Source organism: Diabrotica undecimpunctata, chromosome 1 (genome assembly GCF_040954645.1).
Source record: "Diabrotica undecimpunctata isolate CICGRU chromosome 1, icDiaUnde3, whole genome shotgun sequence".
In the NCBI taxonomy this organism is placed as follows: Eukaryota; Metazoa; Arthropoda; class Insecta; order Coleoptera; family Chrysomelidae; genus Diabrotica; species Diabrotica undecimpunctata.
This window is the reverse complement of record NC_092803.1, coordinates 147,356,946-147,494,293: the sequence shown is the minus strand read 5'-3', so window position 1 is coordinate 147,494,293 and position 137,348 is coordinate 147,356,946. Positions and strand designations below refer to the sequence as shown.

Genomic DNA, 137,348 nt, shown 5'->3' with positions numbered 1-137,348 from the left:
ATGTAACTACATTTAAAAGGAGGTAAATCTTTGAATTGTCGGCAATAACTAAATTTTTGATTTTTAGAAAGTTTAAAAGTGAGGTTCTGTTTTAGCTAGAACGCAAGCGCTGACAATTTCAGTAGTTCTTATGAATCTTTATGTCGTTAAGGTTCATCGGTAAAAACGAATGAAATTAAATCCCAGTATTTCAAATGATAGAATAGGGAATCATGTCATTGGTCCATTTTTTATAGACGGTATGTTGACTGGGCGGAAATACTTGGAACTTCTGCAAAATGAAATTATCCCAGCCCTTTGTAATTTACCAATACCTTTCGATTCCATATGGTTTCAACACGATGGTTGTCCTGCACATAATTCTCGCATCGTCATCGTGCACATAATTCTCGTGAATATCTCAGTGCGACTTTTCCTAATCGATTGATTAGTGGCCACGGATATTTTTTAATTTTTGTAGAATTTTTACTTATTTAAACATTCTTTAAAAGTTTTTACTTTATTTTCGAAAGTACGACGATACTGTTTTGTCAATAAGATTTTTTGTTTTAACTTCAGTTTTTGTTTAGTTTTGTTTAGTGATTCAAAGCAAAACGATCTTTGCATAATTTCAAATTATAAAAAAAAAGAAAACCACATGTGGGTTTTGAACTCTAATCCTCTGCGATGTCTGTATCGCACTGTCGAATTCTTACCACAAATCCACGAACTATTTATAATTATTCCGTGACAAGAGTGTATGAAACTTTTCAAATCATGGTAGAAATTATTCTAGGTTAATAATTTAAAACTTTAGATTAAATAATCACTATTAATTAAATTATTTTATTCACATTTTTGCTTTATTGTGGTCAATCAGTTTTTACTTTATGCGACATTAAAAAATGAAAATACGTCACACATTCGACGTTACTCATAATAATTATGACCGAGGTGATTTAGCTTGAATCTAACGTCTAAAGGTGTGAGACTATCGATAGTGGTAATGTAATGTAATATAAATTATAGGTTTTTCCGATTATTTCTCACCTCTACGAGTTTCATCTCTTTTTATTTCACAAGGTAACTGTGTTTTCTATCTCTTACGTTAAAAAGCCGGGTGGTAAGACACTCATCACTGTATTTCACGTAGATCAACCAAATAAGTTATTCAATTGGTTTATCCCAAAGAGCGATTATTTAAACAACTGTACTTGCCCAGACAGTCACTATGCCCAGACACAGTATGCTGTGTACACACTTGCATCCTGTAAATCGAACTCACTTTTATAAGAGTTCATTTTTAAGGTATATTAAAAAAAATTGCAACTATTTTATTAAATTTGTTATTAAAAATGAGTATGAAAAACGGCTGACTTTTTACCTTATAAACGTTCATAATAACTTTGACATTTTTTATGTCACATGCTCAATGAAAACCTCGTGAAAAAACACAATTTTCAAAAAACAACAAAACTTATGACTAATAACTAATAGGAACCAAGATAACATTTTTTTTTAAATCCTATTTCCATTATTTATTGTTGTTAAGAGCTGAAAATTGAATAGATTATAAATGAAGGTCTAAATCTTATCTAAAAAGTGGTACACTCGTGTGTCGAGGAGTAAAAAGTTATGTCTTTAAAGTGATGGTACTTGTAAAATACCGTCACGGAAAAGTGGAGGGGTGAACTACAATAATATTTTTTATACTTATTAGCCACTTATCTTCATTAAATGAAATTATAATAAAATTAATTTTTTTTGTTGAAAAAAAAAATTAACAGAATTAAAGGTATTTTATTAATTTATAATAATTATTATATATTTATATAAATAATATACACTTATCAATAAAATTTAAATATTTCTTACGATATAATAGTATAATTCTATATTTTTTTACGGAAAAATTTAATTATTTATTTTTCCGGGAATTATTTCGAAAAACGAAGCTCAGACAGTTCTTACCTCCACTTTTCCGTGGCGGTATTTTATGGATACCATTATTTTAATGGGTTATAACTTTTTACCCCTTTACTGTATATGCCATCCATAACTTGGATCACAAATTGTAGATCTTCATTTAAAATCCTTTCAATTTATAGATCTGAATGTAAGTAAACAATGGAAATATGATTGTAAGAATTAAATCTTACTTCTTATTGGGTAAATAAGGTTGTTTTTTTCTCCAGCTTTTCATTAAGATTAACTATAAGCGTGAGACATAAAAATATCAAAGTTAATATAAATGTTTAGAAGCTAAAATGGCCCCTATTCAAACTCGTTTTTAATAAAAAATATAATAATATGTTGAGATTGTTAAAAAAAAAACAAAGCAAAATCAGCTGTGTGTCTTCACGGATTTTTCATCAGCTAACCCTCATATTATTTAGAATTTAAATATCTGTATAAGATTTTTTAAAACTATTTAGCGATGTTCTGAGAACTACTTTTTTGTGGCATGGTTAAGTTAAATAATATTTTTTTATGTGATTAAGCCACAATTATTGGTCGTGACTGAGATGAAAATTACATTTTTAATTAACTAATATTTAAGGCTTCGATTTCCACTATTTAACCTCGTTTCTTGTACAAATTATGTAAAAATGTATATACACATTTTGTACAAAAAACGTTTTTTGAGAACGATTTCCGGAATGGAATTCTGATCACCAGAAATTTTTATCGGGAGGAGAGGGGGTCATGGGTCTTGAGGGTGATTTTGATATAGGATTTAGAATTATTTTAAGCGATATATTAAACCAATGAGAAGTTATTAAAACCCAAATACTCTACGGGTGCAAAGAAGCGTACAACATTAAGGGGTCTTAAATTTAAACAAAAAAAAAAATAATTTAAATCCACATACTCTTTGACAGTAAAATCAAGTATACAAGACTATTAACTAAACTAGGTATTTTAAAAACAATTATTTTAAATCCACCTATCTTAGGCTATAAAATCAAGAACAAACCAAGGATAAATAAGTATTAACCAGTAAAGCTAAGTAATTTAAATGCAATAACTTAATGTATGTATCAACATTAATGAATGTATTAAACATTTCCAATAAACTCTATCTTATCGTTGGATATCCGATATCAATTTGTAAAAACATTCATTTATTCTTTATTGCTATACGGAGTAGAAACATGGACTCTCGGAATTACAAGTATGAGGCGTATAGAAGCCTTTTGGAATGTGTGTTTTTCGAAGGGTGCTGAAGATTTAGTGGACAGAGGACGTGACCAACAATGAGGTGCTGAGAAGAATGAGGACTGAGAGAGAACTCCTAAATATTGTAAACAACAGAAAAACGAGTTATCTAGAACATATTTACAGAGGAGAAAAATATAAGTTTCTACGACTCATAATGGAAGGGAAACTAGAAGAAAAAAGAGATCCAGGAAGAAGAAAATGCTCCTGGCTGAAGAATGTAAGAAGCTGGACAGGCATGGACACATTCGATACTAAGAACAGCTCAAGATAGAGAGAAATTTGCTGTAGTTATAGCCACCCTTCCGTAATGAAGAAGGAACCTTAAGAAGAAGTGTAAACATCATTTTATTTAAATTAAGTTATTCAACAAAAAACATAATATAATTTAAGAATAGTTATTTCTATAATTAGGCATATTAGGCTACAAGTGAGTGAAATATTTTTTTACTCGGTATTGAAATTTTTGTCACGAATTGTCAGTAACAGCCGACAACGAGTGATAAATAAAAGTTCAGTGATTAAAAATAGTATAAGGATGCATCAACATCTAGAGAAATTTCAATATGCATATTGATGAATGCTTAACCACTTAACCTTTCCTCCGAAGTTCTATTTCTAAGCCAAGTCTTTAGACGCTTAAGCGTAAAAAAACTACGCTCTGCTGTTGCTGCACTGACTGGCAGTGTAATTAATATTTGCAGAAATATTTTGATATTTGGATACATATGAATATCGCAGTTTTCTAATACTTCTAAAATAGTGTCAGGAAGTTTTCCATTATTTTGCACGATTTTTTTCCACTTTTGAATCCACAGTGAAAACTCTTGTTCTACTGTGGAATAGGCAGTAGATGGTCCAATAATATCCTGGAAGGTGTCAACAATTTTTTTTAATACAACTTTATCTTCTGGTGTGTTATCAGTTTTAGGTAAAACAACTCGAAGATTAAATAGATTCGTAACTTTCGGTGAAAGTCGTTTTTCTAAATCAGTTAAGATATTGTCTAAAAAGGGCAAATAAATAGATCTTTGGAAATACTCTTTGTAAGAGTTAGTAGGTTGGTTTTGACGACAGGTTTAATGAGAAAATATACAAGGCATCTTCAATTCAATATCTAGTTGTTCAGTTATTTCCTTTACTTCATAGTAAAGTTTGCTAAAATCAGATTCAGCATTTGATCTTTTATTTTAAAGAATGCATTTAGTTCCTCTATGGCCTGAGTAGCCTTATTCAAATCTAATTTTGGTGACTGAAGAAGACGACTAAGTGATACAGTTGTACCTAAAACATCACTAAGATAAACTATTGAAATGAGAAATGCTGGGCTCCTAATAGTTTGCATTAATGAAAATGCATCAGATGACATTTTACTGTAGAAATTGTTTCAAGAACGTTGTATATTTTGATGATTGATTCGCCCTGGAACTGACCTTCATGAACCTTCATGCCTTTCAACCCAAGGTTGAACGAGTTTCACAAATACCTTGGACAGCAGCCCCCAGTTCCTTTATTTGTATTCACTAACGTATCAGGCAGAGCTACCGTAAAATGGGGTGAGATTGATCTCCCGGGGTGACATTGATCATTTGTCGTTGTATCACATATATGTAGATACAACCGGCAACAATGTAAAATTGTTTCTGAGCGTGGCACTATTCATTTCTTGGATCTTGACTATGATCAGTTCACGTTGTTGTTAGTTTGCAATTGGCACTGGGAAGAAGTTATGTGGCTTTGAATTTAACCATAATTTTTGTTCTATTATTATAGTTTGTGTACTTTTGATGGTAGAGAAAGAGCAGAGGTAAGTTCGCTATTTCTAGTGTTATAAAATTATTTTGTATGGTTCTGTAATACTAATTTTAAGTAGCTAGAATTTTAACTAACGCCAGCTTTTTTAAGATTGCGGATAATATTGAATGGGGTGACATTTATCAAGTGATCAATCTAACCCCACGTTACGTACGTTCCAGAAATTAATTTATAATTTTTGTTACAGATTTAAGAATATCAATTAAAATGGGAAGAACGTACAAAAGACAATTAGGCAGTAGAACGTATGGCAAATTTAATGAAGAACAAGTTAATCAGGCGTTGCACGATTCACGAAGAAAAGCCGCAAAAAAATACAAATTGTCCTATGGAACTTTAAATAACAGGTACCATGGAAGTTAGATGGAAGGAAGATTAAGAAAACAGGTGGACAATCTGTATTCACATATGAAGAAGAAGAAGTAGCCATTATAAATAGCAGTTTAACGTGTGCAGATTGGGGATATCCTCTAAGTGCAATGGATTTGAGAATGTTCGTCAAAAGTTTTTTGGACAAAACTGGTAGTAGAAGTGTATCTAGATTTAAGGAGAATATTCCTGGAATTGACTGGGTAAATAGCTTGTTGAAGAGACACGGAGGTATTGCTGGTAAAAGATTAGCAACTAATATTAAAAAAAGCCAAGCAGAAGTATCTCCGGACCTGATTAAAAAATACTTTGACAATTTACAAAAAACGATTGAAAATGTTCCAGTTGAAAATATTTTTAATTACGACGAATCCAACGTCTCAGATGACCCCGGAAAAGAATTGTGCATCAACCGAAGAGGTACTAAATATCCCGAAAAAATATGCAACCATTCAAAATCTACTACATGGATAATGATTTGTGGATCCGCCTCAGGTATACCTCTGCCACCTTACGTCATATACAAGGCGGAAAATTTATGGGATACTTAGACAGAAAATGGCCCCAAGGCAGCCCATGCTGCGAACAGCCATGTTGGTCACTGGGGACACGATATAATCGAACCTCCCATGGTTGGATTGATATGTCAACATTCAATGATTGGTTTGTCACTTGCTTCTTACCACATGTTAGGCGACTCGATGGAAAAAAGGTGTTAATAGGGGACAACCTAGCATCTCATTGTAATACAGATGTTCCGACACAATGTGAAGCCAGTCAACTCTACTAATATTTGCCAGCCATTGGATGTCGCATTCTTCAGGCCCTTAAAAGAAAGCTGGAGAAAAACTTTAACATCATGGAAAATGCAAAATTCCAAAACCTCCGGCATTCCGAAAAATGAATTTCCTAAGATGTTAAAGCACTTGAAATTATGAATAAAGAACCACCTACAAATCCATACGGAGAGAAAAGTGCTGTAAAATGAAATTTACTTTCTGGTTTTGAAGCATGTGACATTGCAGCATTCAACCCCAATCGAGTTTTGGAAAAGCTACCACAAGACGCTATTGATCAAGCCGAGCTTAGATGCTCTCTTACTAACTTTTTGAAAGACTTGAGGGACAATTCCGGCTCTGAAAACGTAAAAGAAAATTGTTAGCAGCTGAACCTGGTCAAAGTGTTACAGCACCTAAACCATCAGAGGAGTCTAGTGACGATGATTTAAATGAAAACCTGGAATTAGATGACAGCAACAGTGATGTGGATATTAAGAAAGATGAAGAGGAGGTTGAATACTTCTGTTCTTCATTAGAAAACATCACGAAGGGAAAATTCCTGTTAGTGAGATTTTTGTCTGGTTCTCGGAAAAAGACGGAATTTCGCTATGTCTGTCAGGTAAAAGGAGTTTTAAAAGGAGAAGAAATCGAAGTTCAAGGCTTTAAATCAGCAGAATCGAGGAAGATTTTCAAAATAATTGAAAATGACATATCCACTGTTCCCTTCAAGGAAGTAATTGATAGGATACAAAAATATCATTCTTGCGGAGAAATTAATATAAAAGAATGTTAAATCAAATTTTCTTTTTTATAAATTGTTCTGAATTACATTTTTAGTTCTTACAATAGTTTTTTTTTGTATAAATAAAGAATAGTACAATAAAAATAGTGTGATCATTCTCACCCCGCATGATCAATCTCACCCCTTTGTAAAAATTCGAAAAACTGTCTGACTGAATTAGTCAGGGTTAAGATTGATCATAGTAGTATAGTCCAAAGTATTACACTTTATGGTTCGGAAGTATGGGACGTCACCAAAGCTAATAGAAACAAACTTATGACGACAGAAATGGATTATCTGAGACGAAGCTGCGGTAGATCGAAATGGAGAGAACTAGAAACGAACACATAAGAAACGAAATGCAAATGGAGCGAAATGATGACGTAGAAAGAAAACAATTAATCTGGTTCGGATATGTTAAAAGAATGCCAGAGTACAGATGGCAGATGGTAGAAGAGTACTGGAATGGATCCCTCCTGAAAGAATAAAGAGAGGACGACCACAGAGAAGTTGGCGCAACGATATTGATGAAGCAATGGTAGCAAGAGACTTAGAAGAGGCAACTGCATATGACAGAAAAAGATGGAAATTGGGGGCGGAGAAGCGGCGACAGCCGTAATCAATCCGTTATTATATATATATATATATATATATATATATATATATATATATAAGATTGATCATATTCTATTTAAAAGCTCTACTGTTTCATGCTATAAAATCATCATGATCAATCTCACCCCAGTACGGGTCTAAGATTGATCAACCTTTTTTTATGAGATAAGTGGATTTTCTTAATAGTTAAAACAAAACTAGCGTTAAATCACTACTCTTTAGATATTAATATAACACGTGAAGTGTTTAAATATAGAACAGTCACAACAACGTTTAATATATAAATCAAATAAAGTTAAAATTGACCAATCTCGCCCCATTTCACGGTAATGCAACAACAATATTAACTTTGATATTTATTATAGATAAACTATAAAATGTAGCACACAGTCTCAACAATTATAATACATATTCAAATTACATTATAAATTATTATATATATGTGCTGATTTCGTGCAAAAAGTCATGACATGTACATTGAATCATGTGTGATAATTCTATTTCATCGATAATCGAACGATTTTCTGACACTCAAATTCGAATTTGAAGAAGTCGGGGTAGCGTTAGTCGAGGTATTACTGTATTCAGAATTTTTGATTTTTTTAAAGACCAATGTAAAAAGGCTTACCCCTAGAATAAATCATTTTAACTCTTGACTTCCAGCTCATAGGGTTGATGTGTTTTAAATTATTTTTTTAGGAATATTTGATTGATATTTAATTTTGTTTGGGGGGGGGGTCATGACACCCGTGAGGAGGATTAGATATGGAAAATGGCCTAAACATCGAGGCTATGGCTGAAAATGACATGTACAAATATCTAGGAGTAAAGCATACGCGGAAAATTGACCATAAACAAATGATTTTCAAATTAACTTCAGAGTGTATACGAAGGGTAAAACAGCTTTCTCGTTCACATCTTAATAGTAAAAATTGGTTTAAGGCACTAAACACCTACGCATTCTCCGCGCTTAGCTATTCATTTGGTATTGTTAAGTGGACAAAAACGGATAGGTATAGAAAATCTTTAACGAAAAGTACGAACACCCCTAACAAAGGCACAAAACACCATCCACGAAGTGCAGTAGAAAGAATGACATTACCGTGGTATTTAGGAGGACGAAGACTTATGGATATATGTAAGCAATTAGAAAAACACATTACTAATTTAAGAACTTATTTTCAGATGTATGTTCAGATGAACTTACTAATAAAAATCTCACTAATGACGAAAAATGCGCACCTAGATGGGTAAACCTATAGCGTAAGGGTAGACAATATAGCGTCAAACTATTGGTTGACATCAGGAAAGATGTTCCCTGAAACAGACGGTTCATTGTTGCCATTCAGGATCAGGTTATACCAACAAAAAATTACCTGAAATATAACCTCAAATCTTTAAGTCAAAAACGACAAATGCCGATATGGATGTTAAGCCTAAGAAACCATCCAACATCTTACCGGGGTCTACTAGCCATTTGCTACAACAGATCGCTAGATTAAAGAGATAGCTTTCAAACTAGGACTTCTCCAAACAAACCATCTCCTATATTATTAAAACGTTCCTAAAAGTATGCTTGAGAATTACAACTACAATCTATACTGGGATCGGACTGTGCTCGCAGAACCAACCGTAGCACATAATAGATTAGATCTGATACTAGTTAATAAACTAACGAGACAAACAACACTAATCGATGTGGGGATACCTAACAACAATATTCTACCTGTTTAATCTGGGATAATAATAATAATATAAATATTGTTCAGATATACCATGCGGTCCATATGTATGGAATAAATTTATTTTTAGCGTTATTGTGTACTATGTGAAAAAACCTGAAACAGGTTGATTTTTATTTTTAAATTGACAATTTGTGGTATGAAAATATTATACCCCTCCAGCACCCCCTTTGAATTATAAGCACTCCCTCGAAAATTTTAAATAACAAAGGGGCTCGTATGGCACCTTGTTAGAAAGGGATTTTAGTCCTCTATTCAGCAATATAAAGTTTTTTTAAGTTTGATGCAATCATAACTGAGAAAATTGATTTTTACGATGTAAAATTTTGATAAAGTCTCTATCACAAAACTTTAGGTTGAATGAAGATAATAATGTTACAATATATTTAGAATGTATTTTTCAATGTACTTTACACTTAAATTAAATGTTTAAAATGACCAACATTCAATTCTTCAAAATAACTAAGGCGATTTTGGAATTCTCGTACAACTTTTTGTACGACCTCAGGGGTTATTTTGTTAATTTCTTCCGTTATCCTAACTTTTATATCAGCAATCCGATCGTTCCACGTCTTCCAATCCACGTATTGGGAAAAATCTCGTTTAAATAATTTCTAAATATACCTGCAAAATGCGGTGGACCCCCGTCTTGTTGGTAGTAAATAGATCGATCTATCTCATTTGAATGATTAACAACAGGAAAAAATCTTCGTAATGTAGACACTAAAAAGTGAATCAAAAAATCTAGATAAAACTTACTATCAACTGTGCCCTCAAAAAAATAAGGGCCAATAATTTTATTGTTGTGAGTCTCACACACTCAGTGAGGATTTTCTCTGCTCCAATATCTACAGTTCTGTTTGTTAACGGTTCCGTTTAAATGAAATTATGTTTCGCTTCATCAGAAAAACATTTTTTTTTCTTTATGAATTGCACATCTGCGTTCATTCTGTCGATCATCATTTCACAGAATTCTTGCCTTCTATCAGGATCATCCTCATTTAACTCCTGAACCAACTGAACTTTGTAAGGGTAACTTTTTTTCATCAGTAAATTTAACATTTCTACCAGGTTTTTCAATATTTTTTACATGACAGGAATAACAAAACTTCTTTTTAATTCTGCTAACTGTAGACTGCGAAACTTGTTGACCAAGGTATTTATTATTAAACATTTCACAAACATCCTTTTGAGTTACCTAAATGATGTGAGCCTACTAGATTCGTATCAATTGTTTATTTGGCTTTTTGACTAATATTTTATTATCTTCAAAGATTTTCCCCTAATGTTTAGCAGAAAAGATACGAAAATACCTGATTTTTTCTAAAGTATATTTTAATAGACTAGGCAATATTGCTGATTTAAAAGATAGGATAACGGAAGAAACTAACAAAATAACCCCAGAGATCATACAAAATGTTGTACGAGAATTCCAAAATCGCCTTGTTTATTTTCAAGAAATGAGTAATGGTGGTCAAGTTAAACATTTAATTTAATATTAAAAATGAATTTTCTCAGTTATGATTGTACAAATTTAAAAAACTTTATATTGCTGAACAGAGGACTAAAATCCCTTTCTAACAAGGTGCTACATGACCCCCTTTGTTATTTAAAATTTTCGAGGGAGTGCTTATAATTCAAAGGGTGTGCTGGAGGGGGATAATATTTTCATACTATAAATTGTCAATTTAAGAATAAAAATCGACCTGTTGTAGGTTTTTTTTACATAGTACATAATAACGATACAAATGAATTTATTCCATACATATGGACCGCATGGTAGTTTGCCATTTAAGTTTTTTATTAATTTTTCTTTAATCCTCTGCATTTTAAGAATACCAAAGTATTTTTACATAATTTTCATGATAATGTCCATTTTATTTTTTGATTAACGAAAAGTATAATTGCTTTCCGTTCTCCCCATTATCGCTCCAGGTGTCTAATAATGAAATTTGTATACTATGCAAATTTCGCAGAGAGAGATGGCGCTAGGGATTGTCTTGAAATTGCCGCCAACAACTTCATTAGAGATTCTGAATTGTAAATTTATGTAAATATGTTTGTATTATTTTATTAATCATTACCACATACATATATCACGTCATATTTTCCCCCGTTTTGCGAATCCAAATATTTGCATCTGAATCGTAGATTGATTGAAGCTTCCTGCTTAGGAAAGATGTGTTAAAATTAGGATTTTGACATTGAAACTTTCTTGAGATGTTTCGCGAACATAATTTGATATAATGTAATTATGCTATGCTATGAAGTTAAATCGATATATGAGTCAAGACAGAAGTTTCAGATAAAGTAACATCCAGAAAGTTTATGCAACTACTTAAATCAAACAATATCACATTTGTATAACATCTAGATTATCTTACGTAAACTGGGAATGCTCAACTTAGATAATCAAGTGTTTATTTTCATTTGTATATGACCACTCAGTTGGGAGTAATATTGGTTGCAACAAAGCCAAGCCCAGTGGGCCTGAGGGGCCATTTTTAATTTACTTGTTTTTATTTATTTTTTTATAAACGCATCATTTTAGTCTTTATAAACAAATTTTAGAAAAAAGGATAGTTAAAAGCTCCAAATTAGTTGGAGGTTCTGAAAATAGAACTCAGCTTTATAAGAAAATCCTAAAATCACGTCCCCAAAGAGACAATATATGTCGCGTAGCCGCTGGGTGCATAGTATACAATAGATGTTCATTATGTGGCAGACGAAGCATCTCTTGTGGTCTTGTGGCCATACCATTTCTAAAGCCAAATTGTGTATCACTAATTTAATATTAGGGAGTTTTAACAATAATTCTGCTTTTAATTGTGTGACTCATTAAAGCTATTGACTTTTAAAGAATTACTACAAAGATCGATTGTCTTGAGATTATTACAGTGTGATATATTACATTAAAGAGTTCAACCATCAATAACATATTTATCAATAAGTTTTAATAATTCGATGGGCACATCATCTGGTCCAATATCTTTGCCTGAGACTGAGAAGTAAGTGACTTCTCGGAATATTGGTGGTCCGCTATCCTGTGTGGTTTTGAATAATAGTTCTTCTCTTTAGTTGTTAAATAGTTATTGGGTGTAGTTGGCTCAGTGAGACAATCTCTTCTTCACATCAGTAATTATATCCCTTTTGTCGCTTTTAGGGATATTCGTTATTGGTTAATTAAAGAACCTGTCGTTTCTCTGACTTTTTTTGTGTAAATTAAAGCTTTCCTAATTTTTATCCAAAATATATTTCTTTGTATCTGTTCAAGAGCCATGTCTCTTTTTCCTCTCGAATATTTTCTTTCTGTTTCCCTAAATGTCTATGTATTTATTCAGTTCTTTTGCTTTATATTTTCTTCGTTCTTCAACAACAACACTACAACGCAAACATGACGATTTCCATATGCACAAAAAAATTAAAGAGGTACAGAACACCAGAAAATAACGCAATACAGGCATAGTTGTAGACATTGAAGGCCAGATTTTGACTACCATTGAAGATAAATTACGAAGATGGAAATAATATATGCAAGAATTATTCGAAGATGTAGAACGAAGTCCGACTAAAATAAACAATCCCTACTGCCTAGAAATAACAAACGAAGAAGTAACTATGGCCATTAAGCGGATTAAAGATAGGAAATCAACAGGACCTGATGAAGTTCATGGTGAAATTTTAAAGCTATTGGAGGCACACCAAATCACAGGTTTTACGAAGCTATTCAACAACATCTACGAGACTGGTTATTTACCAAAAGACTGGCTACTATCAATATTCATTTCATTTCCTAAAAAAGCCAACGCTAGAAAATGTAAAGAACATAGTTTAATTAGTTTGATGAGCCATGTACTTAAAGTACTCCTTACGATCATTCACTCGCGCATATACACTAAATTAGAAGAACACCTGAGTGAAGTTTAATTTGGATTCAGAGCAGGAAGTTAGTTTGCAAGTTCTAATACAGAAAGCAAGGGATGTCAACTGCGATGTCTATGCATGTTTTATTGATTTCGAGAAGGCATTTGATAAAGTCCCATATGGGAAACTAATCGGTATCCTAAAAACATCAGGACTCGATGGTAAGGATATAAGACTGATCTCAAACTTATATCTCCAACAAAAAGCAACAATGCGATTAGAAAATGAACTGTCCGAGATCTTCACAGTCGAAAAAGGAGTTAGACAGGGTTGCATATTGTCACCGGCATTATTTAACATGTACTCTGAAGACATCTTTAGAGAGGCCTTGGACGAATCAGAAGATGGGATTGCTGTAAATGGCCAACTTATAAACACTATCAGATATGCAGACGATACAGTGAAATATATTATTACGTGAAAATACATATTCAGACAAGTCGTCCGATCTTGACTTATTTGACGACTAGTTCCACTGCAGTTCGTTTCATTTTTCCCAAAAAAAAAAGAATAATAATGTCAGATTTGCAGCAATGCACCCACGGTTTTCTCAGGGAATTTATTGAATTGTATAAAAGTTTTTAAGTAGTTATGTTTTAAAACCAAGTAGATTGCATTACAGGTTTCAGGAATTATTTGGCTTAACGCTGGTTTGGATATTATGATTGTGAACTCCAAGTCCTTGACGCTGCGTCCTGTTGTAAGATATCTGAGAGTTGCTGTGAGTCTTTCATGGGGTGTAATGGCTTTTCTCATGAGGTGTCTTATTTCAATATGTATGGTGTTACCAACTCTGGCAATTGACAGTAGGCTGAGGTGTCCATTCGCAAATAATTGCGCCAGCCATCTGGTTCGCCTCTCAGTTCTTTTAGTAACGAGACTTGGGAATACTGGCTTCTTTTTAGAAGCCCACTCTCTTGACCATCTTGTCTTTTCCCTCTTCATCCCCTTTTTACTCAGTCGTAGTATCTTTATAGTTAAAAAAATAAAAGAAAGCAGCCGTGTTTCCTCCATAATAAAAAAACACTAAACAAACTTCACACAACTCAAGACTCTGAATTAGAAATGAGAATGAAAACGGAAGGGAAAACGTAGTGTGTATACACTGGACAAAACGTACATTTTGTCGTACGTTTTATATGACCCACAAAACGTACAATAAGACGTAGCGTGAAAACGGGCCATTAGGAAGTGGAGTGGTCTAACGTCAACTGATTTTTTTCGAGCTGCTGTGAATAGAATAAGATGGGTCAATTTGGTCGCCAACATCTCTAGAAGATAGGCACATTTAGAAGAAGAGGTAGAGTTTCCGCATTCTCTTCTTTGATTTTTTTAAACTCTCGTTATTTTAAATTACGTTTCCTCATATGTGTTGTCTTGTTTGAGCCGCTTTGTATCTTTAATCAAAATTGAAATAATAATTTTTACTGTTTAACTGTTAAAAAATACTATACTTTTATTTCATAAAACATTTATTAATTTAAAAAAATTATAATACAGCTAACTATTAAATAAATAAATAAAAAAAACTACATTTTATTAAGAACTAATAATAATTTTTGTGGTTTATTAAAATTCAACATTGAAAATATGTTTCAGATAATTAATAATATAAAAATGATTTAGAAAATAAAAAATATTATTTAATGTGTTACTATCATCATTTTAAAAAGTAAAACAATATTTATACCTACTTATGATTTGTACATATTGAGACAAATTACCAAAAATAATATAGGTGCTCGTACGATACAACAATTTATGATAAATATATTTAAAAATTTTCTGTATATCTAAGTAAAATTAAGTAGGCGGAAATTATAGTAAAATTAGCCTTAAAGCTTAAAAACTATATAAAAAACATCTTGTTGTTTTATAAGGTATTATTATTGATAGTCTTACACTTGTAGAGCTGAAACTGATATCCTAATAACAGCATAAGCAACAGAATTCAAATCAACGAAAAGATTGGAAATACGAATGAATTTTGGAGGGAAATGTCAGTAATCAGGAGCACAGAGAAAAGAAACAGATAGATCTGATAAGGATGTATAACAAACACGATTTCGAATACAAGGGCTAAATATAAGAACAGTGGTCAAAAATTTAGCATAGAGATTTACAAGTTTGACGTAAATAAATTTTTGTATAAAGCCTCATGACCAACCATCGTTGGTCATGAGCGTTTTGACTTTATGTTTTAGCTCATTTGGACAATAGAGGAAAACGTTTTTATTTACTTCTTCTTAGTATGTTTTTCTTAGTATGTATGCATTTCTCTTCTCAGTTTTATGGGCAATATCAACCTCCGTAAAATTAGTATATTATACCTCAAGTTTCGTTGAATGAACATGTTTGCTCTAAATACATATTTTGAGATTCTTAAAAATATAAAAATATTAGAATATTTAAACCAAAACTTTTAGATAATTTTGTTCGTGTTCATTTTTCATAGCATTTCATGACGGACTATGGCGGACACGGACTATGACGGACATCAGCTGTAACTTCAAGTAGCGCGCGTTTACATACACTGGCAACTACCAGTAGTTGTAGTACTATACCTACTTTTATTAAGCGATGCAGGGCGTATAAACAAAGATAAATTTAACAGATGATTGTTAAAGATGTTCCAAATGAGTCTACTTGTTCCGATAAGTAACAGTATAATTATGACACTTTATTAATTTTTTTATTTTCTCAACTATTAGTGTTTATTGCATAGTATATAAATTATTTTTATTACTGAATACACAGTAAGCAAAAAAATAATCCGATTCATAAAATTAATGAATATTTTATGCATACATGCAAGTAACAGTTCTTCAAGAATATTTAAAAACTAACTGAAATGTCCATCTTTATTTCGTTACTGCCGACGTCGTCGGAACTCATACAGGTTCGGACACGATTTAAGTAGGTATTATATTTCGGTATTGAAATTTTGTAATTTGAATCGATTTGTGAGTATATTTTTAGTCATCTTGATGGTCAAAGGACAATCAATTATTTTTATGCTGTTAATGTTGAATTAGCAATTATTTGTTGTGCGATTTAAAACTATTTAAGTATATATTTTTATTTGTATAACGACCCTATTTATACGTAATTGTGATTACTGTAACAATAACCACCAATAACCACAAAAATGTCATCCACTGATTCTGCTGATGAATTGGTTGAAAATACATGGAGTCCTCCTCGAAAACGAAGTAAAAGAAGCCCTCTTAGCGTTGAAGTTAAAGAAATCTTTTTAAATGTGAAAGACAAGAAAATCCTGGGTTAGTGGTTGAAGATATTGTGAAAAAAGTGGCTAATAAAGTTGGAGTTTGTGATAGAAGTGTGTTTACGGTGATAAAGGAATACAAAACGAATCATCAATTCGCTGGACCAAAAGTATATCTGTCCCGGAAAAAGAAGTTTGACAAAATTGATGATTTTGACAAAAATGCCAAAATTAGAAGACTGGTACATAATTTTTTTATGAGCAACGAAATACCCACCGTTGATAAGGTTTTAAAGAAGGTGAACTATGACCCTGATTTGCAAAATTTTTCGAAAATCACATTTTACCGTATATTGAAAAACTTAATTTTCAATACAAACGTAGGGGAAGAAACGCTCTTTTACTAGATAGAGACGACATTGTGATGTGGCGAAGAAAATATACTCAGTGGCATTAGAAGTGTTACACCCAGAAGGAGTAATTTCTTGAACTTAATTTTTTGGCAACAGAATGACTATATTTAAAACATGCTATGATAACAATAACAATCGTTTATCTCTACTTTTTGTAAAAATAAAGTTTTATCTTCTAATTTTTTTTGTGAGAGACCGACCTGTGAAAACCGGTTCGTATAGAAATTTTTAGTTATTGTTCCTGAGTCTAATTGTATTCAGTGTAAGCAATGCCTCGAGTTCGAATAAACCATAATTACCACCATTTTAGCGATTTTGACAGGGGTAGAATTATTGTGTATAAAGATATGGGTTTGTCGTATCGCGAAATTGGCCGTCGTGTTAATTGTACGGCAATGACGGCTATGCGAATTATGAATGTTCTTGGGAAAAATACTTTTTTAAAAACTGAACTTCACAATTAAAACTTTTATTTCGACTGACAAAGATTTTAGTAACAACAATAATAATTTAAATCAGACTGAAAAATATTGATTTTTACATGGTGTTTTTATAATTTATTAATTGCTGATCTTGCTGTTCAATACGTCGCAATTTAGTCCAGAATGTTCAAGCGGTAGCCTCGTGTTGGAATCCACGTGGTGGAACTTACTGGATGGTAGCGGTCATTGTACTGTAACTACTCCATCCCCTGAAGAAGTTTTGTGAGGGACGAACAGAACTGTTGAGTTGGCCTCTTCTGGAGTTTCGTCGCTAGAGTTGGGTTTTTTGTTGTTTGTTTTATACCTGTAACATATATAGAGGCAGATTATTGTAATAAAGATATATAAAGGAGTCATCCAAAAATGGTTATGGCTATGGTTCCATAATTTCGGGTTAATTGTCTCTAGATGTTCCTCTTCCTTAGAGAGTTCATGCAGTTTGTCTAAGGGGATGTGATCTATCCTTAATGGTTTGAATTTAATCGCTGTTTGAATATCTATGGTCCTTATTTTGGGAAGCATTAGCGGTTGCTCTGGGATGGTTGTCCTTGAATTTATGTAACTCTGGATTGGGGTTTTGAATTCGCATCTTGGCGGAAGATTGATGAGATAAGTTCCTTTTAGGCCCAAAATTTTTGTTGTAGAACATCGAGTTGTAATTTTGGTTGATTCGGGAAATATTCCTATATAGTGGGCGTCTGATAATCTTTGAATGATGACATCTCGAGTTTGGACGGGGGTGTATTGGCAAGAAGCTTCTTGGGTGCTCAACTGCAGGATTTGTTTGATACAATCATCAGTTTTCGTTGCTTCTAGTATTGTTTCCTCTTGGCAAAGATATCTTGTGTCGATTCGGGCACATGGTTCTTCCAAATATTGAAAGGATTTTTCGTTTATGAGGAGATATGGTTCCGGAGGAATGATTGTAGTAGAATTTGCGGTAGGTATAGGAAATAAATGATAATAAGTAAAGGAATCAGGGTGTAGGACAGGAAAATGAAGGATAAATATAATAGTACGGTTTGAATAATAGGCATCTACTTTGATGATGTCGTAGTACTTTAGGATGTCCTCTTCTTCGATGTACACAAGTTGGTCTGCCTTGTGGTGTTCCAGCATTTTATTGATGATCCATTTTATTTCGTCTTTCTTGATCACACTGTTATGGAGAGTGTTTACACGAGAAAAGGTAATGGCTTCTTCTAAGTCATTAAGTAACTGAAGTATAATTTGAAGGGTCAAATTTAATTGGTCCAGAACATTCCTTGCTTGCAAATAATGATTGAAGTCAAAAATGAATGTATTGAGATTCGTGCTGATATTATTTACTTCTTCTGCTATTATTTCTTGGTTATGTGTTAGTAATGTGATAGTTTCGTTGAACTCTTTTATAATCTTCTTATTCAAGCTAATGTGACGATTAAGATGATTTATAAGATTTTCCTGATTCGTCTGTAAGGTTTCTATAGCATTGTTGTATTTTTCTGCGTCATCTTGATCTAGATTTCCAGAAATTGCTTTGATAATGCTTCCTATTCCATTAATTAACCCTCTTTCTGTTCTGCTATAGGGGTAAATTGTTGAGAATTTTTCTTGAGCTGATTTTAATTGATATCTAAGAGCTTGGTCGAAATTTTGTAAACTGCTAAAATACGGATGGCTAAGTCCATTTTGAATTGCTGTGGTCACTGCAACGTACTGGGTTTCAATTCTGTCTAATTCTTCCTTTATTGGTAGTAGTTTGAAAAGGTGTATAAAATCGTGTGTACTAGTATGAATCTTTGCTTGTCCCAGGTTGAGGGGAATTATTCCTGGGTTGTCTTTCAGGTCCTTGATCTTCACTTCCTCTCCCGTCGTCAGGGTGATCCTGTGGGGAAGGTTCAGAATTAGTTTTTGATTTAGGTTGGTGTTTTATGTTTTTCTTGTGAACTGTAGTTTTTGATGTTTTTACAGTCACTTCGTTATTTCTTTTTATATGTTTTGCGGAATATCGCGGAAGTAATTTATTTCTGGTAACTGTTTTCCGTGTGTAGATTTTTGTACTTGGTTTATACGTAATAGGGTCTTGTCTCGATTTATTTCTATTTTCAATGACTTTATTTTTATTCTCTTGTATTTGCTGGTTTACTTCCTTGTATAATTCCTTTGTTATCTCTCTATGATTTTGGATATAATTGTTCAGTATTACTTTCTGTATGTCAACGTCAAAGGGATCTTTTGCGTCGATATGTCCGTTTAATATGTCGATGGGTCTTAACTTCGTTGCTGAATGTATGGAATTATTGTACCCAATTATAGCGTATAGCATTTGTTCTTTAATCGAGAGCTTTGCTTTGGTGTTCCTTAGGATTCGAAGATGTTCGATTAACGTAGAATGAAATCTCTCAATCATCCCGTTGGATTGCGGATTCTCTGGTGTTGTATAGTGGATTGAGATTTTATGAGAGTCTACAAATTCTTGTATTACTCCATTTTTAAATTCCGTACCATTATCGGCTACTATCATTGTTGGGAGTCCATGATGTGTTATAAAAATCAATAGGGCGTTGAGTACATTGATTGCATTTCCTCCATTTATTGGGTAGGCTTGCCCATACTTCGAAAATGCGTCTATTATGGTTAGAAACTTCTGTCCATCAGCCTGGAATAAATCAATGTGAACTATTTCCAGTGGTTTAGTGGGAGTTGGTGTAACCATAAATTTTGGTTTGGGAGGAAGTCTGTCGTATTTATTTTCTTGACATATATCGCAAAAGTTTATGATATCTTCTATGTCCTTCTTCATATTAGGCCAGTAATATCGTTTCCTTATTTGACTTTCTGTTTCAACTATTCCTCTATGGTTCGTTTTTCCTTCGTGATAGTTTTTTATAATCTCTTTTTGTTGTTCTTCTAGGTTAACATCTTCCAATAAAAGATTGCACTTTACTAAGTCATATGCGTTGTGTTTAAAAGTTTTCCTGATAATTTCGCAAATTTCTGCAAAAATTTCTTCTTCTGCTTCAAATAAAATTGCATACTTCTTTTTCGGGTTGAGGTGTTCCTTAAAAATTTTTATGGTATCAGCTTTTAACTGATCTTTCGACAGCTGGATATGATAACGTCTTTTATTCGGAAAGGTTTGTATAATTGCTGGAGGTCGTGGATTGTAGTTGACGATTTTGACTATAATTTGGTTATTGTAGAAGTTAAGTGGTTTTTCCGAAATAGGTATACCAAGAATTGGGTTTTCTACTGCTGTATGTATTGTTTCATTTCCGTCTTCGTCCATGTTTTGATCTTCGTTTTCGACAGTGCCTTCTGGGATGTTTTGATCTTCGTTTTCAACAGTATCTTCTGGGATGTTTTCTGGAATTAATTCTGTTGCTTTTTCTTCTACAATCTCGTCGATTATTCGATCTGCATCTGGATTATTAGTCGTTGACCATCCATCGTCTTCCATGTCTACTAAATCATCAAAGACTTCCTTAATTTGTGAATCGATGTCCTTAGTTTCCTTTGTGTGTATTTCGATTCGAGACAGTGCGTCCGCATTTGTATTAGCTTTGCCTTTTTTGTAAATTACTTCGTAGTCAAATTCTTCTAATTTTAATCTCCAACGTACTAGTTTAGAGTTGGGTTCTTTTAGGGAGAATAGATATTGCAAAGGGCGGTGGTCTGAGAGTATTTTAAATTTTCTTCCAAATAGGTAAGGTCGAAAATACTTAGTTGCCCACACCATTGCTAACATTTCCTTTTCTATTGTGGAGTACTTGGTTTCGGTTTCATTTAGTGTCCTGGAAGCAAAGGCAATTGGTTTATCACTGCCAACTGGTCCTTGAGAAAGTACTGCACCGATAGCGAAGTTACTGGCATCTGTTGTGAGGTTAAACGGTTTGGAAAAATCTGGATATTGCAATAACGGCTCATTCATTAATAATTTCCTGCATGTTTCAAAGCATTCTACGAATTCGGGCGTATGTTCGATTTTTGCATCTTTTTTCAGGCATCTTGTTAGAGGTTTCGTGATTTTTGCGAAGTCTCGAATAAACTTTCTGTAATATCCCAGTAGTCCAAGAAATCCTCTTATTTCTTTTGCTGTTTTCGGTATTGGGTATTTTTCTATTGCTTCAATTTTCGCTGGATTCGGTTTTATGCCTTCTTGTGTGACTACGTGTCCTAGAAAATTAACTTGTTTTTTTAAGAATTCGCATTTGTCGACTTGGATTTTTAGTCGGGCTTCTCTTAGTCGTTGAAATACTTTTGTGAGATTTACTATGTGTTCCTGTAGTGATGTTGAATATACTATTACGTCGTCCATATAGACGAGGCATATTTCTCCTTGAAGTCCTTTCAATACGTTGTCCATCATACGTTGGAACGTGGACGGAGCGTTCTTAAGTCCAAAAGGCATTCTTAAATATTCATAGTGTCCATTTTCCACATTAAATGCTGTTTTGGGAATGTCTTCTTCAGCCATCTCGATTTGGTGAAATCCGCTTGCTAAGTCGAGGGTCGTAAAATATTGACATCTTCCCAATTTGTCCAAAATATCGCTAATGTGAGGAATTCTGTATCGGTCATCAATTGTCTTCTCGTTGACCTTTCTATAATCTACTACTATTCTCCACTTTATTTTACCGGATGAATCTGGTTTCTTTGCCACGACCCAAATAGGCGAGGACCATGGCGATTGACTTGGTCGAATGATCCCTTGCTCTAACATTGAAGAGATTTGTTTCTTTACTTCTTCCTTGTGCACATACGGATACCGGTATGATTTCGTATATACAGGCTCTTCATCCTTGGTTCTGATGTGGTGTTTAACTTCGTTAGTAAAGCTGAGAGGAGTGTCTGGTTGGTGAAATATATCGGAGAATTTTCGGCATAGGTGGCGAACTTGTTCCTCTTCTTCTTCGTTAAGATGTTCGGTTTTAATTAAGTCGTCGATATCTTGTCTGTAGTCTGGTCCGGAGGTTGTTTCCATGGAATATATATGGAAATCTTGAATGTCTATTTTATTGCTTTCGAGTGGTTCCATAAGAGAAAGATGAATGGGTTCTGACGTGAAGTTGGCAATTTCGGTCCAGGCGAGGTGGTTCTCGGCGTTAGTAAGGGCTTCTCGTACTACGACGCCTTGTACTTTTTGGGTAGGAATAATGATGGTTCCTTTTTCTTCTTTGACAGGAATTTTCACTTGGCTAATAGAATTTGCTTCCAAATGAATGGAATAAAATTGTGTTTTATTTGTTTCGTAATATTTAATGGGGATTGTAGAATCTTTTGTAACTAGAAGCGATTTAGGGAAGTTTAATTGGGCTTCGAAGAGTTTTAGATTGTCGAGGCCAATAAGACCATCGAAAGTTTTGTGAAACTTAAAGAGGTAAAATTTCATTTTGCTGTCAGAATTAAATTCTGAAAATGATGGGATTTCGGCACAATATTTTTGGGAATAGTTTTGAAAAATTGATGTGACGACAAAGGGTTCATGTTTTATGTAACTTGGAAAATATGAAGAAGCTATTTCTGGGTTAAGAAATGACTTTGTGGATCCTGTATCGATTAAAAGTCGTAAAGAAGGCTTAGAGATTTCGATGTAGGGTAGCTCCTTCTTGTCGGGAAATGAATGAAGTTCAATTACGTTCCGATTGCTTCTGGTGGGTCCTCTCGAAAATTTACGTTTTCTTCGTATTCGGTTGGTTGATTTTTGTATGTATCTTGTAGAAAATTGTCGTATTCAGGTTCGTAGTAATCATTGTAGTTGGCACTCTCTTCTTGCTCATCTCCGTGGCATTGTATATTGTAAAGTTCTTCTACGGTGAATTTTGGCTGTGCTCGGTAATTTGGTGTAAAATTTTGACGGCCTCTGGTTGTGGTTTCTGATATTCCACTCATAGGTGTTGGTCTAGACTGTTTTGACTGTCCAGGTTTGGGTGCCCATACATTTGACTGGTTCTGGGTCCTGAATGCTGGAGGGTTTGAATTTTGTCTAAATTGATCGAAGTTTTGTTGCCGATGTGGTTGCTGAAATTGATTCTGCGGATAGAATTGTCTCATTGATTGCTGCCATCGTGGAGATGCAAAATTTGTCTGTTGGTACAATGGTTTTTGGATCTGTACAGGCATCTGCTGTCTCTGAGGTCGGCGTTCTTGATAATTTTCACTTCTTCCTGATGTTGAAGGTTGACTTATTTGATTTTTTTGAAGATATCGAACATTATTTTCTTCCTGTACGTACTGTATTGCCGTGGCTAAACTTCCTGGTCTCATTGCTCTGATAACAGAGCCCATTGGTTCTCGTAGGCCTGCTAAGAATGTTGTAAGAGCTTGTTGACGGAAAAATTCTTGTTTGCTCCTTTTAATATCGGCATTTATGGTATGTAATTCTAGGTAATTATTAATACAGCTTAAAAGTCCCATGATTTTTTCGTAAAAATGCATAATAGATTCTGTTGAGCCTTGTCTTAAATTTACTAGATCCCTTGTAAGCGAATTTTCGTCTCTCTGGTCTCCAAAATTTTGAATTAATGCGTTTTTTATTTCGTCCCAACTTTCGCATCCATATACAGATATAACTTCTTTGGCTCTACCTGTTAATTTACTGATAATACCATGAAGCAAAAATTTGTTTTGTATACTAGCTGCATTAAGTCTGTCATAATAATGGTTTAGAAGTATTGTAGAAACTTTAATAAATTCATGTAATTCATTTGGATTTCCGTCAAAATTTGGAAGAATGCATAAATTTTTAACGTCAAATTGTGGAACTGCCATATTTTAAAAATTTTCAATATAATATATAGTCAATAGTCAAATTGGTATAGTAATTTTCAATAATCAATATATAAATATATAAATCTTAATCTACTTTTTTTTTTATCTATTAATCTCTATGTTTATTAATATATAGTATTTATTAAGCTATTCAATTTTGTCTAAATCTGACTCTAAAGTCAATCTAAGGACTTAGAGGAGATATTTTTTAAATTACTTTAATCTTTGTTAATCTATTCAAATCTTTGTTTTATTTATCTTCTAATTTAGCTCTGATTCAATCTAAGGACTCAGAGGAGTCTGATTTATTAAAAATTCTTTCAAAATCTAATCTTCTTAATTCTAAGTAATAATAAAATCGCTTACAGGATAAAGACGATGCCGATGTGCATTCCTTTGCTCCTGAAGGCTTCTTCTAACTTCTAATTCTCTAATTCCCTCGGGTGAACTCTGCAGACGGTTTCCCTGGGGCTGGTTCTTGGAACAGTGGACAAACACTTAAAAGTGACGAGGATCTATAAAGACTCTTCCACTTCCGTACTGACTGCGCCAATTATGAATGTTCTTGGGAAAAATACTTTTTTAAAAACTGAACTTCACAATTAAAACTTTTATTTCGACTGACAAAGATTTTAGTAACAACAATAATAATTTAAATCAGACTGAAAAATATTGATTTTTACATGGTGTTTTTATAATTTATTAATTGCTGATCTTGCTGTTCAATACGTCGCAATTTAGTCCAGAATGTTCAAGCGGTAGCCTCGTGTTGGAATCCACGTGGTGGAACTTACTGGATGGTAGCGGTCATTGTACTGTAACTTGCGTGTCTGTCGTGTGTGGACAAACTAAGGCAGAGGAATACGAAGAAGACCAACTGGTCAACCAAGGCGTACCACAGAGCGTCAAGATAGGCGCTTTAGATTACTGGCTCTGCGAGACCGTTTTGCTACTGCGCGTCAAATTGCTGACCAATGGTTTGGAGTAGTAGGTAAACCTGTTAGTATGCGTACACTATACCTTCGTATTCGAGCCTTTGGACTGGTTTCATTCCGCCCATGATTAGTGCTTCCTTAGACTGCGGACCACGGTCATCAACGTTTGAATTGGTGCAGAGAACGGCAGCATTGGGTAGCAGAATGGCGTAATGTAGCATTCAGCGATGAATCACGATGCTGTTTAGGAATCCATAATGGTCGTAGGATGGAGAACGACGAGATATCGGGTTTGCTGTTGAGAGGCATGTATACAGGACAGATGGAGTAATGGTTTGGGGGGCTATTGTTTATGGTAACCGATCACCATTTGTGTTTATTCGAGGCAATATCACAGCTGCGCGTTATATTGAAGACATCTTACAAACCAGTTTACTGCCTTATCTCGACGGCCGTCGAGACGTCCTTTTTCAGCAACACAACGTGCGTCCTCATATTGCTCATCAAACTATGGGCTTTTCCAAGAAGCTAGGGTTAATGTGTTGCCACGGCCGCCCCGTGTTCCAGATTTAAATCCTATCGAACATGTATGGGATATGATGTGAAGGAGACTGTCCACTTTGCACCATCCTGTACAGACTCTGGCACAGTTAATACATGAAGTTTAAGTTGCTTAGAACGAGAAGCCACAAGCAGACATTGAACATCTCATTTTGTTCATGCCTAGACGTATACAGGAGTGTATTCAGCTACGGGGTCGCCAAACAAATTATTATTTTTTTTTTTGATTACTTGTTAATAAAAATTCTTGACAACGTTATCGTTTCATTCTTGATGTAAATCTACCATGTTGCCAAAAAATTAAGTTCAAGAAATTATTCCTTCTGGGTGTAACACTTCTAATGTCACTGAGTATATCTTCAAAAGATGAGAGCTTATAGACTTTACGTTTTGTTCTGATGACATATTTATAGTACCTACATATGCATTCCCCAACATTTTCAGATTTAGATAATTTAACAGTGACGAGTCACGACATATTAATAATTATATAATTATATATAATTATATATATATAAATATATATATATATATATATATATATATATATATATATATATATTTATTTCAACATAATTGAGTAATGAGTATTTTTTTTTGTTATTATTATTATGAAACTTTTTAGAATTGTACAAACAACTAAGTATAGTAAAAATTAGAAATAAAACTTATATTTTTTGCAGGCACTCTGTACATAAAATTGTTGACAAAAAAAATAAATTCTTGGGTTTTTCGCCCTGTATAAATGGTTCCTATTATCGGATATCGACTAAAACAATCAGGTTCTTTGTCGAGCACTTTTGCAAAATTAAAATATAAATTTCGTATTTTATAAGATAATATATATTCTGACTAAATAAAAAGATAATCCCAAATGCGGCCCTGTTGCAGGCCTACACGTAGTAATGTTTACATCTTCCTGCATCGGTTAATGAATTTTACTATAGTTTACATACTAGGCGGCAACCGGCAATGTGCGTACGAAGTTTGTAGTTTAGTATTTTTTGCAAAGTTTAAATAACAGTAAATTTGTAAAATAAAATTAAAATTTGGCGTTACTGATATAATCTTTTTGGTAAGTAGTATTTTACTGGTAACATACGTTTAGCTAAGTGTTGCTTTTGTTTTATATAAAATGACTACACTTTCTTTGTTAAATACTATACTTTCTTTTAGGTTACAATGGTCAAAACAAAGGTAACATAATTAAATTTACTGCCTTGTCTATTTGCCTATGATGGACCCTATGTCGTTACCTATGACAGACTAGGGGTTCATTATAGGAAAAAGAAAATAAATTGGACATACCTTCAGTTTTGCTACTTAATAATTAACATACTGTTTTACAGGGATGGCTCCTCACAAAAGGCAACAGTGGAAAGAGTGTAATATGCAGCAAGCTTTAAAAAGCTTACAAGAAAAAACCATGGGGTTTGAGCTAGCAGCAAAAGTACTTAACGTTCCAAGAACGACTTTGAGCGCTTTATTAAGCAAACAGGAAGTATCAAAGGGAATTAGCCAATATATTGGACGAGTCTTACTTTGCACCGGAAAACATTTATAATATGGACGAGTCCGGTTTGACAACTGTGTTGGAGCTTTAAGTAGTGCAGAGCGCGGTCTACAAAGAAGATAAACGTGACCAAAGAGCTTCGCTAAGGCTGCTGCGTTGCATCTTCGCTATTTAAGATATATTTGAAGGGGGTTTTAGATGTTTGGAAAAAAAGATGATTTTGCGGATGACCAAGTAATACTTTTTGAAGATCAAGATGATATCCAATACATGCTGTGAAAAATATAGGTGGGTAAAGAATATAAGTGGGGTTTATCAATTAATTCATCAAAAAAAGAGTATCTAGTAGCGTGTGGTGAAGAAAGGTACTTAGAACTAAAAGGCACACAAATCGAAAATACTGATGGCTATAAATATTTCGGTTTAAGTATTAAAAACGATGGTCGGAATACAAAAGAAATAGCAACTAGAATTGGTCAAGGTAATTCAGCAATACGTCAACTGAATAGTATACTCTGAAATAATTACATGACTCGAAACACAAAAATTAGGATATACAAAAGTATCATAGAAAGTATTGCTACATATGTTTCAGAGCTTTGGGTAATAAATAACAAATACGCATCCAAAATACAAGCAATGGAAATGAATTATTATTACTAATGTTTGTATTTTGAGAACGATTTCCAAAGTGGAAATTGAAACGTCAATAAACGTATTTTAACCTTTAATTGTGGCTTATTCCCATTTAAATAGTAATTAATTCATTTAAAACCATGTATGTTTTATTATTTTTATATGAATTTTATTTCGCCATATCATAATGTCCTTGCAGAGGGATATTACAAATCATAATTAAAGATTATGAAAATGTTACTTTTACGAATAATAATCTTAGAAGTATGGCAAATAAAGCAAGTAAAATGAATAATATAATTTTTTCCTCAAAATATTATACATGTATACAGCATTGGTACTTATCACAGTATCCCTCTGGTAGGACAAACTCACTGAAGGGGTTAAATTAATAAAAAGCTGACTGCGTTAAAAAACGGAATGATTTAATACCTCAAATGAAACTTCAGAAACTGAAAAACCACAAATATTTTCGTAAGTAAAAGATACAGATTTTTTATCATATTTTATATAACTTTTATTCTCGAGCAATAATATATCACTCTTAGCCCTAAATACATAAATAATCTAAATTATTTTAGAGTATTTAGAATATAACATCTTTGAGCATATTTAAAATTACTTACATCTAAAATAAGGCAGTTATTATAAGTTTGTACGTAAATTTGTACTATCATTATCCACTTCAATATGTTTACAATAGTGTTCAAAACGATTGCAGGAGACTATTTATAGCAATCTTTGGTATCTCTTAACGACATGGATATTATTTTTGTATTCCACTTTTCTTTATTGTAGAGAATGACAAACGGAATATAGTCAATTAGTTTGGGTACTTTTTTAACGAAAAATATTTCCCAATAAATCTCACAGATTATGAATTTTAAAAATCACCTGTCAGTTTACTAAGTTCTACAGCTTTTTTATTCCCTACAGACTTCTTAAAAGAGTTCTCTCTTAATAGCTGTTGTATTTCTTCCAAGCTTTTTCCTTTAGTTTCAGGCACAAAGAACATTATAAGTATTGTAACTATAATAGTGAGAAACGAGAAGATATAAAAATGAATATAGATTCCAAACGCCCTTCTTAGAAAAAAATAAAGCTGCAAGACGCCGATGGCAGTAAAGGTGTGAAAGCCATTACAAAAAGCAATGCCTCGTCCTTTGATTCTAGTAGAAAATATTTCACCTAATATGACGAATGGTACAGTGCCCATTCCCAATTTAAACACAACAGCGTATACCATAACCGAAGCTGCAGGTATCCAGTTCATAGCTTGAACATTGTAACCTTTTTGGTGTAGGTTCAAAAATATCCCCAAAATAAGCAAGCAAAGGGCAGTAAGAACACTTGAAACACCAAACAAAACTTTACGGCCAAATTTATCTATAGTCAATGATGATATTAAAGAAGAAATTAGTAATAATACTGAAAAAATAATAGCCACAGATGCAGGTTGAATGTACACAGAACCAGCTTTCTCCAACATCTGGTGGATATTCATCAATACAACTTCAAAACAACTGCATAATTTTGTAAAATCAAATATTAAAACAATAATTAAAGCATTTCGGTAACGTTTAACTACAAAAATTTCTTTAAAAGTTCCTTTTTGGTCTTTCATATCATTTTCTATAGCTTCTCGTATTTCATTTAGTTCATCTTCTACATCTTTTTTTCCTCGTAACTTTTGCAGGCTCATTCTAGCTTCCGGAATTTTATTTTTCATGGACAATAGATACGGTGTTTCGGGCATGAATGAAAATATGAGCAATTTGAACATCAGCAGTCCAGCTGCTACATATGGTGGAACATAGAACGGTGTAAAGGGTCCAATACAGTACATCAATATTATACCTAAAAATTTAATAAATTCGTTATTATCTACTAGCATGAGGTCTAGATACTAAATACTAAACAAATATTGCTTACAGCTGTAAGCAATATTTTTGTGTAAAGGGTCCAATACAGTACATCAATATTATACCTAGAAAGTTAATAAATTCGTTATTATTTACTAACTTGAAGTCTAGATACTAAATACTAAACAAATATTGCTTACAGCTCTACTTAATTAAAGGATAATGTCGAAGAATGCTTTCACGGAAAATTTAACAGATGTCTCCGGGATTCATAGGTAATTGTGCAGAACAATTTCTTTCTTTAGTTTTTTCTGAACTTGTGACTAGTCAAAACTGAATTTTTGGAGCAAATAGGAAAACTTTTTCTATCTCCTATTATTGAGTGTCAAATTCTGTTTAGACGCCGATCTTCTTTTGGATGTTGTGTTGTGTGAGAGTGTGTTCTGTAACGACTGATTCAATTTGAACTTTAAAGGTAGATTTGACTTCATGTTGTGTTAAGATTTTGCATTTTAGACCGACCACATTTTCAATTTACGGTAAAAAGTTTTACCTTTTTGCTTTCTTTTTTGGTCATACATCGAATTCTATCTCAACAGACACTTCTCTTCGCCGGAGACCTCTTCTACACGGACGGTTTTTAAAACAAAAATCATTCGAGATATATGAACCTGTACTCTTCAATTTCAAAATTAAATATTTTCTTAACCCGACAGTTTAAATAATCATCAATCATATCAATTACGGAAATAATTGTTTTCTCATCGATATTCTAATAACTGCTTATGATAAACAAACATATTAATATAAAATTTATATGTATAAAGACTCCTTTCATCAGAAAAGAAATCCATCGAGCCACGGTGTCACAAAATGAACGTACCATTTCCTTAAAAAATTGAGCTAAGGTAAAACTACCTATTAACGGCCTATACAAATTTGTGATGTAAATCCGGCCTATTAAAAAATTGAAATTCTTTTGTAAATAACTGTAAGTTGGTTAAACTTAATACTCGGTTCGTGTGTATCCTAGCGAGAAATTTATTAGGCCATTTTTTTATGTATAAAAGGTGGGGTGACATGTTCTAGCTTTTGTTTAAGTCAGTTCGATAATCAAGTTTCAATCATTGGTTATAATATTTGCTTGCAAATTATTACAGAAAATATTTTTTCACCTACATGCAATAGTTTGTTCATTAGAAATGGTTAATAGTTGTGTTTTTTTATAAAACACTTTAGTTTTTGGGTCAAAACAAAGCAGAATTTACAAAAATAGATTAGGCCGGTATTAGGGCACAATTTTAGTAGCTAATCTAATTCCGGCTCAATGGGCCGTAATTACGAATATTGGTGGTTTTTTTCAATTTAAATTTTTGTTCTTTAATATCAAAAATTATTAAAAAATATACTTTAAAGATATTAACAAAAACATACTATCAAATTCCGTCCCATAGTTTTTTTTCTATAAAATCAAAAAAGAAAGTTACAACCATGACATTCAGGTACTTATTTCTAATGATAGAAAATTGAAAAAATCTCAAATTTGTTCAAAAAAAAATTATTTTTTTTTGTTACTTACTCAAGTTAAAATATATAGTTTGACAATTAATTAATAACAAAAAAACATTAAAATAATTTAATTTTATTCTGGCGGTATTAGATTTTATATTTCGCATGTGCTCTAATTTCACCCTAACCCAAATTTATCCTGACATGTTATTTACAAAAAAGACTTAATTATTAACATTTGATTTTTTTTCTAGAAGTGTGGTCAGAACTAAAAAGCCTTAGCCAATGAAAAAGAAAAAAAATTCACAAGAGCTACTGGATCGGACCCTAAATGACATGAAAACTGGCATGTCTGCCTATATAGTATCCAAGATGTATGATATACCAAAAAGTACATTGAAAGATGAAAGAATACAAAAGTAGACGTATGAAAATATTGGAAGACAACCAGTTTTAACTAGTGATGAGGAAAAACTAATCGTAAAATAGATATTGTTTTTGGCTGAAGCGGGTTTTGCCGTAACACGCGATTAGCTTATTAACACCGTAGCAGTGCTTATTAAAAATCTAAAGTGAGTCAATCCATTTAAGAATGGAATTTCTGGAAATAGATGGTATTATTTCCTAACCCAGCATCCGGAAGTAAGACCTCGTGTATCGCGAAATTTGACAGCTAGCCGTTCCTTCGTCACAGAGGAAAGGATAAGAAATTGGTTCAAGGAAGTATGTGATTATTTCAGTTAAAATGGCATCACAGATGTGTTACAGCCAAGCCGAAACTTCAACTGCAACGAGACATCCTTTTTCATGGCTCCACGGGACAAACAAGTGTTAGTTAAAAGAGGGTCTAAAACTGTATGTAACAGAACTGCTAGCGACGAAAAAGAATATCTGACCGTATTAGCAACAATATCCACTAGTGGAGATATCCCACTATTAATGGTTTTGTTTCCCTATATGAGGCTACCAAAACATTTAGTTCCAACTATGCAAATAGGTTGGGGTATCGGATATAATGAAAGTGGATTGATGAAAAGAGAAACGTTTTATGAGTATGTCGCAATCTATTTTAATAAGTGGTTAAACGAAAAAACATTAAGCCACCCGTCGTGTTATTTTTGGATGAACATGTTAGCCATATATCTGACATTGAGTGAGTTTTGTCGTGAAAATGGAATTGTTTTGGTAGCACTGATTCCAAATTCCATACATATCATGCAGCCGCTTGATGTTACTATATTCCGTCCTGTCCAATCTACATGGCGCAATATATTTCATGATTTCTGAACCTATTTTAAAAATCAATCTCCCATAAATTCTGCAATCCTATTTTGTCATTCTTCTAAAATTTCCAACGCAATTCAAAAAGGCGTTTTATTTCCCAGAAAAATATCTCAGACGTCCAAAAGACAGGCTACAAAAAAATTAACAGCTGTAGTAACGATTGCTGATGATTTCATGAGAGTACTAGAGAAGAGTAGAACCGGAAAAAAATGCAATGTTGGTTCTGGCAGAAAAACAGGTGAAAGAACTAGAAATCAGAAAGCTAACAATTCTATGGATTTAAAGGTGGGCGACTAGGAACTAGGTGACTACGTTATTGTAGTTAAAACGTTTCCAGTAGAAGAAGAAATAACAGAAGCTAAATTCAAAATCAAAGCTGTGGAAAAAATATTATATCATTGAAGATGACCAAAGACAGATTATATTATTTGGTATGATCCAGATGAAATTGTTTGTTGACTGTTGTTGACTGAAAAGACTGTTGCTAAGTAACTTCTGAAAGTATTTTTTGTTGTTTTTTTTTAGATTCAAACTGTATTATGTATGTACATCGTTTTATTTTATTTAGTTTTTCTATGCCTTTTCTACATAAAAAATGTGTTTTTATGCTTCTGTATTTTTTATACCTACTTTGAAATAAATATATATTTACAAAAGACTGTCTGTATGGTTTAAAACAAAAAAAAGATAATTCTTTTTATAAACAGGCTGGAATTAAATCACCATTACGTCGGAATTGAAGTTTTTTACATTTTAGTGAAAACAATTTTGTTTGTCGAATAAAAAACAGATTTTTCATTTTTTTATTAATTATTTTGATAAAGAAAACATCAAGCTATCAAATATATTTTAAATCCATTTTCTCTATTATTTCGTTTCCTTAATATTTACGTCTAAAGTCAAATACTCATTAACTGGATCTTTATTGGGTCGGTTTACCTTAGTAAGGGAACTATTTAAGAATAGTCCAGTCACAAGAAGACTAGAACAAGAGACTTACAACGATCTCTAAATCGACTGCACGCATGGTGCATAAAGTGGAAAATTGCACTCAACCCGGAAAAAACACAATCCGTCATGTTTAGGAAAAGAAGACAAATACCCAATATGGAATTAAGATTAGCCAATGAAAACGTAGAATGGAGCAATCAAGCTAAATACCTAGGAGTGACCCTTGATCACAAGCTCACATTCACTGAACATGTGAACCAAGCAGTATATAAAGCCAAGCTAACAAAGACACAACTTGCCTCGCTAATCGGCAAGAAAAGCAAATTAAATTTCTTTACGAAAATAAGGGTAGCAAATAGCATAATCCTTCCAACGTTAACTTATGCATCAGCAGCTTGGGGGCACACCTGTAAATCAAACAGGAAGAAATTACAAGTAGCACAAAATCAGCTAATTAGATACGCATTAAATGTACCGAAATATGTCCCATTAAGGTACTTATACAGAGACACGAACCAGAAAAGAATCTTACATACAATGAATGAAAAAGCACATGAGATCTTCAATGAGATAAGAAACCACCCCAACAGAAAGCTGACAGAGCTAACGGATTATGACGAAAATATCAGGACGGCACATAGACGGCCTAAACAACAAATAGCTGGATATGTCCCAATAGGATAAGGACACAAAGACTGAGATAGGCACAGATTAGTCAGAGGCAACGCGGGTTAGAAGTAGGAAAAAAAATTCTCACCAAAAAAAATATCTTAGTTTTAGTTTTAATATTAGTATAAAATAGTCGGGAAAATACCTTCTAACACCGCGAACGAATTATAGTGGCAGGGAATAGCTTAGTAACTATTCATAGTTTTCCGGGTCTTCAACCACAATATGCGCGACACTGATCCCGTCGCACATACATAAACACATGCGATATTAGTACAAAGAAAACCATAAGTTTTCTTTGTACAGCCAAACTTTTTGGCTAAGGCCCTTAAGGCAGGTCTATTTGGGAGACCAGCACGCGAATTTCTGAGCATCGAGGCCATGTGCGACAAGCATGGGCTTGGTGGCCAGACCAGTCGGGTGCCCAGCTGGCGAGGAGAACAAATTAATTTTTGCCAAATCGGCAGCTGAGTGACCGAACGCACACTTTCCCTGTGCGGAGGGGCACCAACCTAGGTTGATGTCTCTCCGTGCAGGGCACACACTCTTTTAGGGACTCCAGTCCAATGCAATGCTAATACCAAATTAAATTCAGTAAAGTAAATAGGGAGAAAAGCTTCTAGCTACCCCTTAATTTTAGGTGGCCTAACCACAACCATGTAGATACGGAGGGTGTTGTTTATTATCCAAATCGCCCGACGCCAAGTTCATAAGCCTTCGCTGCGTATGTCAGACGTAGTGAAGGGGTGGAGGAAAAACCTGGGGGTCAGATAGGTACCGATCTAGAATGATTAGCTCTTCTGGAGCGAGACCGGTTTGATCTTCGGATATGTGGATCACACTGACTAGCAGTGGTATACACATGTCCCTAGGGGTTGAGTTGAACGCTTCGCGCGCGTGTATGTGTGTGTGTGTGTGTGTGTGTGTGTGTGTGTGTGTGTGTGTGTGTGTGTGTGTGTGTGTGTGTGTGTGTGTGTGTGTGTGTGTGTGTGTGTGTGTGTGTGTGTGTGTGTGTGTGTGTGTGTGTGTGTGTGTGTGTGTGTGTGTGTGTGTGTGTGTGTGTGTGTGTGTGTGTGTGTGTGTGTGTGTGTGTGTGTGTGTGTGTGTGTGTGTGTGTGTGTGTGTGTGTGTGTGTGTGTGTGTGTGTGTGTGTGTGTGTGTGTGTGTGTGTGTGTGTGTGTGTGTGTGTGTGTGTGTGTGTGTGTGTGTGTGTGTGTGTGTGTGTGTGTGTGTGTGTGTGTGTGTGTGTGTGTGTGTGTGTGTGTGTGTGTGTGTGTGTGTGTGTGTGTGTGTGTGTGTGTGTGTGTGTGTGTGTGTGTGTGTGTGTGTGTGTGTGTGTGTGTGTGTGTGTGTGTGTGTGTGTGTGTGTGTGTGTGTGTGTGTGTGTGTGTGTGTGTGTGTGTGTGTGTGTGTGTGTGTGTGTGTGTGTGTGTGTGTGTGTGTGTGTGTGTGTGTGAAGAAGACTAGATAGAATCTGGCCCCAAGACCTAATTCAAAACTAAACCAAAATAGAATAAGGTGAGATATCGTTGAGTGTCTCCCGTTCACGCCCAAAACCAGTAACACATTTACTTAATACTCGCTAATGATGTAGATTGTGAATAAACATAATTATAGAAAAAAATGTATGTATACAGAGGGAAAGATAATCCTTTAAGTTAAGGAGAACTTAGCGATTTTCCAGGGGTCTTATACATATATGGATGATAATTAAAAAATATCGGCCTATACAAATATTTATAAACAAAATAAATTTTTCTAAGCTCTATTATTTAGATGGCGTATTTCAAATGCTCATTTTTGCTAATTTTACTAACGTACCGTCTGTGGATTTTCAGCAAAAATGAGCACTGGAAACACGCCATCTTAACAATAGACCTTTTACATGAATGTAAGTACTGCTTATATTATTTTTATACTAATGTCACCTTTAAATGCAATAGAAAACCACCCCTTTTTAATTTCAACTAACATAAGTAATATTGGCACTATTTGTACCATACCTGATGTAAGGTTTGGTTAAATTAGTAGTATTAAAATATACTACAGTCGTCAGGTACGAAAATGCATCTCTAAAAATCATACGAACAAGGTGAATTTTGCTGAGAATATTTATTTTGGGACCCCAAAAACGATCCAAAACAGTTTACCACTTTCACCCCCGGGCTTCCCCCTAAAACCACCTTGTAGGGGGTAAACACGCAAAAAATCGATTTACCAAGAATCTGTACGCCGTAGAAAAAAATGTTTTAAATAAAAAATGTAGCTAAGATAATTTTAAACAAAAATGTTTATTAGCAATTTTTGTATAGAATGAACCGTTCTCTCACAAACATCGCTTGAAACGGCCGTAGATTTTGGATGTCAGTTACGCGTGCGAAATCAATGTTCCGTAAAATTTGTATTAGCTCGACGGTAAAAATTCGATATCTTTTGATTCAAGTGTTCTATTCACAAAAGTCAAGATGCGTTTTAAAAGTAAAGAGGTTAGTTTTCGTATGAAATTTTTGTATTTTGTCCCAAATAACTCAGATTTTATAAATGTGTTAAATAAACAAACGTGGCGAGATTTTTGCCATTTTTTATGATTATCATGATATAAATACAATCTATCCCTTTCATTGACTGGCCAGTATGAAGTTTCGATAATTAGAGCCTAACCTTCAAAATCTATAGCACGAAATTTTAGTTTTACGTTTTGGCAACAAATGTGAGGTATTTGAAATATGCTTAAAAAACGCTGGATTTAAACTTTCACATAACAAACAATCTAAAACGTTTAAAACTTTTTTTTTTCAAATACACTAGTACGTTTTTTAAAAACAAAAAAAAAACTTCTGCTATAAACTACACCCAAAATAGATTTCTTGAAGGCATTTCCCGTGACGTGTAATCGTTTGTAATGTGAAACATTAAGTTCTGCGTTTTTTATTCATATTTCAAATGCCCCATATTTGTTGCCACAACTCAAAATTGAAATTTCATGTCATAGATTTTAAATATTTATTTTTAAAAATAAAAATTTGACTACGACTAGTCTATGAAAGTAATCAATTTTATTGATCTTACGAGAATCTTAAAAAATGGCAAAAATCGCGCTACATTTAGTTATTTAACACCTTATTAAAAACTGAGTTTATTAGCGGCAAAATACAAAAACTGCATACAAAAGCTGGATTCTCAACCTTCAAAACGCATCTTGATTTTTGTCGATAGGACACTTGGATCAAAATATATCGAATTTTTACCGTCGAGCTGCTACAAACTTTATTGAACATTGATTTCGCGTAACTGTAACATTTTTTACTTGAAACAATTTGTTCTACGGCGTACGGATTGTTGGTAAATCGATTTTTTTTGCGGTTTTACCCACCTGCATTAGAGGTTTTAGGGGGAAGCCCGGGGGTAAAAGTGGTAAAATTTTTTGCATCTTTTTTGTATTCCCAAAATTAATATTCTCGGGAAAATTCAGCTTGTTCGTATAATTTTTGGGGGTCAACTGTCTGACGACTGGACTAATATATAATTTTTAAGGTTTGTAAAGATTGTACTTTACCGTTGACCTTATGATGACCAGAAAAGTCTGTCATTTATTTGTACTACCTAGTTTGAGAATATTTGTATTTAGAGCGATAAAAGGTACACGTTTGGTAATTTTTTCTAAAAAAAGTCTACCCCACATAGCAAAACTTAAGCATCTTTGAGATTTGGTAAGCGGTATTTAGGTCTCTTTTCAAGTTATATCGGATTAAAAAAAAAAAGAAAAAAATACATTTTTTTACGTATATCGATTTTAAACTATGAAATTCAATTTTCGCCAACCTCGTTTTTTTAGTATTTTTCATTCGCTAGATGCAATACAATTAATACAATTAAAACAAGAAAATTGGAATATATCGGACTGGAGAGATATACACCTTGCTCCAACTGATTATGCAGGGAAAGCTCCAATTAAAGAGAAGTTTAGGGAGAAGAACTTTTCAGAGCAGCAGTCTCAAAAAAAGTCCGAATAGCTATGCTATGATTGCCGACCTCCGCCGCGGAGATGGCACTTGAAGAAGAAGATACTGACTGGTTTGATTATTATAATATGTTATGAATATGTTGAAGACATGAAAATTTTTGTCGAGACAGCTCCGAAAGATTAAGGTAATGGTTCAAAGATTACCCAATATTGTTTATACCTTCGTCGCAAATGACAGTCAACTTTGACCGGTTGTATCTTACGAACCACTAATTCAACTTTTTTTCTTTTAAAAGAAGAGTATATCGAATTTGGACATTGGATTGGATTGGAAAATTCAATTAAAAAAAATTTAGATGGCAAAATATTATGTGAAATCTATTAAATCAATTTTAAGGAAATTTGATGGACTTTTTACTACATTATAAAGATTTTCTAGGCGAACTATTTTTAAGGTTCTAAGTGATGTTTTTAATAATTTTTAAATATTTTAATTTTTTTATTAATATTACCGACCTATTTGAGAGAGAGTCCAATGTTATTTACTTAAGTTGTCATACAACTTTTTCTACAAAAATCAGAATGCCGCTCTCACATCGACCTCAAAACTGGTCTAATAAATACTGAAAAGTAGGGCTATTTATCTATACAAAAACGAACAGCTATCCGTTTATCAGAACTGCCAACCTCATATTATTCAACCGTTAAAATGTGAAACATTTAGACAACCTAAAAATATAGTAAAAAGTAACTAAAATTATTAAAACATTTTTGGTCACTATGATCTTAAATAAAATTATTGATCCAATTACCTATTATCACCATAATCTGCATCAAACTTGTAAGGAATCCTCTAATTTCCTTTTGAGCAATTTCTCCTATATAGATTGGCACCGAAACAAATCCCAGATTAATTCCCATACCAGTGAATACTCTTGCAGCGTAAATATATTCCTTCTTAGTAACGAGCGCTATGGCAATCCAGCAGATCATGAGGACAGTACTAGCCAAAATTAGACATTTTTTTCTTCCAAGTTTGTTCGTGACGTACGCGGTTATGGGAATGGCGCACACTACGCCAATGAGGAAACAAGTTTCGATCCATTCAGCCTGTTCCTGGGACATTTTTATATGACTTTGTTCGCTAATAAAATAGGGCACCATAGGGGCACTCCATGCGACACACATACCATCAGTAATGGAGAGGATTGTCGCTAAAAACATAAAATATAAATGTTAATCGCATGTATTATTACACGGATTTTCAATTAAGCTTTAATATTCATTTTTAGTAAAATATTGATTCCATTGATACAGCACTGTTAGTGTAAAATCCGTTTTTTTATCTGTTTGATGCTAGTTATAAATTTTTCAATATCAAAAGTCGATGATTTTGTTATATAAATGTAGGATTAAATTAGACTATTTAATTTTTATACAGGGTGATTAATAAGAAACTATACATACTCCCACGGTTCGTAGACTTACTACTGGGGTGGGGATGCTTGAGTTACGTCACCAGAGTACACAAGAATACAAAACCCATTTATTCACGATTGAAACTGAATGTAGGGGGCAGGTCGATTGCAGTGTTGATTGGTTGAAGGGGAAGAATTACGTCACGAGAGTACAGTTTCGGGCTTAATGTTCATTGGTTAGGCGGAAGAGGCAACCGTAGTAAGTCTACGAACCGTGACATACTCCATCGAAAGCAGACTTCACTAAAGTCTGCTTTCGATGGAATTGGTTGTAAAGTCGTTTGAGTGTTCAGTTTGTGCAAAAAATTAATATAAGTATAATAGGGCAATTTCTCCAGTTAATGAACCTTAACCAAATCGACAAGGAGGTGATCTCATTCAAGTATTAGAGTCAGAACACTGCCAACGAATTCATTTATCTACTGATGCAAAACAAATTATTGAACTCAAACTCTTGTCAAAAAAAACATGGACAGTAATGAAGCCTTACATGAAACGGCAACTTTGACTAAAAAACCATTATCCACAGTCAGAAAAATTGTAAGTAATCCTATTATACCAAGATTAACAAGACGGGATGACAGTATTTCTCGGAAGCTCGATCGTGCAGATCAAGATCTTATTCGTCACAAAGTGTATGCCTTGTATGAACAACAAATTGTACCCACACTAGATATATTAGTTGACAGGCTTCACGTCGACAATACTGAAATTAAGTGCAGTAGAACAACTGTTTGGAAGTGTTTGCAACCTATAGGGCTTAAATATAAAAGAGTAGATAAAAGACAGGTACTTATGGAATCCTATCGTTTACGGATATTGCGAACGAAATATTTAAACAAAATTAAACAGAATCGTCGAGAGAATCGACTTATTATTTATTTAGATTAAACGTGGTTTGATTCTCACGATATGCCATCTAAAGATTGGGTAGATAATAGTCAATCTTGTTCAACAAAAGCGCATTCTAATAAAGGAAAAAGAATAACAATATTCCTTGCTGGATCAGTCAATAGATGGGTTCCAAATGCCTTATCTCTATCAGCTAAAAACATCAGTGATTCTTGTCTCGATTACCATGACAACAAAACTTCAGATATATTTAAAGACCGGCTTAAAAATAAGTTAATACCCAACATCCACCCTAATAGTGTTATAGTTATGGACAATGCAACATATCATATCAGGCAATTAAATAAAATTCCCAGTTCAAGCGATACGAAAATAACAATACAGATTTACTTATATGACAAAGATATTTATTTTCACATAAATAATACTAAGATGATTTATTGGACATTTTAATAAAGAACAGGACATTGAAAAAATAATACTTTTATGATAATTATGCCGAAAATATGGGTCATATGATTTTAAGACTTCCGCCTGTGTATTTAACCCAATCGAATATATGTGGCATCAACCTAAGTCAAAAGTTCGAAGAAATAATACTGCGCCACATTTAATTCCATCTGTCCTGCATCTAATTGAAAGGGAAGTACTCAACATTGATGCGAATAGTTGGAAAAATGCAGTCTCACATATCATGAAAGCTGAAAATTCATATTTTCCTACATAATATAATATACAAAATATTATCATCAATTTAAGAGACGACAGCGATAGTGACACAGATTTGACATAATATCTATGTGACGTAATATTTATACTCGTTTTGTGTGTGTGTGTGTGTGTGTGTGTGTGTGTGTGTGTGTGTGTGTGTGTGTGTGTGTGTGTGTGTGTGTGTGTGTGTGTGTGTGTGTGTGTGTGTGTGTGTGTGTGTGTGTGTGTGCGTGTGTGTGTGTGTGTGTGTGTGTGTTTTGTGTTTTATTGGCACTGGTTTTCACAACCAACTGGCCGGTCAATTTCATATTGATTTTTTTAGACTATAACTTATCACTAACTCAGAGGAGTAATGTGTAGTGTCTGTGTTGAGTAAATGTCTTGTTACTTTAGTAAAATCGACTTCATTGTCTTTACAAAGAGTTATGTTTAAGTTTTCCGTTTCATGTCTGAAAAAGTTGGCAAAAAATGGAAAATTTCTTTATTAATAATTTCATGAAAAAAAAAAATTCTTCATTAAAGGTTATGCTTTGTGATATCATTAATCAATAATCTTATTAAATATTAAGTGGTAGATAGGGAAAATCAAAATTATTAATTAATACTGAAGAGGAAAGTGATTTTAAATTTAGATATGCAAGAAAATGTAATTTTAAAATGTTTGTATATTTTTTTAATAGACAATATTTTTTTACCCGAATGATTACTTAATTATTTAATATATATATATATATATATATATATATATATATATATATATATATATATAAATATATATATATATATATATATATATATTTATACTTAGAATATATGTATAGCTATATGTATATGTATAAAATAATAACAATACATTATAATTAAACAGGGGAAAACATTAAAGCCGGATATTGCTACCGTTGATCCATTCCATTGCCTCAGGAGTTAGTTTATGGATTTCGTTCAAACTACCTTCGAATCGTGTGGGTGTACATTCTTGGATGAAGTGGTGGACTGTTTGTTCAGCAGCATTGCATTTGTTACCTAGCTGTCTGCAATGCTACATTGGTTAAGCAATTCTTTGCATACTCCATGACCTACTCTGATTCGGTTCAGATTACATTATACTCGGCGTGGAAGAGAGAAATGGTTGGGTTTGACTATGGGATTTTCTATTAGATGTGCGTTGTCCACTTCTTCGTTCCATTCACCTATCCAATGCTCATTAATTGTGAAATTGTTTGGAACATTGTTAGCTGTTCTTGTTAATGGGTTTCGAGATTTCATCCGCAGTTGGCCCTGATTTAGCTAATCAATGTCGGTATTTATTAGCAGTTATGGATGCTTCTAACATTTCTGGTACTAAGCTTAAAGGGCAGCTAACCGTCGTGCTTTGGGTGGTGCAAAGCTGCTTAAAACCGCAAGAAATTGAGTTGGCGTACTCTTTATGATCCCCGTAAAATATCTTATGGTTTGATTTAATTATTTATCTAGAAAGTTAGTATGGTGACTGTTTAGCCAGACTGGAGCACAATATTTGGCTGTTAAATAGACTAATACAAGGGCGCTTGTCCTGATTGTATCTACATTGGCTCCCCAAGAAGTGTTTTCCAGCTTGAGAATGATTGCGTTGCTGATGTTGCGAGTTTTTATTTTAGCTGCCGATTTATGTAGGTCTTGCTTGAAAGTTAGAGTACTATCTAGTATTACCCCGAGATTTTTTGGGTTTGGGTTATGTTTTAGGATAACTTTTTCGCATTCTATGTTTAATCTGTGGTTTACTTCACGACAATTTAGATGGAAAGTAGTAACTTTCGTTTTTTTAGGATTTGGTTGAAAACCATTTTTTAAAATATATGATAATAATATTTAGGCAACCTTCTAGAATAGCTTGGACGTTCTCGACGTTTCTTGTTTGTATATCTAATGCTATATCATCTGCATAAACAAATTTGCGTAAGATTGCAATATAAGTGTCTGAGGTGTAAATGTTAAACAAGAGCAGCTATAGAATCGATCCTTGGGGTAAGCCATTTTGTAAACTTTTGAATTTACTAGTTTTCCCATTAACGCTAATTTGAAATAATTCGTTGCACTGCATTTTATTTACTAGGTTATTCACCTGACACAAATGAAGTAGTAGGCCTTCCTTCCATACCGTGTCGTAAGCGCAAGTTAGATCAATGAAAGCTGTTGCCGTTTTGATTTTTTGTTGGAAGCCATTTTGAATCAATGTTGTTAGAAAAAGAACTTAAAATAGCGAGGAATTACCAAAAGAAATTCCTACCGAAGTATTTGTGCGAAACAGACAAATAAAAGGAAAAACTAAAAATAAATATCAAAAAGAAAATATTAAATCCATTAATAAATTTGAGAAAACAGCTCATTAAGCGGTATAAAAATACTACCGAAAACATTCACCTTTCAAATGTAAAAGGACCTAAACGGAAAACTTATATTTTTTCAGGTTCGTCACAATCGGACATACAACAGCCGAAATAAACGATATCACCCACAACTTAGGCATTCTACCTATAAAATTAGGAACCGCAAAACTCCAAAAATCTATTCATACATTTGTACATTTTTATAATTTAAAACCACTTATAACTGAATATGACAACCTGAACAAGCAATTTGAGTATCTTAAAAATAACATTTCTAACAGCGAATTCTTTAGATTAGAGACGTACAACTACGTTAATATTATTCAATATATCAAAAATAGCATACAAGAAAAGTTTAGCGGTCTAAATATTTCAATCAAAGGTAATTTAGACGCCGAAGATGGCGAGAAGATAAATTTAATACTAGAACATTTGAAAACTAATCAACTAAAATTAGAACATCAGATACTTAATCAATATTCTCTTAGTCAACAAATCATAGATAACTTCAATAAAACCATTCAAGATATTCAAACAAATGAAATAATCCTTAAAACAAAGATTTTTTAAATAAAAGACATTGTCGATTTTCAAACCAAATTTGAGAACATTATTTATCTAAAAGACATGTTCAATGAACTCATTATCACATATAATTCCATACTTGATATAATGGAGACTGTAGAAAATCCTATTACTTTTTGTAAGCTCAAAACCTTACACCTTAGTATTATTAAATCTAGTGATCTATTTCGAGAGTTACAAAGAATCTCTTTATTTTACAAAACACAATTACCATTTGAATTAAAACACGAAAATATTTTAGATTTTGAATCCATTCTGGAAATCACCTGTAAAATAGAGGAAAACCAAATTCAATATTTTCTGACAATTCCTATCAATTTTGAGAACATCTTTGATCTCTACTATTTATTACCTATACCCACACAAATTGAGTCAGAATTTGCAATAATAATACCTAATACAAGAATTTGCTAAAAAATAAAAATACAATAATACCTCTCAACGACATCTGCACCCACGGTAAAATTGTCCAATGTCCAAGCCGTCTACAAAATAACTTTGAAGAATTTAAAATTTGAAAAAAATCCCACAAACAGAATTATACCCATCATGGAACAAAGATAAAATTACCACATTCCCAGCATTTGGACGATCATATTATATCTTGCCATCGTTGTAATAATCATCTACATTATCTATAAGAAAATAAAGACAAGAACAAGAAAAGAAACCAAAAGAAAGGAAGACATAAGAATGTCAAACATACAGGACCCAGATGATTCCAGTTCGAAAATTCACCTCCCACAAGGAGCTTTAATCTAGAGGAAGAGGAGTTATAGAGCGACGCCTATGGGTTTATTCAGGCCATGGACTTAGGAGTGCTGACATGGTCAAAGACATTGAACTTAGGAGTGCTGACGCTATGTTTCGTAATATTGTGAATTGTATAATTGCAACTGTATATATGTTTTATTTTAACTAATATTTTATTCAGTTTAGAATCTGATTTTATTGTAATTAGTCGTTTTAGCTCTAATAAATTCTGTTTTTTTAAAAAAGGACTTTTGACATTCCCAAATTTGAGTTATATATATATATATATATATATATATATATATATATATATATATATTCAAAAAACATAAATCTTTAGGTTGTTTCTAAGTTTGTTCCTATCAATTATGCGACCCACTAATACATTACAACCGGATACAAAACAGTTTTTAATATGGTATATATTTTTTTTATCAGAAAAATATTTATGAAATTTGAGAAATAAATATTATTAAACGCTCCTGATTCCACAACTATAAGTAGCACATATACTATTCAAACTTAAGCTTTTAATCTTTATTCAGTTAATTAATCGTTTTTCCAGTAATTTGTACCGATTGTTCCTGATTCTATTTTCCACAAAACACCGAAATTATTTAGAGCATTAAAAGCAGCTTCTTCTCTTGACTCATGGCCACAAAGTACACCACTTGCTATAAAAAGAATTAACTGTTTCTTTATAAACTACTTCAAGTAAACAGTTTAAGTTCAAGAGGCTTTAGATAGTAAATGAACTGGAAATGTAGTCTCCTTCATTAGTTTCTGACCGAGCAACGTATTTTTCCAAAGTTCTTTTCTTTATTTTAACATCTCTACTGTAAGGATAACATTTTCGTCGTCGGGGAAGAAAAGAGAACAAATATTCTGCTTTCTCAATGTTATGTTTGTGAAGAATATATATACGGTGTTTAATATTTAAACATTAATTTTTGGTCGTTAAGTTAATCCCTTTAGTTGTTAATCTACAATTTTCTGCACTTGTGTCACTCAGTGATACATATTTAAGTTACTTCAATTTTTTATTAATATAATAAAAAATACCTTTTAGTAACTAAAATCTAACAATTTGGCATTAATAAAATTAGTCAAATAACAGTTTTTTAATTAATTATAGTAGAAATCAGACGATTTCTTACCTACTGTGCTTTCTACAATATAGAAAGCAGACATATTGATGAATTAGTCGACAAGAAAAATCTACAATTTGTATTATACGACCTATCAATCCACCATGGCAAAAATCGTTCGCGAATTAGTTTCTAGTTCTCACGAACATGAATAAATAAATAAAGCAGGAGGAAAGTTTGAGATTTAATTTCATTACATTTTACATTATATTTTAATTTCAGTACATCTTTTAAGTATCTCAGCCAATATAAAATGTTTTAAAATCTTTGTCTCTATAGATGGTCTCAAAGTGACTAGTCTGTACAGGGTAAATACACAACATCGATGCCATACTTCTTTGCAAACTTGTATTAAAATAAACGTCACTTCTTACTACTTAGCCTAATCCATCTTTTGTGTTGAGGGTAGCTTAAGTTCTAATGCCCACTAACGACACTGCCTGGCTTCCTTCTGTCAGTGGTTCTCAAACATAAATAATATTTGCTACAACATACTTGGGTTAAATTAAAATAAAAAAGAAATTAAGAAATTTATTTATGTCACACAAACAGTTTGTTTTTAATTCTACAGTATGTGATAGCGATACAAACCATTTGTTTATAGATTTAAATAAAATCGAATTAAATAAAACTAACATATAAAGAAACATTTTATTTATGTATTGTTCCGTTCAAAAGTTAAGGGAAGAAGGACTTTTAAAAACCGTACTGTATATGTTGGCAGTAACAAAACGTAGAAATATCCGAAAATAAACTAATAAATAAGTTGAAAATAAAAGAAGTCATTGTATTTAATTTCGTGTGTAAGTAATCGTAATTGTACACCATTGTATTTAGTTTCTTTTTCTGGCAATCGCTGTCACATTTAGTTTCTGCTTCACAATCATCATCATCATTATTATCGTCACTGTCATCACTATCACTCCGTTATTTATATTTATATATATATATATATATATATATATATATATATATATATTATATTTATAATAATTGGTTCGAAATCATCCAACAAATTGTCAATTTCCCACATTTTTTTTTCTGTTGCTATTACGTGGTTTACGTAGTTTTCCCATGTCTCTGCAGTAATGACCTGGTACGCTGCTGTAATTAAATTTCGAATTTCAGCTTCTTTAAAATTCGCGTTGCGTCCAGCTATATACCGTTTCACTTCACTCCAAACCATTTCGATGGGATTGAGTTCACAGTGATAGGGTGGGAGCCTCAGAATCTTCACATTGTGCTTTTTGGCAATATCTTCTATTATGCATCTATCATATTTTGCTTTGAAGGCCTTGACTACATCAAGTAACTCGCATTTTAAGTAGTCTTCTTCAAAAAGTAGGTCCTTTGACAGAAGCCATTCTTGAATATCTTTTTTTAGTATTGAACTGTTGGGAATTTGTTCTAACCTTCTGCTGTGATAGCATGCATTGTCCATTACCACAACAGTTTTTTCTGCCAAATTTAGCATTAAGTTATTTTCGAACCGATCTTCCAAGGTCGGTTCATCCATTTCGTCGTGGTAGTCCTGAGTATTTTTCTTTGCCAAAAACGTGTGCTCTATCAACAAATCCACTGGTATATCCTGCGTGCAATAAAATGAACCGTGCACCACGAGCTGTTGGACTTTTCAGACCACAAACAAAAGCATCGCGATGAGGTGTTATTGTTTTATCAATCCATTCTTTTTCACACTGTGCCCGATATTTATCCATGATTTATGAATTGCGCGTAAATAAAGATGATACCACGAGATGATTTCTAGTTTTTCAATCAAAATTGAATTTCTGCCACGTTTTATAAACACAAAATCCATATCACTCAGCAAGTGATGTAGCGTGGCCCGTGAAAAGTTGGGCAAAGTTTTTATGACATTTACAACAGCTAATATGGTATTTATTGTTGGTGGTATGTTGTCACGAAAAAATTGATGAATTATTGTACGAATTTGGCCCCTGACAACTTCATCGTACCTGTTGTCACGAGAATTACCAACCTTTCGCTTTTTGGGCCTGCTCTTTGTAGATTGTAATCCAGCAGGTGATGAATATTCCTGTTGTATGCGAAACAGACTCTTTTTGCAAACACCACTAATTTCTGACACTTTCCTAATTACACTTGATACAGAATCGTTGTTATCCTGATTAAGATGATAATTAATAATATTCATTAGTATCTGCTTCTCTGAAAGTTTCAGAGCTTTTCCACGTTTCTATTAAACGATTTCCTCCATTTTGCGGTAAAAATTCGGCGTCAAATATAACAATAGCCAACAACAGAAAATAACATTCATTGCCAACAAAAAATCATAACAACAGCCACCAACCAATAATAACAATAACAAAACAGTAACAGTACATCCAAGATGGTACAAATAATCGTAACTCGAATATGTTTACGCGCTCCGAAGAACAAATAAAGACTAATTAAGGCCTTGGATGTATCAAGCTTTTAAACATATTCTGTACAAGAATTACTCTAATTGCTTCTTAATTATTAAATAACTTAGAAGAAAGTATGCAGTAAATATTAACCAAAATTACGAATACTGCACATTATGGCAGTAATTAGAACTGCAGGGACATAAATAACATTTTAAATTTGGCAGTTAGTAGAAATTACACGAATTATTTTAAACTTTGAAACAAATGTTTATTTAATGCACATTTTATTATACTACTGCTACCAATAAAAGATAAAAGTTGATAAGTTACTATTAGAAACAAATAATGTATAGTATTATGTAAAATTATTAGCAAACGATATTTGTAAATTACATAAAATTGCACGTGAGGACTTGTTGAAAACTCCTGGTTTATTCCGTTTATTTAGAAAGATACACAATAGAGAACGCCATCGCTCACTGCATAAAATTGGCAACGTCTTGGAAAATTTCCATAAGGTTAGCATTGCATATCTTACCCTCTATAGCCCTGAGACAAAGTATAGATGATCCATAAAAATATCTGATAGTAATAGGCTTAGAGGATGGGTGATTCTCTAACCCCATTGCTGCACTGGTATGTTTTACAGGAACTAACAGACAACTTGACGAATTTTTATCGTATAACAGTTCACTCCATATTTATACTGAATTTACAATATAAACAGAATAAAATTAATCCAATAATTTTTTAGATTTAAAAATCATCAGACTTAAAAATAGACATGAGTTCTTCGTATTTTATAAACCTACCAATACTGACACGACTCTACACAATTCATCATCCCATCCTACACAACATAAACTGGAAGCCTATCATAGGATGTTACATAGATTAATAGAAATTCCAGTGTCAAAATACAACTTTGAAAAATAAATAAATATCATTAAACAAATAGCAGTAAACGGTGGGTACAACGAACAAACAATTATTAAAATTTGAAATCAAAAACTACACACGAAAGCCCTGAAATTAGTATTTCTACCACCAGAGAAAAAACCCAGTACCTTCTGCTCAATTACATATACAGGCAAAATTACAACAAAAATAGCCAAACACATAAAAAAGAAAGGAATATCACCAGCTTTTAGAACAAACAATAACTTAGGCAAATATATTAAAAACAACAAGAGCCAAAATAAAAAGCACTTACACAGTGGTGTATACAAACTTAAATGTGGCGACTGCCCAAAAACTTACATCGGTCAAACTGGTAGAACCATTAACAAACGTATAGCAGAACATAAAAGGGCTTTCAATAATAGAAAAACAGATTCTACATACGTACTTCACCTTCTAGATCAGAATCATTCTTTAAATGACCAATTTCAAATTCTTCACATTCAAAATAAAATCTATCTTTATTACAATCTATGGAAATTAACAAATTAAACAACACAGACATAATTCTGAATGACCAATTTCGTAATATAAATTGTAAACCTCTCCTCCTCAACCTAAGACTATCCTAAATTGTAAACACATTCAAAAATATATCACTTGAGAAAGGCAGTCTGCCGAAACAGCTGTAGAGATAAAATATTATATTAAATTTTATGAAAGTTTTGAAAACAAAGGTTTGAGTGTTTTGTTGAAATAAAGACAGACCTCAACTATATGTATGGATGACATTAAACGAATTGCTAGTCACCGATGCATGCAAAAAATATTTAAAGAATCAAATCGATACACTTAAGGGAAGATAACATCCAAGTATATATGTACTCGCTGTTGATGAATGATGATGATGAAGAACTTGATCAGTTTGACTTTTTTAATTCTGTTTGTATGTATAGTCCATCTTTTTCTGTTCAATATCCAGTTTATTTTGTGTATTTTCTTGTAAGGTATTTACTTGTTATTTGTTCTCCCAGCGTATTTTCTATAATTCTTCTTAGTGTTCTCATCACTGTATTTTTTGTCTGTGTCTTTAATATTAATGCCTCCCTAATATTCCTGTACAAGTTACTACATAATCTCATTGACTGCCCTGATATTCTTCGACAAATAAATTTTAACGTTCCATCTTATTCAGTGAGAAATTCGATTACGTTCACAAATACACAAGCTAGAACTAATCTTATGTTAAATTCTCCTCTCTATTTCTCATGTGCAACTATTATAATTCCTTAAGTGCTTACTGCGACATATTTCACTGCAGTTTAAAGCAGCTTACTAGGATGGCTGAGATCTACCTAGGTGATTGAGTAGTTTCTTTATGTTAAGGTAAAATACTCGAAAAATGTGTTATTTACTTAGTACCTATGAATTATTAATATTTCATTTAACTTTAGTATTGTATTTTGTCCTATAAATGGATTCTGTTGGACAGTAAACGCTATTATTATTATTATCATTATTATTAATATAAATATAAATATAAAATACGTTATTATTGGTCTTATGATTATTTATATTTATTTTATCCTAGTGGCAATACATCGGTTTTATCATTATGGTATTATTAAGGTATCTTGTCAACATATTGTTTTTCTATTCTTGATCCATCACTTTGTTCTTCAGGTGTTTATAACCGAATAATGAAATCCCTAGGTTTTTTCCTCCACTAATTGTATCGGCTTTTTTATAAGTACTGGTTCTTCACTTGTCCTTTATTCTGTCAATATTTTTTACTTTCTTCTGGTTTTTACTGCTGTTAATTGTTTCGTCATTACTGTCCAACAATAATTGAATATTTCAATTGTTATCATATATTTACCTGCAGCTTTCCTATATTAAGCTTCTAGTAATTTCTCACGAACATTCAACCTCTACAAAAATTAAAAGAAACCTCTAATAATAACAAGAAACATAATATACCCACTATAACTGACAACAAAAATATAATAATTATGGAAAGAAGCGAACAAATTTAAGTGTGGAGGATATTTATCGAAACATCCTTTGTAGATGGTAGACTTTAATTATAACAGACGTCAACGTGGGAAATGAAAGGACCCCCAATCCTAAACATAGAGGCAAAACAAGCGATACAATTTGCAAAGAATTGGAAAGCTTGTGGACCAGACCAAACAGAAATAGATGTAATAAAACTAATAGATGATAACAATATAAAATTACTAATAGATTTTTTAACAACATATATTAAAGTGGCATAATACCAAAGAAACGGCTTAACTCAGAATTCATAGCTATAGCAAGGAAACCGATTTCCCGCAAATGCGATGAATTAAGGCTCATTAGCTTAATGATTCACTTACTAAAAATATTCTTAAAGATCATACAAAATCAAATTAATAAAAAATGTGAAATAGACATAAGTGACTCTCAGTTCGAATTTAAAAAGGCCTTGAAAACAAGAGAAACGCTATTTGTGACTCAAACACTCATTTAAAAATGCATCGAATACCAAAAGGCTTTTGATAGAGTCCAGCATGAACAATTGTTGTATGAAGTATAGAAAATTGAGCTAGATTAATTAACCTTTATTGAAATCAAGAAGCAACCTTAAAATATTCTAACCACACTACTAAAAGCGTTCGTAAACAAAGAGCTGCCTGACAAGGCCGTGTCATGTATCAACAAGCACTGTACGGTGCCGAACTTTATATAAAAATAAACGGTAAATAAATGAACCAAATCAGGTATGCAGCCGATACCGTTCTAATAGCAGAAAAAATGGAAGACGTACAAAATATACTAGGCAGAGTTAATCAAGCAAGTGAAGCAATGATATTGACAATAAATCTTCAAAAAACTAAAGTAATAGCGATAAACCCCCAATTAGAACAAATTCACAAATTCAGATACTTAGGAGTAGTACTAATTCAGATACTTAGTAGTACTATAAGTGGGATTCAGATATAGAAATAAAAACAGGCTAGGAATATGTACAATAAATGGACGCAAATTATCTATAACCAAAAAAGTAAGCTTTTTCCAGCCAGTTATAGCTCATGCATTTTGATCCACTCCTCGACTTGGTCGCGTGTACGTTGTGCACCAAAGATAAGGTCCTCCCTGTCCCGCGCCACTACCAGCATAGCGAGGTCGTCCGCAAATGCGAAAGTACACCCTCTCCGTATTGTTGGCTCACCACCCTGTCATATGCCAAGTTTCACAGCGTGGGTCCTAGGACCGACCCCTGCGGCACTCCAGCCGTCACGTTAACCACCACTCCTTTTTCTACCACAATTTTCCTCTCTGACAGATAGTTGAAGACCAAATTTTTTATGTGTCTCGGACACCTTCTCTCTTGTAAAGAATTCATTAACTCTTTCCATTTTAGTATGTTGAAAGCATTCCGGACTCAGGACTCCGGACACAGTAGGATTGCCCACCTCTGGTTAACCCCCACCCCGCGCAACTCCCGGAAGTCTTCCATCAGCGCATCCACCGTACTCCTGTTCTTTCTGAAATCGTACTGCCAGCTATACCGAATAAATTGAACTGTTTACTGAAAAAAATCCTCACGTTTCTAAAATTAGAGTTCGTGAATGCCAAATATCATAATAAACAATGGAATTATGCGTTAATAAATGAGTCTTATTTTTCCTTTAATAAACAAAATGGTACTATTTTGACATTTAATAAACGACAAAGCTGTTTTAAGCCGATTATAGTTTTTGTGATAAAAATGAATCTATTATTTGGATTTGATATGAAGTCATGTCGAGCTTGGTAAGATTTGGGTTCAGAAAAGGTGAATATAAATTCGATATTAATACACTAATGGCAGCATGTATAAACTATATATGTCATAAAACATATAAAAAATAAAAAAGCACCTGGCACAGATGAAATAACTTGTATAGGAATAATGTAATTCCTTGATGTAGGAATAAAGTAATCAGCTGTATATGGACACTAGAATTCGTCCCAGAGGATTGCAAAGTAGGAATCCTATTTCCTAAGTACAATGGAAAGACAAACCCGAAAATTATAGAGGCATATTATCAAGTTATTATCAAAAAACTAGATATAAACGGCTGTATTAATATCAGATCGACTCAAATATGCGCATATGCGAATGCTGTTGCCATTATAAGCCGGAATAGAAGAGTATTAACCGAAAAAGCTATAGATTTGGAAGGGGAAGTAGCTGCATTTGAGTGCTGTCGTCACAATAGGCGGGGACTTTACAAACCTTTCCAAACAATTTTAATTTGTGTGCATTTCTTCCATAAGAAGTTTGAAATATTGGATTTTCAATTATTTCAAGAATAAATAAGGACTTTTGGGCATTGATGATGATATATATATATATATATATATATATATATATATATATATATATATATTACAATAACTGTTTGTTCTTAATATTGTACATTTTAGAATCTGGACAAAGGCAAGGGGCCGAAACGTTGATTTCTATGGAAAATAAAATCTATTTCCACATGTAATGTAATTTATTGAGCCTAAACCCAAGAAAAACTAATTTTATATTAAATATAGTATGGTTCAGAAACTTAAAACTATAATATATATATATATATATATATATATATATATAATATATATATATATATGTATATATATAATTATATATGTATATATGTATATATATATATATATATATATATATATATATGTAGATGTATACAAGAAAATCTTAATATAATAATCTTTACCTGATAAGGAAGCACAGAATTGAAAAAGCTTTCCATTTCCCATGGTAAATCGCAAAATGTCACTGAATGGTTATTTTCAATTAATAATCTAAGTTAGTTCACTTAGATTTAAACTCAACACCTAAGAATTTTAACAAACATCACACTTCGATGGTATTCCTTCAAAGTGTTATATCTCTAATGATAGAGAGGTCAAGTTCAAGACTAATTGGAAAAAAGAAATTAATTATATGTAAATAGTATCCGTGCAAATTTTAAAATAAATTGTGCGCCGTTATCAGTATTTACATGCGTTTGTTATCGATATATTTATATATAAATTTTGGCAAATATATTTCTGTACAAGAACAATCAGGTAATTTTTGTTATCAAAACACAATGGATTTCGATGATAATTAATCAAGTTTTTGAAGAACGGTATGTGACCTATTTTGAGAAAAATTTCAGAATGTAAAAATGCTTAATAATTTTTATCGTTCAATAAGAAAAACAAAAGTTTATGCTTTAAAACACATTTTTTATTCCATGTAAGCTCTCTGAAGTTTAATTTACTTGTTCCAGTAATCTTCTAATTTGTGGATTCCATTATAACTGGATCAAAATCCAGTTATAATGGAATTTAGACTAAAAATATTTCTGTAAGTTAAAAGGGAAAAAGTGACAAGAAAAATAGATATAAGTATCAAGGTTGAGAAAAAAACAGAAACGATAGAGAACTTGGTATATACAGATGTTGAAGTAACATGGACTTCTCTAAAAGTGGAAATAACAAAGATACAAGAAGTAGATATCGGGTTCACGAAAAACAGCAAAAAACAAGAATGTTTAAGGCCTGAGATGATGGACCCTAAAGAAAACTGGATGTCAACAAAATGCATAGAAATTGAATATTTTTAGGAAAGATACGCCACCTTTAATGCCCATAAGAAAGTAAAAGAAGTGAGATGTAGGCACAAAGAGATAAAAAACAATATTAAGTAATCATCTTGGTTTATTAAATTATTATTTGTGTGGTAACCTATGGGCAAAATTTGTTTGGATTCCAAACAATTCTTTAAAGCAATTACATTCGCCACTACTTGTTTTCAATAAAAATCATAGTGGTAAGTCCAAATTCTGTATTTTTGCTATATACAGTGTGTAAAAGCCAAATGGAATAAATTCATTATTTAGGTTACTGTACATATTTATAAAAAATCCCAAAACACGTCAAATTTAAATTATAACTTGACATTCTTTACCGTGAAAATGCAACCCCTACCTTCAACCCCCTTAGAATGACAGGTACAACCCCCCAATTTTTAAAATAGGAACTATAGGCTTGTGATATATCGTTTGAAAGGTCTTTTCATTCTCCATTTAAAAATGTTGTCGCTTTCAAGTTTAATAAGATTAATTAAGATGAAATAAATTAAAATCATGTGGTTACCGAAATTCGCTACAATACAATCAAAAACTAAAATGTAATGCAAAACGTAATAAAATGTAGAACACGAAAAAGAACTATGAATTTGAATGAAGTAGATGTTCAAAATGTTCACCCGGAACGTCTTGGCAACATCCTAATCTCAAATAAAACTGTCTTCTAACATTATTTAACATAACAGTGATCGACCTAATCGCAAGCGTTATTCGTTCTTTTAAGTCATTTAAATCAGAAGGTTTAGTTTTGTACACATGGCTCTTCACATATCCCCATAAAAAGAAATCTAATAATGTAAGACCAGGTGATCGTGCTGGCCATTCAATCGATCCTCGCCTCCCTATCCACCGATTGGGAAATATTGTATCGAGGTACTGCCGGATATTAAGTTGGTAATGTGGTGGTGCTCCATCCTGCTGAAACCATATCGTATTCGCTGGAACTTGAGGGTCTCCTGGATCAGGATATAAATTTTCCAACGTTGGAATGACATCATTTTGAAGTAGTGCCAAATAATTGTTGCCATTCAAGTTGCCCTCAATGAAAAAGGGACCAATGATATTGTTTCCTACAATCCCTGCCCAAACATTAACCTTTTGAGGGTATTGAGTGTGTTCTTCTCTCATCCAGTGAGGATTTTCCGTGGCCCAGTAGCGGCAATTTTGCCGATTAGCATGACCGTTAAGTGAAAAAGTACACTCATCAGAAAACATAACTTCTTCTAATTGGATAATATTGTTATCCAACATGTCCATAATTTGCTCACAAAAAAAAGTTCTCCTATCAAAATCGTCTTCCATGAGCTCCTGAGTAGGTATCATCTTATAGGGATGCAATTTATTTTCTTTTAATATGTTTACTATCGATGTATGGCTAGCATTGAATGTAGTGGATGCCTGTCTACTCGATGTATGTGGATTTTCCTGAAACTTAAGCAACACATCTAATTTGAGTTCATCACTCAGTGCATTGGCAACTGCTTCTTTTATCTGCCTTACATGACCAAACTCGCGAAACTGATTCTCTATTTTACTTATTGTTCCTTGGGATATAGGCGGTAAATTAGGAAATTTCTCATGAAATAGGCGAGTTACTTCCTTTTCTGTTCGGGTATTATCTCCGTAACCAATCATTTGTAAAACTGGTATTTTATGCATTTCCGTTAATCTAACCATTTTTCAGAATTGAATTGAACGAACTTTTTACTTAAATTAAAATACTGACAACTTAAATAAAACAATTTACAAATGCGTGTTAAAATAACGTTACCACGGAAATTCTTTAAAGTTTTTTAATGGTTACCATCTAAAAACCACATTGCTATGGTTTTTGTTCACTTTCTCATTATCAAGACCTAAACGGGAAATAAGTTTTGAGTATATTTTAGCGAATTTCGGTATCCACACGATTTTAATTTATTTTATCTTAATTAATCTTATTAAACTTGAAAGCGACAACATTTTTGAATGGAGAATGAAAAGACCTTTCAAACGATATATCACAAGCCTATACTTCCTATTTTAAAAATTGGGGGTTGTACCTGTCATTCTAAGGGGGTTGAAGGTAGGGGTTGCATTTTCACGTTAAAGAATGTCAAGTTATAATTTAAATTGGACGTGTTTCGGGATTTTTTATAAATATGTACAGTAACCTAAATAATGAATTTATTCCATTTGGCTTTTACACACTGTATAACAATCTAACTACAAATAATACGCAAATAACTGATAAATTTCATTATATTCTACGGCTTGCAATGTTGTACCTGTTTTTCGTATTAAAATTTTTGAACGGTAGTAACCTCCATTTAGGAAATGTTTTGAAAAAGCCATCTGTTCCTATTATGCCCTGCCGATTCTTTATTGCAAATTTTTGTACATATAAAAGGCCAAAATTATTTGATTAAGGACACTTTTAGTAAAGCGCATAATTGATAGATTCTCCAGTTTCGATATATTAAATATTTTACCCTCTTATAATAACTAGAAACTAAGTGCAACCATTACCAAATGTACAAAAAATTGTTAAAATAAATAAAAACAAAACGGGTGTGGCAGTCCACTGGGTCTGCCGGTAGAAGTTATACTTCTATAAACACGTTCGCCTTTACAAATTTATATGGGAGTCAATCTGCACAATTATTACATATGTAATGCTATAGGTAAGAGAGAGCAGAAAGAGAAACAGAATTAGGTATATAGGTATATGGTGCATCGTTTGCTGTATATAAACAACATTTGACCTGTAATAGGAATATAGTAAAAGAAGGATTGAATCAATATTTTGATGAAAATGTATATTTTTATTTTCATATATGTATGAAAGGAGTTGAATGCAAAAAAAATTGATTACGCATACTCTAAAGTAAAATTTATTGTTTATTTTGTTATGTATATTAAAATACATTACAATACACTGCAACATAATTCAATATAATAATACAATACAAATTAAAGTGCAATATTCATAAGTATTAAAAAATGACAATATACATAACTTACTTACGTATATGTTTAATTTACCATGATAATAATATTAATAAAAAAATAATAATATTAATAAATATTAAATATATTTACAAAAGGAACATTTTTATTCTCGAGAGAGAAAGAGAGAGAAATTATATCTTCTGTCTCTCTCTAACCTATACCTTACATATGTAATGATTTTGCCGATTCACTCATGTACAAATTTCTAACGTCGAATAGGTATAGAAGTATATTTTCAAAAAATGTTTGTGGAAGATAAAAATAAAAAACCCACACCTCGGATTATGTTTAATGTAAAATTTCGCATTTTTGCGTATATTTCATATATTTAATAAGATTTACATGGGGTTTTTAAATATTTCAAAAATAAAATTCGTATTGGGAACTCACATATACCAGCGTATCAACAAAACACGCAAAAAATTTGCGAATTAGACTTAATAGTACCGTATTTCAAAATTGACAGTTCTTGGTCACAGGTACATTCTCGCGAGAGAATAAGAGAGAGAGAAAATATATCTTCTGTCTCTCTCTTACCTATATCTTACATATGTAATGGTTTTGCAGATTAACCCCCGTACAAATTTCTAACGTCGAACGCGCGTATAGAAGTATAACTTCAATACATTTTGTAAATCGATGGTTGTAAAAAAAGTGCAGAAGAAAATTATTTTATTTAATTTTAAAAATAATATTTAAAACTTAAAAGTACATAAAACAGAATGAATCTTTGCGCTAGTTTACAGTACCGCCTACTGTACCACTTTTTCTTTAACAACTGATATCCAACATCCATGAGTCTTGATATTCATTGAAAGGCTGATATAGCATTTTTTATTCATCCTTGTACTTCAATCGCATAATAAAGTGGATTATATTCAGCAGCCAAGTTATTATCATCAAATGTTCATATTATTTGTTTGTAAAATTCTAGAGTGCGACTCTGAAGCTTGTAAGTCTTACGTTACAGCGATATATATATATATATATATATATATATATATATATATATATATATATATATATATATATATATATATATATATATATATATATATATATATGTATATATCATCATCATCATCATGTGCAGCTTTATCAACCGTTTCCAATTACGGTGCAGCCTCCCTTATTTCAATGTTATTTTATGTTCTTATTATTATTCGACGATGTCTTAGTTATACGTTGTTCTAATAATTTGCGCTCATTTGCGCCCATATTTTTCTATCTTGTGCTATTCGAGACCACGTTGTTCCTGTTAATTTTCTAATATCGTAATCCCATCTGAGATTTGGGCGCCCCTTTGGTCTCTTAGCGTTCCTGGGGTACCACATAGTTGTTCTAGTGGTCCATCTGTTATCTGTTCTTCTTGCCATATGTCCTGCCCATTGCCATTTCAGGGATTTTATTCTTTGGATTACATCAGTCACCTGGGTTTGCCTCCGTATCCATTCAATTCTTTTACGATCCCTCTTTGTTATCCCTAGCATACATCTTTCCATTGCTCTTTGAGTTACTTGGAGTTTCGACGTTATTTCTCTCTTTAATATCCAAGTTTCACATCCATATGTCAAGACGGGTAATATGCATTGATCAAATACTCTCTTCTTGAGGTATAGTGGCATTTTGGACTTGAAGACTATGGAATTTCGTCCGAATGCTGACCACGCTTGTTTTATTCGTCTGTTGATTTCCGGAAGTAGTGATCCCGATTTATGTATGAGCTGTCCCAGGTATATGTATTCATCTACTACTTCTAGCGAGGTTTCATTAATTTTTATTTCCACGTTGGCGATCAGATCATTGCACATTATTTTAGTCTTTGCTAGGTTCATTTTTAGGCCTACCTCATTGCTGGCTGTATTAAGGTCATTAATTTGCAGTTGTAATTCTTCAGGACTTCTAGCAATTAGAATGATGTCATCAGCGAATCTAAGATGGTTTAGGTATTCTCCATCTATACATAGACCTTGGTTGTTCCAGTCTAATTTCCGGAAGATATTTTCTAAGGTTGCATTGAAGAGCTTAGGGGATATGGTGTCTCCTTGTCGGACTCCTTTCTGAGTGGGAAATTCTGGGGTATTTTCATATATGCTTACTCTAGCTGTGGCCTCTTTGTATATATTTGCTAGCGTTTCGACATATGGTTTATCTACTCCTTGGTCGACAAGAGCTTCTATGACTGCTCTTGGGTATACGGAGTCAAATGCTTTCTCGAAGTCTATGAATGCTAGCGCCAGTGGTAGATCATATTCTTTTGTTCTGCTCATTACTTCCCTTAATGTTTGAATATGATCCATTGTGCTGAAGCCACTTCTAAAGCCTGCTTGCTCTCGGGGTTGTGCAGCGTCAAGTGTGTTCTGTATTCTGTTGTTAATGATTTTGGTGAATACCTTGTATATCACAGGTAGCAAGCTGATCGGTCTATAATTTCTAATGTCTTCCTTGCTACCTTTCTTGTGAATAAGGATTATGTTGGCTGAATTCCACTTTTTTGGAATATGTCTCGATTTTAGGCAGTCTGTGTATATTTTTGCTAGGATTTTCCAAGTTGTTTGACCAGCAATCTTTAGAAGTTCGGCTGTAACACCGTCATTACCGGCTGCCTTGCCGTTCTTCGTGCTCTTAAGAGCTGCCTCTACCTCATCCACGAGAACATCTGGTACATCTTCTTGAACCGCAATTTCTTCTTCGCCTATTTCTTGTGCTTCCGGAGCTTTATATAGACCCTCATAGAATTCGGTTACATGTTTTATTATTTCATCCCTATTTGTGATCCTTTCGTTGTTGTTTCCCAATGCTATTATTTGCTTTCTACCGATTGCCAACTTCCTCTTGGTTTTCCTATAGTTTTTATGGTTTTCGATTGTATTTTGTACAAGTCGTTCATTGTAGGTTTTTATATCTTCTGCGATTTTTTTCCGTATTACTTTGCACAGTTCGGTATATTCAATTCTATTAATATTGGAGTTGATTTTCATTTCTCTTCGTTGTTTCAGGAGAGCTGTTGTTTCATCTGAAAGTTTTCTATTGCTGTTGTGTGCTTGTGATCCTCCAACTTCTTTGGCGCAATTTAAGATTGTTTCCATTAAGTGTGTGCTATTCGTTGGGTCTTGTAATTTTTCTTGAATTAAATTTTGATAGCGTTCCGAGTTGTTGCTTAGGTTAGTGATATTTACCCCTGCAGTTGGTTTCTGGAGTAATTTCATTCTTTCTAGTTTAGTGTTTAGAACGACCCGAGATCTAATTAGTCTGTGATCGCTACCTGTTCGGAATTTGTTGAGCACACTTACATCCTTTATGGTTTTCAGCTTATTAGTTAGGATGAAATCTATTTCGTTCTTGGTAGTTGCATTGGGAGCTAACCATGTCCATTTCCTATTGAGGTTCTTCTTAAAATAGGTATTGGCGATTGAGAGGTTCTGGTAATGTGCGTATTGAACCAGTCTCTCTCCCCTTTCATTTCTTTCTCCAATGCCAAAGTTGCCGACACATTGTTCTTGATTTGATTGTTTACCCACTTTGGCATTAAAGTCCCCGACTAGATACTTAAATTGGCTTTTGTTCTTGTTAAGCACCTCAGTTATTTCATTGTAGAATTCCTCTATTTCCTCATTGGAGTGGGATATGGTTGGTGCATATACTTGCACAATTTGGATGGTGTATCTTCTGGATAGTCTTAGACTTAGACTAGCTACTCTGTCTGAGGTGCTTGCTATGTCGATTATCCTATCCTTCCATTTCTTATTAATTAGGAACCCCACTCCACTTGTTCGTCCATTTTCTGTTCCTTTGTGATAGAGGATGTTGCCCGATTCAAGTTCTATTAACTCTTCGTCCTTTCGTCTTACTTCGCTTATTCCGATGACATCCCATTTAATATTGACTGCTTCATTTTCTAACTCTATGAGTCTTGCCTGGTTCGCTAACGACCTGCAGTTATAGGTCGCTACGTATAGTGTTGTTGATCTGGCTGGGTAGTGGTTTAGACTCCGCAGATTCTTAGCACCCTCTGCCCTCCTGACTGGTTCCCGAGAACTACCCATCTCGGGGTCAGTTGGGCCTACGGAGAATGAGGGCCGTGGCTTTCTTTTTCCTTTATTCATAAGGGGTCGCGAGGCATACCTTACCACGCTGCCTCAGGTCGGGTTGGTAAGGGGCAAGTGTTGTCGTACAATGGCTTTTGCCAGTAACCATTGAGTTATATTATATTAATTAGATTTATAGTTCCATCTTTGATTAAAATCAGTTTCCCAGACATTATCTAAAAAATTGAATGTTTCACATTTTTCATCAAAATTATCATCATTGTTGTTGTATTTTGGATCAAAAGTCGTATTATTCATAAAAACTGTAACAAAATGAGATTTTCTGTTGCTATTTTATCCATTTACTTAACCAAATTTCAAATTTTAATATATATAAGATCTTAACGGAATTTTTCATATATTGTCATTTTGATAGTTTTGTTATATAAATAATCAACTGGATGCATTTTCATAAAAAAGGTACTTTGGGGTACCGTAAACAAACCCACAAACTGACACATATTCAAAACGTGATTAAAATGTTCATAAGTAATTGTCAAAAACACTATAATTCCGGTTCTTATCTTACCGTTGATAATTAGTGTCATTGCGTGATATGTTTTCGACGTGGGAATAATTTCGTCTTCACTTAAATCAGTTGTATTGGAAATAAATTATTTAAACAGATTAGCAATAAAGTTTGTTGCACTACTAATTTCTACATCTGACTGCATCCAATTATGTGGTAACATCTTTTTGTAAATCTTTACAGAAATATCCAATTTATTCAGATCTTCTTCAGCTTGCTATTATTCATGATCTATTAAATATATATATATATATATATATATATATATATATATATTATATATATATATATATATATATATTTATATATTATATATATATATATTATATATATATATATATATATATATATATATATATATATATATATATATATATATATATATATATATATATATATATATTCGCTTATTTACACGTGTATCTTGCTAATTTAGATTGATTTTGGCAGTCATTATTTGTGTTATCTATGCATTTATTTTTAGTCCACTATTGCTGCATTAATTCGTTATAGCGCTTAGCACTTATAGCAAGAAGCTTAATATTTATTAAATATATCGTCTGCCTTTCTTAAGTTGTTATCCCTACGTCTTCAGACACTCGTGCATCGCTGATACAAATTCGCACACCAAACGGCTACTATATGTGTCCTGGTATTTTTCACTTTAAGCACAAGCTAATCACCAACCTAACAACCAAATCTTCTTCTGTTTATCATACGGTGATATTTGTACTACCACAATTGTATCCTAGATGTCTCATCACTCCTAATATACTGAACTACAATACTTATCAATTAAGGCCGCCGGCTAGCACATTCGTTTTTTTTCTTTCAAAAAGCCGTTTGCTTTACACCAGTCGTAATAAAATGATTGGTCTATTGTACATTTTAGATTAACTACGTTACAAGTGATACAATAATAATTTACAGAGGTAGAAAAATTTCGAAGAGGTAGACAGATTTGTATACTTAAGCTCACTGATAACCAGCAATGGCGATTGCTCCTCTGAAATCAAGTGTAGCAATGGTCAGAACCTTAATAGTTAAATTAATTAAAATATGGAAAGACCGAACAATAATAAAGAATACTAAGTTCATATTGGTCAATGCCTTTATTTTTCCCATTGGTACGTACGCAGCTGAAATATGGACTCTCAAAAATCGATAGAAGTAAGATCCAAGCCTTTAAAATGTAATTCTATTGAAGACTTCTAAGCATGTCCTAGACAAAACATAGAATCAACCTGTCAGGTTTGGTACAGTTTCATATAAAAGACGAGCTATTAAAAAAAGTAAACCGAGCATACCTAATTAAGTTCGGCCACATAGGTAGAACAACGGGGACCATGGAACTTTTGGTAGTAGAGGAAGAGGTAGAAGGCTAAGGACCAAGAGAAAGATCTTCAACACGATGTGAAAACTCCACAAATGTAATAAGTTTTGCAATCCCCGTACATTTTTAGACCATACTTTGAATTTGGAAATAGCCAAATTTTTTAGGAACACCAGTTATGACATTTTCACTGACAACTTTGACCAATCAAAGCCTAGTTCATAGACGAGAACTTAAGATATATACCTGCGTTTCGTATTAAAATTAAGTCAATACTAGTCAATTAGTTATTCATAAGAGTATATTAAACTATCTACTGATCAAAAAAAGATAACGATAAACGTAGTGCCAATTGGTCAAGTGCACAAAAGAGGTGAAAAAGAACGCTATTGGTTGGTAATATTAATTATGTAATGTCAAGGTTAAAATAAGCAGACTAAAAAAAAAGGGAAATATTCGCTCACATTTATTTCATTTTTTAGCTGGGAGATCTAAGATAAGAAAAACAAAGCCGTAAGTTATATTAATAATTCGTAATAGAGTTTTAAATTCAATTGAAGGGCTTTATGTGAAACAATGACAAGAAACACATGAGTTCAAAAAGAGTTGATGCTATCCTCGGTTAAAGTAATAGTATCACAAGCCACAAGCCACTAAAAATTTATTTCAGCCCTTCGTTAATAGATGGCGCGATAAACCTATGGTAACACTATTGCATAGGTCTAATTTATCTTAGTATCTACTTGACATAATGACAAGCCACATCAAAATGGCAAACATAGGCGGAAGCGATTCGGATATTTCTCTGAGTTTTGACGATTCTAGCAAGAAAAATACTGAAGTTGAGTCGACGTTTGATGACAGTGACCGTGATCCTGACTATATAAAATCTAGAAGTGACTTAAGTAATGAAAATACAGCGGTGTGTAATATTTTTGTTAAATGTGGCTTGTCACGTCACATTATTACCATTCAAGATTAAAGTATGATTGTAGTGGCTTGTGAAATGGCTTGTTATATTATTTTTTGTTGTAGGATAATGAACAAAGTCCGTCAAGAAAGAGGACAAAATCAAACACACCCGACAAAACTCCAACAAGTCGATGGATACAAAGAAATAAACACTGTTATTCAAGATCAAAAAGAAAAATTTGACGAAATTTAGGGCAACCATATGTAAGCGATAAAACGAAAAAAAATGTGCCTGTTCGAGAATTGGGACTGCCTTGCAGTTGCACTAAGAAGTGTGGAGGAAAAGCTTCAGGGCCACGGGAGCAAAATTTTTAACGAGTTTTGGAACCTTAGTTCATGAGAGTTGCAAAATATTATTTGGATGTTCAGATGTTGTTAAGAAGAAAAGGTTCTACCGAAAGAAGCAAAAACATCAAGAATCGCATAAAAAGAGCAATGCAGTCTACTCCATCAATGTTAATGGTGAAACTACACGTGTCAGTAGAACAGAATTTTAAAATATCCAGGACTTCAAGCTTCTAAGGGCAGAGTAAATAACATTATTCGCAAGAAGATAGAAGGAAATCTAGTGCCCGAAAGAGACAACCGAGGAAAGCATACAAAACGTGTAAACAAAATATCTGATTTGGAAATACTAAGTGATTAAAACTACATACATTCGACTCCAAAGTGTTAAAGTCACTACAGTCGACAAGAGAACATGAATACGGTTTACCTGGACCATAACATGAGTAAAGCCAGTCTCTATTCGGATCGATATGTCCCTTGGTGTAAAGAAGCGGGAATTGAACCAGTTAAGGAGCATACTTACCGTAAGATATTCTGTACCGAGTATAATCGATTTAAGTTGCCAAAGTCAGACACTTGAAAGACATGCGACGAAATTAATATCCAAATAGAGTCAGCAAAATCAGAAAAAAGAAGATTATAGCGAATTAACAACAAGACTTAATTTGCACAAATGTAAAGCTCAGGCAATGCAATAATTACCGAAGAGCGAAACAGCCAGTCTAAAATTGATGAAGAAGACATGTGTTATATCGTTTGACTTGCAGCAAGCGTTACCGATTCCCAAATTAACCACTGATCCTGCATTTTATTGCAGGCAAATATGGATGCATAATCTAGTAATCCATGATTGTACGAAAGACGCTAGTTATATTGTTACGATAATTATGGCGTTTAAAACTGTAAATATATTATGACTAATTCTTTTTTTGTTCTAGTCATTTCGGTGCTTGTTTACCTGCCGGAAGAAACCTCTAGACCTGAATTATGATGAGTCACCCGCGACTCGAAATCTCCAAGCAGGCCGGATAAAAACCAGTCTGGGGTCTTCGATGATAAACCACCGCATTCTCGAATAACTGTGTTTTATATTTAAAGAGGAATTTTGTTGGAGAGAAGACAGTTAATTTTGAAGATCGCGCCGCGTAAATTAAAATGTAACGCCGTATTACAATGAATTGTATAATTGTTCTTGTAAATAAATTAGTAATAAAGACTTTAATAAATTTATAAGTGTTATAAATAGAACCTTTAAAAATAAATGAAAACAATAAATAAGAAGAATTAATCAACTCATAACAATATGTTTGTCTGGACGGAAAGCGTTGCAAAAAGAGAAAGTGATGAAATTGCATCAATCCTCATCAAATTTCTGAGCTCAAAGATAGGTGAGATAGAACATCTCGTTTTCTTTACTGATAATTGTTTCGGGCAAAACAAAAACTGGCTTTTAATGTCTTTATGGTTCCAGCTAGTAAAGGAACAAAAGTTTAAGTCTATTACACACCATTTTTTAGTCTGCGGACACACCTTCCCTCTGACAGGGATTTTGCTCTTATAGAAAAACGACATAGAAAGTATGCTCCACTTTGTACTCTCCTGAGGAGTGACATAAAATTATAAAGGAATCTAATAAAAAGAAGCTCTTCAACTTAACTTTTACGAAGCAGAAAGATTTCCTCAATGTACAACCACTCTTAGAGAACATTAAAAAGAGTAGTTGCACTGATGACCAGCAATCTTTGGATTTTTCCAATGTTCTTTCCTTTTTATTCAAGAGTGATAACAGAAAAGCATTTTACGTTAAGCATTCTGCGAATGGTACCTATAACCCTGTTGTCAAGAAGAGACGTCCAAATGTGCTTTCTGTATCTGATTTACAACAGAAGTATATTAAGACCATTCGGATTGCAAAAAGAAACTCGAAAATGTGAGATCATTATTACCCTACATACCTTCAGTGTATCATCCTTTCTACAATAGTTTAACGAAAAGATGTCAGCTCTGATGTTGCTGATGAGGTCGCCGAACTGGTAGATTTTGGATATTTATTATTAATGTACTCGTAATAATGTAACAAGCCACATTTTTTTTTAATAAGGACTGTTTTCCCCAAGTTTGGAGTAATTTTATCGTTCGCCAACGTATATATCTAAACTAAAACAACAAACGTTGTTACTGGATTTTATAATATTATTTTTAACACTCAAAGTCAAATATTTCATCTCACTTTTACCTTTTTGAGGCTTGCCATTGTTTCACATTAAGCCCTTCAATTATTTACTTACGTTTTGGATTAAAATTAGGTTAACACCGAGAACGTGATATTAGTAAAATAATTATTATATTTCATGTTACGATAATTGTAAGCAGACCTTGGACATCGTATACTTAAAAGCGTTCTATTTTCAATTAACAATTAATTCAAAACATTCCGCTGACAGTCGTTATGTGAGGTCGCAAGCCGCGACCTATCCCAATTGTAAATACGTTAAAAGTTTGTATTAAAATAAAAAGTAATATCTGCCTTTTTTAATAAATATGTGGATCTAAACCCGAGTGGGGCCAAAGCGGTGTCAGCCCAAAGCAACAAGACACTACAGAAGGATAAAATAAAAGCCCACTGCTGAATATCATCATCATCATCATTATCAATTAGCCTATATTTGTCCACTGCTGAACGTAGGCCTCCCGTAAAATTTTTCACCTATTTTTATCTTGATCTCCTTAAAATCGATTAAAAAAAGGCTTTACTTTTTCTAATTGGAAATTCTACTGACTGCGCTACTTTTATTCTCTATAAAATGATATGTGTTCGTTGGAGAATTAAATAACGTAACTCTGAATGAAATGCACAAATTTATTTAGATGTTAACAGTTTAGGGTATAAGACTATACTAACTTAAGAATTACAAACTATCCTAAAAACCTCTCATAGTTCTTGATAATATCGTAAACACCTCGAGATACTCAGCGTGGATGTTTATCATCTAAGTAGAAGTGACAGCAGGAGTGAGAAGGGCTCCTCGTCTTAACGGAAATGTTAAAGTGGCGTCTGACATATATGACAACTTGGATGGGTAGTCACAATCATGGTGATGTGATCTGCACATTTCAAAATTCTATGAAACTGAACATTGACCAAGGGTTCAACTGACACTACTATAGGAAGTCAACTGATGAAATATAAACTATATAGATTACTTTATGTAGACTGCATAATCCAGATCTTACACTCAAACCTGTCAGTAATAATTTGGGTGTTAGTTTGGGGGCACATGAAGTGGACATAGAGTGTGAATGTAAGAAATAGACTAAACAATCTATTCGATAGTGAGTGGTTGGCTACAATAAAAAGGTCTACCAAGAACTACCAATACTGTAGAAAAGAAGAAATCGAACTCTGAAAGTATGAAAAATACTTAGAATTAAAAATCAAAATTGAAAACAAAGTGTATACATGTGGTATAACACCAATAGTTCAGTTGAACTCACAGTCAATGGGAGAACCATAAAATTAAAATGTCAAACCATTACATAAGACCAACTGACCAACAGTGGGATATGTTGAAATATACAACTGTGAAGATGGTATATCTAAATTACGAAGAGATATGGAGAGTGTAATCAACTCCAACTATAGATAAACTGATCCTGAACAAGCTTCTTTTGCAAGTTATTGAAAAATGAAATAGTAATATTAATCAAAATATGAAATTAATAATCCCTTAATGGGTATACTCAGTGCAGGAAGTCTAAACAGTCGAGCTGGGTCCCCTACGAGGTGAAGCTGCAATAAGGTTTTAAATTTAGGTTTAAATTTAGTACAATTTAAATTAATTTTCAGTATTAAGACAGTCAGTTTTCATTTGTTTCCCTCCAACTCCAAATAGTCCAAATCCAACTCCATGTAGTTCTTCTTTCTACTAATGTCATGTAAAATAGATGAACCAGTATTGATATTAAAATTATGTTTACTGGATAATGAATGGTGACCAAAACTTGAAGAGTTTGGTCTTTTCAAATGTTCTGTGATTCTAGTAGATAACTTTCGAATGATTCTACCTACATAAAAGACATCACAATTATCAGATTTTAATTTATAAATACCACTTTTGTCAAGAGTGTTCATCCTATCTTTGGCGTTGATTATAAAGGAACCTAAAGTGTTGTGTGACTTGAAGGAAATTTTGATGTCTTCAATTCTAGAAGTAAAAAGTTTTGATATATTTTTTAAATGTTTCTGATGTATATATACAGTGTGTCCGTTAAGTATGGAATACATTCGATATTTTCTAAATGAAAAGCCTTTTTAAAAAAAATTAAAACACGTCGATTTTTAAATTTAATGTTCTACATTTTACAATAAAATTTCATTATACAAGGTGATACACATTACAGTGATGACGTCATCGTCTCTTTTTTAAACTTAACACCCTGTATTTTAGGACATTTTTAGATTGCTAAAAATAAGCTGATTTCAAGAAAGTATAATACAGGGGGTCTAACGGATATAATTTGAAAGATATGATCTTAGAAAATTAATTTTTATTGATTTATAATATTTATAAATTATAAATAAATTATATTAAATAACTTGAAAGTAATCCAGTAATTATTACATGACTTAATCTTAAATGTTCGAATTGTAGCCCTTGTTCTATTTGAGAGTAACCCAAACGTTGTACAAATTCTTGTAGAACCTTGTTTATGCTTTCTTGAGAAATATTGTTTATTTCTTTACGAATTCTTGTTTTTAAGTCTCCAATATTTGCAGGTTTTGTTTTATAAACAACATTCTTTAAATGTTGTTGGGGAATAAATTAACTAAACTAGGTACGAGATACCCACTTAAAAACTGAAGGTATGCTGGCCCGTTTAAATTACCAGTAAAATGTAGAATATTAAATTTAAAAATCGACGTGTTTTAGATTTTTTTAAAAAGGCTTTTCATTTAGGAAATATCGAGTTTATTCCATACTTTACGGACACACTGTATATGTATTATACATATATATATATATATATATATATATATATATATATATATATATACATATATATATATATATATATATATATATATATATATATATATATATATATATATATATATATATATATATGTTTCTGTTAAGACCAGGAGCCATTCTCACTCCTGCTGTCACCCAATATGTAGCTTCTTCAATTTTACAATAATTTTTAAACTGTTTGTCCTTTGTCTCGTGTTGTGTGAATGTATTAGTTAATGTTTATGACATTCACCAAATTGTTGGATAGCCTAATTTTAACGAAGTAAGTCTAAAACGTTATATTACGTTATATTTAGAGTATTGACTCTAAAAACTTTCATACTAATAGTAAATGAGGACTAATCCTGGTTCATTGTAGAATATACTATTGTGGAATTTTGCTGCTATTAAAAAAGTTCATGAATGGGTTTTGTTAATTAGATTTCTACATAACAATTTGGTGTAAAATCAGTTAACAAAATTGGCTGTAAATTAAGAACAAAAAATCTGCAACATTATATCAAACCAAATTAGACAAAATACCAAACGTTGTTTTATTTTGTTATATTTTGCTTTAACTTTCAAATGGTTTAAAATTTGAATTATTTATGAGTCGTTTATATTGTAAACGAAACAACTAAATTTAGTTAGCTTATTATAATTTATTTATTTATATATGTACATGCATCGATTGCAGAGTCAATGACATAATATGTATAATATATTTATTATAAATGTTTATATGTTGCAAGCTAAAAAAGAGAATGATAAATATTTATTAAACTGCTAAACTGATTAGTGGTTAATTTATTACGGGGTGTATAAAATGGAAATACATTCAAAAACATTAAAAAAACAACTAGCAAAATATTTTCTTCTATTTTATGTGTCGACTTAATAGGAAAATCTTTTAAAAACAAATTAATACTTATTGCCACCTTTATATTGTTACAATAAATATGACTCACGTTTAGCCTGTAAACATTTTGTTATTCTAACTTGTGTTTTCTAGTATATTCCCCGACCCGCTAGAATCCTGTCTGGCGTTCCATTTTGTTCGAGAGAGTTCAAGGGTCGCCGGCCGAGATTCTACGGAACTCTGGAATAACGGCTATTTTATATATATATATATATATATATATATATATATATATATATATATATATATATATATACAGAGGACCTTTCCATTTTGAGGTCAGTCTGAATAGTTGTATCGAGTTTGAATAATTTTAACGCGGAAACGTGTTTTAGTTTTTAGTGATAAGTGTAAGAATATTGTTACGAAAGATTTATGCCAATCTAAACAAACAGCTTCATCACCTTCCATAATTGAACCAGGTACAATTAGAACTAGTAAATTTTTAAAACCACCCACATTCGATGGTCAGACAGCATGGGAAACTTATCGTTTTCAATTTGAAGCTGCAGCTAGAGCAAATGGCTGGAATGAAAAAGAAATGGCAGCTTTTTTGGTGGTGTCGCTTCGAGGACAGGCAGCAACCGTTTTGCAATTCCTTCCCCAAGATGCACGCAGTTATACCTCTCCCGTTGAAGCTTTAGAGACAAGATATGACCAGCAGCATCTAAAGCGGGTATTCCAAAGTCAGCTAAAAATTCGATATCAAAAACGTAACGAAAGCCAGCAAGAATTTGAAGCCGACATTAAAAGACTATTGCACTTGGCATACCCTCAGGCACCTAAAGATTTTCTGGAACAAATTGGAATACAGGCATTCATAGATGGACTACAGGATGTTGAAATAAAACAAGCTCTCCGATTACAACATCACAAATCGCTAAATGGAGCACTAGTCTCAGCCCAGGAGTATGAAGCGGCAAAAAGCATTTCCAGATCTCGCCCAAAATTAAGAGAAATAAAATTTCAAGAAAATGAAGAAATCACAACCGCAGATAACCAACAACCTATTTTATCCCAAATTTTAAACGTACTGCAAAATCTTCAACAAAAACCTCGAAATAAAAACAGAAGATGTTTTAATTGCGGGAGAATAGCACATTTTTAAAACAATTGCAGACTACAGGATGTTGAAATACAACAAGCTCTCCGATTACAACATCATAAATCGCTAAATGGAGCACTAGTCTCAGCCAAGGAGTATGAAGCGGCAAAAAGCATTTCCAGATCTCGCCCAAAATTAAGAGAAATAAAATTTCAAGAAAATGAAGAAATCACAACCGCAGATAACCAACAACCTATTTTATCCCAAATTTTAAACGTACTGCAAAATCTTCAACAAAAACCTCGAAATGAAAACAGAAGATGTTTTAATTGCGGGAGAATAGGACATTTTCAAAACAATTGCAGAAGCCGATCCCAAACAAGGAGAGAACATCCAAAGAATGAGGCTAGAAGGTCGCCTAGATCGACATCCAGAAGTCCCCAAATTCGCACTTACACTTTACATAAAAATGAACAGAATTTATTACTTAAGGGCTACGTTGAGAATCAAAAATGCACCTTTAATATTGATACCGGTGCAACCAGATCCTTTATTCGAACCGGATTTCTGAATGAAAAACTACAACCCACTAAAACAAACTTAGTTCTTGAAATAGCTTCAAGCCACACTATTCCAATTCATGAAGAGATAACGGCAACCATACAGATTGGTAACACCTTGATAAAACACATTTTCCTTGTAGCCGATATTAAAGACGAATGCGTTCTTGGGATGGATATTATGCAGAACAAATTTATCACAGATCTTCAAAATAAAATTTTGTTAATTGAAAATGAAGAAATTGTCCTAAATTTGGAAGAATCCGTACCTCAAGTAAGAGTTATAGTGAGCGAGGATACCGAAATTCCTCAAAATTCTGAAAGTATCATCCTGGCGAGACTGAGTCAAAAACCTGAAGGTCTACATTTCGGCGTTGTGGAAAGCGATGAACTAGTTAGTGATGGAATTTTGATAGCCAGATGCCTCATTAATGTAGATGAGATGATTCCAGTAAGGATTGCTAATTTGTCTAAAAAGCTTTTTAAATTGAATAAAGAACAACAAATAGCATTCTGTACACCAATAGAAAAAATAAGCAAGTGCGAAAAATATTTGAAAAAGAATACAGCTTCCAGTAACCCAGTTGACGCTGGCCTAGTGAAACAACTAATCAAAAATGTTGACCATTTAACAACTAAAGAATTAAACAAAATTAACGAATTTATTAATGAAAACTACGACATTTTTGAATCCGAGATATCTACAGGGCGTACTAGTTTAGTTCAACATAGAATTTATACTGGAGATGCAAGACCAATTCGTCAAGCGCCATGGAGATTGCCATTTGCTAGACAAAAAGAAGTTGAAAACATAATACAAGACATGATAAATGCTGATATTATCAAAGAAGCTTCGGGCTCCTGGTGTTCACCAGTAGTCTTAGTAACTAAGAAAGATGGATCCACTCGCTTTTGTGTAGACTACAGAAGATTAAACCAGGTTACACAAAAAGACAGTTATCCGTTGCCACGAATAGATGATACACTAAACACTCTATCAGGTGCTAAATGGTTTTCTACCCTAGATTTAAAAAGTGGCTACTGGCAAGTAGAAGTACATCCTGATGATCGAGACAAAACAGCTTTTTCAACTGGCAGTGGTTTCTACAGGTTTCAGGTTCTACCATTTGGTCTGTGTAATGCTCCAGCTACGTTTGAACATCTAATGGAGATGGTTTTAAGAGGACTTACCTGGAAAACGTGTCTAGTATATCTTGATGATATAATGATTATGTCCAAAACGTTTGATGAACATCTGAAAAACTTAAGCGAGGTATTTGACAGATTGAGAAATGCCAATTTAAAGGTAAATTATAAGAAATGTTCACTATTTCAAAGAGAGGTATTCTATTTAGGACATATTGTTTCAGTAGAAGGAATTAAAATTGATCCTAAAGATTGGCCTAAACCAGGAAATAAAAAGGAAATTAGAAGTTTTCTTGGACTCTGTTCATATTATCGAAAATTTATTAAAGATTTTGGCCGCATAGCTAAGCCCCTTTATCGACTAACCGAAAACAACATTCAATTTGACTGGACACCGGATTGTCAAAATGCTTTCATAGATTTAAAAAAACGACTTACAACAGCACCAATTCTAGCATATCCACGAGAAGATGGCAAATTTCTGTTGGATTGTGACGCATCTCAGCATGGTATTGGCGCAGTATTATCACAATAACAGGAAGGCGAAGAAAAAGTTATTGCATATTTTAGTAAAACAATGGAAAATGCTAAAAAGAATTATTGTGTTACCAGAAAAGAGCTCCTAGCTATTATAAAAGCCCTAGAACATTTTCATACTTTTCTTTATAACAGAAATTTTATAGTTAGAACTTAGCGCTTTACAGTGGCTAATGAATTTTAAGAAGCCAGAGGGACAAGTGGCTCGGTGGATAGAGAGACTCCAACAGTATAACTTCGACGTAGTACATAGAGAAGAGCGTCTCCATAACAATGCCGATATTCTTTCTAGGCGACCCTGTTTGGAACGACAATGCCAGTACTGTCTTGAGATAAAGAGAACATAACCGAAGAAGTAAGTCTCCAGGTAACCACAGTTATACAGGAAGAAGATAATGATCAGACTTCCCTGGAAAACCTTAAAAAGAGTCAAAAGAAAGATAATGGCTTAAAAGTCATACGAGAATGGCTTAAAAATGGAGTAAGACCTATTTGGCAGGAAATAACCAAATACAGTGGAACTATAAAAGCGTACTGGGCTCAATGGGAATCTCTGTATCTTTCCAATGGCCTATTATATCGGAAGTGGGAAAGTCCCGATGAAGTACGTATAGTTTAACAAGTGGTACTGCCGAAATCACACATTAAAAGTGTGTTGCAAGAACTTCATAGCAGCCTTTCTGGAGGACATTTTGGAAACAAAAGAACACTGGCCAGAGTTCGAGACAGATTTTACTGGATCAATTATCGCCGAGATGTAGAAGATTGGTGTAGGAAATGCGATTTATGTAATAGTAAAAAAGGCCCTAGAACAAGAAGTCGTGGTAAAATGGCATAATGTCTTTCCGGAGAGCCTTTTGAACGACTTGCAGTAGATATTCTTGGTCCACTTCCGATGACAAAGAGAGGGAACAAGTACTTAATGGTCGCAATGGATTATTTTTCAAAATGGCCTGAAATTGTACCCCTTCCTAATCAAGAAGTGACTACAGTAGCAGAAGCATTTATGACACACGCCGTATCAAGACATGGAGTTCCTTTAGAGTTACATTCTGATCAAGAACGAAATTTTGAATCAAAAATATGGCAAGAATTAATGAAAATCTTGGGTATTAAGAAAACTCGGACTACGCCTCTCCATCCTCAATCAGACGGAATGGTCGAAAGACATAATAGAACTGTTTGTCAATACCTTTCAATGTGTGTCTCTGATAATCAAAAAGATTGGGATAGTTTAATTCCTCTATTCCTGTTAGTATATAGAAGTTCCGAACATGAAGCAACTGGTTATTCTCCATCAATGATGATCACCGGAAGAGAAATGAAGCTTTCTCAAAATCTTATTTTTGGAAGATTGCCTCCCTGCGAAGAAGAACGTTCATCCCTGACCTACATTGAAAATTTGAAAGAAAAATTAGAAAAAGTCTACGAATTTGCCCGTAAAAGTTTGAAGCTTCAAAGTGATAAAGCCAAGGCCAGGCTCGACATGCATACTACTGGTACAACTTTCGCAAGAGGTGACCCAGTATGGTTATACGATCCCACACGTAAGAAAGGACTTTGTCCGAAACTTCAACGAAACTGGGAAGGCCCGTATACCGTCCTGCAGAGAATAAATGATCTAATCTATCGCATCCAGTTTTCAGCTAGAAGTAAACCCAAGGTAGTTCATATCGAGAGACTAGCTCCATACCATGGAACTGATCCACCCCGTTGGCTTCAATCGATCCCCAATAGTCTATAAAGATTTATCCCACATAGGAAAAGTCCATTGAAGAAAGACAAGTAGTAGTTTGAAAACATTCAAGATGACATCGAAAATTATTAAAATGGCTAGTGAAGTTTGGAACGTCAGAAAATATATAATTATATAGTTGTCAGTTAAAAAGTATTGTAATATTGTTGGTGTTGAATAAAGTTAATTTTCAAGAAGTGTAACAATATATATATATATATATATATATATATATATATATATATATATATATATATATATATATATATATATATATATATATATATATATATATATATATATATATATATATAAATTTAATAAAAACTTTAATAAACTAAGTGTTAAAATATTTTATAATAAATAAAGTTAATAAATTATACTAATAAAAATAGTTCAATATTTTTAAATAGGAAGTCGGGCATTGTAACATATTTTAAACCATTCCATTCGAGGTTTCATTAATAATTTTATCGTTTTCAAATGACATACATTAAAACATTTATGTTCAAAAAAATAAAATGAACTATTTGCCAAAACTCGTTACAAAAGTTAGTAATTTTTAGTTCTTGTCAAAGGCTAGACGTAAGCCCTTTTTGTAGTAAAAAAGCGGTAAATGAAGCAAACAATGAAATGTGGAATAAATTCTGCGATCAGGTAGAACATTATTTGAATGGAACAAAAAGTAAAGTATCCTGGAAAACAGTTAGAGGTAGTAGAAGCTACAGAAAATAACATAGTAGGTTAAAGGATCCACCGAGGGACACCAAACCGAGGGCATTTTTTCATAAGGTTTGTGCGGAATCCTTTAATATCACCGGAAATATGAGTGGAATATTGTTAAATATTATGGAAAAAGTCTGACAGAAGATTGAACAGAATTTCAAGATATTGGCTATGAAAAATATAATACTTTTTACTAAGAAGAGACTGAAATATCTTCAAATGAGATCAAATAAATCACGCTAACGCTATGAAAAGTGTCAAGGCTTCAGTACCGAGGAAGTACATATAGAACTAATTAAATATAGCCCTGACAAACTGTTTCAGCTATTCGCTTATACATTAAATTTATTCTTTAGAGGCGAAAAGCTGCCCTAAGAATGAAAACTAAAATATATATCAGAAATAATTATAATAGTAAAGATTACACAAACAATTGTAAAAATGTTTGAGGGCTTAGTATTTACAGGCAGGCTGCGACTCAATTGAATCAAATTTTGTCTTTAACAAACCCTACAAAATCGAAAGAAGACAGTATAGGCAGACAAACGTGGCAAATGCCTATTGCATATACACCGATGGCTCCAAAATGAAAGAAGGCTCAGGATGCGGGATATACTTCAGATCACTGAACCTAAGAATACAGTGGGGTATGGGCGAAAATTTCAGCGTAGTACAGACAGAACTGACTGGTATCTCCATAGCTGCAAAAGAGATAACCCAAAAAGGTATAGCAGGGAAAACTATAATGATCTGCACAGATAGCAGACAAGGGCTACTAACCTTGAATAGACCACCTGTCACATCAGAGTTAGTAATGGAGTGTCACTAACTCAAGCTTCGGATGGTAAAACCATTATCCTGAGGTGGGTTAAAGGACACAATAGGAATAAAGGCAACCGCATTGCTGACCAATTATCTAGGAAGGCGGCAGGCCTAAGACTCTTAGGACCTGGGGATCTTTTTGGTTGGTCAACTACAACAATCGCGGAAATTATCAAATGTCACTCCCATACGCAAACCGTAAACAGATGGGAAGAAGGGCAAGGATGTAAACTTGCCAGGGCAACACTAAGTAACCTTGAAGAGTCAGCATCAAAGAAGTACTTGGGAATAACCAGGAAAAACCTACGTTTGACAGTTGGTTGGTATATTCTAAGCTCTATCTGTAATTGTAATAACCGCAGAAATCTTTCAGGATATATATATATATATATATATATATATATATATATATATATATATATATACATATATGTTCGGATAAATTTCCGAGGTCATATGAATGAAAATTACTAAGTTCTCGGGAAGAAACGCGTTGAGAATTGAAAACTCGACGTTTCGGCACCCATTTTGGAGCCATTATCAACAGTTATACGGTTCCGTTCGAGTTCGGGGTCTCAATCTGCCTACTCCCCTTACTCGTGAGTAAGAGCATATTTATTGTTATGAGTTGGACTTACGGAGTACAAGAAAGATATAATTAAAGAATCATATCTTTCTTGTATTCCGTAAGTCTAACAAGTCGTAACAACAATCACGTAGACGTAGATGATTAAGATATCAGAACGACAGAAGCAACGAAGTTAAATTGGAAGTAGCCAAAAAAAAAAAACGAATGCTAAGTTCAATTATGCTGTTAGCTATCTTGATGAAAATATACATATCACACAAAACTGCAGTAAAAAACTCATATCTGCCTCGACCTAACACAAACAACACAAATAGCTCACAAATAAATATATTCTTATACTTCATAAAATTTACTTCTTTTTTAAATATGCCTGCGTGTTTACTTCATTTCATTCCATATTGATAAATTATAAAATAAAAAATTAAATACCTGCTACGCTAATCAAAAACTGAATAATTTTTGGATAACCCATCGGCACAATTCCGTTCTCTGTCGTACGTCGCTTGCAGCACTAGTTTAACAACAAATTATTATAATATTTATAAACTTTGTTAACTAATTCCCGACAATAAATGTAAAATATTAAATACCTCGATATGAAGTAACTAAACTAAAAAAGCCTGACTAATTGCTATATTTTTGTTTACTGATAAGCATAAAATGAATATAACAAGACTTGTATTTGTATGTCAACAAAAATACCATTTTCTTTAAAATTGATAAAATATTATTGACCTTTGGATCTTAGGTAAGGTTATTCATTTAGCAAATTCACATCCGTAAACATACGCAGGTGTTGATATTCGCCCTTTTATTCGTCAAGAGGCTATTAAATATAATTTATTGCCTTAAGCCAGACGGAATCTCATGTTACAGATCCTAACTAACCAATTTGTTTGAATTCAAATTGTAGCGTGTTGCTTTTTAAGCAAATATATTGTGTGTTATATTTTATAAAAAAGTTTTTAACCTTTTAGTTATTATTATGTTATTTACTGGTCGTGTTATTTTTTAGAGTTTATATAGTTTAAGTGTTTAGTATTAAGTTTTATAGTGTGTAGTGAACTTTTAGTATCCAAAAACAAAGTATTTGTTAACCAAGTAAAAATAGATTGCGGTAATCACTTTAATAAAGGTAAGAGAAACAAATATTTTAATTTATTGATGTTTCGAAAAGTTTTAATTCCTTTTAAGTCCGTTTATTCACGGTTTTTGCTGTACATATTAAAGAACCGCTTGGATTGACATTAAATTTGGCATATACATAGCTAACGGCAAAGAAAAAAGTGATATTATGCCGATGTCTGCTTTTGCCATGGGGGTGAGTGTCACCCCTTCTCGGGTGTGAAAAAACATGCGTTCAAAATAAGTACAGAATTAAATAAACTGAATAATACGAAGCAACTTTTATTTTATACAGTTTTTGCACAAAGTAAATACTTATTGAGTTATTTGCGAGTGAATATCATCAGTTTTCAATAAAAAAAACCACGTTTTTAGATTGTTTTCCCCAAATAGCTCAAAAGGTAAGTATTTTATCAAAAAACATATTCTTAGCAAAAATATAGCCTATAAAAAAGTTAAAAAAAAATGATGTACTTATACCTATATGAAGTCTGTAGACTTAGTAAAAGCAGAGTTGTAGCTAATGAAAAGTAATTCAAATTTCAAGCACAAAAAATGAAGCACTTTTCGGGTAAACCTCGCTGTCGGGGAAAGTAAAGTGCTTGTTTTTTTATTCTTTCACTTTAAAATATTTAATTTTGAATTTGACGAATAAGAAACTACTTTTCATTAGCTACAAATGTGCTTCTGGCTTTATACGTACACAATTTTTTTGCTATTTTATAAGCTATATTTTTGCTAAGAATATGTTTTCGATAAAATACTTACTTTTTGATGTATTTGCAAAAACCGTCTAAAAACCTTGTTTTTTTGTTGTTGAAAAATGAACATATTCACTCGCAAATAACTCGAAAAGTATTGACTCTGTGAAAAAACTCTATAGAACAAAGGTTACTTAAAATGAGTCAGTTTATCCAATTCCTGACTTATTTTGGAAGCATGTTTTTTCAGCCCTGAGAATGGGTGAAACTCACCCCTAGGGCGAAAACATCGGCACAATATAACTTTTTTTATTTAACATGTTAGCTATGTGTATGCCAAATGTCATGTCAATTCAAGCTGTTCTTTGGGGAGGTTTTATCGTGAGTGAATGGAATATTTCTGGACTTGCAGTTTCATAACTTTACCAATATTTTCGATGATGCTGGTTCTATTACACTACATATTATTTTGCCCTAGGCTACTTTGACATTCTCTTAATAAACTAAGTACATTAAGTTATTGAGGATAAATAGAATAACAAAAATGTCAAGCACTGATACAGCCGATGAACTCCTTGGTATTGATTTAACCCTCACTCCACCTAAAAAAAGACCAGTAAAGGGAAATTTTGACGTTAAAACGAAGGAAATGATTATAAATGTATTTAAAACGGAAATGCAGGAGAACCCTACAATGTCGAAAAGTTCAATTTCTATTAGAGTAGCAAATAAAACAGGTACTGATATTGTTTCTCCATTATTTATTTTAGAGTGCGCATTTTCACTTTATTTAACAAATATTGTTACTTTTTATCTATTGTAGGAGTGTATAGCCGTAGTGTACGCAATGTGGTTCATGAATATGAAATTACAGCAACATTGTCGACATCAAAATCAGTTGAGCATCGTAAAAGTATTGTTAACTCGCTGGATGAATTTGACAGAGAAGCAATAAGAAGAATAATCCATCAATTCTTTTTTCGAAATGAAATACCCACAATAGACAAAGTTCTGAGGGATGTTAATGAAGATCCGGTTTTGCTTAACTTCAAAAGAACAACGTTTTTTAAATTATTGAAAGAAATAAATTTTAAGTTTCAACGTCGTCAGCGAAACAGCATTTTGATGGACAGGGACGAAATTGTCTTGTGGAGACGAGAATTTCTGATAAAAATTAAGTCCTACAGAAATGAAAACCGCAAAATTTACTACTTAGACGAAACTTGGCTAAACGCTGGACACACCAAATTTAAAGTATGGGTCGACAATTCGGTAACGTCTTATAAACAAGTGTTTTTAGATGGGCTTTCTACGGGGTTAAAAAATCCTGCAGGTAAATGTTTATGTGCTTTTTTACTCCAAGTAATTTTTAAAATAATAAAATTTTCAGGAAAAGGAAAAAGATTAATAATCTGTCACATTGGCAGTGAAGATGGGTTTGTTCCAGAAGGGCTGTGGGTGTTTGATTAAAAAAAAAGTGGGGACTACTATGAAGGGATGGACGGGAAATCTTTCGAAAATTGGTTCAAAAATATACTGCCCGATTAGAAGACAACTCCATCATTGTATTGGACAACGCATCTTATCATTCCAGAAAATTGGAAAAAATTCCAACTACTGCTTCTAGAAAAGCTGACATCCAAGCCTGGCTGAAATCAAAAAATATAGGGTTTGAGGACTCCATGTTAAAATTGCAACTGCTGGCTATCGTTAAGGGACAATATAATAAATATATCATTGATGAGATGGCAAAAAGCCAAAACAAAGTAGTGATAAGGCTGCCCCCATACCATTGTGAGCTCAATCCAATTGATCTCATCTGGGCAGAAGTAAAAAATTATGTAGCAGCCAAAAACACTACTTTTAAATTTGCAGATATAAAAAATATTTTTTATGATGCAATAAATAATATTAGTCCAACTACGTGACAGAAATGTGTGCAACACGTTCAACAAAAAGTGGAGTCCAAAATGTGGAAGTTGGACAATATAATAGAGAACCATATCGAACCCATAGTAATAAATCCAGACGAAGACAGCAGCACATGTAGCTCCTCAGACTCTGAGTAATTTAAATGGTATGTTTTTATGGTTTGATAAACTTATGACAATGTTACTTTATTCAAAATGTTTACTTTGTTATGTATCTCTCAGTTAATGAATATTTTATTTTAGCACATTTTTCTTCAATGGAACATTAAATTTTGCTTCTTCTTCTCATTGCGCCGTCTCCTTTCGAAGGTTGGCGATCCAAATGGCAATTGTAGTTCTGGAAACTGCTGCGCGAAAGATCTCTGCGGATGAGCGGTCGAACCATCTCCTCAGGTCTTTCAGCCACGAGTTCTGGCGTCTTCCTACTGATCTTTTGCCCTGTACTTTTCCTTCCAGTATAATTTGAAGTAATTCATATTTTGCTAACAATGGTTAAATTTCAAGAAATTCTGACACTAATATTTTCAAAAGTAAATATTTTTAAAAATTACATAATAACCTCAGTACGACCCTGTTTGGCTTTCACGTGCGTTTGTTGTCATATGGGAATATGTAAAACGATTGACATGCGTTACCATGTAAATAAAAATCTCATTATGTTAATTGGCAGTTTCTACACTAGATAATCCTAATTTTTGAACAGATATTTGTTTTTAACTACACTCGCGATGATAAAATCCGGGTCACCTTGAAAATTTCAAGTTTCTGGAAAATTTTTGCCTCTGATGGAGTAATAACCTTAGGCTAACGCATTTTTTATTTGTCATCAATGTTTATTTTGAAAGAAAAAAAAACGGTTTTTTTATTGTTTTTATTGAAAAAGCAGAAAACAAACCAAATTGTTGATAAAACAGGCATTCGAAAAAAATGGAAAAAACAGAACGTGGTAAAATGTCAGTGAAATTTAAATGACGAATATCGCGTATTGCCTCCACTTGCCTCAATTTTTCTCCGGATTACATGGTTGTGGTATGTTATTCCACTCTTTCACTAACAGATCCTTAAGCTCCTGTGCTTAGGGGTTGAATACGTTTTTTCAAATCGCCCCAGATATGTTCGATGGGATTCAGGTCCGGAGACCTAGCTGGCCAGGGTAACCTCGTAATTCCAACCTCGTCCAAGTATTGCATACTGATCGTGGCAACGTGCGTTCGCGCGTTTTTCTGCATAAAAACGACGTTTTCTCCAAGCCTTGCCATGGTATGCATAACATGTTCTTCCAGAATCTCCGTAATGTCCCTTCGTGCAGTTAAGCACCCATTTTCGATGAAAAGTAATTCTGTGCGGAAGTCGGAAGATACACCTCCCCAAGCTATGACCGAGCCCCCAGCAAATTGCATTCTTGGAGCAATGCAAGCTTGTGAAAATCATTCACCGATTTTCCTCCAAACTCTTACACGTCCATCGGATCCAGTTAGGCAGAAACGGGATTTATCTGAGAATAACTCTTTACTCCAATCGTTAATTCCCCAATGCGCGTATTGTCGAGCAAAAGCTAGTCGTGCAACTCGATGCGCCAAGCGAAGTGGCGGTCCTGTAGCCATTACCCGAGAAGATAGTCCAAAAGAACGGAATCTTCTCCTGACTGTTGCAACGCTAACATTGCGATTTCGTACTTCCTGTAGACGATTTCGATGCATAATCGCAGTTAAGGTCCGGTTTCGTAAAGCCTGAAACACAAGAAAACGGTTATTTCGTACCGTGGTCATTCTTTTTCGTCCAGAGCCAGGTCGTCTGGATAGCAAACTCTTCTCCTGAAAGCGTTGAAGCACTCGTTTAACCGTAGAAAGGTTTACGCCAACAGTTCTTGCGACTTGCCGTTGAGTGTGACCGTCTTTCACAAGCGCAACAATTTGTACCGTTTCAACAACAGTCAAGGGTATTTTTGGCAAAAAATAAACAATAATAAACACTAATAATGGCACTAATAAACACTAATCGTGGCAATAATAAACGTTTGTTCGTTGCGTTTGAACAGAAAGTCTAAGCACAAATGAGACATTTAAAACAAGCGGCAGTTAGAGGTACCGTTCATTTTGGGAAGTGTGCACTTTTCCGCGAAATCGGCACTATTGAAATTCTTTGTTGCAAAGGAAACCGCTAGCCGACAACAATTCTCAGAAACATGCATTAGTTTGTATTTGTGTTATTATTATTTACGATAAAGCTCGTTAAAAATGAAATATCGGTGATTTTCAAGGTGACCCGGATTTTATGATCGCGAGTTTATTTAATTGTTTAAATGCTTACATACACAAATTGTCAAATAACTGTCAAAGTGTGGATATGCATGTTTAAATACTCATTGGATTTAGAGCAATACAGCGTAATTTAAAATTAATTTTATTCGGCTAGTTTTTTTTTTAAATTGTAGTGTTTAATAAAAACATACTTGCATAGTTCTTAACAATTTGTTACTTTCCCCTATGGGTAGTAGCATTGACTCGAGGACACTTTTATGTGCCTCTAACAATATTGTTAAGTCATCTAAAGTAATGGAGCCTGAAGAAAACGTGGTACCGTTAAAAAATAGAGGATTTAACATAAATTCAGATAAGTATAATCTTGAAAATATTTCTGTGTATATTCAAAGGATAGATAACACCGATCTTGATCGCTTACATACAATTACAATAGGTCATATTTTGTACAAAAAAGTAGGAATTTCTAATATCCTTCAAGTATGGGGAATTGGTAGGAACAGAATTAAAGTAGTAGTAGCTTTTATACCTGATGCAAATAGTCTTATAAATAATAGTAAACTAAAAGGTAAAATAGTAAACTATGAAAGAAAATTTAAAAGTCTTTATTTCGGGTCACTTATTAGAAAGCAAGGGTTTAATTCGGGATATTGATACTCAATTTTATACTGTATATTTACAGAAAAATATTGAATCTCCTTCACGTATCTTAAATATTAAGCGAATGCATAGAAAAGTTGAAAAAAATGGTACAATTGAGTACGTTGCATAACGAACTGTTATTGTAGCCTTTGAAGGTAATATAATGCCTCAGTATGTTATTATAAATCGAGTTTTTTGTCCAGTCGAACAATTTGTAGGTAGGGTTACTCAGTGTTATAGGTGTTTGATATACGGTCACATTTCAAAACAGTGTAGAAGTTCTCAAAATCTATGTATTTGATGTGGAGAGAATAAAGATAAAAATCACTCTTGCGAAAATTCAAACATTAGTTGTATTCATTTTAAGAGTACTGAACATATTTCGATTTCAACAAATTGTACTTCTTACCAAAAACAACAAAAAATTAAAATTTTATGATTAAAAATAAAATTTCTTTTATAGATAGAAATTAATGAAAACTCGTATTCAGAGGCTCTAGGCCAAAATAAGTTTTCAATTTTATCCAACTACGATAAAAATTTTCCTAATATTACACAAAATAAAATGTCTCTAACATCTGCGCAATCTTCTAATTCAGCTACGAGTACTAATTTTAATTCAACTTTTCGCCAAAACTCGAACAATTACTCAGTTCCTAACAAAACGAGGAAAGTCAATTCTTCTCCTGCTGTATCTTCTAAGTCTATTCAGCCACCTCCCATGTTTAATTTCAGATTTGGACCATCTCAACCTCTACCTGCTAATCCACCCCGTTTCGCTTATCACAGTGGAGAAAGGAAAAATCAAGATATTGCTCGAGCTATGACTAACTTTGTAATTAGTTTTTAAAAAAAATATACGTACATTGAACGATTTGAAATCTTTAGATAATGAAATAATAAATCATGAAATTACTTCTGTATTGGAGGGTACAAAAAAAGTTACATAATTTTCTCTGTCTTAAATAGATTTAAAATCATGCAATGGAACTGTAGATCTGCTGTCGCAATAACACATTTTTTAAATGAAAATAAAAAAATAATGTGGGTTCTATCATATAAGGATTTAATGGTTCCCTTTTTAATATTAATATTGTGATTTGATTTGAAATTTAAATATCTGTTGGTGTGTGTTGGTTTTCTATACACGTGAGTCTCATATCCAGTATCGTTCTTAGAGATTTATAAATTTTCCCTCATAATTTACTATGGAATCACTAACAGGAGAATTTTACTGTCATTATGACATGTGTTTGTCTTTTTAAAGACGAATTACATGCTATGATTTTTTTCTGACAGATATTCTAAAGTTAAAGTTGATTTCATGTAATTTGATTTCATGTTGATTTCATAAGATGGAAGAGAATTTTAATACCAGGATTACTCGTCTGGAACACAGCACCAAAGGAGCTATTCCAAAATCAAGTTATGGTCCAAGAAATTAGAATAATTGAATGGAATGCCAATGGACTGCTGAAGCATCAAAGCGAGCTTCAAGCAATCCTAGATATTGAAAAGATAGATGTGTGTTTAATTTCTGAGACACACTTCACCCATCAATCATACATTAGAATTCATGGATATAAGGTATATCACACAGTACATCCGGACAATGTAGCGAAAGGAGGTAGTGCAGTGATAGTCAAAGATAACATCAAACACCATGAAGAGATGAAGTATGTCACCGAACACATACAAGCTACCACAGTATGTATTAGGATTAAAAGACGCAGAAATAAACATAAGTGCAATTTATAGTCCTCCTAGACATAATATTAAAAAAGATCAATATATTGATTTTATGAAAAGTTTAGGCAATAGATATATCATTGGGGGTGATTTCAATGCGAAACACATTCAATGGGGGTCTAGGCTTACAACTACTAAAGGAAAAGAACTATTAGCAGCTGTCAAAGATCAGAAAGGAGATGTAATATCTACAGGGAATCCAACTTATTGGCCAACTGATAGGAATAAAATACCAGATTTAATAGATTTCTTCATAATTAAAAATATCTCATCCAATTACTTGGACATTTGTGAAGGATGGGAAATGAACTCCGATCATTCACCCATAATTCTAAGCATGAGTGATATGATTATTAGAAAAGAGAACAACCCAACCTTAACTAATAAGCTCACAGACTGGAAAAGTTTTAAAGTAACTCTTGAAGAAAAGATCATTTTAGCCATGCCACTAAAGACACTTGAACAGATAGATCAAGAATTATATTTATTTGTCAAAGATATTCAAGATTCAGCATGGGATTGCACTCCCATACTGAAAACAAAAGTTAAAGGGAATAACTACCCTAAAGAAATTCGTGAATTAATAAAAGAAAAAAGAAAACTAAGAAGAAAATGGCAGCAAACGAGAGCCCCTCGAGACAAAACTAACCTAAACAATGCCAGCCAGCAACATAAAAGAGAAATCCAGAAAATTAAGAATGAATCTATTAAATCTTATTTGGAAGAGTTAACAAACGAGAGCAGCACAGAGCATTCGCTTTGGAAAGCTACAAAAAGAATTAAAAGGCCAATATTACATTCTCCTCCAATAAAACTGGAAGACGGTAGTTGGGCCAGAAATAATCAGCAGAAGGCAGAGAGATTTGCCACTCATCTAGAGAACACATTTAAGTTGCAAGATGACCAAGACGATGACCAGGATTGGCCTGAACCAAAGCAAATAGATGAGAATATCAAGCCAACTTCCTTAAAAGAAGTAGCTGAGTTAATTAAAGAACAAATCGACCCAAATAAAGCACCAGGTCCTCATTACCGGAAGACTGCTAAAAAATCTACCAAGAAAAGCTATCGTAAAATTAACAAATTTAATAAATGCTGCCTTTAGACTACAATATGTTCCAGATTTATGGAAGATAGCTGAGGTGATCATGATACCAAAGCCTGGGAAACCCCCCAATGAGGTGACATCATGTAGACCAATATCACTCCTACCTGTGATGTCCAAGGTGTTTGAAAAACTCCTCCTGCGAAGAATCCTACCAATAATTAAAGAAAAGAAAATAATTCCAGATCATCAATTTGGATTTAGAAATAAGCATTCGACAATTGACCAGGTGCATAGAATAACTGCTATAATTGAAAGATCATTAGAGAAAAGAAAAGTCTGTTCTGCAACCTTCCTAAATGTGGCACAGGCGTTTGATAAAGTCTGGCATAAGGGTTTGATACATAAACTTAAATCATTCATGCCTAAACAATATTCAAATATATTACAATCATATCTAGCGAACAGACATTTTAGAGTTAAACAAGAAGATGCATACACTGATCTCAAGGATATTGAAGCAGGTGTTCCACAAGGGAGTGTATTGGGTCCAGTCCTATATCTAATATACACGTGTGATATACCTGAACTAGAAGACGACACCATAGCTACCTTCGCAGATGACACTGCTGTCTTAGCGGTAAGTGACACTGTCGAAGAAGCTACAGAAAAACTACAAAATTCAATAAATAAAATCCATGAATGGACCAAAAAATGGAAAATTAAACTGAATGAGAATAAATCAGTCCTTATAAATTTTACCAATAAGAGAATTAATAATATTCCTATTAGAATAAATGATGTCCAAGTGCCTATTGCAACATCAGCAAAGTACTTGGGGATCACTCTTGATGCGAAACTTCGCTGGAAAGCTCACGTGAAGAAGAAAAGAGAAGAACTAGGCATCCGCTACAAGAAAATGTATTGGTTAATGGGAAGACATTTCTCTCTATCCATAAATAATAAACTCCTAATCTATAAACAAATACTGAGACCAGTATGGACCTATGGCTGCCAACTCTGGGGCTTTGCCAAGCCTAGTAACATCAAAGTAATCCAGACATTCCAGAATAAAGTACTGAGGAACATCGTAGATGCGCCTTGGTACGTTAGGAACAACAACCGGGACCTCAAGATGGAAGACGTCAATCAGATAATCAAGAAATTTGCAGGGAGCCATGAACAACGACTCCATCATCATGTAAACGTCGAGGCTATCCAGCTCCTCGACAATACGAACCTAGAAAGAAGGCTCAAAAGAACAAAGCCTTTTGAACTGGTATAATGAGTGAGTGAAAAGCAGAGTAAAGTGTTGTGCGAGTATGCATGCTAAATTTAATGCTAGTTATTAGAAATAATAGGAAAGATACTAGTGGGTAGACACCTAATTTTAAGATTTCATTAGTAATTTAAGTTAGAAACAAATTGATAATTGGTCTTACTGACCAGATTTTAATGTAAGTACACTGTGTCTTTAGTAAAAAAAAAAAAAATCTTATAGACTTAAAAAAGTCGTAACAGGAGCGCAACTCAACCATATTGGCAATATCATTTTAAAGTCATCTACTGTAAAATGTATAATGTATGTCTGAATTGTCAATATAAACTAGTCAGATAAAATTAAATTATTAGAACATTTTTTTCACCAAGTAACAAAAAAAAACAAAATTTGTTTAATTTACTAATGTTTGTATTTTGAGAACGATTTCCGAAGTGGAAATTGAAACGTCAATAAACGTACTTTAATCTTTAATTGTGGCTTATTCCCATTTAAATATTAATTACTTTAAAATGCCACAAAAAAACAGCTTCCCGAATGGCTGTTATATACATTGCTTCTATCGTAAAATGAATGTCCATCCACAACAACTTAGTCAGTATGGGCATCGAAAATTACACCAGATCAAACCATAATCAAGCCTTCTATTAGTTTTTCTGTAGGCAATATTAAATTGGACAAATCGTTCTCCTTGTATTCTCAAGATTCATCTGACAACAAAAACATTACTCCAATCTGCGCAATTCCAATTTTTATGTTCCCTTGCAAAAGCAAGTCGAGCTCTTCGGTTTTTCACTCATAACTGTGGTCAACATAGTGTAAATCTTCGTTTAGGTAATTTACCAGCTTAATTGAAGTTAAATGTCTATCTCTGAAACACCAAGAAACCAAAAATCGATCTTCTTGTGAGGATGTTGCTATCCTACGGTGTGATCCTGACCTTCTAGTGTAGTTGCTATTTTGTATAAAACTGCTGAATGGCTCTTTGAACAACACAACTACTTATACCTAGCACCCGGGCGGCGCAATATTGACTACGGCCATCTTGCACTAAGGCAATTAAGGCAATGGCTCTTGAAAGTTCCGTTGGTGTTATTGTCATTTTAATACAATAAAAAATCGTGAAATTAAAATGTATTAATACTAAATTAATCTTTCTGATAAAATCTGTACGATAAGTGAAAAACCGCTAATATTTTTTCAATTTTTATTATTAGAAATTTATAAAATAAAGTTGCGTACGCCTATGCGATTCTTGGCTTTCTCCTCGCCTTTTTCAATTCCATTCTCACAGATTATCAAATGCAGGTTACGGGTTGTTTTGAGTATTTTCAGCTTTGCATATCTTTTATTAGAATAACAAAAAGGAATCAATAATAAGCGAGAAGGCGATGCCTTTAGACTAGCTTTGGTTTATACATTATTTATAAATCATGCAGCGTTTTTTACGTTTTTTTTTAAATTATTAAAATTTTAGCCATTAATTATATAGAAATGTAACCCCCACTATCATATAATATATCAATATAACTGTCAAAGATAATTTTTTAGATCTCTCCCAAAAAATATCAATTTTTGGCGTTTTTTCAGTAGTTACTGTGTTCTTTCTGTTCGTATTATGTTACCTGTTTACTATTTTATTATGAGCATAATTAGCAATAAAGTATTCTGTTCCTAATTCACCTTTAATAGTGTAGTTAAGACTGATACTGGTAGGTAGGTACACTATACTATATCTTACTAGGATAAGTGCAATAAAGGTAGGGTAAGTTTTTTTTGGTTTAAAATGACCGATTCGCACGAACCGCCCCCATAACCACAAATAGAAAATTCAGCGGAAAAAAGGTATGCTTTAGATAATACTTAAGTTTAGTTTTAAGGATGTATTTTATTGTGTATTTTAGAACACTACATTTTAATGTAGGTATACTTTTTCCTTTTAGAGTAGGTTGGTATTTACAAGTTAATGAGTTGAAAAAATATATTTATATAAGACCAGGTTATGGTTAAGGTTAATTTTTAAATATTACGCATTGCCAATTTAGTTCTAGTTGTCAAAAAGCACTGAAATATTGTGCAGAAAATTCAGTTCAGAAAACTTATCAGAAAATACCTTCAGACTCTAAATTAGTCCTTATGCCTATTGATCTTGGCAAAACTGAGCTACTGACATCCTAAATATATTTAGCCCTCCATCGGATGAAATAAAACTACACGAACACACGGACGAGGCCTGTGCGACCCAAAATGAAAAATTTCGAGAAAAAAAAAAAAAAAAAACAAAATAAATTTTCTAAATCTATATATTTAATATATAATATCTTAATTATCTATATGTTTCTATAATAGTAGCGTTTGCTGATTCAGTATAATTGCAATTTTCAAACTTTGTTATAAATAAACAAACATATATAAACTCTCATAATTTTTTGCATTTTGCTTTTAATATTAGTTTATATAGAAATCCAAACAGGTAACCCAAAAGTAAATATTCAATTTTAAAGGAAAATTAATATCTAACAATAAAACACTGAAAACTTCTGTTTTCAACACTTCTTCTAGAAACTTTATTTTAAATTATTATCACTACAGCTGTTTTGGCCAGAGTGCCTTTCTTAAGTGATCTATTTTTGGTATGTGTTGCATTTTATTGTCTTTAACTGAATAAGTTGAAGAGAGGAGAACTATTTGTCTTAAGTTTGTCATTCAGAATTATGTCTGTATTTTTTAATTTGTTGATTTCCATAGAATCGAATAAAGATAGCTTAAGGCCTTTATTTTGAATGTAAAGAATTTGAAATTGGTTATTAAAAGAATGATTATGGTCTAGAAGGTGAAGTGCGTATGTAGAGTCTGTTTTTCTATGATTTAAAGCTCTTTTATATTCTGCTATACGTTTGATAAAAGTTCTACCAGTTTGACCGATGTAAGTTTTTCGGCAGTCGCCATATTTTAGTTTGTATACACCGGTGTGTAATTGCTGTTTCTTTTGACTCTTGTTGTTCTTAATATATTGGCCAAAGTTGTTAATTGTTGTAAAAGCTGGTGTTATTCCTTTTCCTTTTTTATGTGTTTGGCTATTTTTGTTGATATCTTGCCTGTATAAGTAATCTTGCAGAAGGCACTGGGTTTTTTCTCTGGTGGTCGAAATACTAATTTCAGGGCTTTCTTATGTAGTTTTTGATTTAAAATTGTACTTATTGTGTATTCGTTGTACCCATTGTTTACTTCTATTTGCTTAATGATATATAGTTCTATAGTTCTAGTCGATCGGATAGCCAAGCGGGCTGGGCGGCTGGCTTCTCCTTCGCTTCAATGCGAGAGATGTCAGTTCAAATCCCCGGCTCGGTGAACAGAAACCAAAAAGGCTAACGCAGTAGTTTAAAATTCTAAAATGAATCTGCGGCTTAGTCTAGAATATGCTGGTATCTGATCGGCCTATGGTGGAGCAGTACGGCAAGAGATAAGGGCTTGCGGCTAGGTGATACTCCTCCATAGATCCCCACCGGAAGGGCGTGGAACGCCTAAATACCGGGTATATATATATATATATATATATATATATATATATATATATATATATATATATATATATATATATAGTTCTATCCCGAAGTTATTTTTTGACATAAGAATTTCTAATAATCTATGTAATATGCTATAGTTGGCAATTTATGTTGTGTAGGATAGGATGATGAAATGTGTATAGTCGTGTCAGTATGGGTAGGTTTACGGAGAACTCATATTTGTTAAGTCTGATAATTTTTAAATCTAGAAAATTTATGGATTGATTCTGTTCTGTTTCTAATATTACTATTGAGTGAATTAATATATAATAAGAATTGGTCAAGTTGTATGTTAGTTCCTGTAAAACATAACAGTAGATCGTCTACGTATCTCCACCAATACAAAAACTGTTTGAATATGTAATGTGTTGAAATCTTTGTTTGTATCTGATCTTTGTAAAGATCTGATAGCAATGGGCTTAGAGGATTACCCTTTATAAGTCTTGCACTGCTATTTTTATATATTTGATTATTAAATTTAAATTAGTCCTGGCTTATACAAATTTCAAGAAGATGTAAAATTTCAGACGTAATGATTGGATTTATAATATTATGGTCTAAAAGATCTTTTACTAGAGCAAAAGTTTCTGTAGAAGAAATACTAGGAAAAAGGTTTTTGACGTTAAATAAAATTAATTTTCAGTTGTTAGGTAATTGAAAATGTTTTATTTTATTAACTAGTTCTATTGTATTTTTTTACGGTAAATTGAGGTGAAAATTTAGAAATAGTTTTTTTGATAGATTATATGACGCAGCTGTATAAAAATAATATTAAAATAATTAAAAAGCATCAATGTTTTAAAAAAAAGTCCATACAGAAAATATTTTGGTATTCAAATTCCGTCAGCACATTCCTATCAGCATGCTATTATATGTTCAAAATACAGACTGTTTCAAATACTTACAGAATTTACAAAACTATCTTTTGGTTCTTTATTATTTGCAATAACTCATTTTGTTTGGAACAGGTGTTAAGTCCCCTTCCAAAAGAATTCCTGTGCATTTTGTAGCTGTTTTGTATCCTAACGCACTCCGGGAATCTAATGTCCCCTGTAGCTATAATTTGCTTTATTGTATGTATGTAAATGTATGTATGTATGTAAAAATACTGTACTAAGTTTACTTACTAACGTAAACTAAAATGTAAACTAATGAAAACAATGGCATTCAATAATTAAATGCCATAGTTTTGCCAATTTTCGTGTTACATTTCACATACCTAACAGTATAAGTAATTTATTAGGTACTAATTTTTCAGCTAACAATATTGTAAATTTCTTAAAATCTATAGGAATATTTTATAAACTCTAATTTTGTAGTTCTGTAGCCGCCGCTAATAACCATTATAGTGGATGCGACTGTAATTTCTAAATAAAAAAAAAAACATAAATTACGTTTATTAATAACATGAATCCAGATTTAGCCATACGGCTCTCACTCCCTCTAAGGGGAAAATTCACTCATCCCAGATACTTACGGTATCAAAAGGATTGAGCTCTGGTGGGACTCTTTCCGTGTTATCGAGCCCTAGGTGACTTGGTATGCTGGAGTATCTCCCAAAAATTTTCGCACACATCTGGACGTTGAGAGAAATACAGCTTTCTGCATGGTCTTGTAGAGATGTTCATTCAGACCTAGCTTTCTCATATTTTCTAGGAGGTTCTTCGGAATGACTTCAGTAGTAGAGAGAATAATAGGTATTGTCTGGGTACTTTCCATTCTCCACTGTCTTCGTATTTGAATTTCCAGATCCCTGTACTTGGCGATCTTTTCGTTTTGTTTAACATGAAGATTATTGTTGTTGGGTATCGCCACATCAATTAGTGTTGTTTGTCTCTTTAGTTGCTCACTTATATCCATAAGTCCTCGTCCTCTTAAATATCGCGGCAATGTCGTTCTTTCTACTGCACTTCGAGGATGGTGTTTTTGTGCCTTTGTGAGGTGTGTTCGTACTTTTCGCTGAAGATTTTCTATATCCGTTTTTGTCCACTTAACAATACCAAATGAGTAGCTAAGCGCGGTGCATGCATAGGTGTTTAGTGCCTTAAACAAATGTTTACTATTAAGGTGTAAACGAAGCACCTGTTTTACCCTTCGTATAAACTCAGTAGTGTCGATCGGATAGCCAAGCGGGCTGGGCGGCTGGCTTCTCCTTCGCTTCACTGCGAGAGATGTCAGTTCAAACCCCAGCTCGGTGTACAGAAAACAAAAAGGCTAACGCAGCAGTTTAAAATTCTAAATGAATCTGCGGCTTAGTCTAGAATATGCTGGTATCTGATCGGCCTATGGTGGAGCAGTACGGCAAGAGATAAGGGCTTGCGGCTTGGTGATACTCCTCCATAGATCCCTACCGGAAGGGCGTGTGCCGCCTAAATACCGGGTATATATATATATATATATATATATATATATATATATATATATATATATATATATATATATATATATATATATATATAAACTCAGTAGTTATCTCAGTTTTCATTTGCTTATGGTCAATCTTCCGCTCTTGCTTTATTCCTTGCTTATATAAGGTATTTATACATATCATTTTCACCCATGGCCTTGATGTTCTGGCCGTTTTGCATATCGAATTCACCGGGCTGAATCTTTCCTTTAATTATATTTAAGATACGGCACTTATCAAGGCCGAAGTGCATACTAATGTCATTAGAGAAATTTTCCACTGTTTTCAGCATCTGATCCAGGTGGCATCGAGTAGAAGCCAATAGTTTTAAATCATCCATATACAATAGATGATTAAGCTTTGCCACAAAACAGTAGTGTTATTTTTGATGCTAAAACCTGTGTCAGTTGAGTTCAGTAGCTGGGATAGGGGGTTCATCGCTAGACAAAACCACAGTGGACTCAACGAGTCTCCTTGAAATAGGCCCCGGTTGATTGCAATAGTTTCAGTTTCGATATTATTTTCACCAGGTATTTGGAGGTGAATTTTTGTCTTCCAATCTGACATTATATGTTTTAAAAAGGTCACTATGTTATCATCGACTTTATATATTTTTAATATATCTACAAGACATTCATGCGGCACTGAATCAAACGCTTTCTTGTAGTCGATGAAAGCAGTAAAGAGATTCCTTTTTTTGCTAAAAACTAATAATAAATATAATAATAATATAATAATAAATAAATAAAAAATAAAATAATAATAATAAATAACTTATTATTATTATTATTAACTTATCACTCTAATTTTCTAACATTTTACCTGTTTCGACTGTATTACAACCATAATCAATATAGACAATGAAGTTTTTATCGAAATATGCAACGGCTTCTCCTAGCATATCATCAATATCATCATCATTCTCAGCATATTTTACCGATTATGGTGCAGCCTCTCTTACATATTCATTCTTTCGTTTCTGCCCACGATTGTCTAAAATTCGTTTTTCTGTACCATATTGTACCGGCTTGTTTGTTTATGTTATACTGCCATCTTAAATTTGGACGTCTTCTCGGTCTCTTGACGCCCCTTGGATACCACAGAGTAATTCTAGTGGACCACCTATTTTCCACCTATAGTGGACCACCTATTAATAAATGGTTAACGGTAACTTATACATTACATGTTTCACATTTAGGTGGATCACTTTTGGACAATAAAATGAATGAGTAAGTCTTGTGTGTCCAATTCGTAATCTCGTTAACATCAATTTTTCTCTTCTGTTCCTGGTTGAGGGTTCCCAAGCTGTAACGTCATTTTTTAATTTGCTTCAGTGATGTTTGAGAAGATTACCATTCATTTTTCCACTTGCACAAAACTCGATTCTTTATAAAAGCTTTTATATCACTCGCGTATTTCGATACTCGGTTTTTTTTTTTATATCGGCACATTTAGCAATTTCACTCGCGCACTGGTCCGCACTTTCGTTACCTGCAACGCTAATGTGGGATGGAATCCATATAAATCTGATACTTCTAGAATTTTCTTGAGCCTGCATAAGTTCTAGTTTTATCAGTTTCTCAAGGGGACCTTTAGGATAGATCTGTTTAAGGGCTTGAAGGGAGCTTAGTAAGTCACATAAGATAACAGAGTTAGGAATGTTATTAGAATTTATATGCTTGATAGCTTTAAGCATTGCATAGAGCTCAGTGGAAAATATCGAAAAGAAGGTTGGAAAACGAAATTGATATGTATCGCTTGGGGTAACGAATGCAGCACCTACTCCTTTATCACACTTGGATGCATCTGTAAAGGTTTTATAACAATGATCGTAATGCTGACGGAGAATTAGGTCTAGATTATTCTTAATCTCTGTGTGACTATTAATATGTTTGTCAAATTGGGTTAGACTAGTATTTATAATTGAATTATTAATTATCCAAGGTGAGGGACTTTTAATATTGATTGGAAAAGTATTTGGGAATTCGATAATAAGGCATCTCAGGTAAAATCGTAGTCGCTCATAGTAAGGCTTATATTTGGTACTATTGATAAAAAGTTTATATATTTATTAGTCAACGGATTATTAAATAGAGGTTTGTTTATATTTGAGGCTATTGACGTTGCGTGTGATAGTGTTAAGGAAATTCAGCGGTGATATAATGAAGGCTCCCCACTTTCACAATATAAACTTTTCACCGGTGACGTTCGAAATGCGCCAAGAGAGAGTCTAAGTGCTGTGTTGTGGATAGAGTCTAGCTGTTTTAACAATATGGGGAAAGCAGAGGTGTAAGTGATTGATCCATAATCAATTTCTGATCTAATTAGAGTTCTGTAGATTATAAGTAAGGTAGAAAGATCAGAGCCGCAATATATATTTGACAGTGTTCTCATTAGGTTAAGTTTTTTATTACAAGCCAATACAAATTGCCTAATATGACTTAATAATAAATAATAATAATAATGAATAACTTATCCTTGACCATTAGTATTGTTAGGATTGCTCAAATTATTTTGATAATTTTTTTGGACGGAAATTTGTTCGTTTGATATGAATGTTGCTGCAGGTTGAGACATGATGTCGTGGGAGGAAAGAGTAGTAGGCTGACTGTTATTAGAATCAATTAAATTTGTTGTTGATTCCAGTTTATCGGGACAGTTGGTGGCGGTATGTCCAGAATTTTTGCAGTTATAGCAGGTCATAGTTTCTTGAGATAAGAATATTCGATATGTTGTATTATCGAAGTCTAAGGTGAATGGGTAAGGAGATATTATGGGGACTGCGTATATTTGTGTATATAAAAAAAGACGTATGTGTAAAAGTGGTATGGGCATGTAAGAAGAACTGGCGACAGCAGATGGATAAAGAGAATAACCGAATGGAGCCCCATGTGAAGGAGGAAAAGAAGGACGACCCCAAAAATCATGGAGGAACGAAGTAGACGACGCCATGAGTAAGAGAGGCCTAAACGATGGAGAATGGGACAATAGAGAGAGATGGAAATACTTGAGCAAGGGAAGGCCGTGAATACTGTAGAATCCCTGAATATATATAATATATATATATATATATATATATATATATATATATATATATATATATATATATATATATATATAAACTCAAAATATGATTATATTCGGGAAGAGTGGAACTGATTTTTAGAAAAGTGACAGGAGAGTCCATATTAAGTCGAATACTTTGTAGATAAAATAATAATCAATTAACAGACTATGTGGTATGGTTGGACATACGTTTGAAAAAACAATACGTTCCGCTGGTGAAATTAGTCTTCTAGCTTGTACAATATTGTTCTCGATTTCTATTTGTCCATGGTTTTGCATGAATTCGTCTACGATTTGTTTATTTACAAGGTACATGCAAATCTGATTATTGGATAGTCGGGAGGAAAATATAATATTTTTGAGATGAATTAGGTTATCCAAAGGAATTAAGTAATCTTGCAGTCGCGTATGTTTTCAAAGCGTTGAAGGCAATTGCTGGATGCTTTAAGGGAAATTGTGGAGTAGCTGCTGATGAATAGGTTTTGTTAGTATTTATCTGTAATTGCGATACATGTGGTGTGGTAGAGAGACTCTGAATATTAGGTTCCATTTTTGATTTTATCACGGGACATGTGTTTAAAAATAATACGGACCTGACTAGTAATCAAACAAATAATAAAACTGGAATAATGTTTCTTGAGTCGTATCTGATTGATAATTATTGTTAAATTACAAATCAACCAAAAACTGGTAATGAAAATTAATATGATGTGTTCACTTACTGGTGTTTCATGTAGTTGTCACTTAATTAGTTATAAATAAACAGTTATAATTACTGCATAAAATTTGGAAATTTGTTGAGGTCAAAATAAACACTCCTTTCGATGGCTCATTCAGAGCCGAACTCCCGTAATTTATGTTCCTGTATTTGGTTTTCATACTAAATATATGATATTTCTTATTTGGGTCTTATCACAACCTTTTATGTCGTAATATCTATTAATCTAAGATTATTGCTTTTTATATAGTTAGTATATGATTATAAATTTAAAATTTGAAAAATTGATTGACTGAAAAACGTCGACGTCGATTGCCAAATACGTAACAGTAGATCTAAAAAGGCCGAAATAAAATTTACTGTCACGTATCGGTTTGTTCTCGAAGCTGCGAGTAAATAAAATTTTCTTCTGTTAAATGGCACTTGCAGACATTTTTGTATTCGATCCAGACTGAGATGGAATTATTAGGATTAGAAATGTCCCCTTTAAATCTCAGACGTATGTATGAATCAGTGGCTTGGTTGAAGGGTCACAGCTATTTTGTATTTTTCGATAAAGAATGCAACGTTATAAACGTCACATCTTTATTAAGTTATATTTAAATAATTATTTTATTTTAATTTCTTTATTAATTTATTAATTCCTTTACCTTCAGTTTCTTTTTTACTGTTTTTTCCTTAAAAAGGTAGTTGGCACCCTCTCTCTCTTTTTGACCGGTAGAATAAATATTCGCCCTCTCTCCTTCTTTCCTCTCTCTCTCACTCTCTGTCTGGTAGACTATATATTCTGTTCTAGGTAAACAGAAGAGCTAATTCTATTATAGGTATACGTTCTATGGCATCTGTGCTAAACGTCATTGCAGTGCCTTTCTAATTTCTGTCAATCACATTGCGTGATCGGATATCCTTTTTTGTCTGTCATTTAAATATATAACAGAAGGTAGGCATTATTATAATCTTCATTTTATGGTCTGCAGAAATCTCTTGGGTTTATGGGATATTTCTGGAACTTTATCAACCTAATAATTTATGGAAAATATCTGCAACTGTATGAAAGATCTTCCCACATAATCTGGATCTGGAGGCAGGCCATCGAACATAAACATTTAATTAGAAGCAACCAGCCCATCGATGCCATAAGTATCAGTTACAAATTTATTTATTGTAAAGCATTAGCTAGGGTTGTTTTTGCTACTTAAATATTATTTTTTATGTTGAATAAATATGATTAGTTGAATTATTGTTTTATTTGTTACCAGCTAAATTTTTATGGTTTAATTCATAGTTTAAGACAAGACGGATTCAAACTTGAGAGACTGAGCTAGGCGAAGCATAGACGATAAGCTCCCATGGTTGATTGAGGTATTATTTTATGATAGTATTTCAATTCTCTTTGGTAGTCTTATCGTTCAAGAACAATATTTGCAATAATATAAAACCGGACTTAAATTATCTTCGACAATATTAATCTGATCAACACCCTTTGATTTTATGAATAAAAATACGTAATTATGTGGCATTTTAATGTACAGGGGTGATCAAATTATTAGAGCTACCCCATAAAATTTTATTTTTTTTAATAATGGTTTACAAAAATTACAAAAAAAATCGAATAATTACATAAAAACTTTAAATTATGCCTTAAGCCTAATTCTTGGTAGTGTCACTCTTTGCAGCAATGACCGCCTGGCACTTTTTAGGCATACTTTCTATGTATTTCTGGCAATTTTGTTGAATTGTTACATTCTTGTGCCATACTGCTATGAAGCGCTCGATCAATTGACACTTTGTGGTCATAATTTCATTATAAATTTCTTTGTTTATAAGTTTTCAAAGATTTTCTATTGGATTCAGTTCTGGCGAATTGCCAGGCCCACCGAGCACCTTTATCAGGTTGTCAGCAAGAAATTTTATATCAGTTTTTTGCGCCGAGTCATGCATATATGTGAAATTCTTATTCCGAAGTTCTGGTCCTGCTGCATTGTTTCTTCGACAATGTAGAGTCTACCAGTTTCTTTACTGCTTACGATAGATCACACCATGATGCCCAGGAGGTGCTTTCTACTCCTAACAATAAAATCCGCTTTGTATTTTACTCCATGTATTTTCCTCTTAAATTTAGTTCTATCCATGAGGATCTGCACGGTAGATTCGTCTGAAAAACAAATCTGGAATCTTAGTATTATTTTCGAATCGTGGACAAATTGATTAACTGTAAACTACATAAAGGAAAACATTGTTAAGTAATGTTATTTACCTGATTCCAATCATCAATGGTCCAATCTTTATGATCTTTAGCCCATTAAAGCCTTTTTTTTTTCATGGCTGGTCTCTTTTTTTGAAAACAATTTAATAAATAACGAAACAGAAAGCATTTTAATAAAACAAATAATACAAAATGAATAATGAACATAAATAATACAAAATAATCCAAAACTTACTATAAGTAAAAAATGTTCAGGTATGTAACAGATGTTCAAATTGCTTGCCATCTTGTGCAATACAACAAGCGATTCTATTTTCGAATGATTTATTTACAATATTTAACATAGCAGGAGTTATTGAAGCAAACGCGTCTGTAATTCTTAATTTCATGTCATCTCTAGTAGTAGGATGTGTAGCATATACAATAATTTTAATATAACCCCATTTAAAAAAATCCATCTTGGTTAGTCCTGGTGACCTAGGGGGTCAATTATATGAACCACCTCTACCTATCCATTTGTTTGTAAATTTTCTGTTAAGGTAGTTACTAACATTACGTGAGAAATGAGCAGGAGCTCCGTCCAACTGGAGCCACATTTTTGTTTGTAGGCTAAGTGGAAGGTTCTCAAGCAGTGTCCAAAAATCTTGTTTTAAAAAATTTAAGAAATTTGTCCCATTGAGATGTCTGTAAAAAAAATACGGGCCGATAACGTACTCGCCCATAATGCCGCCCCAAACATTAATACTCCATCGGTGTTGGCGATCAACAGTACGAAATAAATGTTTATTTTCTGTGTCATAATAATGAAAATTATGTCTATTTACTAGACCATTATTATGAAAAGTCGATTCATCTGTAAATAATACATTAAAAAAAAAATCAGGATCTTCTCCAATTTTATCTAAAGTCCATAAACAAAAATTTACACGGTTACCATTATCTTGTTCTGTCAAATGCTGGTGAAGTTGAATGTGATACGGATGTAAGTGGTTGGTCTTAAGTATTCCACATACACTAGTTTGACTAATTTCTTCTTCTTCTTAACAACAACTAATTTCTAATTCACCCGAAATTTTTCTTGTACTAATATTTGGGGTTTCTGTAACAGAAAGCAGGACATTAAGTTCGTTAACGTTGTCACCAATAACGTTTATTTTTATTTACCTTTTCGTATGCAACATTACCAGTAGCACGGAATCTATTAAGCAATCTTTCAAAAACTTCCTTTTGTGGGTGTCTTCTATCAGGATACTCTTGAGCATAAACTTTAGAAGCTAAGGGACAATTTTCCAAACATTCTCCAATACAAAGTACCATGTCGACTCTTTCATGGATAGCTTAATTCTTCATTTTTAGGAACAATGAAAGTTAAATATTACACACGAATGTTTATATTTTGACAATTACCAGACCGTAATGTCAGAAAATGACAATGTCATACAATGAAATTAACTAACTATATCTTTTGTTTTAAAATCAATATACCGATGAAGAGTTTAGATAATTGTAAATTACGCAAAAACTATGGGACTTAAGTATAGGACATCTTTATACCATTCAAAAGAAGACACTTTTTTTAGTATTACGATTAATTAATATCCATGGTGTTCCATTTAAAATAAGCCTCATATTAGATATTGAATAATCCAAAATTGAAACATCCAAGTTTTTAACATCCTGTAAATAAATGTTTAATAATCAATAATGGAATAAATTTAACCATTACCCAACTATTTCGCTGTAAGAGAAAATTTGATATATTTGCTTAAATAAGTCGAGAATGAGACTTCTTTAAAAAATTTTTTTTGCTTATAATGTAGTAAGTTGTGGTTTATTTTGTATTATTTATGTTCATTTTGTATTATTTGTTTTATTAAAATTCTTTCTAATTCGTTGTGTATCAGAAAGTAAAAGTATAAGGTATACACATTTGTTTACAACTACATTGGTTTCATTTATAACAAATATGTCAAAATGACGGGTTTAAAAATCGAGAGTAACAACTATAAATATTTTGAAATCGAAAAGAAAATTTTAAATTACGCAAAATCATCCCTATTTATAGGACATTCGAAAATGGAAATTTTTTTTATAGTAATATACAGGGTGTTCCATTTAAAATAAGCCTTATATTACACATTGAATAATCCAATAATAAAACTGCAAATTTTGAACACCCTGAATAATTAATCATGAAATACATTCAACCAATATCCAACTATTTAAAGGTATAACCAATTTTATTAGAATTTCTTAAATAAGTTAGAAATGAGTCTTCGTTTAAAGCTTTACATTTTAAGAATATTCCACATAACTCAGAACACTCTATACATAGGTATAGTAAAGTCTTATGAAACTATAGCTTATTTTTTATCGACAATTAGAAAATGCAATAAAATATAGGGTGTCCCTTAAGAAAAAATATAACTTTGATACGCAGCACTTTATTGGGATGCCCTGTATATTTTAAAATAATTTTAAAATGTAGCCCTTATTAACCTTCAAACTAAAAATTTAAAATTTTTTAAAAATCTTTTACTGTTTCGCTGTAATCTCCCGTCTCGTTAGTGGTGACTCACACTGTATAACCTTTTTGTAAAAAAATTGAATTTCACTATGCAGGTCTAATAATTTCATCACCCACTGTATGAATTAGAAAAATAATATGGTGTGTAACAGATAAAACTTACATTTAAAATTATGTATATTGGTCCAATTATTTTACTAAGAAAAGTATAAATATGTATAGTAAAATTCCACTATTTGTAAGAGTGATTTCATCGTTTAAACGCCGAATGTCCTTAAATTTAAATGTACTCAGCGGCTCCCGAAAACTACCCGTTTAATTTGCGTTTTCTTATCAGAAATCATAGAATGTATAATTAGTACATTTATTTGTGCTTCTCTATAGCAGACGTAACCACAAGATGTCGTACAGTGTAGCCGATTCTTGTTTACAAGGAGCAGTTATGGTCATACAAACCTGAATTGCGATTATTACCGACATAAAAATTCCAAAAAATAAGTTTTTTCAAAAATTGAGCACAAAATTGTATTAAAATAAATTTTATTAACATGTTCAGTTTTGTTACATATTTAAGTTTATAAAATAAAAATTGATATGTTACATTTCATTCCCATTCCGTTTCAAAAACTTGGCAACTTGGGAATTTGTAAAGCATCGTAGCGGTAATACCACCGCACCTGCCGAAGCAAGCAACGTTCATTTACATAGGCGTTGTTGGTAAGAGTGCTTCTGTTGCCTTTTGTAATTATATTTTTTGCGGTTGAAGTTTGTGGTGATAATCCTAGTGTTATTGGAGTTTCTCGTTTTATAGTAAATTTTTAATTATATTTTGTGATTATTAAAATATAATGGACGAACAACCGAGTTGGTCCAAGAGAAGACAGCAAAGTTAACGTCAGAAGAGAAGGTAGTGATACGATATGAAGGAATTGAATTGCATCATGCAGAAAAATGGCATCAAATATTAGTCAAGCGGTCGATATTTGTAGCAGTTTAACAAAAGTATCCATTAGCTGTATTTATCATGTGCCTAAAAATACATCGGAAAATAAAAAGCAAGTAAAACGTAAAACTAGAGGTAGAAAAAACATTGTTTTGGATGACGAGACAAGACATTTTATTTTCGGAGTAAAATTCCAACACTGAAAAAATTTCTCAAGAGCTCGAAAACAATTACTTTTTACGCAAGATATTTCGTAGAGTATTAATCAGAACTATGCGCGAAATGAACTTTCGATATGTAAAAACCGAAAAAGTGTGTTATTAGAAAAAAAAAAGAAATTATTTTGTGGAGAAGAAAATATTTTAAAGAAATACGCACACTTCGTAGCATTGAACGGAAAACATATTATTTGGATGAAACCTGGATTAACGAAGGTCATACAGTTGTAAAAGATTGGCAAGATTCAAATGTCAAAGGTAAACGCGAAGCATTTATAGAAGGCTGCTTTACAGATTTAAAAGCTCCATCAGGAAAGGGACGACGTTTATTCATTATCCATATAGGAAGTGATACAGAGTTTCTTAATGATAGTTTGCTTCAATATGAGTCAAGAAAAACAGGAGATTATCATGAAGAAATGACTTCCGAAGTATTTGAGCGCTGGTTTAAGAGAATCTTAACAAAATTAGAACCTGGTCAGGTCACGTCAAAAGACATTTTAGCGTAACTTCCGCGACAGCCGGGTAGCATCAATAAGCTTTCTGCAAATTTATTTATTTTTTTATAGCTTTTTGTAACAATAAAACACTGAAAACTTTGTTTTCAAAACTTTCACAAAATTTATTATAAAATCTTATCACTACAGCTGTTTCGGCAGAGTACCTTTCTCAAGTGATCCATTTTTGTTATGCATTTACATATTATAGTCTTTAACCAAATAGATTGAGTAGGGGAGAACTGTTTGTCTTAAGTTGGTTAAAGACTATAAAGTGGTTTCATTAAAGACCATAAAGTGTAAATGCATACCAAAAATAGATCACTTGAAAAGGGCACTCTGCCGAAAATGCTGTATTGATCAGATTTTATAATTAATTTTGTGGAAGTTTCGAAAACAAACTTTTCAGTGTTTTATTGTTACATAAAATGAATTTCCATCAAGTAACGGTCGAATCCATCAATTATAGCTTTTTGCTTATGGTATTCTGTATTTTTAGGGGAATGTAGGGAATAAGCCACAAAATATATTCAAATGTTTAATTTATTGACGTTTCGATCTCTATAAAGAGACCGTTTTCAAACTTAGAAAAAGAAAATAAATAATGTAAGATTATATAAATAATATATAAATATATACAATATAATAATAGAAAAATAAAATAAATGTAACTATCGTGTATATCTTTGAATACGGTCTTTGGATATAGAGATCGAAACGTCAGTAAAAACTTGTAATTAAATTTATATTTCGAAAAAAATTAACCTTGAAATAAAAGTAAGTGTACCCCACTGGATTTTCATACGTCTTTTTCCACTTCTCTGCCTTCAAACGATGAAATCACTCTTCCAAATAGTGAAATTATAGTATAATTAACTGGAATTCTTATAAATAAAATAAAATTAAGAAGAATTATATTGTCTAGCAGTACAGTGCTTCACAAAATTAGAGTTATAATAATTCAAAAGGTATAACCTATTTAAGAGGTGATATGCAAATAAACTTAAGTAATCTTCTGCTGGTTCTTTCTGTTAAGAAAAGTTTTTCCACCGATCCGCCCTGGTCTATTAAGAGCTTTCTAGAAAGCGTAAACCATAAAATTTATATTTTATATTTACAGAATAAAGCTCATGTTTAAAGTTTAAAAATGTCGCATATAGTTTTGAGCCTGTTAACCATAAATGAATTTTAAGTGTTCCTTTCAAAGCAATAATCTTGCTTCTATACCCCTTACCTACTCTAAATTCTTGACATTGATTTATTCCACATAATGAAATTCTCAAGTTGCAACATGCATTCGTTATTATATTTTCAATTTAACTGCCCAATATTCAGTGCCATAAATCAAATGTTACCTTACAGCGGTTTAGCTCAATACGAGCTTAAAAACAAAATATCTCTTATAAAGTAGGTACATTTCATTTTAAACCATATTCTGTTTTGAGCTGTTCCGTATTTAGTTATTTTTTATCATTCTTTGTTTTTTATATTGTATTTCCAATTTTTTATAGATTTATATTTTGTAAAAGTTTAACATTATAACTTAATATTTATAAAACATAATGACGGTATTAGATTTTTGTTTTAATACAGGGCAGCGACAGCCGCTTATACGTATTTCGACCTCTTTAGGTCTCCTCAGACCGGTATAGCCACTACTCTGAGACCTAAAGAGGTCGAAATACGTATAAGCGTCTGTCGCTGCCTTCTATTAAAACGAAAATCTAATACCGTCATTATGTTTTATTACTTTACTTCGGTTGGAGTACCAGAAACTGAATTCACTACGAATTTTGACCATGATGAACTGATGAACGGCATGTGGAATGAAATTTTAGATTTCCTTGCCGAGTAATTCATCAAGCTGTTTGTTTCGCAAGTTTTAGGAAGCACAGTGGTAAAAATTTGAATTCGGTTTCGCCAGGTAGAAATCGTTTGATTTCTCTTTTTGTTAATATTTATAGTTTTCTCTCTTTTTCTATTGTGAATAGTGAGTGCATTTATCTATACAGTGTTGCCGCCTTGTACACATGAGGGCGTTAGACGCCGCGTTTTCCTGACGTCGCATTACAAGTACCAAGGAACAAATAGTATCGTTCGCAAGCAAGCGCGCGTTTAGAACCAACGTCGTCAAAACGTGGCAGTCGTAGAATATGTGTTAAAAACTGATCTGTCTGCTGCTTCTCGCACTTCGACCGCCATCGTTTTCTGTCCATCCATTCGTCTTCTTTGATGGCTCTATCTCTCATTATGTGCCGTACATATTCTTCCCAGGCAAGTGAAAGCCTTCCCCTTTTTTTTTGTGGTATGTAACTTAAAGCTTTCTTTGGCCATCTATCTTCATTCATTCGCTTCACGTGACCATACCATACTAGTTGTCTCGTTTCAATTCTGTCTACACTGGAATATACACTGTTTGTCCTTCTTCTAATATCTTCATTCCTGATATAATCTTTTTTGGATACACCACACGCTCTCCTTAGAAAATCCATTTCTACTACTTCTATTCTTTTTCTATCTTTTTGCGTGATCTGCCAAACTTCTACCCCATAAGTCATAATAGGCTCTACCAAGGTTCGATATATTGTCAACTTCGTTTCTTGTCTAATATGTTTAGACCATAGTAGAGAGTTTAGAATATTTACCGCTTTTTTTCCCTGCTGCGTTCTGTTTTTGATGTCTCTTTTGGTAGTACCTATAAAGGGATATTATTACTGATATGAAGGAGAGATTATGTCACTGGACCAATTACATCCAACAACTATTTAATGATGAAAGAGAACAACTGTCATTGGAAATCACTGAGGATACCGGACCACCAATAATAAGAGAAGAAGTCATCTATGCCATCAAAAACACAAAAGAGGGTAAAGCTACTGGACCAGATTATGTGCCAATCGAATTATTGAAACTCATCGCTGAAGATGTTATTGATGTAATGGTTGAACTCTTTAATCTAATATATCAGACTGCCACAATCCCCAGACAATGGCTGCAATCGACCTTTGTAACAATTACCAAAAAGCCAAGCGCAACAACTTGCTCAGATCGCAGAACAATAGCTTTAATGAGTCACACACTTAAAACATTTTTGAAAATAATTCACAGCAGAATTGTTAAAACTCTTAAATATGAAATTCGTGACACACAGTTTGGCTTTAGAAATGGTATGAGTATAAGAGATGCTTTTTCGGCTTGAATGTGCTGGCTCAGAGATGCATGGACATGAATCAGGGCATGTCCTTAGGTTTTGTAGACTTTGAAAAGGTTCAACGTAAAAAGCTTTTAGATATATTAAAAAGCAAAAATATTGACAGTCAATAGGAAAATTATATCTAATTTATATTGGAATCAAACTGCCAAGGTAAGAGTTGATAACCAGTGTACCCAAAATATCAAAATACAGAGAGGAGTTCGCCAGGGTCGCGTGCTGTCCCCATGACTTTTCAATGTCTACAGTGAAGCGGTATTTCAAAAAACGTTCTCAGATTCAATAGAAGGTATATATATCAATGGAGAAGTTTTGAATAATTTACGTTTTGCAGACGATACAGTAATAATGACGAATAAAAACAATGATTTACAGAACGTAATGCAATGCCTTAATGAACGCTGTCATGAGTACGGACTGAAGATAAATTTAAAGAAAACTAAATGCATGATCATGACTAAATCTGCATATGCAAATATCCAACTGACTATTGAAGATACTGCAATTGAGAGTGTTAATAACTATAAATACTTAGGAACATGGATAACATCAGATGTAGACCAAACCAAAGAAATTAGGACACTCATTGAAATAGCACGTGCATCATTCATTAAACTTAAAAAGTTTCTTTGTTGTCGGGATATAAGGTTAGAACTACGCCTGAGAATACTTCGATGTTACGTGTTCTCTACTCTTCTTTATGGCTTGGAAGCGTGGACACTAAAACAAGTCCATCTGAATAAGTTGGCCGCCTTTAAATTTTGGTGTTACAGAGGAATCCTACGAATATCATGGATTCAAAGAATGTCAAACGTGGAAGTAACTAGAAGGATAGAAAATGATGCAGAAATAATATTAATTATCAAAAGACGAAAACTTGAGTACTTAGGACATGTGATGAGAGGGCAAAAATACGCATTATTACAACTTATTATGCAAGGCAAAATTAGAGGAAAGCGAAATGTGGGAAGACGAAGAATATCCTGGCAATGGTTTAAATGCAGTACTGCAGAACTTTTTAGAGCTGCAGTCAACAGAGTCCGCATAGCCATGATGATTTCCAACCTTCGATAGAAGATGGAACTTAAAGTAGAAGAAAATTCCATGCATTCTTTTTTGATTTTGGAAATATGGGTAGTCAAGCAGGAAGTGTTTCACTATCAATGAAGTGGCGCAGTTGTTGCAAATTGGTTGTAAATCTTTACTGATTAAAACATTGTGTGTTACAGCAGTATGACCAATTCTTAAACGGTTTATAATTACTTAATCTCGTCTACTTGTGGAGTAATTCAAAGAGCTGTTCACCTTTGGGCATATTGGGTTTAATTTAGTTACTGAATTTTTCCATTAACCTTTGCCAAATGTTATTTATTTAATCAGATGTATCATGTCACTATAACGATATTTTGTAATTTTTGTAATATCTTCCAAATTGATACGATTTGTAGTTGCTAGTTGATGTGCTTTTCATTTTCCCAGATTCCAGTTTTCGATGGTACCCAAATGAAAGCTTTCCTTGCTCATGAAATGTTGACTTTTTTTCACGATAATGATTTAAAACTTTGTACGCAAGAAGTTTTTAAATTATTATGCATTTTTGTTGTTTTGCCAGTGACAGGTGCTTCTGCAGAACGAAGTTTCTCCGCGCTAAAAAGAATTAAAAATTATATGAGAAATACAACTGGACAGACACGATTGGCAAAAATCTCAATTGAAAAATCATTTATAAAATCACAGGATGAGAACGCTTTTATAGAGGAGGTAATAGATCATTTTGCGAAACAGAAGTCTCACAGAATTCCTTTAATTTTAAAAAACTTTAAATTTTAGAACTTAGTTTTCTTTTTAGAATTAATATTATTTATTATTACACTCTGAGCCAAAATTAACCGGCCACCTTAAAAATGGGTAACTTTTGATTTCCTATATCTCCTAAACCTGTGATCCGATTTAAGTGATTTTTTTAATATGTTATAGCCTTATGCCTTGACAATATCCTTATAATAATATTATTGCTACAGGTAAACAGGTAAATTTTCATTGTATACCGGGTTTACGAATCAAACTGTGTTTTTTTCTTAAAGTTTGCATCTCCCTGTGAAATAATCTGGCATTTTTAAAATACTGAAATTAAATTGTAACTATAGCCTCATGCTTTCTCAAAATTTTGTTTGTTGATTGATTCGCTTATGTTGGATAATAAAAAAGTTAGCTGCTTTAACAACTAGACATGTTTTTTACCAATTTTTATCTCCGCGGAAGAGAAAAAATAATCTTTTTGAAAAAAAGTCATTTGTTACAGTAAAAATCCAATGAATAAACTCTTCGAAGAAAATTCAAATTAAGAATATTTTGGAAATCAAAGTCAATTTAAAAAAAAAATGGGTATCAATAATGGGTGTTGCCGTCTCTAGCGCTTAGAACTTCTTGGAGCCGGTTTGGCAATCCATTCATGATATCCTGGATATCAGATTGGGAGATATTGTGCCACTCCTCTACCGCAGCTGTCTTCAGCTCTTCAAAGTATGCAGGGATGGTACTCTTGCTCTTACCCCTCTTTTGAGGTTGTCCCAGATATGCTCAATTGGGTTAAGATCGGGACTGTGTGGTGGCCATGGTAAAACTTGAATCCCGACCTCATTAAGGTACTCATGGGTAGATCTTGCTGAATGGCAACGTGCATTGTTATGCATTAGTCTGAAGTTATCACCAATGAATGGTGCAAAAGGCATGGCATGGTCTTGGAGAACTTCTTGCACGTATACTTGGGCATTCGCACTGCCTCTACCGAAAGCAAACAAGATCAGTATGCGCTTCGTAAGAAATATAGACACGTTGGCGTCTATTTGGACCTTTTAGGGCTATTCTGCTCTCATCTGAGAACAGTATATTCTTCCATTCCGCCATAATCTAGTTAGCATATTCTCGCCCAAAATGAAGTCTAGCCCTACGATGTTGTAGGAGCAGTTGTGGTGAGCGAGCTGGACGAAAAGGCCTCAAGTTTATTTCTGACAGTATTCTTCTAATCGTTTGTCTACTCACACTAACGTTTCTTACCTCAGGAAGAGACCTACGAGCTTCAGGATGGATGCAAAAGCGATTTCTCAATACTTTAGTGACAATGAAGCGGTCATCTCGAACTGAAGTGCATCGGTTTCAGTCGAGAGTATACCAGCGATATGACGTTGACTGTAACCAGCATCAACTAAAGCCACTGTCCTAGGAGCATTAGTTGGAACGAGTGGCATTTTTAAAATCACAAACAATAAATAAGCACTAAAATTTCAACTTAAACAATATTCGCTCACAATGATATAAAATTACAATTTTAATTGTTAGTGTTAATTACAAATTTAATTTTAATTACGAATTGTTCAAGAATTATTATTAACACGGAAACAGATTTGCAACAATGTCGTACGACTATATGTCAAAAATCCTTCGATTACACAAATTTAGGAAACAAACTGTCACAAGTAATGTAAACAAAACAATAATAAAGTTGGTAGGGTTAATTTTGCTGGTGAGAAATGAAAAACATGAGGCTATAGTTAGGTTTTAATTTCAATATTTTATAAACGCTAGAATATTCCACAGGGTGATGCAAACTTTAAGAAAAAAACACAATTTAATTCGTACACCCAGTATACAATAAAAATTTACCTGTTTAGCAACCATATTATTATAACGATATTGTCAAGGAATAAGGCTATAACGTATTAAAAAAATCACTTAGATCGGACAACAGGTTTAGGAGATATAAGACATCAAAAATTACCCATTTTTAAGGTGGCCGGTTAATTTTGGCCCAGAGTGTATTATTAATATATTTTATGAAATCATGATTGTAGCATTTACAAATTCTTTGATATATAAATTCCTTGATATATATATTGGAATCCCCTCGTATATGTATTAGATTGAAATCCCCTCATATATGCATTATAATAACGAAGAATTTTTTTCATGTTTCTTAGTTCGCATCTTTTAAGTTAAAATACACGAAATATATTTCAATTCCTTTTTAGGTTGGCTCGAGTTAACATTAACCATCTTAGAGTTGTTTATTTATTTCGCAGCTGCGTATGTTCCTCGATATTTCCTTGTTAAAACCGCCCGATACTGCGTTTTCAAATTAATAATTTGCGTCTTAATTCCCGTTTGTGTTTTGTTTATATCCAGCGTTTTGTTTATACCAAGTAATGTGAATTAATTTTAAAGATAATTTCATCACTCTTGCTGAAGCTGCGGTCAAGAGTGATAGGTTTAAGCGTTATGTCCAAATTCACTTCGAATTTGTAAAGTTTTCTGTTTTTGCCCCTTTTCAGGGAAATCTTCGTCTTACGTTATGGAAAACAATTTTAGTAGCAGTTAATAGTAGTAAATTAATGTGTATGCAGTCTAATTCTACCTGTTCCTGTTTTTTAAGAGGCAGAGTCATAAGTTTTGTGTTCAGTGCCGACTTCAATCACGAATATTCAGTCCTATCGCAGTGTGAAATGTAGTTTTTTGTTCCCGTAATAGTTCCAGTAACAGTTCCAGAAAATTGAGAGTGTTTTTGTGAAATTCAGGTAACTTTTTTGTGTGTCAAATTTTAAAGTAAAGACAGACATTTTATTTCTTTTATAATTTCATACTATAAAAAAGGATTTGTAATAATTAATAAATTGTAAAATTTTTGGGCTTGACTTTAGCTGTCAGTTTATTTGTGAATTTTTTTTTAAATTTAATATTAACTTATGACAGCTCGTTTTATTATTATTGATGTTCATTTGTTTTGTTGTTAAAAAGGTTAACCTCCATGCAGTAACAATTTTAAAAATTTTTGTAGCAATTCCCCATTGTAAACAGATAGGACACATGTAAGCTTTTTTTGTATTTTTGTACTTCGTAACTATTCATATAGTATTTTTGTATTGTCTTATTTTTTTAACTGTTTGTGGTAAGACACAATAAATGTTAAATTTTTTTCTTAACATTTTGTTTATTTTTTTAACTAACCGTTTTTTGAGTTTCATTTGAAAAAGATATGTTCTGCATTTCTAATAATTATTTTCCTAGTTACAACTAGTTGTTGTAATAGCTATAATTGGGCACCTCGGAGTGGCATCCTTTTTAAATTACTGAAGGTGTTTCCTGTTTCCTTTTTGTATTTTGTTTTATTTGTCCCAAGAGATTCATGACCTTTTGTTTCATATTTTTGTAGTTGCCCCAATCCAAACCCCTTGTCATTTACTTATCCACGACCCCAGCCCTCCTAACAAACCCTGAGTGCCGTCCGCATACGTTTCGATTATTTTGCTTGCCCTATCTCCGCCACAATAATTTCTGTCCCCAATTTTCTACCTCTTATAATAATACCACATGTGGTAGGCTAAATATAATCGTTACATGATTTTCTTCATAATGATTAATTTTCTTTTAAACACGCTTTTTATAAAAAAAATAAAAAACCAAATAACAAACTAAAAAAAAACGAAGTCTAACCCTTAGTTTATTTAAAATAAAAATCAATCTTATAATAGTAATTTGCTTACTTGCGTCTTTGTTTTTCTCTATATTCAATACAATATAAGACTGGTTCTAAAATGAAATTATCACGTCTTTGTAGGTATATACATATACGAAATCTGAACTCTTTGCCTATAAAACGCATCTTGATTTGTGTCGATAGGTCACTTGAATCAAAAGATATCAAATGTTATAATAAATACCGTCTAGATAATACAAATTTTATTGAACATTGATTTCGCGCGCGTAACTGACATGCAAAATCGACGTTCACTTCAACCTTTTTTTTAAAAACCTTTTAATTCTACACAAAAAATAATTATAAATATTTTTGCTTAAATCATGAATGTGTTGCTTGTGTGAGTCCATTTCAAATAGGTAAAAGAAATAAAATAAGACTTACTCACAATCAATTTAATTTTACTACCAAAACGACCGGTTTCGCTTTCTACACTTTGCAAAGCATCTTCAGGTCAAACGGTAAAATGTGGATTTTATGGTGAAAAAATCCACAATATATATTTCATAACTTTATATACAGTGATGAGTGTCTTACCACCCGGCTTTTTAACGTAAGAGATAGAAAACATAGTTACCTTGTGAAATAAAAAGAGATGAAACTCCTAGAGGTGGGAAATAATCGGTAGAAACCTATAATTTACATTACATTACATTACCACTATCGATAGTCTCACACCTTTAGACGTTAGCTTCGAGCTCAATCACCTCGGTCATAATTATTATGTGTAACGTCGTTTGTGTGACGCATTTCCATTTTTAATTTGGCATAAAGTAAAAACTGATTGACCACAATAAAGCAAAAATGTGAATAAAATAATTTAATTAATAGTGATTATTCAATCTAAAGTTTTAAATTATTAACCAAGAATAATTTCTACTATGATTTGAGGGGTTTTATACACTCTTGTCACAGAATAATTATCAATCCTTCGTGGCTTAGTGGTAAGAATTCGACACTGCGACACAGACGTCGCAGACGATTAGAGTACAAAACCCACATTGTGGTTTTCTTTTTTTTTTAATTTGAAATTATGCGGAGATCGTTTTGTTTTGAATCACTAAACATTTATGTCACTCGTTACTAGTATTAGAAGTGTTTAAAAGTAAACATAAATATCTTATTAAAAAAACAGTATCGTTGTACTTCGAAAATAAAGTAAAAATTCTTCAAAATTAAAAGAACGTTTAAAGAATGTTTAAATAAGTAAAAATTCTACAAAAATAAACTGTACAGAGGACAGAGAACTGTAAATCTACCTATACAGAGGAATTGATATTAACACTGAGATTCACCGGATTATTTTGCAATCACAACTGAAGACTGTAAAACTGGAATTGAATTTGAATTATTTTTTATTTCTATTTTATAACATTGGAATAAGAATAAATTTTTCGAAAACTTGTTACCTAATATGTATCATATTTTTTATAATTTTTCGATTGAATAAAACAAAAATTTTTATCCTTGGTGTGAATTAAACCCCAACCTTCTTGTCAATAGACCACGTCTCTTATTACACCAATTCTACATACAATAATTGTTTTCCGACAGAACATACATACCTTTAGTTTAGTCAAATATTTCAGTTGAGTTATTTTTAATATTAACTTAAAGATTTATAATTTAAAATCGCTACTAATTAATGTTTTTTACTATAATATATCTTAATTCAACCATGTATTCTAACATCAGAAATTATTAAAATAAAATATTTTCGAGGTCATCCGTATAATTATGACTGAAGTCAAATAGCCACGTCGAAAACTAGTTTATCTCGTACTATCTCACAACTTAATCTATCTTCTATCCTTTCCGCTATTTTGCCGGGTGGTAAGACACTCATCACTGTATAGTCAACACAAATTATAATACATTTAATACATCTTATTAATTATCCCAACCTTCAACGAAAGATTTCAAATTTGTATCCGACGACATCCTCACACCCACAATACTCTTCTTGATATATTTCCGATAAACTTTATTTTTTCCTAAAACTAAATTAATAATCAGTATTTGACTGGTATGGTACCTCAACTTATTTAAAACAAAAATTTTTCTAATATAGTCTACCTGGCTTTTTAATATATGTACTCATTATACAGAATTTGATTTAAATCACTACGTCGTTTAAAATTCTAACACAACATTGAAGAATCGTTCCGACTAGTATTACTAATTAAATCAATTTATTTTAATTCTTAATTCATATACAAATTTCACGTTATCGAATAGATATATTAAACTTATAACCATAAGTGAGTATAAGTTTGAATTTGTTAAATTGTTGCAGAAATTTATTTTACAGACTTACCAATGTCGACGTGGACGTTACATCTTGTCTTGGTACATTATGAACTCAAAATAAGACTAAAATTTACTGTTACACCGTTTAAATAGTACATCAGTTACCGGCAATCATGCCCATATCCGGCGTTCAATTGTCATATACCAGAATTGCCAACCTCATTATTAACCTAATTTTAAAAAACTCAGTTACTTTCTGGAATTTGTTGCTTTAAACAATTTATCTATTTCTCTAGTTTCCACATTAGTATAAAAATTTAAATAGTTTTTTAAAGTTTTTTGAAAGTTTTCAAAAATTTGTATATTTATTACATATTTGGATTAATATTTTGTTACCAAATACTCACCTACAGTTTGTTTTGTAATTCTGACTTTTTTAAAGAAATTTTTAAAATTTTCTTATATAAAATTATTTCAGTTATTTCGATTGTCACAGTTAAATTTAAAGTTAATTCATTTAGTGATTGTTAAAAATATGCCAATATTATACATATTAGCTTACAATTTCCATTTAATTGTTTAACTACTATTTCAGTTAGGTCTGTTTGCTTTAAAAACTAGTTAACTTTAGTTACAACACTAAGAAATAGAAGAAGAACTGTCACACCTTAACCTACATTAGCTTGTCAAATTTAAGTAGACAACAAAAAAACTCAATTTTAAAAGTTCCTCTCCTACACATAAGTGTAGGAGTACCAATAAGCCCCCTTTTTTAAAAGTTTTATGTCTGTTATTCCTTTTAATTGTGTTTTGTTTGTCCCTAATTGTCCTTAATTGTCTTTAGTTTTATAATTTTAATATTTGACATCACAATTTCTGCCAAAACAAAAATCAAATGCTTTTTTATAAAAATCTGATAATTACAAGCCAAAGAAATTGCGCACCCACAAAATTAAAAATTGTCTATTATATTATATCTATTATAAAAACTATTATTAGTTTTATTAAAATAAAACATCACTTTCATTTAACAAACAATCACATATACCTTACTCATATTTCATTTGTAACATCTCTTTCCTCAAAAAACTTCCTCGTTAATTGTCAGAAAGTTACAACATTAACCGAAGATCACTCAACATCAGCAATAGACGATAGTTTGAATTATGTATCACGAATCAATAACTAAAACTTCTTGTACAGGAATGTAAGTAGTATTTTGTTTATAACTAATTTATTACAATGCAATAGTTTATTTCTTACCAATTTGTGGGTTTTCACATTGTCTGCTAAATCAATTATATGGATATTAATAAACACAGACAGGTAATATTGCCATAATTACTACAACCTTTTTGATCTTTATCTTTATAAGATAACACCCTAATATGGGCTTTTTTATAATTTCAGCATTTAATTTACTTTGTACCGTTTGACCTGAAGATGATTTGCAAAGTGTAGAAAGCGAAACCGGTCGTTTTGGTAGTAAAATTAAATTAATTGTAAGTAAGTCTTATTTTCTTTCTTTTACCTATTTTTGTTTAAATTATCTCAGCAACGTTTTTTACTTTTTAAATCGATTTTTTTGCGTTTTTACCCCTCCGCGAGGAAAGTTTTAGGAGGAAGCCCGAGGGTAAAAGTGATAAAGTTTTTTGCATCTTTTTCGAGGTTCCAAAATTATTATTCTCTATAAAATTCAGCTTGTTTGTATGATTTTTAGGGGTCAACTCTCTGACGACTGGACTAAACCTACAACATAATAACAAACTACAGTAAAGATAATTGATCTTTCAGATAACTTTTTCTTCGGTACTTTATTTACGAAATAAATATTTTACTATTTTTCTGTTAAATAAGTTTATTCATGTCAGTTGGTAGTTCAGATTTCATTTGTAGAAGTTTTTTTTCGTATAATTTTCAACATTCTACTATAATTGACACAGACAAAAATGATTTTACATAATAAACAAAATATAGGTAGATTTTTTTCGAGTCTCGATACTGTTTTAGCAGGACCGATGGTACAAAAACGTCTTTTCCAGTGACCATTCCTTCCCAAAAATAAATACGTAATTCATTTAGATCTTGTTTGCATTGCTTTTATACACAGTTCTAGAATCTTTAGAAACAACTTCAATATGTGAAATCATATTTTTTGCACCTATATTTTAGAAATAGATACAAATGTAGATTTTTAGCAAATCTTCTTTTTCTTCTAATGGCGCTACAACCCTTTGTGAGTCTTGGCCTGCTTAACAATGTTCTTCCATTCTGCCCTGTCGGATACTTTCCTTAGATTTTTAGCCAATACTGAGGTACGTCTGCCCCAAACCCTTCTTTCAGTGCGTCACTAATTTTGACGTCATATCGAATTTTAAGAATGTCGAGAATTATTGCATGACATTTTAGTTAAATTTGACAGTTGCAGGATCGTAATCTCTCTTTTTCTAATTAAAAATAATTTAATAATTTTAATTTTAGTCTTTGTTATTTCTCGATATATCTCGGCATATTTAAAATATTTTTATTACAATAAATACAAAATTAAATTTTTACTGTAAAATGTCAGATAATACTAACCTGGAATGACAATTATCATTTTATCAGTTGACATTGTGAAAGTACTGTCACATGCGCATCATTGATTGAATATCTATTTAGCGTATTCTAAACTCCAACCAATTATACATCCGTAAGTAGAATTAGCTTTACGATAAATAATTTTCTAAGTTCTATGTCTAATAATCACAGACTCACGTTTTTTTCTGTCACTTCTAGCTTAATGTGTTAGAGAGAATTCGATCAACTATGACGAACTGAAAGAAGGGTTTGGGACGAACTATATATTTCCAATATTATAGATGGATACTTTGTCTAGGATTTTTAAGGTTTCTTTATTAAAAATTCGATAATTCTGGTTAAATATTATTAAGTCCAGTCCACTAATAATTTAGTCCCTTCCAAGCATACTACAATGCTTATATATTTTTTTCCAAAGGGATACGTCAAGTTATTACGATTTTAATTTATAATAACTCTAATATTTATACCTTTTATATTTTCATCGTTGCATATCTTTTTATTGATTTTTAATGCATCTTTGTCAGTTTACTTATTTCTTTGTTTATTTTAACCACATGTGCAAATTGTACCAAAACAATTACAAAATAAAAACTTATTTTTACATAGTAAATAAAACGGCGATTGGTGATAGAATCATCATCGATCCATTAAAATTATGCGAACCATCAGCGGCATCAGAAATGCGCGCTGAGCATATCAATGCATAACAAATTCTCGTAAAAATCGCACCAAAGCCAACTACACACTGGATATCTCACTCGAGCCTTACTACTGAACCAGTAAACTTTCTGGGATAGTGGAATAGTAAGTGCGGAGAGAAAGGTTAGAGTTGGGAGTCGGGGGATTCTCGTCAATTCCTGCAACTTTGCCAACAGTCGAGGAGGCGGGAGTGGACGGAAAGGTCGGAGGAGAAGCGGTGGCAAGACGAGGGATGTTCGGGAAGTTGAATTGTCACAGATACTGGAGCGTTCACCCTTCAAAACCGTACAACGGCTTAAAATTATTTTAAGTAATTTTAAATAAAATATTCGTGTTGGATATTGATTTTCATTAATTTCCAAATAATGAATAACAATACTATTTGTGTATCCACAAGTTACTGAAAAAATAAAAATTTTATAAATTTTTTTTATTATACACTGTTGGATTAAAAATATCATAGTTGAACTTTTGCATTTTTTCTGCATTTTTAAAATTAAAATAATATTTTTAAAATTGAATATTCATTTATTATTCATGTTTTAAACAAACTGTATTACATTAAAATATTTCAATAAATTATTATGTTTGCTCCTAACTTCACTCCTAACGCCACCTGCTAAGATATTAACAAAGCTTACATTGTCTACTACTGACAGACCTGTCAAATTCAGACGAGATAATTAATTAATAAAATATAAATAAATATCATTTAATTTTAAACTTAATTATTATATAAACTATAAATAATAATTATATTTATAAGAAATAATTTTAAAATGAAAAAAGTGTCATTAAAATTTAAACAGATGATTCAATATTATTATGAATTGGATGATATTTAAGACTTTTAAATTTTGACAATCATTACGAATCAATATTTTCATTGATAGGAATTCTTTGAATTTTTTTTGTTCTCATTTAATGTCTGTATTTTGTAAGTTATTTGTCATGTTCAGTGACGCTCATCTCAGCATTTTACTATAAAGAGAAAAGCAATACAAATCCAGTATAGAAGCTTCGTTTCAATAATGTATTATTTAGCAGAAAACGTAAATAATATGTTGTTTGCTTGTTTTTGCAACTTTTTTAATTACTACTTATTTGACCTAATACTCTATGGTATTTAGATTGACCTACCTCTTCTTTTTCTTTATTGCAGGGATTTTTCTTTTTTTCTTCCTTTGGCATTTTCGCAATATTATTAAGAACAAATAAAAATACAGATATATGGCGTTGAACCACAAACTTGTTAAACCTTCCGTATTCTAATCGTTATCAATAGAGTGTTATAACGATGTTTCAGCGTCCTCGCTTCGTCAGACACTCGGACTGATACAAATTCAGACTCCTAAAGTCCAAAGAATGCCTCCAGAATCAGAATATTTCCCACTTCAATGGTTAGCGTACGGAGGTGCCATTTACTTTTATGGCCATGAACGGAAACTATTTATTAATATTGTTTTCTGTCCACTGGGCTTTAGTTTTAATATTTTTGCACATTTGATCGATTTTATGAGTTTGAATTTGTATTATCCCGAGTGTCTGATAAAGCAGAGACGCTGAAATAACGTTATAACACTATATTGGTACCGATTAGAATACGAAAAGTCTTAAAAATTTAGCAATCGCTTACAAGCGTCAAAACCAACGCGGAAAATATAAGACTGAATACTAAATAAAACTCACTAAATGCTTCTAATGAACACTTACAAAAGTTCATCAAATGCAAAATGAAAATGTCACAACAGGATCTTTAAATAAATTACAATTATAGCAAGAATATATTGAAACATTGTTGGATGATGTTGGAGAGCATAGTGGTTATAAACATAACATAAATTAAACACGGTTTAAAAAATATTGAATACAGTGATAATAAGTGCCATAAAATCATCAAAACGCGGCAAGGTTTTCAAAGCAAAGCTTCTTCTTCTTTATGTATCTTATCCTTTAAGGACATAGTCGACCACTACGGCCTATTTCATTATGTCTACAGCAGTTCTAAAGAGTTCTATTATTGTTTTTTTACTCTCCTGCTTTAAATTTTTTAACGAGGGCGTGCGTCGTCTTTCAGGTTCTCTTTTTCTTTCACTTTTCCTTGTATAACCAACCGCATCAATAGCTCATTTTTCTTTCATTTGTAGTATTAAGTATTTCGTTTTCTTTTCTCATCTTTCTTAATATTTCCGTTTTTGTTACAATTAATGTTTTCTTAATTGTCCAGGCTTCAAGTCCATATAAAAGGACAGAGAATACGTGGAATTATACAACGAGAAATGTTAACCTTGAAATTCATATGAATAATCAAAAGAATATTGAGCCACCTATAAACAATTAGGCTCATATCACAGACTCCAAAACCCTTTTTAAAAATAAATTATAGTACAACGCTATATCCTAATTTAGAGGTGGAGGACTGAAGAAACTTTATTGCAGTTCAACCGGAGATTGAGATCGGCACTATTCGCTGGCCATTCCATAACGCCGATTCCAACTTCCTCTAGATAATTTTGCACTATATTTGCAACGTGCAGTCGTGCATTATCGTGCATTAGAACAAAATTTTTCCCAATATTAAGAGCAAATGGCACAACGTGGTCTTGAATCACGTCAACGATATATCGGTGAGCGTTGATAGTACCGTTATTCAACACCACCAAATCTGTACGACCCGTTAAAGAAACGCCACCCCAGATCGTAACCGACCCTCCACCGAATAACGTCGTTCCTCGCATGTTACACTGTAACATTTAATTAACTATTATCTGTAAACAGAACTCTATTCCAATCAGCCTTCAACCAATGGATATGATTTCGTGCAAATTCTAAACGCGCTCTGCGATGAGCTACGGTCAAGGCTGGCCCTCTGGTATACGATTTACAAAATTACATTCCTTGAGACGTTGGCGAACAGTTTCACAGCTGATTCGAACATTATGAACAACTTCAAGTTTTGATTGTAAGCTTCTGGTAGTTACAAATCGTTGTCTTAGGGTGCGAAGTCGTAAAAAACGGTTTTGAACGGACGTTATTACACGATGTTGACCTTGTCGTAGAGTGACTACCGGTCTCTCTGTACCGTTTTATCATTCGTGAGACCGATGTATGGTGTATGCCGAACCGTTCCCCTAAATGTCTGTAACTCCAACTTTCTTCGTGCAAAACCACTATTTGAGCACACTCTTCATTAGTCAAATTTATCGATTCGCGTTGCAATTTGATTAAAACAATAGCAAAATGTTACCACCAAACAGCAATAGTTCACACAACGACTGAAAAATGACACTAACCTCTTATGGACATTAACAAATTTACAGCACCTTTGTTTTGTGTTCCTTAGAAACCGGTTGAAACAAAAAAACAATACAAGTAACCTGATCGCTTTTTAATAAATCGCTTTTTTTGTTTTTGTAAATGGTGCGTTAATTTCTTGGAGTAGTGTAGTATAACTTGGTCAGATAATCAAGCGGGGCAAGAGAACCACTCAGACATTACTGTCGAAATGCTTTAGCGTAGAATTGTTCTGGCCCTATTTCGGGACTAAAAAACAAAATGACAAACATAGTAATTTAAAATTCTAAATGAATTTAGTACCTAGACTGGAATAGACTTGTGTATTGACCAATGGATGATTAGTAGGGCAAGATGTGAGGGCTTTCGTCTCGGTGATCCTACTTACAAAGCTTAAATACAAAAAGAAGTAAGGCAAGGATGTATATCATCGTCATTACTTTTTAAAATTCAAAATAGTAGTTAGACGTACGGATCATTGCTTAACATTAAAAGACAATTTCACGTGGATTAGTAAAGACATTAATAATATTCAAACTTTGTCATTGGAGGCAAACAATTTGAAATAATTAAAAGTTATAATTATAAAGAGCCACTAATAACTAAAAGTAGGCTGCACTATAGATATAAAAGAATATAAGATAGTAGAAAACGTACGAGAAAATTTTATCGGAATGACAAATATTTTTAGTAGTTAAGACTTTTTTCGGAATACAAAGGAGAGTTTAATTAAATGTTCCATATTCAGTACACTTTATTACGGTGTTGCAGCGTGGACCCGTTACGTATAAGAGAAAAATTATTATACTTACTTTAAATTTGGGCGAAAAGTGGGGAAAAGAAAAATATGTAGAAATAACGTTAAGCAAAATAAAAAGTAGAACTTATTTCACAAAATACGTGGTAAAAGCGTATCCTGGCTTATAAATTAAGTTGTTTGGATGTATGTTAAGTTAACCCTTTAGAACAGCTGTTTTAAAAGTGGAAATAGCGAAGATGTAGAAGACGTTACCTAAAGAAGAAGGAGAAGAAGCTTGTAAAATATAAGTAAAAACAGGAAGTATGCACTAATTAGATATTCTCATTTTTCTGTTTTTGACTTTTGTTTTTTAACATGTGGAATAGTTTCACGAATCCTTTTAAGACAGTCTGATTCGTCTTTTAATTTCGGATGTCTTTCTTGTTAATATTTAAGTTTTAATGTACATGTTTCAATATTGTATGTATCTCAAATACATACTATTTTAATTATCTTATTTTATTGCTTTTCTCTAAGATTATTATAAAGACATTTTCATCTATGTGTCTCAAAAAGTTCTCTTTTTGTCTATATTGCTATCTAATTTCTAAGCCAGCAATGAGATTCATTTTTGTATCGTATCTTGAGCAGATTATAAAGCAGTTAAATTTAAAATGTAATTAACAAACTAAAGGAAAGTTTTACCGGAAATACAATTAACAAAACATTCCTATAATCTGTTTTTCATATTTCGCTATTCTACGACGTGTTTTTCCAGATCGCTTCTCTCAATGATCTTAGGGTCCAATCAGATTTAGGTCATACATGAGTTTTGAAGGTGTCATCTTATTTGAGAAAAACAAAATAATATCTCATGAATGAATTATCCCAAATGGATGTAAAAACAGTCTAAATGTAACACATTGGCGTTTTTATGTATTCTTGGTAAGAATAACTGTCGTTTTAAAAGACAAATATTTTCAGACAAAAATGGCATATTATGTTCATATAAATTGAATCTAGGTCAATTACTTTCAAAGGTAAATAAAAGAATTTATTAAAGGTATGAGACTATAAAATATCTGCTATAAAATATTTCATTTCAAATATAAAATTTATTTTATTAATTTTTGCATTTCGCTTGCTTGTATTAACCACCGGTACCCCGACCAAGGGCTCATTTTGATTCAGTGCTCCCGTATAGAGACGAAATTAGCAAAAGCATCTTATTTCAATAAGTATGCGCACAGAAATATAGAATGGATATCAAAATCGAGTAGTTTTTTTCACATAATACATACATACATATGATGTTTCCAAGGTGATCCTGACGTTCGCTGGAGCAAGCACGGCGTCCGGGCTGCTGGCCCTCAACATCGGGATGCTGGGGATCCTGAGCGTATCGGGAGTAGGGAAGGGCGTCGGTAGGGTGGTTTCCAGAGCGCCGTCGCGCCGAATTTGCTTGCGTCTGGGCCGGCGATTAGGCGCGCATGCATTTCGCGATGGGGCTCGTCGTGAGCCAGATCAGGTAGAGGGTGTGCGTGACCAAAAATTCCACCAACTCGCGACTACGTTGTTGTTGTGAATTGTAAAAATAGGCATCGCAATGGCTGTGAATTATGTTTATTACACGTAACGCGATATGCTGTGCTGCTGGATATATCGTTTGGCTGCTGCCGTGTGGCTGCTGTCTGCGCTTTTGGGATGTTCTTCGGCTGCTACTAAAAGAGGTGAGTGAGTTCTAGTGTCTTTCGAGAACAACTTCCATGCCTCCAGCATCACCACGCGCGTTCAGAGGATAACGGCCTTCGAGGAACTCAAAATACAATTTTACGGATTTATATATTTCACATACTACGAGATCTCTAATTTTATATAATAAAAAATACAATAAAAAATTTAAAGGGGTCAGAAAATAGGTAAAAATAAGCAATTTTTTATAAATATTATAATTTTTTAAATATCTTTTTGAAAATAAGTTTACGATTATAAAACTAACTTTTTATCATTTATCGTTTTCAATTCCATATCAAAAACCGTTTTTAATATGTAATTTTTGTATTAAACAAACTACTAGGTCACGTCCAAACCGAACTTTAAAACATTATTGCAAATTTTTAAATAGAAACATTAATTACGTATATTTTAAAATGCGTTCGTGGAACGACTTTTTTTAAAGATTGATTATATGACTAAAATACTTAAAAAAAGTGCAAAAAGTAATATCTTATACACTTAGTATAGGAAATATACCGCTTCTAATTGATTGTAGATTATGAAAAAACCCAAGAAATAACTTAACAACTTATAGGTTTTAATTTGGGGTTTCCTATTTTTTATTGTTAATTACATATCAAAATGATTTCGTCACCGCATAAAATCTCATGTTACGTATGCGTGGACGAGTTGGAATATCTAACATCGAAGATGTTTAGCGGATCTTCGCTGCTCAGTACTAGTGCCTCAGTGCTTGTGGTAAATTGGCGGATGTGACACAGTGATTTTTCATGAATAAATGGATCTCGTTGAGTATTCTCTAAATTAACCCGTCGTCGTTATTTTTTTTATAACACATAAATCCTTTCAAACCCTAATCATGCATTATATAGGCACTAAAGTCATAACTTCAACCTTTTATTGTATATTTTTGATATAATTTTTAACACGCGGTTCATTCCCCTTTCCTCCTTTTTATGTAAACTCCTTGGTCCTGTGTCCTTTACTCTAAATTCCTTGCCACCACTATAAAAAAAAAGGATTTCTTGAGATGTACAACTTTTGGTCACTGATTTTGCTATAAATGTTTTGTAGTCTTATACTGCTTCTTATATTTTTGCTTTTTTATATTTTCGTTTATTCTAGAAATGTCTAACACTACAACTCATAGCATATACACTTTATCAACTTTTGTGGAATCATTATGTAGATTTTTCTTCATGACTCCACTTTTTGAAGATGAATATGTCTATGGCACCCAAAAATTTTTTCGCGTCCTTCATCTGTTCCTTGTATTCTGAAATTGGAATATTCTTTAATTAAAAATAAAGTTAAAAATAAAGCTTATCTGGTATTAGATATTGTTAGAGAATACTGTAACTGTATTTTTTTTGGTTTTTGTCGTAATCTCAAGTTGAGATATCTCACTCTAGCATCGGTTTTGTTAAACGTCGTATATTTTACAGATAGTAAGGCCACGATTTACTTTACCGTGAAAGTGATTTCTGACTTACTTTACTTTTACGGGCAAAATTTATTAGTTTATCAATTTCTTGAATAAAAAAGTAATGTTATATATGACATTATTGTGCATATAATAAGGCTCTTTCAAACAAAAAAAATATGTTTTATTTATTTGATCACAAAAATAAACTACTAATAATTTATAAATTTACACCAAGAATCATAATTCCTAAACATACATAATCAAATCAATTAAACAATATTTTGGTAAAATCTACACTGAATTACTTTGTGGATTACACAGTAAATTACACAGACGGTTATAAAATTCAAACAAAAGTAAGATGTGCTATTTATGTGCGAAATACCCTCAAATACAATAATTACAAATTATCTAGTGCTTGTAGCATCTTTTCAGATGAAATTAAAGCCATCAAAAAGCTCTAGAATGGATTTAAAAGAAATATATTAAAAAGTTTATGATAATAGACTTCAGATCTGCAATATACGCAATTGAAAACACAGATTTCACTACACTTTTATTCAGAATAAAAAAAGTGGAAGTGGTATTTATATGGGCAAAAATACATGGCGGTATAATAGGAATGAAAAAGTGGACTGGTTAGACAAAGATGGAATAAAAAAGGGTGAGATCCTTACTGAGATTTTACCAAGTAATGCAATAAATGACGTTAAAGCTAGAATATATAAAATATGGAAAAAACAATGGTACAATATTTCAAGTATATTAAAAAATTCAGATTTTTTATTGCATCAACAACTTCCTACGCCACCTGAGTATATATTTATATATAACCTACCAAAGCGTAGACTATTTGATGATTTAAAACTCGACACGGAAAAGTTGAGGAATAGTAAATTCACCAGTTTACTTTTGTGATAATGTTTCGATTAGTGATTTGAACCATATTTCCTGGAATGCAAACAAGAGATATAGATTAATTATATCTATTACCATCTACAATACGAACAAGTGAGGTTTTTAATTAGTATAGAGTATTTACTAAGTTTCTATGAGAAGAGAATAATTAACTTAACTTACTGATTGACTATTTGAAAGAAATAAACATTGTCGTGGAAATACCACAGTTATAGATATAATAAACCTTATAGATCACGGTAAAAAATAACAAATAAAAATCTGTAGCCTAAAAGACCTGCTTCCAAACCATTTGCTCATACACACACATTAACGTAATCTGATTTAGCTTCAACTTTAGAATATATATATTTTTTTAAATATAGAGTCATCTAGGTGCAATGATATTCTTAAAAATATAAAAAAATGAAATGCCGTAAAAACCTATTTTAGGACAATAATATCCAAATCATATATCGAACACAATAAATATATTTTTTCAATTTTTTAAAGTTTCTTAACAAATCTACAACAGCGGTTTAGGCGCAAATCATTTTTATCAAGTGATGTACAGTTGCGGTGGTTGAATACTTTAGACCCTTACATATATCTACTAGCCTACTTTTTAAAATTTTACCTCGTTTAAACGCACATTTTACGTCAAAGTGATGTTAATTACCAGTGGCTGACCCAGAATAGGTTGACTAAAATTAAAAAATCAAAAGAATATAAATTTATTTTACAAAATGTAACAAAATGGAAATTATAGAAAGAAGTGTTTTAGAAAAGAAATAAATGTATTTTACAAAATATATCAAAATAGAAATTATAGTAAAAAGTATTTTTATAAAATAAATAAATACATAAATAAATAGAATGGATTGTGTTCTTAATAGCGAAAATAAGGAAAGGTTAAAAATATCCATTTTTTTTTAAATCCATTTTATATTAAAAAACAATGATAAACAGTAACACAATTAATATTACTCAGATTCATAATAACAATGTAAAAATAAAATATTTTGTACATTCTTTCCCAGCAGACGACTTCTTCGATCTGAAATTAATAGTCCAGATTTTGAGAATAGCCGCCCTCTAATCATAAAATAATTTTCTTGCGTTGCGACGCCAACAGTAATATACATCGAAACTGTTTTAAAATATATATCATCCTAGCTGACCAAAAATATAATAAGGTTAGCATACCTACTATTAAGGATATCCACTTAATAATTCATTTTTTTCCTTATTATAATTTAGTTAAAAGGAATCTAAATACCACAAATCTTATCGGCCTAAGACTAAACATCGTTTCTGCTGAGTGTGCGATGAGTTCATTCGGTTAAATAAAAAAGTGCTGAAGGAGCGCGGCTAAGTAATATTTGAAAGTAATGAGACAAAAAAATTAATAACAGATAATGCCGGCTACCGTGTAAACAAAAACACCGAACCATTTAAAGTAACGAAGTAACGATATATAATTCTCGGTTTGGTATTCGGTATTCGGGTATTGGATAGTAACGAATATAAAGTAATGAGTAGTTATTTTTTTGATATTACTCAACTTCACTCCCAATTGAGCTTTCCTTCGAGTCTAATGTAGTAATTGTTTTTCATCTAATCCTGGTTGTTGTCGGAGTGACAAGTTTACAATTTGACATAAGTGACGAAGATTCAAATAGTTCTATAAAGTATTCTTATAGTCGGAGTAATGGGAGTTGGAGTCATAGATCTAAAAGACTCAAAAGCAAATTTGATGAGTTTTTTGAAATAATTCATGCATTCCAAGTTGCTTTGTGTAAATTGTGCCAACATAGAAAGGTTAAAATAAAGATCACATTTTGAACCTTGGTGTACAAGATCTATTAAAGACCTTAGTATTATACAATGAAACTGACAATAACGGACAAGAACAGCAGCATGAAGTCTATGAAAACGAAACTGAGGAAGATGAGGAATATGTGCCAAATACTGCGGACTCATGTACAACTATAACAAAATTACACAGTATTTCCATTAAAATAAAAAGAAGTGAGATATTGAAGAGGAAGTTTCAGTCTGCTTGTTAAGCATCTGACGTGCCATCAAATCTGAACCCTTACTCGACTGTTCAACGGATTTGGTTTAAAATTAAGAACTGGCATTAACATATTGTGCACATCTGACACCGAATTAAGACTGTATAAGTCTCGTCTTGTTCTTGCATATGGGCAACATTATTATCCTTGTTGTATTCAACAAGCTCCTTCCATATTTGCCCAATTGCCTGTCATAGTTCAATTCTATTTCGTGGCCTAAGATTTCTTTCATTTAATTTTTTTGTTGACTCTGCCCACACATTTTCGATGGGGTTAAGGCCTGGACTCCGGAAACGACACGGAAGAACATTAATATGAGTTCTTTTCCAATCATTTTCAAACAATTCTACTCGTATACATCGGACAATTGACATGTTGGCAGATGCAGTTGTTATTGGGGAATATCTGGATCACTGACGGCAACATTATATTCTCAGAAATATGTTTGTAATATAATCTTGTTAATTTTTCTTCTATGAAAACAAACGTCTCGGTCTTCAGTACCTCTCTATCCCCATACGTTGATCGAGAATCCTTTACTATTTCTTGAATGGTAAGTATATCGTTTATCAATTATATGATTTCTCTGCCTATAAATTATTCGACTATTGCTTTATGATTAAAACAGTTTTTCATCCCAACATGCAATGATAGACCTAAACTTGTCTTCATTGTTTATAAATTCATTACAAAATGCAACTCGTCTCCTCTTGCGATCTTCAGTCAGTCCACTGTCTCTTAGCTAGTTTTTCGAGCTGTGGCACAAATTAGCTTCTTTCAGATAATCTATTTTAGAAAATCTCATTTTGTTGCTCTGTGAAGATCTTCTGCCCATTGAGCCCCCAAACCGTACTAAAGAGTAAAAATGCCTTTGCCTAATTTTCCATATGGACATATAGTTCACGTTTAAATGTGCACCAGCTAGCCTCAGCGACCAATCTTCATTGAGCATGGTAATTGCTCTTGTATTTTTGCGCGCCAGTTAAATGAATTCTAGGGATTTTGGACGCGTTTAATAGCTTTTTATTTTATTTTTATTATGCTAAAATTTTTGACAAGCATTTTGACATTAAGGAAATCTGTACGAAACTGCGATTTTACAGTAAAATTATGTAAAAATGAAGGTGTAAACTATTCAGTGACCTCAGCTGTACTTTAAAAATTAAAGTACTATTTTTAGTTGATATTGAACAGCTTTATAGAGGATGCAGATTTGTCTCAAGTTGGTTAATAATACTGTATATTCTTTAAATTATTGACTTATTTCACCCAAGTTAGGCTAAGTTTTTCGCAAGACCATTTCAACCAATCAGATCTATCCATTGACACATGTCAGATTTTATTTTCTATTAAACATATTTTTCATCTAATAAAAATGGTGTAATCTTTGTGATTCTTCCTACTATAGGTTAAATTTTTGGCTCAACTATTTATCTACTGCTGCCTTAAACAGGGACATCTTCTAAATATGGCAAGAATAAAACTATCTGTTTGCATGATTTGTGTGATATAATACTTTTTGAAACTAGTTTTTCTAAAACATTCTGGATATATGTGGTCTATATCTTTTATTCCTATATTCATAGAATAACCTAAAAATGCATTAACATTAATGCTTCTTTCTTTATCCCAAAAAACCTAATTTTTACTACCAGTTTATATAAGTTTTACAAAGATTGTATTCCTAATTCATTCAGAAATAGATATTTTTCTGATTCTTTTTTATGAATCAAATTTTGACTTAAAAAATTTATCTACTCTTGCCTTAAATAGAAAATCTTCTAAATATCACATAAATAAATATTTTTTTGTTAGGTTTGTGTAATAAAATTCTGTTTAAAACTGTTCTTTTCATAAATCCTCGGTATATATGTTATATGTCTTTTTTTCTACAAATTTTATGTAAATTACTCTGTAATGTAAAGCTTAAAAAAGGTTCTCTAAAAATACTTTATACTCCACATATGCACTTTCCAATTGGACAAATCAGTTTTCATTTCCTAATAACCTAAAAATATTCTATCTCACTAATCTTGTTAGAGACATTACAATAAATGAATTGATATGCCTTTTGCCTTGGCCCAAAAAACCTGACTTTTATTACCAGCTTAAGAAAAATAATTATCTTTTTCAAATCACTAAAACTGTTTGTTATCTTCATAAATAATAATTTTTTCATAAACAATAATTTAGATATATTGTTCTTAAACTGTTTTCTCGTGAAATCGTTCTGCGTAAATCAAACATTTTGCTTACCTTTAATTATATTTCTTCTTTTTCACATAAAATAAGTACCCTTTAGATTTTCGGGTTAATACCCTTTGCCTAATGCCTTTGACGCGGTCTTGGGAAGTTACAAAAATAATGATAAGGAACCTATACGCTATAATCAGAGAGTGCGTTACAATGGGAGACTTATTAAAAACAGATATTAAAAAATGGGTTATATGATGCATATATTGTACAAAGACTGGACAAAAATCGACTACTTAAACTTACCAGGCAGTTGATACCACTGCTAACCGTAGGAAAGAAGGAAGACTAAAGATGAAAAAACAGGATAAATAAAGCAATGAGGGCTAAAAGAGGTATAAAAAAGGGAAAAATAAAATATTGGAAAGTAAGTGTAACACAAGGTATTTGACATTTAAACATAAATTTTTAGAAAAAAATAAATATAAAAATGGCAGCTATTACCTTTCTACACTACATGGACAACATACGAGTTTAACTTACCCTCGTTAATATGAGTAAAATATATACTAATTTATACATTAAAGAATTATTGAAAACAGAATATTCTTTAGACGTAATTCAATAAATTTTCATAGACACGTTTTCTAGACCATTTGAATCTTAATATATTTATAAATGTTACCCCTCTGGAACAAATAATATTACTTTGACGATATTTCTAACACTTTTTACATATTTTTCGGCATAATAATCGGTAATGTATAATCCATTAAACCTCCAATGATCTCGGAATATAATGTGCCCAGAGACTTATATCTTAAATGATCAAACTGCTACATTAAACATATTTTGTGTGTTATGTGAGTAGGTACTGCTGTTAGAAGTTTTCAAAGACATAATACCTTTTTCTCTGAAATTTGGGCCCAAATTTTTAAAATGTATTAATTCTTCTCCTGAAGCTTCCATTCTTTCTCAAAACTTGAAGTTATTTTTATTTGTAACCAGAAAATATGCGATCGAACCACCTTATACACTGTTGAATCACGCCAAAAAATTGATCATTATACCAGAAGAAAAATTGTTTTACTCTGTTAAATATATTGATCTACACTAATACTGTACTTAATCTGTAGATCGAGGTGATTATCACGGTAAATACGTTATTATTTGATATTTTTTTAAATATCACGTTTAATGTTATCCTTTGGGAAAAAGTATACTTCGTTAAATCAATTAAATTGTGATATTCACGTGGTAAACAGAGAAAAACGATTCTCCGGTTCCACAGGACTGGACATCTAAATAATCCTGGACTATATCTTAACGTAAATATACATTCTGCATGTCGATAAATGTTAATACTCTTCCATAATTATTGACAAATAAGCCTTCCTTGACCTTCTTTTATACGTTGCCAATGCGGCATCCGCTTCTATTTTAGCTGTATCTCCAAACGACGGACTTTTTATTATTGTCCAGTTCCTTACACTTGTTGTAAAAGTATATTTGTGGGCTACATAAAAAAATGTCAAAAATAGATATTTAACTTTGAAAATATTGGACATAATTTTTATTAAATCAATTTTATTCCTATAATGGGTATCTTTTTTATTTATTAACATAGTATATATACCTACATTAGCTAAGTACGGAATAATTATATTATTATTATTATATTATTTATGTCTCACTAATTGACATATTTAAATTCTTAAAAAAAATCATGTTGATTGAGACTGGCTTAATCACAATTATTCAAACCAAAAAATAATTTTTTACAGACAATAATTTAATACGTTAATGATTTAACATTTTATGACGCCTCTTATATGAGTTTATATTTTTTACTATACTCGTTTTCATCGTTCTTGGCGTGTGCCTGAAATAAGCTACTACGGAATTTTTAATATTCATCTCTCTCTGATACACAGATGCGTAATTCAATTGTGTGAGTCACGTTCGTCATGGTAAAGTGCGATGAGAAGGGAATGAAGAGACCACTCACGTCTCTCAGTATTGTAGCAATAACACCGATGCGTTTGGCCGATACGGTGTCGGTGATAAGTTCGGCCTCTTTACGAATACAGATAGCTGGCAGTAACGTGTTTTTTTTTTAACATTTTACCCTGATCTGTGCAGGTTTGAAGTAGCTGATGAAATAGTTTTTATAAGTAAACAGTTTTTAATTAATTAATAGTTTGAGCTCTTACTGTGTGGAATTCCATTACATAAAATAATACTCTCGACACCTTAAAAATTCCAGTTTATTATAAATTAACTCTCTCTCTTCCGATACCCATTGCAATAATGACTTGTGGCATTGTTCTTAAATGAGCTGGCTAATAAGTTTATAATTGTAGCAATTACCACTGATATTTTATGTTGTTTTAGTCGATTTTAGTCAGTCATTGTTGGAATTTGTTCCGAACAGTTTTACTTATTATTTTTTGTTGTGAATAACTAATTGTTCTATTTAATAAAAAAAATCCCGGGAAAAAACGATAAGGAGAAATGCGACAATGTGTTCATTTATTGGAGTATTTTAAAAAAGAAAAAGAAAACAACGGACCTTTGCTTTCGTTATCATCGGTACATGAACGAGTAGCGGACGCTTTGAAAATCAGTCTTCGCACAGTGACAAGAATAAAGAGTGAACACAAGACAGGGGCAGCTCTTACTACACCAGGAGAGTCACATAATGTATAAAAAAAAAGGTTAATGATGTCAGCGATACTATAAAAGGAGAGATTAGAAATGTACTGTATGGCATGAAAGTAAAAGGAGAGCACGTTACAATTAAAGTTCTAAATACACAATTAAGAAACAAGCATCTCTATGACGGTTCTGATACAAGTTTGTGGCGTCTTATGAAAAATTGTGGGTTTTCATACAAACTAGAAAATAGTAGACGAGTGCTATGTGAGAAACCATGTATTGTCTCCAAACGACTGTATTTTTTGAGGCATTACATGAGAAATTTTTTAAGTCCAAGCCCACTTCAGTTCGTTTTTTTAGATGAAACATGGATATTCCTAAAAGGGGCATATAAACGTACTTGGCAAGATGACTGTGTGAAAAGCATCAGAAAAGGACACGAAAATACAGGTAGACGCTTTGTTGTTTTACATGCCGGAAGTAGGCAAGGATTTGTTAAAGATGCTGGATTACTGTTTTCTACGAAATCGAAGAGTGCAGACTATCATGATTCTATGGATAAAGAGTCTTTTAAAAAGTGGGTCTCCGAAAAGCTGATACCAATGTTGGAGGAACCATCTCTAATTATTATGGATAATGTCTCATACCATAGCTCTTTAATAGAAAAGTTACCGAATGCCAGTTGGAAAAAATCGGACTTAGATAGATAGACAAGAATGGTTACGAGCGAAAAAAAAATTTTTGACGACGATCCGGGCAAGACAGAGCTATTAAGTCTTTGTCGCCAGAATAAACCACAAAATACCAGGTACGTTATAGACAAGCTACTCCAAGAACAGGGGCATCAGATTTTAGGATTGCCTTCATATCACTGTCAATATAATCCGATTAAGTTGGTCTGGGGCATTTCTAAACAATACTATGATCGTCATATTGGAAAACATGGACGTGGGGATGAAACAGTGAAAAAAGTTTGGGGCGATGCATTAGCTGAGGCAACACCTGCAGTGTGGGCGAGTTATGTTAACCATACTGAAAAATTAATTCAGGACGACTGGGCAAAAATGGTCACATATGATGAAAATGAAAGTAGGATTATCATCGATTTGTCGAAAGATTCCAATGATGAAGACAGTTCCAGTAAAGACGCTGACTGATTAGCTAATTAATCAAGGTCAGTACGTTGTAACAGTTCAGAATTCGCTACAGTGCTTAAAACTTAAAAAATCTGTATCATTTTTTAATTAAAGTGGGTTAAATAATTAACACTTTTTTGGGTATATTTCAAAATCCTTTTAAAATGTACCTTTCGTTATATCCTGTCCTGTTGTACTTCAAGCTAGAAAAATACTTCTTCGCAATTTATACGTATATTCCGCTATTAGAAATTTAATGAAAAATAATTTATAATTTTCTTTTATAACTATTATTTCGTTTGACATGCTACATTTTGCTCCGCCACTGAAGGAAGTAAACGAATCGAGCTTAGACAAGGAAAGACAGATGAAACAACTTATTGCAAGTGTTTTTACACGCACACGCCAAGAACGATGAAAACGATTATAGACATTTTAAATGCTTCAATCTTTTAGTGCAAATGGTAGACAAACTAAGAAATGATTTTAAAACACATTTTTTTGTTTACCATTCATTACAACATAATAATAGAAAAAGTGAGTTTTTCTTTTGAGATTTCGGAATTTTGTGACTGAGATTCTATTTTCATACGAATCACTTCCACATAACCTTGCAAATAAAGATAGTGATTATTCTTAGTGTTAAAAGAACCAGATAGGGTAAAAGGTTCAATCAACGTTCATTTTCTCAAAAGATTTCATTGCATGAGTAAACGACCATTTGATAAATAATTACTGAAGGAGTTTTTATTTTAGAAGTTAACCAACATCTGTCACCAATTTTCTTGATGAAACAGCTTTCTCTTTGTAATTTACATATACGTTCCCCTCAAGTCTAGCTTTCCTGATAATATTTGGTTTGTAAGTTAACTGATTTATAGTTCCTTAAAATTCCTCCTAATTGAAGCTTTTATTGAGCTTTATGATTATGATCATGATTATGATCGATATGATTATGATAATAAAAAGATAAAATTCATCTATATACCGCTATTAAACAACAATATTATAATAATATTTAAGCTACTTGACATAAATAACAATAGCTTCTCTTATCATTTATAGGGCTTTTCATAAAAAGCAATGTTTTTCGTACAGATTTGACAATGAAGTATAATATATATTATACGTCATACCTACTGGTTTATAAATTAAGGCGGTGGCTAGAACATAGAATTAAACTCTTTATGTTGTTTTTTGTACGTCTACAAATTTTTTCTACGATATTACGGTTTCTTACGTTGGTACAACACTTTTTTTAGTAAGGTGTTGGCACAGCTGAGAAAGATTTGTGCCTCTAAATCAACTCTGTTTTGTTGAATTTCTGACAGTGTGATTGTTAATTTCTGACAATGTGACAATGAAAGATAGAAAATCCCAAAATTAGCAGACAGTATCACTGAAAATATAAGCTTAAAACTTCTGGTTGTGATGTGCCCGTGTGCCGTTCCTTTTAGGTTGACTTATATCAAGTAAGAATGAAACGTGTAAAAATATCATAGAAAAAAATTGTTGAGGAGACTAAAATACTTCGACAAACCAGACCTAACGACTAAGAACATTTTTGAGCAGTTTCAAAAGTTGTTTAAAGATACTGCTGGGAATAATCTTACCATGACCTTCTCAAAGACCTATTTCAAGTACTTCAGAGAAACTAATTATACTTTTAAAAAACCGAAGATTGACACATGTGATTATTGTTGTAAGTGTAAAATCAAACTAGAAAATAACCGAAATGATCAATGCCGTGTTGATTACACTCTTCATAAAAATAGAATCGAGGTATATTCAAAGCTAAAAAAGATTACTTGAGAAAGGCAACAGATGATAGTGGCATTCTTGTTCTGGAACTTGATTACGCACAAAATCTACCGTTGCCAAAGCTTGGCATAAGAAAACAGTTCTATA

General features: G+C 32.6%; 1 protein-coding gene across 2 annotated transcripts; it reads right to left on the bottom strand.

The window, feature by feature from the left end:
• Positions 1-27,966: 27,966 nt before the first annotated feature.
• On the bottom strand, positions 27,967-78,879 carry LOC140432333 (facilitated trehalose transporter Tret1-like). Of its 2 annotated transcripts, none has more exons than XM_072520164.1 (3): positions 78,558-78,879; positions 38,794-39,195; positions 27,967-29,599 (listed from the first exon to the last, which is right to left on the bottom strand). In XM_072520164.1, the coding sequence occupies exons 1-3, from the start codon at positions 78,598-78,600 to the stop codon at positions 28,626-28,628; spliced, it is 1,419 nt and encodes a 472-aa protein (XP_072376265.1). In that variant the 5' UTR covers positions 78,601-78,879; the 3' UTR covers positions 27,967-28,625. The 2 variants fall into 2 exon arrangements, with proteins under 2 accessions (XP_072376265.1, XP_072376266.1); XM_072520165.1 differs by lacking the exon at positions 78,558-78,879 and adding an exon at positions 53,916-54,136.
• Positions 78,880-137,348: the final 58,469 nt, after the last annotated feature.

Excerpts from the sequence above, each read along its gene's own strand:
- LOC140432333 (XM_072520164.1), bottom strand. The coding sequence starts at position 78,600 with ATGGGTTATCCAAAAATTATTCAGTTTTTGATTAGCGTAGCAG. Across the intron at positions 39,196-78,557 it reads GTTTTTGATTAGCGTAGCAG|CGACAATCCTCTCCATTACT; the intron begins GTATTTAATTTT and ends TTATGTTTTTAG. Across the intron at positions 29,600-38,793 it reads GCAGATTATGGTGATAATAG|GTATAATATTGATGTACTGT; the intron begins GTAATTGGATCA and ends TTAAATTTTTAG.